Below are 135,851 nucleotides of genomic sequence, written 5' to 3'. Positions count from 1 at the left end.
CCCCCCCCCAGGCTGAGACCTCCCCAACTCGTGTCACAGCGCTGGGCTGGCAGGGACTCACCCTGTCTCCCTTCTCCCCGGGGGGGCCGGCAGCTCCAGGTGCCCCGGCTTTACCCTGTGCAAGGACGAGGTGGGTGTCATGAGCTGGGGGGGGACACCAGGGCTCAGCCCACCCCGTGCCCCCCACCCCGGCGCTCCCGGCACTTACGTCAGGTCCTGGGGGGCCGGGTGGCCCGATGGGACCCGGGGGGCCGGGGGGACCTGCAAGGAGAGGGGGCTCAGCTCAGCTCAGCCCTGGTAGGGTGCCCCACACCGGGGCACCCCCAAAGTGCCAGGGTGGGGGCGTAGGGAAGGGGGGGGACACACTCACCCATCGGCCCCATGGGTCCGGGGGGTCCGGTGGGACCCACGATGCCCCCGACGGCTTCGGTGAAGGTGTTGGAGAGAAGCGGGTCCCCTGAGGGAGACCATGGGTGGTGGGCAGGGGCCAGAGCCCCCCCCCCGGGGGCTCCCAGCACCACCCAGCCGGGCAGGATCCGGCCACGCTACCCCCAGCCTGGGCGATGCTCCCACCCCAGACCCCATAGCCCACTCCCCGTGGCCGGGCTGCCCCTCCAGCCCCATCACTGGGGCAGGGATGCTCTGCCACGCTACACCCCCCATCCTTGGGGTCAGCCAGGGGAGGGGACCCCCCCCCACCACCCCAGACCCTCCTTACTGGGCTCGGCTATGCGGGGTATCACTGGCCCCACAGGGGCAGGGGGTCCTGGGGGGCCGGGGGGGCCGGGTAACCCCTTCTCTCCGGGGAGCCCCCTGGCTCCATCCCGGCCGGGTGGTCCTGGGGGGCCAGGGGGACCTGCAGGGAGGAAGAAGAGGGTGAAGGTTGGGGGGTGCTTGTTAAAGTCCTGATGCCTGAAGCTGTGTGGCGCTGGAGCCCTTCTGAGCCCCAAAACCACTGCATGGACAGCCCCCCCCCCCCAAAATCTGCCTGCCAGGAAGGGGATGCTCAGCCAGAGCCAGGCACTGGGCTGGGACCCCCCCCCCCATCAGGGCACCCCATCACCCCTTACCTGGTGGTCCCATCGGACCCTTCACCCCAGGAATGCCGGATGGTCCCCGTCCTCCTGCGTCTCCCTTGGGGCCGGAGGGGCCGGGGGGGCCTCGTGAGCCGGATTTCCCTGCAGTCAAGCAGCACCTTCAGGGGAGCACCCCGAGGACCCCCCCCACCCATGCCCAGTCCCCACCATCACGTTCCAGCATGGCTCCCCACTGCAACCCTGGTGCGGGTGGGGAGAGCATCGGTCTGGGGGGGCACCCCAAGGGCAGCAGCCCCACGCCGGTGCCCTCACCCTGCCCCAAACCAGAAGCGCTTGGGGGGGTTTGGGGGGGTCAAAGCCCTTCAGACCCTCCCCAGAGCTGGCCCGGTCCCCACGTGTGGCTCAGTGTCACCACCATTCCCTGGGGACAGCTGGGGTGGGACTGGGACCACCCCACAGCCCGTTCCTCCGGGGTAAAGGGCTACAAGAGGGGGTCCCCCCAGGTGTGTCCCCCCCAAATATTGACAACCCCCAGGCGTTTCGCAGGACGTGGCATTGCCCCCGCCGGTGCCGTGGGATGTGGGTGGCTGGGGGGGCAGCTGCCTGCGCTTGCCTGTCTTACCGTCATCTCCGGGGTTCCCGCGGGCAGCCGGGGACCCCCAGAGCTGCCCAGTCTCCGGCCCCCTGCCCGGGTTGCTGCCTTTGGGTGCCGGGGGGGTGGGGGGTTCAGCCACCGACAACCGGGCCACCTGGCAACGAGATGGGAGAGTTGGGTGCCGCAGCAGGGGGGGACCATAAGGTGCCCCCCCCCTCCCAAGGGCTCCTGCACCCCTCGAGGGGTGGCACGGTGAGCCAGGGAGGTGGCCGGACCCTCGGCCGGTGGCACAGCGTGGGGCTCACCTGCGCCTCGAGGGTGGCGAGCCGGGCTGTCAGCTCCCCGACACGGCTGCAGTTCAGGCACCCTGCGGGGCAGAAAGCGGCGGGGGGCACACGGGCCCGTTGGGTGGGGGGCACCCACCCCTCTTCGCCCATGCCCATGCGGCTGGCTTGGGGAGGGACCCACCTGAGAAAGCCGTGGGGCGCAGGGAGGGACGGCGTGGGGCAGTGCTGGGGCGTCCGGCGTCCCGCAGGGCGAGGAAGGTGTGAGCCTCTGCCGAGAGAAGGGGGGGGTCAGGAAGGGAGGACCCCCCCCATCCCCGTGCATCACCTCTGGTGGGGGACCCCCCAAGGGCCACAGGGCTGGGAAAGCCTGCTGTCCCTCACCCCAAAACGTATGTGTGGGGGGGCTCGCAGGGGCTCCTGCTGCTTCTGCCCCATCCTCGCTCTGGGTGAGCCTCAGAGCCCCAAACCCACCCGTGGCCCCAGGGCAGATCCCCCCAAACCCACCCACGGCTCCAAGCCAGATCCCCCTTGAACCCATGCGCGATCAGCCAGATCCCCCCAAATCCCACCCATAATCCTGAGTCAGACCCCCCCCAAACCCACCCGCAGTCCTGAACAAGATGCCCCCAAACCCACCCATGACCACATGCCGGATCCCCTCCAACCCACCCCATAACCCTCAGCCAGTCCCCCCCAAACCCACCCATGACCACACTAGACCCCCCAACCCACCCCATAACCCTCAGCCAGACCCCCCCAAACCCACCCATGACCACACTAGACCCCCCAACCCACCCCATAACCCTCAGCCAGACCCCCCCAAACCCACCCATGACCACCCACCCGATACTCCAAACTCACCCCCAAGCCAGGCCCCCCCAGCCCCACCACGGTCCTCAACCCCATCACCCCAAACACCCCCCCAGCCCCCAGCCAGTCCCGTGTCCCCCCCTCCCAGCGAGACCCCCCTAGCCCCAGCTCGGGGGGGATGCCCTTGGAGGAGGGCCACATTCCTGGGGACATTGCCCACATCCACGACCCACTGTGGGGTCCCAGCCCCCCCCGTTCCCACCGAGGCACCCTGGGGACAGCAGCTTGGGGCCACCCGGTGCGGCAGGAAAGGGGTGTCTGGAGCAGAGCTGGTGGCATCGTCCCCCCCTCGTCCCCCCCACTGCCACCCCACCCCGGCATGGCCACCGCCATGCTGCAGGGGACAGCCAGCGCCGCCCTAAGCGGGCCCAGATGTGGGGCACCCGGCCAAGCACGCATAGAGCAGGAGGAGGAGGAGGAGGAGGAGGAGGAGGAGGAAGAGCCCCCCCGCCTCCCCCCGGGCTGCTGCCACCCAGCTGGCTCCCCCCGTGCCCCGCAGAGCTGAGGCTTGGCTGGGGTACGGGGTGGGGGGAGAGGGAGGGAGGAGGATGGGGGTGACGATGGGGACAAAGACACACACGCACCCCCCCCCACCCCCCCGCCCCCGGTACGGCGGCAGGCTGGGGGCCAGCTGCCGAGTCGGCAGCGCCCGTCCCACCACGCACGGCACAGCCTTGCACCCATTCATCCACCCACCCGCCGTCCGGCCGCACACGGGGACGGCGGGCAGGCAGGCGGGCAGTCGTCCCCTCGTGGGCACAGCCACGTGCCCGCCCACCCAGGAATGTCCATCCGTCCACACCCCACCCATCTATCCACTTTTGCAGTTAGCCACCCCCAGGCAAAGCCAGCCAAGCATCCGTCTGCCCACCCACTGCCGCATCTACCCATCCAGCCCAACGTAGGGCCGTCCACCCGTCTGTCCACCCACCCGCCCACCCGTAGGAATCTCTTTCCATCTATCCGCCCACCCACTCAGCCACCAACCCGTCCATGCGCACGCAGGGACATCCATCCACGTAGCAACACCGGAACATCCAGCCAACCACCTACCCACTTATCCATTCATCCATCCATGGACGCAGCCAGCCAGTCATCTACCCACAGGAACATCCATCCGTCCACCCACCCACGGGAACATCCATCCATTCGTCCGTCCACTCAGCCATGGGAACATCCATCCATCCACCCATTTGCCCACATGGAAGAACATCCATCCATCCCTCTATCCATCCACGGAGGAACATCCATCCCTCCATCCCTCCATCCATCCCTCCATCCACCCACACAGAGGAACATCCATCCTTCCATCCATCCACCCACCCACTCACAGAGGAACGTGCCTCTCTCCGTCCCTCCATCCCTCTCTCCGTCCCTCCATCCACCCACAGAGAGGAACAGCCATCCCTCCCACCCACACGTGGGTCCACCTCTCCACCCAGCCCTCCCCACCCCACCGCACCCTGCCCACCCCCAGCAGCGATGCTGACGGCCGGGGGGACCACAGCCCAGGCGCAGCCCCTGGGTGACACTACCCCACCCTGGCCACGGAGAGGACCAGAAGCCCAGCGCCAGGGCAGGATGAGACCCCCTTCCCATGGCCGGTGCCAGTTCTCACCTTCCTCGCAGTTGGCCCCGGCGTGCCCGGGGCAGCACCTCCACTCCAGCGCCGTGAGCGTCTTGTAGGTCACCCTGTAGATGGGCCGGACGACGGTGCGGTAGCTGCTGGCACAGAGCAGGGCAGCGCTTTCAGACCCATCCCGGGTCCGAAACCCCGGGGTGACGGAGCACCCCAGGGTGCTGGGGCGGGATGCCGGGTCCCCGCTCCCGAGGGACGCCGGCGTCACCGCTCACCTGCCCCCGCTGCAGGCCAGGGGCCAGCGGCAGCCCTGGAAGACCCTCTGGAGGAAGGTGCCATTCTGGACGTGGCACGACACCGTCCGTGTCACCGTGTAGGAGCACCAGTTGCTGGAAGGGAAACCGCCGGTGCCATCAGCCCTTCCCCGGGGGACACTGTGGGGCTGGCAGAGGTGGCGGTGCCACCCGAGCTACGTCGTGTCCCCATCCCGTCCCAGGGGGTCCTGCCCCCTAAATCGCCCTGGGAGATGCCCACCCTCAGCTTTCGGGGTGCCCATGGAGGATGCTCCTATGCGGGGGCTGCCCTGGCACTCTGGGGTTGGGGGGGGGAACTGAGGCCCCGCATTCCTGCTGCATTCCCGGCCCGGCACGGCGCTGGCGCCGACAGGCCTGGAGCGGGGCCCAGAGCCCCCCCCTGCGCCCCCGGCCCACCCCACACAAAGGCTCCTTTCTTCGGGCGCCTGCCTGCCCCACGCCGGCTGCTCATGCCAGGCTCTGCCCACCCTGCCTGCCCCGGTCATGCCACCCCCCACCACCACCCCCCCAGCCTCAGTTTCCCCCTGCGGGGGGGGGACACACCAGTGCCACAACGCCGCGTCCCCGTCCCCGCAGCGAGCAGGACTCGCTGTGCCCTCGGCGGCTTCAAACTCGGAGGCCGTGCGATTTGGGTCAAAACCCAAGCTTTTTGGGACCACCGCGGCGTCGCACAGCCCCTCCAAGCAGGGAGGCGGTGGCGGCGGGGACGAGTGGGCGCCGCGGGGGGACAATTGTCTGGGAGATGCCGGGGGGAAGGGGTGTTTGTGGGGGGGGGGCACAGCAGGGTGGCACAAGGCTTTCCGGCCGGGCAGCGTCCCAGGCGGGCTCCGTGCCAGGGCCACGAAAGCGCCGAGCCCGCCGGGGCTGTCTCCGCGCTTCTGCTGCCGCCCCGCGATGCCAAAGCGGGGTCCCGGGGGACGGTGGCGTCTCCGGCCTCCCTACCCAGGGTGACAGCCCCCGGTGTCGTCCACCTTGGGTGGGCATCCAGCTCCCGGGGTGGGGGATGCTCCTCAGGCACACGGGGATGGCACGGGTGCTGCGTCGGGATGCGGCCGTGCCGTCTCGGGGTGAGGATGCAGCAGCGGTGCCAGCCCCAGCTGCGGCGGGCGCCCGCGGGGATGGGGATTGGGGACGGGTCCCGGCCCGTTTTGCTTCCCGCCTGGCAAAGGGAGGACGTGGGGGAATGCCCTCCCGGGGAGCCGGGCAGGAGCTGGCGGGCATCGGCGTGCGGGAGCTCGCATGGCCTGGCACGACCCGGCCCACCCGCTGCTGGGCCGACACTCGTGCACCGAGCGGGCCCGGGCTCTGCTGCCGGGGCATGCGCGCACCTGGGGCAAAGCCCACGTCGGGGTTGGTTCCGAATCCCACCCCGCTTCCCAAAACCGGCCTCTTGGCTTCGTGCCCCAACCTGCTCGGGCATGGGGGATCCCCAGGGATGCGTTAGCCTGGCAAGAGGGATAGGGTGGGGGCTCGCGGGTCCCCTGATGCCAACAGGAGGGTGGTGGGAGCCAGGTTGTGGGGTGGGGGGGATCTGGTGGGGGGGACACACGACATGGCAGGGTGGTGCCAAGGCGCCGGGGGCTTCCTGGGCTTGGCCGGGAGGGAAGGGGAAATGAGGCAGCTTCTGCCCGTCGCCTCGCCGACCCAAGCGGAACCGGGAGGTCCCGGCAATCCGGTGCCGGAGACGTGGCCAGAGCCAAAGATTTCCTGTAAACAACCCCCCCCGGCACCCCGCCTGCTGGGACGGGATCGTGGGGACAGGGACCACAGCCCCCTGAACTGGGCAGTGGGCTGCCTCGGCCCCCACCACCTTCTGGGGACGAGCGGGACCCTGGGGCCAGAGCCGCTCACCCCACGCCAGTCCCAGCGTGCCCAGGCAGCCCCAGTAGTCCCAGTAGTCCCAGTATGCCCAGTATGCCCAGCATGCCCCAGCACCTTGCTAGCCCTGGTAGCTCTGATAACCCCAGCAGTGATGCTGGACCCCGTAAGTCCTGCTGTCCCCAGTAACCCCCAGCCCCAGTAAGCCCAGCTAGCCCCAGTACTCCCCGGTAAACCCCAGCCCCAGCAGCCCCCGGGACCCTCCCCAGCCTTCCCAGCCCGGCTAGCCCCATCAGCACCGACCAAACACCCCTTGGCCAGCCGTCCCCAGCAGCCGGTGCCCCCCGGTACCCGCAGCCCCCCGGTACCCGGAGCCCCCCGGTACCCGCATCCCCGTCTCCGCGATGCCACCCACGCTCCCTTCCCAGTACCCCCCGTGCCCAGACACCCCCCCCCCCCCCCCGGTGCCCTTTCTCCATCACCGTGGTGCTTCGCACCCGGTGCCCCCCCCCGGTGCCGGTACCTGCGGGCGGCGGGCTGCAGCACGGCCGGGCTCCAGGAACCGGCGGCGGGGGGCGGCAGCAGGCAGCAGAGGCACAGGCAGAGCCCCAGGGGTACAGGCAGGGGCAGGCAGCGGCGGCAGAGCCCCCGGTCACGGCCCGCCATACCGCTCCGCTGGGCTCGGTGTGGGGCCGCGCTGCCCGGGCACCGGCACCGGCACCGGCACCGAGCGGGGCGGCGGGAAGGGGAGGGGACGAGGAGGAGGAGGAGGGATGAAGGAGGAGGGATGAAGGAGGAGGAGGAGGGACCCCACGCCCCCGCCTTCCGCCCCGCCGGCCCGGGGGTCCCGCTGGCGGCTCGGACGCGGTGGTGGGGGGTGTACGATGCGCGGGGGGGGGGGCTGGTCCCAGATGCGGGATCCCGGTCCCCGTGTGAGCGAGTGTGTGTGCCGGGTGGGAGCCCCTCCGCCTCCCTCTGCGTGGGTCCACACGCGTGTGTGCGTCCCTGAGTGTGCGCGCGGGTCCGCGCGCATGCGTGTGCAGGGGGGCGCACATCTGCGCGGTTCTGTGTCTGCGTGGGTTCGCACATCTGTGTGCTTCTGTGCCTGCGTGGGTTCGCACGCGTGGGTGCATGGGTTCGCACGCCTGCGTGCTTCTGTGCCTGCGTGGGTACACACGCGTGTGTGCTTCTGTGTCTGCGTGGGTACACACGCGTGTGTGCTTCTGTGTGTGCCTCTGCGTGCGCATGAATGTGTGCATGGGTACACACGCGTGTGTGCTTCTGTGTGTGCATGGGTACGCACGCGTGTGTGCTTCTGTGTCTGCGTGGGTTCACATATCCGTGTGCTTCTCTGTCTGCTTGGGTACACACGTGTGTGTGCATCTGTGTGAGCATCCGTACGCACGCGTGTGTGCAGGGTTTCGCATATCTGTGTGCTTCTGTGCGTGCACGGGGACACGTGTGTGCGCGTCTGTGTGTGCATGGCTACGCGCGTGTGTGTGCTTCTGTGTGTGCTTCTGTGTGTGCATGGGTACACGCACATGTATGCTTCTGTGTGTGGATCTGGGTCTGCATGGGTACACACGCGTGTGTGCACGTACGTGTGCATTGGTACACAGATGTTTGTGCGCCTGCATGCACGCACATGAGTGCACATGCGTGTGCACGTGGGTGTGCACGTCCGTGTGCCCGTGTGCCGTCCGTGTGCGATGTGCCGCAGGTCCGTGGGCGTCTCTGTGCACACGCACGTGTGTTTGTGTCTGCCTGTGTGTACACAGTACACACCCTGTCTGTCTGTCCGGTTGTCTCCGGCTGTTCCTCCGGCCGCCTCTTCCATGTGTGCGCGTGTGTGGTCCCTGTGTCGGGGCGTGCAAGGAGGCCGCGTGTGTGCATGGGCGTGCGTGGGTGGTCCCTGCCGGGGGTGTCAGCGCGGGGGTGTGTGTCTGTGTCTGGGTGTGTGTTTGGGGACACATCCCGGCACCGGCAGCACCCCAGGACCCCCCACCCCTCTCCTCTGCGGGGTGCGGGTGCGGGCTTCGGCCCCCCGATCGAGGCTGTCAGCACCCACCCCCCCACCCTGCCTGCACAGGGGACCCAGGCGCCCGGGTGGTCTCATCTGCTAACCTGCTGTGTCCCTTCCCTGGGAGACAGCGGGGAACCCACGCGTCCGGGCCCCCCATCCATGGGGTGGGGGGTGTGCGAGGGGGAGCTGTGCTCTGCCTGGCCCCCCCCAGCATGGGGAGAGCCCTGGAAAGCCTGGAGCCGGGCTCGGGGGGGGGGACACACAAGCGGGGCAGGAGGACTCTGCGCTGGAGCGGATGAGGGAGTGCTCCCACAAGGCCCCCCCACCCATGGGTGCCACCTTCCTCTGGGCAGGGGGTTAAGCAGGGAGCTGGCACAGCACAGGTGGGGGGGATGCACCCCCAGAGCACGCACCCACGCCTGGGGGGACCCATCACCCCGACTCCCCGGTGGGAGCCCTGCCGGCCCCCCTGGCTGGCAGCCACCCCCTTGGTGGTTAGAGCACGGGGGTGTCCCCAAAGCCCTCCCCAGCCCCCCCGCAGGCAGCCTGGCCTCGGTGTGTCCTTGCTGCAGGGCATGGGATGTTCTGTTTACCCTCGTGGGTGCTTGGAGGAGCCGAAGGCCATCCGTACTCCTCCTCAGACTAAACAAGGCTATGGTCGGGTGCCCGGGGTCTGGTGAGGGCCCTTGGGTGTGGGGGGGTGGGTATCGCACTGGATGATGCACAGGTCCCCCCCAGGTCTGGGTGGTCCCCCCATGCACGGTGGGGACAGGGCTGGGGTGCTATGAGGGCTCAGCACCGGTGGGACGGATCCTGCTTGGCTCTGGCAGGCTCCCTCTGGCAGCTCAGAGGCTGGGGCTTTGGGGGGGCTGCAGGAACTGGGGTGCCCCATCTTGTCCCCCAAAGTGGGGCAGCCCCGCACCCAGTGCTCTCTGATGGCTGTCCCAGGCTGTCCCCAGCCCAGAGCTGAGCACGTGGGGCCCAGCCTCAGGCTGCAGAGACCTTGTCCCCACGGCTCCCCTGAGTGACCCTCATCTGGTTCTGGGGTCCCCTCACCCGGCTCTGGGGTCTCCTCACCCGTGCCCACCCCCTGCTTGATGGCTTGAATCCCTCCAGGGCTCCTCAGGTGTGTTTTAGCCTGGGTCCAGGTCCCTGTGCCACGTCCCTGCCTTGGCTCCATGTCCCCATGCCAACGTCCTCATCCCAGCTCCAGGTCCCCATGCCACGTCCCTGTTGCCCCAGCTCCGTGTCCCCATGCCATATCCCCGTCCCAGCTCCAGGTCCCCATGCCACGGCCCAGGCAGGGACCAGGGCTCGGAGCTGAGCTGAAATGAGGCTTCTGGGCCAGGGGAGGCCTGGGGGGGGGGGTCAGGAGGGTCCAGGGGGGGTCAGGTGGGGCCGCTCAGAGCAATTATGGCCCATTAGTGCCCACAGGGCCCTGCCCCATGTCCCCACCAATGTCCCCAGCTCTGCATCCCCCAAACTACCTCTGTGACCCTGTCAGCTCCCCAAACAGCACGTGCCCTCCCAGCCCGGCTCCCAGCAAGGCGTGGGGCATGCCGGGATGGGGAGAGGCTGCTGGTGGGTCCCAGGGGTGGTGATGAGGCTCACAGAGCGGCCCCCCCAGGACCCCCACGCTCACCTGAGCCACGGCATAGGGTGCCAGCCTCCAGCCCCATTTGCCCTGGGACTGGCTCCTGGCACGAGACCTGGGTGCAGCTCATTGCATGGATGGGGCAGTGGGTGGCTCCCAGGGCCCATGCACGGCGACGGGGAGCCGAGTCCCCCCACCGTGGGGACGGGGACAGGGACGGGTGGGTGTCCCTATGCTCGACCCCTGCCCGGTCCTGGGGGTGGGTGCTCGGGGCAGGGACCGAGCCGGGGGGGGGGGGGCTCGGTGCCCCCCACGGTGCCACCCCGGGCTGCCACGCCGCGTGGCCGAGGCCACCAGGTGGCACTGCGAGGCCACCGTGGCCCTCGCTGCCCGGACCCCGGCCACCCCCAGGGCCAGCCCCGGTCCCCGGCGGTCCCGGCCGGCCGCCCCCCCCGGGCCGTCAGTGTCCCCTTCCCAGTGGCGGGGGGGGGCCATGCGGCCAGAGCCCCGGAGGAACAACCCCACTATCCCCACTCTGTCCCTCCACGGACATGGCCACAGTGGCAACCCCTCTGTCCCCAGATCTGCCCTCTCCATGGGTACGGCCAGAGTAAAAAAACCCCTCTGTCCCCAAATCTGTTCCTCCGTAGGCACAGCCAGAGTGACAACCTCTGTGTCCCCAAATCTGTCCCCAAATCTGTCCCTCCACAGGCACATTTAGGGTGACAGCTCCCCTGTCCCCAGATCTGTCCCCTCTGCAAGCACGGTCAGAGCAGCAGCCCCTCCGTCCCCAGATCTGTCCCCAAATCTATCACTCGCAGGCAGAACCGGAGTGACACCCCCTGTCGCCAGATCTGTCCCCAAATCTGTCCCTCGGCAGGCAGAGCTGCGAGCCCCCAGGCCGAGGGGGGTGGTGATGGGGGCGAGCGGGGCAGACACCGGGGTGTCCCCAAGGCTCACGGCCTCCTGCCACCTCCCGTGCCTCAGTTTCCCCATGGGGCTGCAGGAACCACATGCCCTAAAGGGGACAAGGTACCCCCCCAGCCAGGCTGGTCAATGTGGGGGGCAGCCCCCCATGGGGACCCCCCACCCCACGCGTGTGTGTGAGCACACTCATGCTCGGCCCTCTGACACGCTTGTGTGCCCGTGCCCCAGGGCTGGGCCACCTGCGGGTGCCTGGTCCTGTGCTGGGTGCAGGTTCCTGGTGTGGGTGCTGGGTGCCTGGTGTCAGTGGGGGTCCCCAGTGGGGGTCCCTGATACGGGTGCGGGTCCTGGCCTTGTGCCTGGTGTGGGTCCACGTGTGGCTGGTCCTCTCGGTCCCAGGGTGGGCACCCACAGCAGGCAGGGGTCCCCGCTGTGGGTGCTGGGTGTGGGTGCCCGTCCCCAGTGTAGGTCCCCAACGCAGGGCACTGGTGTGTGTCCCCACTATGTGTCCCCAGTACGGGTGCCCAGTCCCCTCTGCATGTCCCCAGCGTGGGTGCCTGGTCCTGGTGCATGTCCCTAGTGTGGGTGCCTGGTCCTGGTGCGTGTCCCTAGTGTGGGTGTCTGGCCCTGGTGCAGTTGCCCGGTCCCCTGCGTGTCCCCAGTCCCCTGTGTGTGTCCCTGGTGTGGGTGCCTGGTCCCTTGCGTGTCCCAAATGCGTGGCCCTGGTCCCCCGTGGGTGTCCCTGCTGTGGGTGCCCGGTCCCCTGCGTGTCCCAAGTGCGTGTCCCCGGTCTCCAGTGTGTTCCGCCGGTGTGGGTGCCCGGCCCCGGTGCAGATGCCCGGTCCCCTGCGTGTCCCCAGTCCCCCGTGTGTCCCCCCGGTGTGGGTGCCCGACCCCGGTGCGGGTGCCCGGTCCCGATACAGGTCCCCAGTGCAGATGCCCAGTCCCCTGCGCATCCCCAGTCCCCAGTGCGCGCCCCTGGTGTGGGTGCCCGGTCCCCTACGTGTCCCAAGTGCGCGTCCCCGGTCCCCCGTGCGTGTCCCCGGTGCGGGTGCCCGGTCCTGATACAGGTCCCCGGTGCAGATGCCCGGTCCCCTACGTGTCCCCGGTGCAGATGCCCGGTCCCCTACGTGTCCCCGGTGCGTGTCCCCGGTCCCGGTGTGTCCCCCCCAACGCGTGTCGCCCGGTGCCGGTCCGTGTCCCCGGTCCCGGTGCCTATCCCCAGTGCAGACGCCCTGTCCCCGGTGCGGGTGCCCGGTACCGGTGCGTGTTCCCGGTTACGGGCGCGTGTCCCCGGTGCCGGTGCGTGTCCCCGGTGCGGGTGCCCGCGCAGCCGTGCGCGCCGCCGCCGGTGCCCGTGGCTGCCCGGCGCTGGCGGAGCGCTGCCGCCGCCCGGTCCCTCGCCCGCCGCCGCCGCCGCCGCCGCCGCCGCCGGTTGCTCCCGGTGCGGCTGCGGGTCCCGCTGCGGCTGCGGCTGCCGGAGGTAGCGGCGCGGGGCGCGGGCGATGCCGGGCGGCGGCGGCCATGGCGGGGCTGGGATCGGGGCGGGGGGGAGGCGGCGGGACCGTGAACCGGGGGGGCTGGAGGGTTGCCGTGCACCGGGGGGGGGGAGAGGGACCGTGCACCGGGGGGCTGCCGCGTACAGGGGGCTGGCTGGGCACCGGGGATAGCGGGCACCGGGGGTGCTGGGGGCTGCCGGTGCACTGGGGGGGGGGGGGGAACCGGGCACCGGGGACCGGGCCTGGCCGTTCAACCCACCCCCCCCCCAGCCCCCCAAAGCAGCTGGACCCCACGGAGGGCGGGGGGGCTGGCACCGGGGCTTCTCTGTCCCCACAGCCCGCTGCCGGGGGGGGGGGGGCTTAGGGTTGGGGTGAGGGTCCCTCCAGCTCCGGCGGTGCTCGGGGTCACGGCGGGTGCACACGCGTGTGGAGGTGCGAGGGTGCGCGTGTGCACGCCTGTCTCCGTGCGTGTGTATGTGTGTCCCTGGGGGGGGGGGGATGTTTGGCGGGGGGGGAGTGTTGTGATGCCGTGGGTCCCTGCGTCTGTGTGTCCGTCCGTCTCGGTCCCGCTGTCTGTCTGTGTCACCGGCTGCGCGTGTGCCAGCGCGTGTGCCCGTGCGTGTGTCTCTGTGTCAGTGTGTCTGTGTGTGCCTGGCCGCGTCCGTGCGTCTGGCTGCCTACGGCGGCTGTGCAACAACCACCCCCCCCTCCCGCCCTGGCCCCCCACCCACCTCCCATGGGGCTGGGGGTGCCCTGGGTGGGCGAGGGGCTGGGTGGGGGAGCGGGGGGCTGGGGCAGGGAGCCCGGGATCACCCCCAGCCCGATGCCTGCAGTGCAGATCATAAATCAGCGGTGGCTGGAGCGGGCTCAGGGGGCCGCGGGCTCCTTGGCACCCAGATCACTTGGGCAGGGAGCAATGGGGCTCCGCGGCCTTGCGGGGCCCCCGCCAGCCCCCCAGGGCCGTAAACAGGGTTGCCTGTCCCGTCCCCCCCCGCCATCCCCCTTGTCCCCACTGTCACGTTGGAGGCCAGCAGCCAGCCGGGGCTGGCAGGCAGCCCACGCTGCCAGGGCTGCGGGCACAGTGGCCTTGCTGCCCGCCGGCTCTGCAGGGGTGATGGGGACGGTCCCCCAGCTGCCACCCACATGGCGGTACCCAGGGTGACCAGCGCCGTGGCCCTCTTTTACAGGTGACACCCCCCTCATTTGCCACCGGTGACGTGCTGGGCGGCGGGGACAGCCGTGGAGCCACCGAGGACATAGGCTGAGCGGCGGGACACGAGGAGGAAGAGGAGGAGGGGGTGTCTTGGGGACGGCACCTTGGCTGCGTGTCCCCAGCATCATCTGCAGCCACCAGCCACCCTTGAGCCAACGCAGCCCGGAGGGGGGGGGTCCCGGTGGCTTTTTGGAGCCTGAGCACTGCCAGCACCGCGGGGAGGAGGAAGGGCCGAGGAAGACGTGCCGGGTGATGGATGGCCCCAGCCCGGCGCGGTGGCCCCAGGGGAGCGGGACCGGGCGGCTCGGGGACCTTGGGGACCTGGCTGGCAGCGCCCGCCTCTGCAGAGCCCCGCAGCGTTTGCTCTGCTGAGCTCCAGAGCCCGCAGCCGGTGGGAGCCGGGAGGAGGATTCGGAAGGGCTCCGGGTGAGCCCCGCATCCCTGTGCCGGGGCATGGCGCGGGGCTGAGCCGCCGTCCCCCCGGCATGGCGCGACAAGGTTCGGGGGCCATGCTGGCCTCCGGTGGCCTGGGCTTCCCCCCCCAAAACCTGGCCCGTGTCGTGGTGTGGGAGTGGCTGAACGAGCACGGGCGCTGGCGGCCCTACTCGGCTGCCGTCTGCCACCACATCGAGAACGTGCTGAAGGAGGACGCCCGTGGCAGCGTGGTGCTGGGCCAGGTCGACGTCCAGCTGGCGCCCTACGTCATCGACCTCCAGTCCATGCACCAGTTCCGGCAGGACACGGGTAAGGGGCTGGCGCTGAGCCGGGAACATCCATCCACCCATCCTTCCATCCATCCTTCCATCTGTCCACCCATCCATCCACCCATCCTTCCATCCATCCTTCCATCTGTCCACCCATCCATCCACCCATCCTTCCATCCACCCACCCCGGTGTGTATCTATTTATCTGCCTGTTGTCCCATTCATCTATCTGTCCAGCTGTCCATTCATCCATGCATCTATCTCGCTGCATATCTGTTTTTCTGTCATTCCATCCATCCTTCCATCCCTCCCTCCTTCCCAGTGTATCACTACTTACTTGTCTGTCACTTCATCCCTGTATCCATCCATCCATCCATCCATCCATCCACCCATCTGCCCGTCCATCTGTCCCTCCATCCCATTGCACACACCTGCTTCTTCTGTCCATCTGTCCCTCACGTTCCTTCTCTCCTACCCTTGCCCTGCTGAGATCTGCTCCCCCCGTGGACTCCGCAAGGCTCCTCCTGGCCTTTCCTGTCCCCCTCCCCACTTTCCTCCTCCACCGTGGACCCCTGCCCCGGAGGGACATGTCCCAAAGTCCCTCCATCCCCTCTCACCCCCCATAGGGTGCTGTGGTGGGTGGTGTGTCCCACCTGCCACCCATCTGTCCCACAAAGCTGCTCCGTCCAGGGTCCCCAAGGAACGGGGAAGGCCCCAGTTTGGGCACCGGGAGCTGTGGTGGGCACTGGGCTGGTCGCAGCTGTGCAGCTGTGGCGGTCGGTGCCTGCGTGCTGATGGCACCGTGCTGCAGCACGCATCCAGGCCACGTGTCCTCGGGGGAAATCAAAGCCGGTCCCGTGCCGGCACCAAGCCCAGACCCCATTAAATCTGTCCCCGTTGCAGTGTGACCCATTAAACCGGCACGTGCCGGCTGTGCCATGGGGGACTCACTGTTTCGGGTGCTTTCCTGGCCATCCCTGCATCCCTGCCTGTCGGGAAACATGGGGGTACCGAGGGCAGGGTCCGGCCCCAGGCCAGGCAGGGGACGTGCCACGCACCAGGTGACACTCCCAGCCCCCCCCAGACTTGCCTGGGGACACACAGGGACCACCCCAGAGCAGGACCCCCATGGCCGCCCCCCCCCGTACCCCCCCGATTCCACCCTTCCCGGTCACCAGCGATAGCGAATGACCCTGCGTGTGGATGTGGCTCCTGCGATGGGCTGGGGACTGAGATGGGGACCAAGCCAGGGACCTGCCACCCTGCCTCTGCCATCAAGCCTGGCTCCGAATCGGTCTCCAGCCGGTCATGGGCTTGGCAGGGGGCAACTTGGCACCCACAGCCCTGAGTCAGTGCGGCGGCTGCGGCCGCCGCCACAACCCAGGTCGTGCCGGCAGCCGCGCTGACTCAGTGCTGTGGGTGCCACTGGGACACCCTGGCTGTCCCCACGCCAGCTCCTGCCAGCTTTGGCCAGGATCCATCCTCGGCCAGCAGGCACCTGGTATCGCATCCCCTGGCCACAGTGCTGGGTGCTCCCGGGGAACACATGCCCACAGTGGGGCCATGGCTGGGTTTGGGGGTGACATGTCTGCCCGGAGCAAAACGGCTCCTCCTGGGATGTCCCTGGGTACCGCGGTCCCCGTGCCAGCAGGGCTTGGGGACAGGGATGCTGAGAAAGGGGCTTCGCCATCCCCAGGGATGTCACGGGAGGGGACGTGGCCATTGCTTTGGCTCCATCCCATAGATCGTCCTCGGCATCGTCGTCTCCATGTGTCCCATCCCTGTATCCACCTCCATCCATCATCTCTGCCCTCGGATGTGGCCTGGGGGCAGTGGGGTTTGGAGGCTGTCAAGTGTCTCTGGAGTCCCCTGGTGCTCCAGGACGCGAGGGTCCCCCGTGCTGAGGGTGCCCCCAGTGCCCGCCGTGGCATGGGGACAGAGGGAAGGCGGGCAGCAGGCTGGGGGCGAGGGGGGGGCTTGGCCTGCACCGTGCCTGGGGAGGGAGAAACCCAAGCCAAAACAGCGATGGTGTGAAATGAGGTGACCCTGTTCCGAGCAGCAGGGATGCGCGTCCCCTCCCTGTGGCCCTGGGGACGCTGGCTCGGCCTGGTGGCTCCGGCACGGTTGGCAGATGGGACGGGGGCTGTTGGGGCTGGGGGCAGCTGGTGGCCCTTGGGGACCCGGAGCTGCGTGTGCCCACATGCACGGGCTGGGGTGTCCTCCCCTTGTCCTCTGCTCTGCAGCAGCGGGATGCGGCTGTGAGCGGGCAGCGGGATGAGGGATGCAGTTGCAAGGACCAGTGGGATGCGGGATGCAGATGCAAGGGCCAGCGGGCGCGGGACGTGGATGCGAGCGGGATGCGGGCATGAGTGGGCAGCAGGATGGGGGACATGGACGCACGGAGGCAGGCACGGATGTGAACACAAGCGGGATGCAGGGCGTGGATGTGAGCGGGATGTGGACGTGAGTGGGCAGTGGGATGTGGATGTGAGCCGGCAGTGGGATTCGGGATGGGGGCAGGAGCGGGCAGCAGGGACGAGCGGTTCTCCGCACGGTTGCCGGAGCGGGGTGAGCAGCCTCCGTGCCTTCCTCCCGCCGGGCTGCCGGCAGAGCTGCCTCAGCACAAGCCGGCAGCTGGGGCCAGGCTCTGCTGCCTGACGCGGCCGATGATTAATGACGGTTATTAGCGTCGTTAATCGGGCTGGGCAAACGGTGCTGGCGAGGGGATAGAAAGGCACCGTGCCACGGGGGCACTGCTGGGGCCGCGGCTCGAGGAGGGGGCTGCGATGCATCCCCCCACCGCAGAGCTTCCGAGGCGGCTGTAGAATCCAACTCGGTCGCAAACAAGCAGCGAGGGGCCAGGATTTAGCCGTGCATGGGGGAAAACACCTCGCTCCCGTGACTGCCGGTGCTGGCCAGAGCTGCGGCAGCTGTCAGGAAACCCCGTCCTGACCGGGAAATGCTCCCCCCGCCCCGGGGATGGCAAGGAGACCCCGGCCAGGGAAAGCGGAGATGGGCCTGGACCAGAGGGATGGAAAAAGGCGCTGGGGGCTGAGCAGCATCGCCCTTCCCACGGTGGCCAGGGCCGTGATCCCGACCGCCGGCAGCCCGGCCGGCAGCCAAGCCAACACCGCTGCCACCGCTAATGGCGGGTTGTTGAGCCTCACGAGTCCCCGGGGAGGCGCAGCCCTGCAGACACGCCGATCGATCCATCGCACGCCGCGGCTGCCGCTGCTCGGCAGAGGGGGAGGCGGGTGCTGCCTGTTGGTGGCCATCACCCCTCCTGCACCCCGGGGTGCTTTGTGGAGGGCGAGAGTGGCTGCTTGCACCCCAAAGTGCCTCTGCGTCTCCGTGACCGTGGGGAGCCGGGCCGGGAGCCGGACGCACGCGCGTGCATGCAGGCACGGGTCCCTCTGCCAGCACCCCGGGGTGCTGGAGCCCCGCGGGTGCTCACCCCCACTGTCTCCCCAGGGACCATGCGCCCCGTACGGAGGAACTTCTACGACCCGTCCTCGGCCCCGGGGAAGGGCATCGTGTGGGAGTGGGAGAACGACAACAGCTCCTGGACGCCCTACGACATGGACATCTGCATCACCATCCAGAACGCCTACGAGAAGCAGCACCCCTGGCTGGACCTCTCCTCCCTGGGCTTCTGCTACCTCATCTACTTCAGCAGCATGTCCCAAATGAACCGGCAAACCCAACGCAAGCGCCGGCTCCGGCGTCGCATGGACCTGGCGTATCCCCTCACCATGGGCTCTATCCCCAAGTCGCAGTCGTGGCCGGTGGGCGCCAGCACGGGGACGCCCTGCTCCTGCCCGCAGTGCCTGCTGGTCAACAGCACCCGCGCCGCCTCCAACGCCATCCTGGCTTCCCAACGCCGCAAGCTCTACCCGGGTGCCGTCCGCCAGAGCAGCACCTTTGCCGGGGCGGCTCTATGGCCGGCGGGGACGGGGACGGCGGCGGTAGCGGGTGGCACGGCCAAGGGCGAGGGGTTGCGGGTGCCCGGCGGGGCGTTTGCCCCCAACCAGAACGTGCCCGGCGGGGTGCCGCTGCCCGGGCTCAACAACCTCAACCAGCCCGGCACGCAGCGGGGGGCCGGACTCGGTGCCCGTGCCACCGTCCCCCCGGGGTAAGCTGGCTGGGGGAGGGTGGCCTGGGGAAGGGGATGGTCACGGTGTCACCCAGGCTGTGGGGATGCCAGGCGAGGTGGGTGCCGGGATGGGCGCACAGAGCCATGGGAAAAGGGAGATGGAGGTTCCTCGTCCCCTTCTGTCACCTTGCAACAAGCAGCCCCGGCCTTTCTGGCACTGTGTCACCCCCAGCCCCCGGCACCCCAGCCTGGGGACGTGGTGGCAGGAGGGACAACCCCAGCAGCTGGCTCGTCCCAGATGTTCCCCTGGATCCCTGCCCCTGCAGAAGGGCTGCGGTGACTTGTACAGCGTGCCGTGCCGTGCCGTGCCATGCTGTGCCATGCTGTGTGCCATGCCGTGGCACGCTGTGCCATGCCAGCTGGAGGAGACGGAGTGCCTGGTCACAGGGGGCTTGTGTCCCCGCTGGCCAGCACAGGGTCTATGACCCCGGCTCGTGACCCGATGCCACCAGGCAGATCCCTGGGAGGACACGGTCGTGGGGACCACAGCCCCGGTGTCCCACGCGTGATGGGAATAACTCGCCGAGGGGATGGGTGTGATTGAGCAGACCCCCAACAGGGTGTCCCAGTGGGTGTCCCTGTCCTGGCACCCAAGCCCCCACAGCTGTACCCCTTGGTGGGTCAGCCCAGCATCCCCTCGGGGCTCTCGGCACCGGGTTGTCACCGGGACAGGCAGGAGCGGCCATGGCCCCGAGCGTGACTTGACGAGCAGGCTGTGACGGCTCAGCTGGCAGCCCGCTGGCGTGGGAAAGCCCCGTTGCCGCTCACTCGGGTGGGAACTGGTCCGGATCCGACCTCGGGGTATTTGGTCAGAGCCCCCCCAGGGCGGACTGAGTGCCCTGGGCTGCAGTGAGCTGTCCCGGGGGACAAGTGGACATCCCGTCCCATTCCTCCCAGCTCCCTGCCATGGGAGCAGAATCCAGCCCCGGGTTGCGGGGCAGGGGGGTGAGGCAGGTTCGCTGAACCCCCGGCAAGTCCCGGCACATTTCCTTCCCCTGCTGACGTGCTGCTTTCTCTTCCGCCTGCCGGGTGCTGGGCCAAGCAGTCCCTGTCCCCATCACTGTCCCAGTCCCCATACCGGCACACGGGCCCCATCCCAACGCATCCCCATGGACAGGTAGGAGGGGGGCCAGGAAGACCCCGGGGGGAGGCTGGGCTGAGACCTCCGCCACTGCCCTGGCCTCGGCATGAGTAAGGGCAGCTTTGGGAATGGGAGGGAAAACGCCCACAGCCCCGGCTGGTGTGGGGCTGAGCACTACCGAACTCATCACCATGATGGTTGTGTGCGTGGGGGGCCATTTGGGATTGGCAGGGGACGGCACTGCTTGTGGGGGCTGCTGTTCGGGCTGCTGAGCTGGGGCAGTGGGATGTGGATGTGAGCCGGCAGTGGGATTCGGGATGTGGGCAGGAGCAGGCAGCAGGGGCGAACAGTTCTCTGTGGGGTGCTGGAGTGGGGCGAGGGCAGGAGAGTGCTCGGGCACTGTGCAGGGCTGCTCTGCTGTGCTTCCTTGCTCATCCTCCATCCCATTGCGTGCCCTGTTCCATCCATCCACCCATCCACCCACCTGCCCAGCCAGCCATCTGTCTGTCCATCCCTCTGTCCATCCCTCCCTCCATCCACCCTCACCCATGGGCACAGCCACATCCATACCTGCACACGAGATCCCGGCTCCCACCCGGATTTGCCTGCACACGCATCTGCTCACGCTCCCAGCTGCGCACCCACCCTTGCACGCATGGGTGCGCACCCAGCACCGTGCACACCCAGCCACGGGTGCACACATGGGTGCACACACACACACGCACACACACGAGGTGCCATGGGTCAGCGGGGACGAGCAGGTGGGGAGGCACCGTGCCATCGCCCTGGGGGTCTTGGTGCTGACAGCCCTGGAGGGGTGAGGGTCCCCTTGGGGCATGGGAGCGATGGCCAGGGTGATGGGTGAGGTGCCGAGGTGCAGGGACGGTCCCCGTGGGGGATGCGGGACATGGGGCATCGCCATTGGGACATCCCGATGAAGCACCCTTCCTGGGTCAAGATGTCCCCAGCACCGTTGGGTGGATGGAGACATGGCACTGGGTGACAGCCCCATGAGATGGGACAGTGACCACCGGGGCCGGCAAGGGGACACCCTGCCCCGTGTCCCGTGGCGAGGACGCTGCCCTGGGGACATGCCATGCGCGGAGGGGACAGGGACAGCCCTACCAGCCTGGCTGAGCCCCTTCCCCTCCTGTCTCCGCGCAGGGTGCCAGCCCTCCCAGTCAAGAACCTGAACGGCACCGGCCCCGTCCATCCCGCCCTCGCAGGTAAGGGGGGTCCTGCCGCCGGCCGGGTGTCACCGCAGGGTGACATCGAGGGGCTGAGGGGCCGGGCACGGGGCTGGGGCACAGCCAGGCAGTGGGAAGGATGGATGGATATTGGGTGGACAGACGGACAGCACCCTTCCCCTGATGCAGGGATGACGGGCATCCTCATGTGCGCCGCCGGGCTGCCCGTCTGCCTGACCCGTGCCCCCAAACCCATCCTGCACCCGCCACCCGTCAGCAAGAGTGACATCAAACCTGTGCCTGGCATCAACGGCATCTGCAGGAAAACCAAAAAGAAGCATCTCAAAAAGAGTAAGGAGCCGCCGGCGTCCCTGCGTGCCCTCGGCCACGCCAACCCCTGCCGGAGGGGAAACTGAGGCACGGGTGCTGCTGCTGCCTGCAGGGGTGGGGGCCCCAAGGGGTTTGCCCAAGGGTTTTGGGGTGATGCCCACAGCTCCTCCATGGCACATGCTGGCACCCTTTCCTCCTCATGCTCTTCCCACCCTGGTGGCAGGGGTAGCAGGGTGTTGGGGCCACTGTGGGCAGGCTCTGACGGCATCGCCCCCTCTGCCCACGGCAGGCAAGACCCCTGAGGACGTGGTGCGCCGCTACATCCAGAAGGTGAAGAACCCCCCGGACGAGGTGAGTGGGCATCCCCCGGCACCGCAGCTCGGGCACGCGCTCACCCCGGGGCTGCTGGAATTTCGCGGGTCTTGGGCATGGGGAGAGGTGTGGGCAGGGGATGGGCAGCCCCCCATCCCACCCGGCCACTGATGCCCGGCAACCTGCACCTGGCAGGATTGCACCATCTGCATGGAGCGTCTGGTCACCTCCTCCGGCTACGAAGGTGTCCTCAGCCACAGGGGCATCAAGCCGGAGCTGGTGGGCAAGCTGGGCAAGTGTGGGCACATGTACCACCTCCTCTGCCTCCTGGCCATGTACAACAACGGCAACAAGGTGAGCCGGGAACCCCCCCCGGCGCGGGGGGACACCCTCCCCACGGTGCCCCATCCCCACGGGTGGGTGCTGCGGGGTGGGTGCCGTCCCTGATGCTCGCCCGGGTGCCCGCGCAGGACGGCAGCCTGCAGTGCCCCACCTGTAAGGCCATTTATGGGGAGAAGACGGGCACGCAGCCCCCCGGGAAGATGGAGTTCCACCTCATCCCCCACTCCCTCCCGGGTTACACCGACTCCAAAACCATCCGGATCGTCTACGACATCCCCACCGGCATCCAGGTGAGGAACCCACCTGAGGAACCCACCACCCCGGGACCCCTGCCAGGCTGGGTGCCCCCCCCCGTGCCACCCACTCGTCCCATTGCCCTCCCACCCAGGGCCCAGAGCACCCCAATCCCGGCAAGAAATTCACGGCACGTGGCTTCCCACGGCACTGCTACCTGCCCGACAACGAGAAGGGCAGGAAGGTGAGTGTCCCCGATGGCACCAGGGTGGGATGGGAAGGGAAGGGAAGGGAAGGGAATGGGATACGATGGGATGGGAATAGAAGGAATGGGATGGGATAGGATGGGAAGGGACAGAGTGAGAAGAGACGGGATGGGATTGGATGGGAAGGGATAGGATAGAATGGGAAGGGATGGGATGGGGTGGGAAGAGAAGGGATGAGGTAGGAAGGGATGGGATGGTATAGAATGGGAAGGAATGGGATGGGATGGGAAGGGATGGCATGGTATGGAATGGGAAGGGATGGGATGGGGTGGTAAGAGAAGGGATGAGGTAGGAAGGGATGGGACGGGATGGGATAGAATGGGAAGGGATGGGATGGGATGGAATGGGAAGGAATGGGATGGGATGGGAAGGGATGGGATGGGGTGGGAAGAGAAGGGATAAGGTAGGAAGGGATGGGATGGGATAGAATGGGAAGGGATGGGATGGGATGGAATGGGAAGGAATGGGATGGAATGGGAAGGAATGGGATGGGATGGGAAGGGATGGGATGGGGTGGGAAGAGAAGGGATAAGGTAGGAAGGGATGGGATGAGATGGAATGGGAAGGAATGGGAAGGGATGGGATGGGGTGGGAAGAGAAGGGATGAGGTAGGAAGGGATGGGATGGGATAGAATGGGAAGGAATGGGATGGGAAGGGATGGGGAAGATGCAGCAGTGCCAGGGTAGGGCCGGGGTGTGCCGCAGGGAAGGGTGGCACCATGCGGGCACAATGCCAAGGTTGAATCCTGCACCCTGGGGTGCTGGGGGCCGAGCTGTGCTGGGCAGGAGGAGGGCTGGGGGTGCCGGGTGGGCGAGCGATGGCCGTGCCCGCCCGCCGCAGGTGCTTAAGCTATTGATCGTGGCCTGGGACCGGCGGCTCATCTTCACCATCGGCACCTCCAACACCACGGGGGAGTCGGACACGGTGGTGTGGAACGAGATCCACCACAAGACCGAGTTCGGCTCCAACCTGACGGGCCACGGCTACCCCGACCCCAACTACCTGGACAACGTCCTGGCCGAGCTGCTGGCCCAGGGCGTCTCTGAGGCCACCCTGAAGGACTGAGGCAAGGGTGAGGGGCTTCCCACCGCCCCCTCGCCCCCGTGTCCCTGCCCGTGCCGCCGCCACCGCCCGCGCCGCTTCGCTGCCGCCGCCGCAGCCCTGCCGGGTGGGCTCGTCCCCCATCCTGGTCCACCCGGTGTCACCCGCCACGCATCCCAGTGTCGTCCCCCCGTGGCCTCCCCATCCCGGTTTGCCCCGCTCCCGTGGCGATAGCATCGTGGGCTGGTGCTTTTCTTTTTCTATCCGTGGCCTCTTCGCGCGTCAGCCGCCGCGTGCCACCCGTGCCACCCGCCGCCACCCCACGGAGCCGCGTACAGCCGGTGCCATGTGTACATCTCCGTGTTACGGAATACACCCCGCGCCGGGACAGTGTCCCCACCGTGTCCCCACTCGAGTCCCTGCACCTCGTGCCTTCCCGGGGTGCCGAGTGGCATCGCTGCAGGATCCGTCCCCCAGTGGGGTGCCGCTGAGGGTGGGTGTCACTCCCTTCAGGGATGCTGGGCTGGGGGGGGGGGGGGTTGGGGCACCCCCCGTGGACAGAGGAGAGCGTGTGGGTGGGTGGGTGTGTTTGCACACGCGTGTGCTGGGGGGCCCCAGCCCCGCTGTCTGGACATGGGCCCCGGGTGGGATGAGGGTCTCACCGAGGGGGGGAAGCGGGGGGGGACTACAACTCCCAGCAGGCACCGCGGCGCGGGCAGGCCGGGCAGGGCGCGCGGGCGGGCGCAGGGCATGCTGGGAGTTGTAGTCCCAGCCGCCGCCGTTCAAGTGGCGGGAGCCGGGGCCGGGGAGGGGGTCGGGGCCGTGGGGGGGCTCCGAGCCGGGGGGGGGCTCGGGGGCGGCCCCGGGGCGCCGTCGCGGCGGGCGAAGGCGTCGTGGGCGATGTCCAGGTCCCGCAGCACCGCCTGCAGCCGCCCCCCGAGGGGTCCGCCTGCGTCCCCCCCCCCCGGCAGGGTCAGCGCCTCGCCCGGCACCGACCCCCCCGGCACCCACTCGCGATACACCCCCGGCACCCATTCGGGGTTCGCCCTCATCACCCACACCCGGCACCCATCCCTGACACCCACCCCTGCCCCCCCCCCAGCGTACCACCCCCCCATCCCACTATGTCCCACCTCGTCCCCCCCGTCCCAGCCAGTCCCACCACCCCTCATCCGCCCCCCCCCCCCGTCCCAGTCTACACCCCCATGCCCCCCACCCACCCCAACGCCTCCACGGACACGGGGGGGGGATTGTGTGCGTGGGGATGGGTGCGTGTTTATTGGGGGGGTGTATGCGTGTGCAGGGGTGTGCATGTGTGTGCCTGCTGCCCCAGCAGCAGCACCCCAGGGTGCAGGCTCCCCATCACCCCCCCCTCACCCCCCCAGCAGTACCTGCCTGCCCCGGGCAGGGGGGCTCGGACGCCGTGCTGCCCTCAGCACCCTCGGCCCCCGCCACCCTGCAGGAGAGGGACCCTCAGCACGCTCCCACCCTGCCCACCAGCACCCAGGGTCCCCCGGGACCCCCGTGCCCACGGGCCAGCCCCCCCCACCCACCCCCCCCAGCCTCACCGCCACCGTGCCCCCGCCTGCCGCAGGTGCCCGTAGAGGGTCTGCGCCGCCGCCGCGGGGTCCAGGGGGTCACTCCACTCGCCCAGCACCACGGTGCTGTGGGTCCGGCTGCACCCGGGCGCTGCCAACGACAGGCGCGGTGGGGGTACCGGGGGACCCCAGCACCCCTTACCCCGGGGGGAACCTTCGCCCGGGCTGCCCGCCGGCCTTACCGGTGCAGGCAGGCTGCAGGCAGCAGGTCCAGCGGCCGGCGCGGAAGGTGCCCGGGTGGCAAGTGGGCAACATGGCCTCGTTGGTGCTGCTGGCCTGCCGCACCGCCCAGAGCCACTGCCACAGCTCCTGGGCGCTCTGCGGGGACAGGGAGGGAGGATGGCATCCCGCTGGGTACCCACGGGCACCCTGCGCTGGGCACTGTCAGTGGGGAGGAGGAGGAGGAGGAGGGTGGAGGTGGGCACGGGTGATGCCGACGGGTTCCTCGGTAGGGGTGGGCACTGGGGATGGTGGTGGGCACCAGGGGCAGGTGACTGGGAGTGACAGTTTGATGGCAAAGGTGTCCAGGTAGGACCTGGTGAGGAGATGACACCGCACCACAGGAGCCAGGGGACCCCAGTGATCCCAGTGCAAATAGGGCTGGGACCCCAGTGATGCCAGTACAGACAGGGCTGGTACCCCAGAGACCCCAGTACAGATATGGCTGGATACCCCACTGGTCCCAGTATCCCAGAGCTGGTACCCCAGAGACCCCAGTACAGATATGGCTGGATACCCCACTGGTCCCAGTATCCCAGAGCTGGTACCCCAGAGACCCCAGTACAGATATGGCTGGATACCCCACTGGTCCCAGTATCCCAGAGCTGGTACCCCAGAGACCCCAGTACAGCCAGGGTAGGATACCCCTATTTCCCCAGTACAGCCAGGGCCCAGACACCCCCTTGACCCCAGTACAGCCAGGGCTGGGCACCCCAGTGTTCCCAGTACAGCTGGTGCTTGGGTATAGCTGGATTTGGGACCAGGACCATTCCCATTGTCACCATGGGATCCAGGGGTGCCCCACGGCTGGGTGCCGGGGAGGGAGCTCCTGGGGCGCTGGGGTGGGGGGTTCCTGGGGTGCCCAGGGAGGGGAGGGGGGCACCCACCTTGCACTGGATGTAAGTGGTGTGGAGCTGCCCAGCACCATCCTGTGCCACGATCTGCATGACGTGGGGGTGCTGGAAGGTGCCCTCGTCCACCCGCTCCACCGCCCGCATCCATGGCACGGGGATGGAGCAGCGCACCTGGGGACCCCAAAACACCGCAACTCACTGCACCCGCATCCCCTCCCTGGGCACCCGGCGTGGGGTGGGGGGTCACAGGCAGCACCCACCTGCCACTCGGGGGACTTGGAGTAGGTCAGGGCCTCGGTGCTGAGCCAGAAGTACCTCTTCTTGAAGGCGAAGCGGGGCAGCAGGGCAGGCCCCCCCGCCGTGCGGGTGTGCAGGTACCCCTCCTTGATGGTGGCCGGGGGTCGGAAAAGTGCCGGCAGCACCGGCTCCTCGCCCGCTGTGGCCGTGGCACAGCCGGGCAGGGAGGCAGCGGCATCACCCCAAATGCCACCGCTTCCCCCAGCCCCAGGACGCCCGTCCCCAGCCATCCTGGCACCATCCGCATGGCACCAAGCGGGTCCCCCTCCCCGAGGATGCTCCCAGGATGCGGGGGACAGCAGGGATGACGGCACCGCTTGGTATCAAGCGCTGGCACGGCCAGACCCTGGCACCAGCAGTGCCCCCACGGTGCCCGGTGTGCCCACTCACCCTCGGCGCTCTCCACCGTGACCAGATTGTCCAGGAAGGCTTTGACACGGGTGACGCTGGGCAGCAGGACGGCGTGCAGCGGGGCCATCCACGGCTCCTTGCCCTGCCCCAGCTGCAGCCCCAGGTTGCCGATGCTCTGCAGCGCCTGTCCCGCGTGGGAAAGGGCTCGGGCTGCCGTACCCCCCTTGGCGTGGGGGCTGCGGGGGGGAGCGACCCCGGGGTTGCTGCTCCCCTGAACCCTGGGGGCTTGGGAATTGGGGAGGAAAGTGGAAAAGCAGAGCAGCTGGGGGGTGGGGGGTGATGGGACCCAAGTGCTGTCCCAGGCCGGCTCCTGCGCTGTGTCCGACGCGGGGTGGCATGGCCCGGTGACGAGCAGGGCTGGCCCCGAGCGGCGTGGGAAGGAGCCAGCCCGTGGCATGTGGCATGGGGGCAGGAATGGCTCTGCCCTCTCCCATTCCCAGGGATTGCCATCCCTCCCCTGGGTCTCCCTGCCTTTCTGGGGTCCCCATCCCTTCCTGGCATCCCCATCCTTTATGGGTCCCCATTTCTTCAGAGGGTCCGCATCCCTCCCTGAAGTCTCTGTCCTTTCTGGGGTCCCTCTCTGGAGTCCGCATCCCTCCTTGAGACCCCTGTCCCTCCCCAGGGTCCGCACACCTCCCCAGCATCCCTGTCCTTCCCCAGGTTCCCCATCCCTCCCTGGGGTCCCCAACCCTCCCCAGGGTCCTCATCTTTTCCCAAGGGTCTCCATCTCTCCCAGTGGTCTCCAACCCTCCCCAGGGTCCCCATCACTCCCCCAAGGTCCCCATGCCTTCCTGGGCTTCCCATCCTTCCCCAAGGGTCCCCATCCCTCCCCAGTGTCCCCATCCCTCCCTAAGGTCCCCGTCTCTCCCCAGCATCCCCGTCCCTCCCCGGGCTCCCCACACCTTGGCGAGCAGCAGGAGCGTGCGGCCGGTGCGGGGGTCAGCGTGCTGCTCCCGGAGGCTGAAGAGTTTCGGGGTGAGGACGGCGGGGGCAAAGAAGCGGAGGAAGAGAAACCCACTGATGGAGAAGTACCGCACCTCCTGGCCGGGGAAAGGGACAGCCCAGGGCTCAGGCCGGTGGTCCCGGCGGCGTGCGGACCCCCAGCCCCGGCTCTGCCACCTGCCCTACCTCGTGCTGCGCCGAGGGGAACCGCTCCTCCACCCGCCTGCGGAGCTGCTTGAAGGCCACCCTCATGAGGAGGGGACACTGCTCCACCGAGCCCACGATGGCGTCGACGATGTCCCCCAGGTAGCCCTTCAGCAGCTCCAGGCTGCTCTCCCGCACCCGCGCCTCCGACAGGGACCCCTTGAAGGAGATCCTCCTGCGGGAACGCCGCCGGGTCAGGAGGCACCCGATGCTCAGGAATGGGCCACCCCGAGTTGGCCAAAAGCCATCGATGTGACCCACGGGCTCAGCAGCAATGGGTGACCCCCTCCCGCAGGGGACACCGGGATGGGGAAGATTTGGGACGTGCCAGGCGCCGTGTCCCCCCGCTCCAGCCGTCCCCCAGCACTCGCCTGCTGCGGCTCAGCTCCATCTTGCCGGGGTCCAGCTCCACATACTTCTTCTCCTCAAAGATGCGGTTCACCACGGGCTTCAGGACCTCGTGCAGGTAAGGCAGCCCCACCACCTGCAAAGGATGGGAAGTCACCATCTTTGTCCCTAAACTGTTCCCAGATGCCCTGCTGGGATGCAACTCGGCTCTGTGCCCCGATGCCATCACGGGAGGGCCGCAGCGGGGACCCCTCCGGTGTCCCCTTCCAAGCTCACCTTCATGAACTGCTCCACGGACTTGGAGGCCAGCGAGTTGGATCGGAAGAGGGTGTTGGGGTCCGCTGGAAGAGCGCAGACGTCACGGCGAGGTGGGCACGGGGCGATGCCCCAGCCATCCCTGGTGTGCCCGACCCCACGGACACGTGGCACCTTTCCTGCCTTCCCCTTGGTGACCCCACTCTTCTCCCCATAAGGGTCTGGGGGGACCCTGACAACCCGCTTTCCTGGCTGAGGGGGTTGCAGGTGGTGCCCCCAGCCCTGGCACTTACTGGTCCTGGCCAGCTCGCGGGTGGTGAGATAGTCCAGGAGGGGCACGGCCAGCCCCTGCCCCAAGAAGATCTTCACCAGCTTGGTGGCCACGTCCTGCCGGCTCTCCCCCGAGGTCACCTCCTCCAGTACGGCCAGGGCCGTGCCGTCGGGGGGCTGTGGGGAGGGCAGGGTGGGCATGGCAAGGCCCCTGCACCGGTCTGGTCCTCAGCCACCCCCGAAAGTCCCCCCCAAGCCCCAGCACCCACCTGGCCCGGGCAGAGGATGGGCTCGGTGAGGAGCTGGATGAGGGGCTGGTAGTACGGGGGGGGCAGGACCCTGTCCTCCACCAGCCGCACCGCCAGCCGCAGGGCGCCCAGCTGCCCCCTGCAACGACACGGGGAGGGGATCGGCCGGATCCTGCACCCACCGCTCTCCGTCACCCCGGCTCCTTCCCGGCCGGGATGGGGGGGGGTTACCCTGTGTTGCCCTGGGCATAGTCACCCTGGGGAGCTGCTCATGCAGGGTGCAGGCAGCTGCCTGGCCCTGCTGCCTGCACTCTCACCCGCGGTCCTTGGTGGTGCTGGGGAAAGGCAGGAGCTGGAACCAGCCCTTGGTGGGTTTTGTGCGGATGGTGTCCAGGGGAAACTCGACCTGGGGGGGCCAGAGGCAGGGTCTGAGGTGGGGGGGCATGCACCAGCACCCCGTGCTGCGCCCCGCTTCTCCACCAGCGGAGACCCCTCCTCGGGGGAGAACCCAGGACACACAGGTTGTCTGGATGTGGCACTGCCCCCGGCTCAGCGGGTGCACGTACCCCTGTGCCCATCCCCATGGGTGCTGACCTGTGGTCACCTGAACCCCAAGCACAGGGAAACAACGGGGGTGCAGAATTGCCCCCCAGGCCCCTGCCCCATGCCATTGTGCCCGGAGCTCCTCACCCGTCCCAAGAAGTCGTTCTTGCCCACGATGTCCCAGTCCCACACCTCCACGCTCAGCACGGCCTCCCCCGGCTCACCCTCTGCCACCTCGAACTCCAGCACCTCGTCCCAGCGTGGGAAACGGGTTTTCTTAATCACCTGCCAGGGACAGGGACCAGTGGCCATGGGGGTTGAGGTGCCCGAGCCTCTGGGTCCCAGCACCCAGCACCCTGACTCACGGCCGTCTCCAACGTGTGCCCGCAGCACGACACCCGGGCGAAGGGGTCCGAGGTGCCCGAGAGGTCCCGGGGGGCCAGGTCCCTGTGGGGAGGTGGGGGTCAGTGGGGGGGTGCAGTGGGCAGGGACCCCATCCCCACCAGTGTGGTCCCTGCACCCCCATGTCCCCCCTTCTCCCCCAGCTCTCCTGGGCACACCGGGCACCCATGGGGCAACCAGAAGGTGCGGGGGGGGGGGATGCTGGTGAGAGTGGGTCCCCATTCCCCAGCGCTCCTGCTCCGAATCCCTTCCTCCTCCGGTCCCTGGGGGCCAAATGGCACAGCGGGGGGGGGGGGCTCTGCTGTCCCTCCTGGCTGTCCCCATGGCCATCCCGTTGCCTTGGTACCCGCTTCAGTTGCCATGGCAGCGGGATGCTGCCTCTGCTGCCTGCTCCGCTGCCAGCATCCCGCCGTCTGGCAGCCGCGTGTGTGGGCACACGCACGCACACATGCAGACACGCGTGCACACGCGTGCACACGCACGCCAGAGCAAAGCAGAGGGGCAGCCTGGGGCGTGCCTCGGTTTCCCCCGATTTCGAAGCCTAAAGGGGAGAAACCTGGCAGGAGAGCCAGGATGGGGATGGTCCCCAGGTACCCTGTGGCCCTCTGGGCCACCCAGCTCTGCCCCTTGTCCCCCTGTCCCCGTCCCCGAGCGGGGCTGGCAGTGTCCAAGGCAGCTCATTCCCCACTGAGACCCCACGGCATCGTGACACGTGGGTCGGCATCATCGATGTCCCCAAGCAGGACAGAGCGAGGGCCCTTCTTGGTGCCGAGAGGGGAGGACGAGCCCCGTGCCACTGCTGTCCCCATCACCTCCCCTCCTCCCACCGCCCAGACCCCACCAGCCAAAAATAAGACCCTGGGGGTGGCTGTGCCAGCCCCCCCGCCCTCCCCACCTGGCCTCGATGAGGTGGCAGCGCAGCACCCGTGGGTGGCCCTGCTCGGGGACCTGCAGCTCCAGGTGGATCTCGCCCTGCACCTCCTCGTCCGGGTCCACGGGCGCCAGGCTGAGCCAGCCGTCAACGCCTGCCGAGGGGGACGGGGTGGGCGCCCCATGGTGCCAGGATGGGTCCCACTGCCCCCCCCTGCCCCCAGCCCCGTGCCGTGCCCCCCACTCACCCCGCGGCTCAGCCGAGATCTGCCGGCGGCTGAGCGAGACCTTGCCGATAACGTCGTCCTGCCTGCGAGGGCAGAGACGTGGCGGGCGCTGAGGCCACCGACGGGGACGCGCCAGCCCTCGGGGGGCTCCCCAGTGCCCACCCGTGCCCCCCCTTGTCTCCCCTACCCGATGGTGTCTTCATCCAGCACGTAGACGGCGAGGCTGCGGAAGCCGCAGGGCAGGCGCAGGGTGTACTCCTCACCCCAAAAAGGGTTCAGGCTCTTCCACACCGTGGCCGTCCTGCCGGTGATGGGAGAGGTGGCTGCACCCCCAGGGAGAGCCCCCGTCCCCGCGCGTCCCCTCCCCGGGGTGGCACGGTGTCCCCCGTACCTGGCCACCACCTCGTTGTCCACCTTGACCACGCAGTAGGGATCGCTGGAGCCGGACCTGGGCAGGGGGATGTGGGTGCGTGGGGTCAGCCCCCCACCTGGGGGTCCCACCCATGAGCTACTGGGGGGGCTCAGGGTGCCGGATCTGAGCATCACTTCAAACCCCGCCGGCGAAGCACCAACCTCCGGGGGGTGAGATGAGTTGTCCGGTCTCAGCCCAGCCCCGTAGCTGACATCGGCACGGGGACACCTTTCCCCAGCCCCCACTGCGGGCCACCCCGAGCCATTGCCCTGTGTCCCCGCGCCCCCCCCCCCGTGGGTTCCCGGTGTGTCTCCAGCAGCACAGACGAGCCTGCCTGAGTTTCTGTGGCAAACCACAGTGTCAGGGTGACACCGGTCTGGCCCAGGGCCCATCCCCAGCTTAACCCCTTCCATGGGGGAGGATGGGATGGAGGGGATGAGGGCTGGATCCAGGGGTCTTGCACCTGGAAAGCCCCTTCCCCGCTCATTTACGGCAGCCGGAGCAGCACGGAGGGATGCCAGCCCCGGGGTAGTGTGCCGGGGGCGATGCTGGAGCCCCGAATCCCCAGCTGCTGGAGGCAGGGGATGACGAGACCCGCTTCAGCGAGGAGCCAGACCCCAAGTGGGGCGAGGGGGGTGACCCCAGCCTCCGTCCCAGCCACGGGCTGGGGGACAGACAGGATGGTCCCAGCCGCGGGCTCAGCGGGTGATATTGCATGCTGGCTAACGAGCGGCGTTGTTAATCCCCAGGGGTATCTCGATGCCTCCCAGCAGAGCAAAGCCCCCGGCCTGGCAGGTCCGGCAGGGACAGGCGGGCAAACCTCGGCAGCGTGCTGTGGGGTTGACAGCTCCCGTCCCCCTCGAGAGCCCGGACGGGAGCGGGACACCCCGAGCCCCTCCGCAGCCCCAGGACGGCCCCAAGCTGGGTTTGGGGGGGGGGGCTGGGAGCGGCACTGGGCACCTCATCCCTGTCCTGGTGGGTCTGGATCACCCCACGGTGCCCAAACCCTCCGAGCGAGGCACGTCGCACAGCACCATGACCCCTGTCAGGTGGGGAAACTGAGGCAGGGAGGTCCCGCTGCCCACAGCCGTTCCCGGCTGCCCAGCCCTGGGAGCGGCCGGCACTGCCAGGCTGGCACATCCGGAGCAGTCCAGGGCTGCCAGCTCTGCCGAGGCATATCCGTGGGGCAGGAGCGGGCAGGGGGGTCTTCCCACTCCCCCCCCTCACTTAGCCCCCCACCCCAAGGGTGCGGATGCCCAGCAGGTATGTGGGGGCGCCCCTCACAGTGCTACCCACAGCCTTGGGGGGATACCCTGTGCCCACCCTGCTGGGGGGCAGCAAAGGGATGCTTAAGGGGTTGGGGGGCTCATATGCCTCTGGTGGGGGGGGGCTGAGGGGGCTGCCAGTGCCCCGCCACCCCCAGACCCCCCCCTTTGCAGCAATGGGTCCCTGCTAGCATGGGTGCAAGCAGGGACCCCCAAAACCGCACAGAGAGCAGAGCCACCCAGGGCTCCCTGCAACCCCCCCGCCCCATCTCCCAGGGTGGGGGGCCAGGGGAAATTGGGGGACCGAGAGCCCCCCCCGAGCCACTCACACATCCTTGGCGGGCAGGTCCTTCCCCTCCACCACCCGGCAGTGCAGCGAGGTGGTTTTGGCCATGCCGGTGAACTTCGGGGTGGGCACCTAGAAGTCCACGGGGGGGCCGCGATGGGTGCCCCCGAGGTGCCCCGAGCCGCCCCCCCGCCCTCCACCGCCCGTGGGGCTGCCAGCACCGTCCTCCTCCTCCTCCTCCTCGCCCGCTTCTCGCCGTCGCTTCTTCCTTTTTCCTCTTCTCGATTGTTTTTCTCGCCGCTTCGCTCCCCACCTGCGCCCGAGCAGCGGGCGAGAGCAAGCGAGCCGGAGCGCGCGGGCACGCGGCGGCGGGGCGAGCTTGGGTGGGCTGGCCTCGTGCCCACCGGCCCACCGGCCCCAGGCTGGTAGCCACGGGCAACTCACTGTGGGGGTCCCCCCCCTCTGCGTACCGCTGACAGCCAGCGTGGGGAAAGTCATCGTCCGTCCCCCCACCCCGGCCCTGTTCTAGCGATGGGGAAACTGAGGCACAGGACCGTTGCGGAGCGCTGGCCCCTTGGGGTTGGGGGGGGGCAACTTCTGGCCCGTCACGGCTGAGTGGCACCAGGGACCGTCCCCAGGCTGGGGGGGCTCTGCTTGTACCCCAAAGTGGCGGTGGGGAGCCTGGGGTGAGCATCGGCCTCGGGGTGGGGGGGCAGTGGAAGAAGCAGGCTGCTCGGGGGGCTGCTGGCACAGCGGTACCAGAGACGCCCATGGGACCTTGCCCCCCACCCCTGGGTGCCCCCCACCCTTGCAAGGGACACGCTGAGCCAGGCTGGGGGAGACTCCAGCAGATCCCAGTGCGCCTGCGGGTGCAGCTCCCCGGATCCCCCCACATCCCGGCTTCTCTGCATGGGGGACCCCGAGCCGGGGCGGGGGGATAGAGGCAGCCCCCCCGTCGCTGCTAGGCATAGCGGGGGGCATTGGGGGGGGCTGGAGGGATGGCCAATTTGGGGGGTGCGGGGGTGGGCTGGCCAGATGTCTCCTGCAGTGACTCACGGGGAGGTATTGCCAGGGCGAGCGTCACCCAGTGGGTGCGGGGTCCTTGGGGTGCCACTGCCGGGGGGGGTGTGGGGTGTCACCGTGTGGGTGCTGGGTCCGTTTGGGGGGGTCACTGCCATGGGGGTGTCACCGTGTGGGTGGTGGGTCCCTTGGGGGGGTCACTACCAGGGGGGTGTCACTGTGTGGGTGCTGGGTCCTTGGGGTTCCACTGTGACCGGGGTCTCACAGTGTGGGTCCTGGGGGGGTCACTACCGGGGGGGGTTCTCACTGTGTGGGTGCTGGATGCTAGTGGGGTCACTGCTGGGGGGGTGTCACCATGTGGGTGCTGGGTCCCTTGGGGGGGTGACTACCAGGAGGGTGTCACTGTGTAGGTGCTGGCTCCTGGGGGGGTTCACTGCTGGGGGGGGGTCTCACTGTGTGGGTGCTGGATCCTAGTGGGGTCACTGCCGGGGGGGTGTCACCATGTGGGTGCTAGGTTCCTGGGAGGGGGGGTGTCACTGCTATGGGGGTGTCACCGTGTGGGTGCTGGGTCCTTGGGGTTCCACTGTGAGGGGGGTGTCACCATGTGGGTGTTGGGTCCCTGGGGGGGGGGTGTCACTACCAGGGGGGTGTCACTGTGCGGGTGCTGGGTCCTTGGGGTTCCACTGCTGGGGGGGTTCTCACGGTGTGGGTGCTGGGTCCTGGGGGGGGTCACTACCGAGGGGGGGTCTCACTGTGTGTGGGCTGGATCCTAGTGGGGTCACTGCAGGGGGGGTATCACCATGTGGGTGCTGCGTCCCTGGGGGGGTCACTACCAGGGGGGTGTCACTGTGGGTGCTGGATCCTAGTGGGGTCACTGCCAGGGGGGTGTCACCATGTGGGTGCTGGGTCTTTGGGGTTCCACTGTGAGGGGGGTCTCACAGTGTGGGTCCTGGGGGGGGTCACTACTGGGGGGGTCTCAGTGTGTGGGTGCTGGGTCCTAGTGGGGTCACTGCCGGGGGGGTGTCACCATGTGGGTGCTGGGTCCTTGGAGTTCCACTGTGAGGGGGGTCTCACGGTGTGGGTGCTGGGTCCCTGGGGGGGTCACTGCCAGGGGGGTGTCCCCGCGTGGGTGCTGGGTCCCTGGGGGGGTCACTGCCAGGGGGGTGTCCCCGCGTGGGTGCTGGGTCCCTGGGGGGGGGTGTGTGTCCGTGTCCCCCCGCGTGGGTGCCGTGTCCGGGGGTCCCCACGCCGGACTGCAGACAGAGGGACGGCGGGTGCCGCCGCCAGCCCCCCAGCAGCGGCGGGGAAGGACGGACACGGCGCGGGGGGGGCGGCCTCGTCCCCACGCAGCGCAGGCCGGGGCTCGGCGCTTTGTTTGCCCAGGCCCAAGCGGCGGCCGGGCCGCGCCGGGGCGGTGCCGCCGGAGGAGGAGGAGGAGGAGGAGGAGGAGGAAGGCGGAGGAAGGAGGAGGCGGCCGCGGGGCTCCCCTCACCGCGCCGCCGCCGCTACCGCCACCCTGGGCCTGGGCCTGGGCCGGCCGAGGCCCGGCGGGGCCTTGCCGTGGCCGGGCGGAGGCCGCCATGAAGCCGAGCGGAGGTGAGGAGGAGGCGGCGGCCGGGGCCGCCTCGCTGAGGGTCGGGGAAGCGGGTAAACCCCCCCTTTCCCCCCCCCAAATCCCCTCCCGGGGAGGGCGGGAGGAGCGGGGGGGAGCGAGGCCCGGGCCAGCGGGGGGGTAACGTGGCCGTCCCGCCGCCCAGAGGAGCCGGTCCTGCTGGCGGAGCTGAAGCCGGGCCGTCCCCAGCGCTACGACTGGAAATCCAGCTGCGAGACATGGAGCGTGGCCTTCTCCCCCGACGGTGCCTGGTTCGCCTGGTCGCAGGGACACTGCGTGGTCAAGCTGATCCCCTGGCCCCTGGAGGAGGCCGAGCTGTGAGTATTTGGGGTGGATTTGGGGGTACACGGAGGACCCCCCGCCCCCCCCCCCAGCCCGGGGTTTGGGTTAAACGTGCGTCCCTCCTTTCTCCCAGCAGCTGCAAAACCTCGGAGCGCAAGAGCCGGGGGAGCAAAGCGGAGGCGAGGAGCCGAGGGGCGGCCAAGGAGAAGACGCTGGAGTGCGGGCAGATCGTGTGGGGCCTGGCCTTCAGCGCCTGGCCTCCGGCGGCCGAGGCGGGGGAGACGGACCCTGCCTGCGCCGTGGGTCTTCCCTGCCTGATCCTGGCCACCGGGCTCAACGACGGGCAGATCAAGGTCTGGGAGGTGCAGACAGGTGAGCGGCCCTCGCCCACTGTCGTGGCTTCAGGCTGGTTTCTTTCCCTTTGCTCCCCCTCGGAAGGGGGATCCCGTCTCCATCCTTCCCCAAATGCTTCCCAGGGGTGAGCCCTGTCCCAAGCGGGGCTGCCTGCGCATGAGGGGCACTGCCTGGTTCCCAGGGCGCCGAGCACAGCCGCTCTTTCTCCGCAGGACACCTCCTCTTCAGCCTCTTGGGGCACCAGGATGTTGTCAGAGACCTGAGCTTCGCTCCCAACGGAAGCCTCATCCTTGTGTCGGCCTCACGGGACAAGACCTTGCGCGTCTGGGACCTGAGCAGAGATGGTAGGAGCATGCGGGGATGTCCTCGATGCTGGGGTACCCCCGGCTGAGGCTGGGCTCTGCTGCAGGAGAGAGGGGGAGAAACCCACCCCGGTAGGGGAGATGGTGGGAGAGGATCTTCGGGACAGTATTCAAGGCAGAAGCGGGGAGTCCTGCGACATGGAGCAGAGCCATCCCCTTCCAGGTGGGGCCTGGGAGGTGCAGGAGGGGTTTGCAAGTAGACAGAGCTTGGGATCTGCCATGGGGAACCCCCCAGCCCCACGTGCGTTCCCTCTCGGGAAAGGGAGGGGAGAGCGGGGGCAAAGCCGGCGCTGCCTCTCCCCCTTCCCTCTCGTGACTCGCAAGTCTGCCATCCCCAGGGCGGCAGGTCCAGGTGCTGTCGGGCCACGTGCAGTGGGTCTACTGCTGCTCCATCTCCCCAGACTGCAGCATGCTCTGCTCCGCTGCCGGAGAGAAGTCGGTGAGTCCTGCAGGATGGGAGCCATCCCGTGTCCTGCTGAATCCAGCGCTCCCCTCAGCCCTCCATGTCCTCCCCCATGCGAGAAGCACCCCTATGAGAAGGGGCCTGGCCAGAGCCACCCTTGCTCCTCAGCCGTTCTGGTTCCACATGGAGGAGCTGGCACCAGAGCCCAAGGGGGAGATGCTTCTCCGCTCCCACCTTGGGGATGCTCCCAGCCTCAGCCCCTGCCTGTGTCCTGCAGGCGCTGCTGTGGAGCATGCGGTCCTACACCCTCATCCGGAGGCTGGAGGGGCACCAGAGCAGCGTGGTGTCGTGCGACTTCTCGCCGGACTCGGCGCTCCTCGTCACTGCCTCATACGATGCCTGCGTCATCATGTGGGACCCCTACACTGGGGAGCAGCTGAGGACGCTTCGGTATGGAGCCAGGGGGCCGGTGAGGGACCGAGGAAGGGGGACAGAGCAATGCCGTGGGGGTTTGCTGGGGCTGAGCGTAGCCTTCCCTTCTAGGCAGGCACAGCCAGCAGCTCTCCGCTCTCTCCAGCGGCTGAAGGGGAGCTCTGTCTTACGGGGTTTGGCCCCTCTCTCAGCCCTGGAGCACTGGGGATGGGGCTTATGGCAGCCTGGGGCTGACGCTGGGCTTTTTCTCCGCATCTGCAGCCACGTCCCCCTGCACTCGGCGCTGGACTACAGCAGCGAAGTCCACAGCAGCGAAGTCCACACCAGCTCCCTGCGCTCGGTCTGCTTCTCCCCTGAGGGCCTCTACCTGGCCACGGTGGCGGATGACAGGTAAGTGAACCCCCTTGGGGACCTCCAGTGACAAGAGGGTCCCAGGAGGACACCACCAGAACGAACCAGGAGCTCAGGCTGTGCCAGTGGGGAGCAGACCTCGCCTGCCAGGTCCCCACCAGTGCCCGGCGTAAGGGGAAAGGGCAGGCTGCCTGCGACACCGCAGTTTGGCTGTGGCAAGGGCTAACAAGGTCAGGGCCCTGTCGTCCCTCTGAGCGATGAGCCGGGGCCCGTGTCCTCCTGCGTGCTGTGCTGCCCTCACTGTGCCCCTCAGCACAGTCACTAGCTCTGTCTGCATCCAGCTCAGCTCTACAGGGGACAGTGCCTCCTGCTTTGCGGCCATGTTGTGACACTCCTGGGATGCTCTAAGCCCATGGGAAGAAAATCCTACTCCAGAGTTTGCATGCATTCAGGTGAACCCAGAGGCTTTATTTTAGCTGCAGGGGCTGCGTGGATGTGGGCCTGGCATCGTGTCCCCTCCCTTTCTCCTTAGGCTCCTGAGGATCTGGGCGTTGGAGCTGCGGTCTCCGGTCGCGTTTGCTCCCATGACGAACGGCCTGTGCTGCATGTACTTTCCACATGGCGGTTTCATTGCCACAGGGTGCGTATGCAGGAAAGCAGAGCGGAGAAACGCAGGCTGCTTCCTCCTCCTGCAGCTCTGTGTCTGCTCAGCAAATTCTGGGCTTCCCTGAGGGTACGGGCTGGTTTCCTGGGCTGGGGAACACGTGGTTGCTGCGAGCTGAGGGTATTTGGGGATAATTGAGCTTTCTAGGGTCTCTCTGCCCTGTGCTCACGGCTTGTTTGGGTCTTGTTGCAGGACCAGAGATGGCCACGTCCAATTCTGGACCGCTCCAAGGGTCCTCTCATCACTAAAGCACTTGTGTCGCAAAGCTCTGCGCACCTTTCTGACGACTTACCAGGTCCTCGCGCTCCCCATTCCCAGGAAGCTGAAGGAATTCCTTACTTACCGGACCTTTTAAGGCAGCACGGAAAGTGGAGGCACAGAAGCGAGAGCCCTCTGCCCGGTGGCGGGGCTCAGCCTGGGTTAGAGGAGGCACCGCAGCAACGACGTCTCGCTGATTCGTGAGCCGTGGGGCAGGAGGATTGCTACTCCCCTTGTTTTGGGGCTGTGTCTGTGAACATGGAGGGATTTTTCGGTATAATAATACTAGAACCCAGAAAAATGCATGCAGAGGGCAAGGGGCACAGCTGTGGTGGCCCCGCAGGGGACACGGGTCCCCCTGTCCCCCTGCTATCTGCAAGTTTTGGGTCAGGTGCTTTTGCCTCCAAGTGCAATGTTGTGGGTTGAAGGTCAGCAGCCGCAGTCTGAGCGGAGCTTTTGTCATTTGTACGAATACGGTGCTACAACCGGCCCTGACAAAACTGACCCTCACCGGGACTGGCTCGTACTGTACCTTAGTTCCCAGAGGTGTGCGCACTCTGCCGCTCTCGTGGTCTGGGCATGAGCTGGATAAACCTGAGCAGGTCTCTGTGGACTAGACGACAGCGATGACAGAATAAAAAATTATTCCTCACGTCTTTCCTCTTGGCTCGTAGAGGTGACCTGGGGATACCTGGCAGGGCAGGCTCCAGTGGGCAGGGGCCCAAGGCCTCCAGGCCTCCTTCCACGGCGGCAGCAAGTGCTCACTTGGCTCTGAAGCACAGCAGACCAGTAAGCGTTCAGCGGTGGGTGCTGGGAAGGATCAGTCCACCATGAAGGTGGGACATGGGGCTTCATGCAGCCCCCAGCTCCCATTCCTCTGTTGCTTCTTCTCCCTGCTGGAGCTCTGCACTTGAAAAGCCTGATGTCCAGACAGGCGGTGCATGAAGCAGTCTCGTGTGCTTGTCTCCCTCCAGCTTAGCTGGTGTCTGGAGTGACGGCTCGTGCTTTGAGTCCCCTGCATGCCAGAGAGCTCGGTCTGTGCACGAGCCCAAGGCTGCGACCCCCGCCGATGGGGAAGCCAGGGAATGTCTCCTCTAAACTGCTCCCCAGGATGTTTTCCCTTGTGAGCAGCTGAATGCAGAAAGCTGGCATTTCCCTAACCTGTACGGCTGTGATCCACAACTACATTCCCTCTCGTAACAAGGATGTCACTGCAAGAAACCACGGCGTCCCTGTGCACCTTGCAGCGTGTGGCTGCCCTGCTTGGCTGCACAAGCAACGGGGTGGCACAAGCCACGTGTGAGCACCCGGGGCAGCTCTGCCCCGCAAGGAACAGAGGTTTTGCAAGCTGGTTTTCAGCCTGTGTGGGTGCGATGCCTTTGCAATGGGGCCGGGGCTGAGCCTCGACCACCTCCCTTCGGTCCTTGCTGTACAGGAGGAAAAATAAAAGACAAGTGCAACCTGCTGGGCTTTAGAGGCATCTCTATTTCCCACCAAAGCTCAGAAACAACACTGTCTGACTCTCTCGCCCCTGCTGCGGGCTCAAGGCTTGCGAAAAGGAAACAGCTGCAGGGAGCAGCTCCGGGCGTGGGGCTGATGGTCCCTTCCAGCTTCTGTGAGATCCGGTGTTGCAAGCAAGGATTCACCCAGCAGGACTCAGGCTTCGGCCACGATCAGGTCCCTGGTGACTTGGAAAGCCGCGATAAGGGAGCTCAGCTGAATCTTTTCACTGGTCCCAGCAGCCAGCCGGTACCTGGAGCAGGGGGCAAGGGCAGGTTCGGGTGTTTACACCAGCATCCGTGTCCCGGCAGTGTAACGGCCCTGGCTAGGATGGATGCACAGGACCGGTGGGCATCTGCCAGCGGTGCCCACCGGCTGCCAGGACCCAGCACAGTGCAATAGCGGTGACCCCCGTGGGGTGGGCACGCTGGCAGCCCCCCCAGCCGGGGTGTTTTGGGGCACTGGGCGGGGGTGAGCAGACACTTACTCGATGTCTGCCATTTTGATCAGCAGCTGGATGCGGATCGAGGGTGGGAAATCAACTGTGGAGAGAAAGAGATGGTGTGTGTCAGTGCGGGCTGGGGGGGGACGACGGTTGGCCTTCCCAGGGTCAGCCGGGAGCCGGCCCCGCAAGCCCCTACCTCTGTGCACAAAGAGATGGATCTCGGTGAGGATGTCCTGCAGGGCCAAGCCCTTCAGCGTCTTCAGCTCTGTGATTTCTGAGACGAGAGCGAGTGAAGGGCTTTCTTCCAGGCCTTTCCCTGCAAGATCTCACTCCTCATCCCCGCGACAACCCCGAGGACCCTCCCCAGCGAGTAACACCCACCCCAGCCAGAGCAGGAGGTCACAGGATGGGAAGCCCCAGCAAAGAGGAGGATTTATAGCAGCGAGGATTACACCCCAGGGCCAGCAGAGGGAAAAGGATACTGCGATAGGCGGTGGAAAAGTCCTGGTTCAGCATCCAGTCGAGGATGTTGGCGATGTCAGACTTGAGGGGGTGTCCCGTGCAGGTGTAGACATTCTCCTCTGTCACTTTCCCGAAGGCCATGGTGGTGCTCTGAGGAAGAGGAGGGTGGAGGAGGTATGAAGAGCTCAGCCCTTCCTCCACCGAACCCTCCAGGACCTCTGCTGTCTTACACGAGGGGAGAGCGGTCGCGGTCCGGGTCCGTACCTGCAAGATATTGAGGGCTCTGCGCATGTCACCGCTGGAGAGGGTCACCAGAGCCTTCATCCCATCCTCGGTCACATCCACCCTGGAAAACAAGACCTGGGGCTGCAGAGGGAGGCAGCGCTGCTGGAGGGAAAGATAACTGTGGAAAACCAAGCCCCGCTGCTCTTCCTCCTGTAGGGGAACGGGGAAAAAGGGGGCACGGAGGATGCTGCGGAGCCCCCCCCGGCTCACCCTTCCTCCTGTATGACGTGCCGCAGCCGGGGGACCATCAGCTCTGGGGTGAGGGGACCGAAGCGGAAGCGCGTGCAGCGGGACTGCAGGGCAGGGATGATCTTGGAGAGGTAGTTGCAGATGAGGCAAAAGCGGGTGTTTTCGGTGAACTTCTCGATCACTGCAAAGGGGAGGGAGGAGAGGCTGGTCCTCGTCTGCTGCCTCGTACAGGCTCCCGCCCCGCGCCAGACTGGGAAAGGCTGAAGGGGTGCCAGCGGCGTGGGGTCCCCAGCGCCCCTCACCTCGCCTCAGGGCGTTCTGAGCATCCTGGGTCATGGCGTCGGCTTCATCCAGGATGACGAGCTTGAAGCCTTTCCTTAAAAAGGGAGAAGAAAGGGGGTGGCTTGGGTCCCGGCTGCTGGGTTGGTGCTGGAGAAGGGGAAGTGGGGGACGCTGATTCCCAGCCTGGCCCCCACGAATGCTCCCAGGGAGCCCTCCTTTCCCCTCCAGACCAGCATCTTTATCGCTCATCCTTACCACCATCATCCTCCCTGTTTGCAGGGCACTTCCCATCCGCTCTGGCACGCTTCCCACCCCAGAAGCTCCCCCCAACCCCCCACCCAAGCTGAGCGCCGGGGCAGGCTGTGTCAGTGGGGGGGGGGGTTTGTGACAAAGGGACGGGGAGTTTTGGGAAGCGCAGACCTGCCACTTACTTAAAGATGGTCCTGGTGCTGGCGAAGCTCAGGATGGGCCCTCGGACGATGTCGATCCCCCGGTCGTCGGAGGCGTTGAGCTGGAGGGAGACGGCGTGGATCCGCGGCGTGGATCCGCATCCTTGCCTGAGGATGCACCCAGGGGTGGGGGGGGACACCCCCAACCATCACCCATCCCCACCCCATCCCCACTTACCTCCAGCACCATGGAACCAAACTCCCGCTCCCGGTAGAGCTGCTTGGCGCAGGCGAGGATGGTCGAGGTCTTCCCGGTACCGGGAGGACCGTAGAGGAGAAGATGCGGGAGCCGATCCTCGCTGATGAACCGCTGCACTGGAGAAAGGATAACGGCCGTGGGGTGGGGGGGGGGAATACCCGGTACCCCCCGGTAGTGTTGTGGCAGTGGGGGGGTTACTTACCGGTGCTGAGGATATCCCCGTGGGACACCAGCTCGGACAGCGTCTGCGGCCGGTACTTCTCCACCCTGCACCGGAGAGAGCGCACCGCGGCGGGGGGGGGGGGGTCAGGTCGGGACAGCGCCCGCCGCTTTCCCCCCCCCCTCCCCAGCCCCGCTCGGTTCCCGGTTGTACCACGGCAGATTCCCGCCACCGGCCCGCGCCATCTTCCGCCGCCTCGCGAGATCGTGGGGACGGGGCGGAGCGGGGCGGGGGGGGCGGCCGTACGGCCGCCCCCCCCGCCCCGCTCCGCCCCGTCCCCACGCATTGGTGGTGGTTGGCGATGCGAGGCGGTGCTTGTACTGGGGGGGGGGGAAAGGACTGGAGCTGAGCTGGGGGGGGGCACAGCGCTGGGAGGTGCTAGGTTGTCGTGGTGGGCACGGTTTTGGGGAGGGCGCGGCGCTGGGTGTTGCTGAAGCGAGGCTGCGGGCATGGTTTTTGGAGAGGCTGTGGCGCTGGGAGTTGCTAAATTGTAGTTACGGGCATGGTTTTGGGGAGAGCGTGGCGCTGGGCATTGCTAAAGCGAAGCTGAGGGCATGGTTTTGGGGGGAGCGCGGTGCTGGGCATTGCTAAAGCGAAGTTGTGGGCATGGTTTTGGGGGGAGCGCGGTGCTGGCGTTCACCAAAGCAAGGTCACGCTTGTGCTCTTGAGGAGGGCACGGCACTGGGAATTGCTAAAGCAAAGTTGTGGGCATGGTTTTGGGGAGAGTGCGGCGCCAGGGATTGCTAAATTGTAGTTGCGGGCATGGTTTTGGGGAGAGCGTGGCGCTGGGCATTGCTAAAGCAAAGTTGTGGGCATGGTTTTGGGGAGAGCATGGCACCGGGAGTTGCTAAAGCAAGGCTGCAGGCGTGCTTTTGGAGAGACTGCGGCACTGGGAGTTGCTGAAGTGAAGTTGTGGGCATGGTTTTGGGGAGAGCGTGGTGCTGGGATTTGCTAAAGCAAGGCTTCAGGCATGCTTTTGGAGAAACTGTGGCACTGGGAGTTGCTGAAGTGAAGTTGTGGGCATGGTTTTGGGGGAGAGCGCCGTGCTGGCGTTCACCAAAGCAAAGTCATGCTTGGGCTCTCGGGGAGGGCACGGCACCGGGCATTGCTAAAGCGAAGTTGTGGGCATGGTTTTGGGGAGAGCATGGCACTGGGATTTGCTAAAGTGAGGCTGCAGGCATGCTTTTGGAGAAACCGTGACACTGGGAGTTGCTGAAGTGAAGTTGTGGGCATGGTTTTGGGGAGAGGGCAGCACTGGGAAATGCTAAAGCAGGTTTGCGGACGTGATTTTGGGGAGAGCGGGGTGCTGGGAGTTGCTAAAGCAAGGTTGTGGGGACGCTCCTGGGGAGATTACGGTACCAGGAATTGCTAAAGTAAGATTGTGGTGCTTTTGGGGTGAGCGCGGTGCTGGTGTTCACCGAAGCAAAGCGTGGTGCCTGTGCTTTTGGAGGGAGCGCGGCACCAGGAATTGCTGGAGCAAAGTTGTGACCATGCTTTTGGGGTGACCCCGCTGTTGGAAACCCCGTTGGGTGAGAGGGGCACCTGAAGGCTGCAGGCTGGGGTGAAGAGTGGCAGCTCCGGGGGCTGCCTGGGCGCTGGAGGAGAGCAGACCTGCTGTGGTTCACCCAGTATGACGGGAGCAGCAAACTGGAGAGGTGGCTGCGAGGAGGATGACGCCTTTATCCCCATCCCTGCCGCTTCCCGGTGCGTGAGAGCAGCCCGAAGTTTTGCAGGTCTCTTTTTTTTCTGGTTGACTAACTTGAAAAATCAGCCCCGTCTTCCGTCCCTTGTGCTGCCAAAGCTCTTGGCTGAGTAACGGGGGTGTCTCTGCCGGGGGCCGGGTGGCTCCCGGCTATTCCTGGAGGTGCTGGATACGGCCTTTTCTTTCCAGAGCTGCCTCCAGAGGAAGAGGCATCCATGCTATTTCACACTGGGCTTTGGCAAACAGCTGGAGCCTCCTTAGAAAACTGGCTTAGAGGGAAAAACAGCCTAAGCTGGCTGGCGGGGATGTTCAGGCGCTGCTCCGGTTGACATGCCATGGATGGAGAAAGGAAAGCCGGGCTGTGGTGAGGGGCTCTGGCTGGGAAAGTGCAGGCGGAGAGGTGATGGGAAGAGATCTGTTGGGAAGTAGACGTGATGGGGAGTATATTGGGGGGGAGAAAAAAATCAGGGGCTGGCAAGGGAAGGGAAAACATCAAGAGCTCCAGGTCGAATCCTGTAGAAAGCCAAAAAGCTGCCAGAGGGCAGCTGCTTTCCTATTTTTTTTTTTCCTTTTTTTTTTCCCCCCAGCCCCATGAAGGAAAGCAGGAGCTCAAAGCTGCGCTCAGCAAACCTCAGCCATTCCTCTGGGCGCGACGGCCGTGACAGATGGCCCTTCCGATGGCAGGCGAGGAGCTGCGAGGTCCTTCCCGAGCACCCGGACACCGGCTGAAAGGCGTGACCTGGAGCCCTGACGGGCTTGGGCTTCTCCCCTACGTAGCAAGTCTGGAGCTGCTCTTCTCTCCTCGCATCTGCCTTTGCCTGGGGGCAGGCTCTTGCCCTTCAAAATGGATTTTTCCAGGGGTTTTCTCCCCCACCGTGCCCCATCATTAATAAATCTTGAGCTCCAGACCAGGCAAAATCTTTGGAGGGGGCAGGCAAATTCTTCTGCCTGCAGCCGGTGTGCACGCTCAAATCCACGGTGATATCTCTCATGAACAATTTCACCTCTTTCTTGACCAGATTGCTTTAAAGATTATTTTTTTTTTTTTTAAATTAGTCATTGTTTACTATCGTTATAATTGATGAGTGCATCCCCCTGCAATGATTCTGCATCGTTAGGACCGGCTGAATTATTAACCAGTGTCTGAGCTGTCTGTCTTGGCTTATTTACCTGTTATATCTCTTGGGTAAAGGACCGGCAGGTCGCATCCGACTTGGTAGACAGCGCTAGAAATTTATAACTCTGTTGATAGGTTCGTTAACAACCCTGAGGCATCAGGCGCATCCCTTCGGAAGAGGACGAGGGAATTCCAGGTAGATGGTGGCAGAGATGATGGCGGCAGAGATGCTCTTTTGCAGGGAAGAGAAATGGGGGCTTCTCGGGAGGCAAAGTCCAAGAGATGGACCCATCCAGCACGGAGGTGGAGATGCTGTTTGGCATATTAATAATAAAGAAATAAAAATGCTAATATCAGAAAGACTCCTCACACGCAGAGCGGCACCCGGCCTCTAAGAGGAACAGAGACAACCCTGAATTTAAGGGGTCAGCAAGAAGCCAGAGCAATGATTTAGCACTCATGGCCGATGGTCAACGGCACGTAAAAGCCTCGCGGGGTCGTTTTGGGGGGGGATTTGGTGGGAAAAGCTTCGTGTGATGCTGCGGGGATGCACAAGCCAGTGAAGGGTTGGTTTCACAAGGGGGGATTTCGCTGGGTTCTCCTGATGAGCCGGCCGTGCCGAGGGGATGCCCTCTCCTTTCCCAGCTGGATGCCGTGTGCCGGCAGAGCATCCTCCTCGTTAGGCGCCGTGTGAAAATGAACCTGGTTTCAAGAGACTTTCCATAGCTTCACGCTCACAGACATGCAAGAAAACCAACAAAGGTGAATTAAGTCATCACAAGATACATTCTATATGAACTGATTGTGCCAAAAACAACTCATGTTTAAGAAATGGAGTAGTTAATGTTGCTGAGTAACAACGCACACAGCTAGCCTGCGTACGAAATCCAGGCGGCTGATAAGAAAGGAAATGAATAATTCAAGCTGTCCAAGGCTGTAGAATAGAAAAACACAGATTTTCTTATTGATCTCGGGGCTGTTCCCGCCGTCCATGACGTGCATCCGCCTTTCACACCACGGGCAGGGCCAGCCCAGCTCAGCTCCAAGGATGTGAGTTGTCCCATCGACTGCAATAGGCTTTTTTGGGGAGCGTGAGGTTTAGCGTATGCCCAGAATCACTGCAGGTCTTCTGCTGCTGGTGGTTTTGGTTTGTTTTGGTTTTTTTTCCCCAGTGGAGTCTCCCTGCTTGCATTTATTTTGTTTTATCTTGCTTTATTTTATTTTTGCTATATTTTATTTTGCTTTATTTTCCTTTATTTTCTTTTGCTTTATTTTCCTTTATTTTATTTTGCTTTATTTTATTTATTTATTTTGAAGGACAGATACCGGGATTGTGGGAATTCTTTTTGCACTGGAAGCTGTCGGCGTTGTGGGGAGGGAGGGCAGCAGCGTGGGCAAAGGATACCAAGGGGGACCCGCATGCTCCCCAGCACCCCAAATTTGAGCTGGCGGTCTCGGCATCCTCTCTCCTCTGGGTACCATCCCATCCTTCCCTCCCTTGTAATCGCATCTGGGAACAGCGGACCCAGAAATGGCTGGCCTGGTAGCTTGGATGTTTTAGGTTAAAAAATAATCTGTTGTTGCAAATGTGCTGAGTACAGAGAGTGCCTTGCCCTCTTATCTCTGGTTTGGTTATTGAAAGACTTGATTAACCCCAGAAGCCATCAGGAGAGAAAATGTCCAGCATGGTGGTTTGTTTTTTTTTTTATTTGTCCTGTGCTCCAGTTAATGGCAGGATTTGCATCACATTTCCAACACGGGCGATAGTTAAATATCTGGCGATCGCTGCCTTCCCCAAGCGCCTGCCGCAGCAGTCAAGCGAATGTCGGCCTTTCCGCAGGGCTCTGCTTCCTTCTTCCTGGAGGAAAAGCCAGCAGAGCAGGAGGAAGCTTCTCCCCTGGGACCCCCGCAGCCCCTGGGGCTGCACCAGTGCCCACCAGTGCCCACCAGTGCAACCCAGCTGCTGCAGTGCTGCCACCTCCCATCCACCCCAGCTAAAACACCCAGTTGAAACATATAAATATCTATATCTGTATCTATATGCATGTGAAATTAAGAACAAAACTGAGAACGCAGCCCAGCAAAAATGGGATCCTCTGTATTATGAAATTGCACCAGGTTTTTCCTTCCAGCTGCCCGCTCTGTCGCTCAGGTGGGTTTTCACTGCCTGGTCCCACTGTGATTTGCAAAGTGCCCGAGTGAGTCCCAGCCTGATCCAAACACGTGGAGCAGAAGGTAACAGCTCTGTGCAGTTCAGCCTGGCATCCCCTTTTTATTTATTTTATATTATATTATATTATATTATATTATATTATATTATATTATACTATACTATACTATATTATACTATATTATACTATATTATACTATTATTATTCTGTTCAGTTTGGGTATGGTAGTCTGGCATTCCCTTTTAATTTATATTATATTATATTATATCAAATTATTCTCTTCTGTTCGGGTATGGTAGTCTGGCATCCCCTTTTTATTTATATTATATGGTATTATATTGTATTATATAATTATATTATAATCTTCTTCTTCTTACAGAATTGGCTTTTTGAACACTTTTGATATATTTTCCTCTGCTTTATCACCCCCCCACAACCTCTTCGGAGGCTCCCCTGACCAGAGGCCGCGGGTACAGGCAGGGTCCTGCCCTCGGCCACTGCCCCGCTCTCACCCGGGGAGCTGCCGGCGTTTCCCATCGTGGGGGGAGTCCCTCCGAGTCCCCCTTACAGTCAGGGTTGGGGACACTCTGCAGAGCCAGGGTGGCTGCAGCTTTGGGTCCCTTCCCAGCAGGACAGCACAAAACCGACCAAAAGGCTAAAATTCCAGTAATTTCTATAAAATCCCTCTAACCTGCTTCTTCCCACCCTCAAAGAGAGTTTTTGTAGGGAAGCAAATGGCTTGCTAGTGAGAGGGAGGACAAGGGACCTGTGTGGTCATCCCAACACGGGGGCAAGCCTGGAAATGAAAACATCTGATTAAAAAAAGGCAAAACCCAGCAAATTTCAAACTTTTTTAGCCATATCCCGATTCGCAGCGAGACGACCGCTGCAAGCACAGCTAGTTTAATTTGATGGATAAAGCCATTTGGCTTGTGTTCTCCGTGGAGTTGATGTGGACTGGGATGGGTACGTTGACTGGGAATAAAGTCAAATATCCAAAGCCAAGGGGGCCACGGGTGAGAGGAAGCTTTGCTCTGGGGGAGTGGGACAGGCGGAGTTTCTTGCAGCATCGTCCTGGTTCCATCTCTCCGGAATAACTGCTGAGCTTGTTGGTCAGGCTTGGCCGTTCTTGACTGGCTCTGGGTGTCTTTTATAGATAGATATCTAAAAATTATATATAAAATTATATATATTTTTATATTTTTTTATATATATATATACACACACGTAATATGTAAATAAAATGTTTTATATACATATACCAAGCTCCTGTAAAGCTTCTCAAGCACAGCAGTCAGCCAAGGAAAAGGCTTTTCTCCAAGGGAAAGGCTCCAGCATTGGGGGGGGCAGTGCATGCTGCCTGCACCCCCTTTCCTCTGCTGGTCCCTGGGCTGAACCCCAAAATAGCCAAGTGTGCTAGGGAGGAGTGGGGTTCATCCCCTGCGGGGGGGGTTAGTGGTTCTCTGGGGGCTCTGGCCACTGGGAAATGGAGATCCAGGGGTGCGCATGAGGCTGGGGGGGCTTTTTTGGCTTCTATCCAGCAGCCTGGGGCCGTCACCGTGGCCTCTGGGTGCTCTGCGGCACACGGCAGTTGGTTTTTAGTTGGTTTTACTCCCTTTTGGGCCAAATCCCGTTGCTAGGGCAGGGACCGCAGGGTCCCTCCTTGGCTTTCCCTGGACCCCGCTGCAGATTTCCATCCCAGCTGCCCCCCCCAGGTTGTCCCCTTCTGCACGACCCTTGGGGTCCGTAGGGCGAGGCAGGATTTGGCCTGGCCCTGAGCAGCATCGGCATCCCCTCCGTGCCAGGGGGGGCCGTGGGGTGGGAGGGCAGCTGGGGGGAACTGTCCCCTCGTGACTCCTGCCCCGTTCTTTCTGCAGTGGGGGCTGCAGCACAATTCCCCCTTGCACCCCAATACGGCTTCCTTAGGCCTTTGGGGGTCCACATCCCCTGTTCCCCCCCAGCTGCACCTTTTGCAGCTGGGCCCCTTTTGCACCAGCCCCCCCCATTGCCTCAGGGACCCCCATTGACCCCGGCCCCCTCTTTGCACCAGGCCCCCCCCAGTTGCACCAGGGACCCCCATACACCAGGCCCCTGACGTTGCCCCAGGACCACCCCCTGCAGCAGGCCCCCCCATTTCACCAGCCCCCATATTGCCCCAGTCCCCCCCATTGTCCCAGTCCCCCCATATTGCACCAGTTCCCCCTTGTTACACCAGGGCCCCCATTGCCCCAGCCCCTCCATATTCCCCCAGCCCCCCCCCATTTCACCAGCTCCCCCATATTGCCCCAGTCCCCCCATTGCACCAATTCCCCCTTGTTACACCAGCCCCCCATTGCCCCAGCCCCCCCCATATTGCCCCAGCCCCCCCATTACCCCAGCCCCCCTATTACACCAGGGACCCCCATTGCCCCAGCCCCCCCATATTCCCCCAGACCCCCCCATTAGCCCAGCCCCCCTGTTACACCAGGGCCCCCCATATTGCCCCAGACCCCCATATTGCCCCAGTCCCCCCATATTGCCCCAGGACCCCCCCCCCCCTCCATGCCTGACCCGGGGGCTGTTGCCCGTATGTGGTGGCGGGGTGATGGTGATGATGATGATGATGATGATGATGGGGATGAGGATGAGGATGGGGATGGGGATGGGGATGGGGATGAGAATGGGGATGAGGATGGGGATGAGGATGGGGATGGGGATTGGGATGAGGATGGGGATGGGGATCGGGATGAGGATGAGGATGGGGATGAGGATGGGGATGGGGATGAGGATGAGGATGAGGATGGGGATGGGGATGAGGATGAAGATGGGGATGGGGATGGGGATGAGAATGGGGATGAGGATGGGGATGAGGATGGGGATGAGGATGGGGATGGGGATGGGGATGGGGATCGGGTGAGGATGGGGATGAGGATGGGGATGGGGATGGGGATGAGGATGGGGATGAGGATGGGGATGAGGATGGGGATGGGGATGAGGATGGGGATGAGGATGGGGATGGGGATGGGGATGAGGATGGGGATGGGGATGGGGATGGGGATGAGGATGAGGATGGGGATGGGGATGGGGATGGGGATGAGGATGAGGATGGGGATGGGGATGGGGATGAGGATGAGGATGGGGATGGGGATGGGGATGGGGATGAGGATGAGGATGGGGATGAGGATGGGGATGGGGATGGGGATGGGGATGAGGATGAGGATGGGGATGAGGATGGGGATGAGGATGAGGATGGGGATGGGGATGGGGATGAGGATGAGGATGAGGATGGCGGCGGTGATGGTGGGGGGGGTGTTCGCCGTTACCGCGCGGAGCAGCGCGCAGCGAGCGCGGCCCCGCGGCGCGGGAGCGCGCCGCCCCCGCCCCGCCGCGCCCGGAGCGTGGAGGGGGGGTGTGTGTGTGTATGTGTGTGTGTGGGGGGGGTGTGTGTGTGTGTGTGGGGTGTGTGGAGGGGGGGTGGGGGGGGCCGTGGGGGGGGGGAAGGCGGCGGCGGCGCCGCGCTGACGCCTCGGTGGGCACCGCGGGGCCGCGATGCTGCGGGCGGCGGCGGAGCGGGGCTGAGCGGGGAGGGGAGGGCTGGGGGGGGGGCGGCGGAGGGTGGAGGGGGGGGTGGGTGGGTGGGGGGGTGGGGGGGGGCGGGGGGGGGCGCGGCGAGCGATGGATGAGGACAACATGACGAGGAGCGAGGAGCAGCAGCTGAGTCTGCAGAAGGCGCTGCAGCAGTGCGAGCTGGTCCAGAACATGATCGACATCAGCATCTCCAACCTGGAGGGGCTCCGCACCAAGTGCGCCGCCTCCAACGACCTCACGCAGAAGGAGATCCGGACCCTGGAGGTAGGGGCCCGCCGACCACCACCACCGCCGCCCCCCCCCCCCTTAATAATATCCGATCCCCCCCCCCCTCCCTTCCCCGGGCCGCGCCGGGCTCCCCCGCGGCGCTGCGGTGAGCCCGAGTGAGGCTGCGCGCTCTGCAGGTGGCCCCCGAGGTGGGTCCGGCATCGGTCCCGGCCCCCCCGGCGTCCCTCCCGGCCCCCCCGGCATCCCTCCAGCCCTCCCCGCCCACGCTCCTACCGCCCCGGCAGGCTGCAGCCCCTCGGCCCGCCTGCACCCCTCGGGCCGGGCTGCAGACCCCCCCCCCCCCCGCCGCAACCCCCGGCCTGGCCGCATCCCTTCCTCCAGGCTCCTGCTTCGGCAGGGCTGGATGTTTTCCACCGGGCTGCATCCCCCCCCCCCCCGCCCCCGGCCTGGCTGCATCCCTTCCAGTGGGTTCCTACTTTCCCATCAGGCTGCATCCCCCCCCCCCCCCGCACCCCGGCCTGGCTGCATCCCTTCCTCCAGGTTGCATCCCACCTGCAGCCCCCCAGCCTGGCCGCATCCCTTCCATCAAGGTCCCTACATCATCCCTTCCATCAAGGTTCCTGCATCCCCACCGGGCAGCATCCCCTCCAGCCCACCTGCATCCCTCCCACCAGGCAGCATCCCCCTCCTGGGCCTTGCTGCATCCTTCTCCCCCGCCGCCGCATCCCCTCGGCCCGGCTCCACGATGCAGCATCTGCCCAAACTCTTCAGCCTTCCCCGGCAGCGGGGAGAGCCCCGGTGGGAAGGGGAGGCTTTGCCGAGCCACGGCCTCGATGCTGCCGGGGATGAAGGCAACAGGGCCGTGCCAAGGGGAGCGCCGGCCAGATTTATTGGGTTTATAGATGGGAAAAATGCATAGAAGTAAAAGCTGCCGAGCAGGGCCCCGTTTATTGTAGCCCCATAGGAAGAGGTTCCTCTTGGAGTGTGCCGGGACCTGGCTGGGGATGGATTTGGGGTTCAACGGGAGGCTGGGATGGGCAGGGGAGGTCTGGGCAGGCTGGGATTCCCAGGGATGAGCGGGACACCCCAACCGGCAGCAAAGCGGAGAGAAGCGTGGCTGTGACGGTGCCGTGACCGCGGGGAGACACTGACGGGGCGGTGGGGAAGCGGCTGACGCAGAGCTGGGGCTGTGGGTGGGGGGATTTTGGAGGCCAGCCCCGCTCAGGCCTTTTGGCTGGTGTTTTCTAACCTGGCTGCTTTCACCAAAAGCAACCAAAAAGCACCAAACGTGGTGGCACAGCGGTTCCTGTACTCGGCTGCACGGGACCCTGCCGGGGTCCCACAGCCCCTCTGCAGGGTGGCTTTTGGCTCTGGACCGTGACCAAAACACCCCATCCCGCTGCTTTCGCTCCCAAAGGTCCCGAGTGCCGTGGGAGCGAGCGGGGCATCGCCGTGATGTTGCTGTGCCACTTGTTGAGGGGGGACCCTGGGTTTGGGGTGCAGATCCCCGCTCTGCATTCCAGGCACTGGCTTGCACCGTGTTCCCACACCGATCCTGCCATGACCTCTCCTTGCTGCGAGCCCTGTCCCATCCCACCTCTCCGCACAAGGGGCTGCCGACTCAGCCTGGAGCTGTTGGGCCACACGTAGCCCCGGAGCAACCTCGGAAGAGGGACAGGGAGGTGGGGATGAAGTAGCAGCGGTTTTGGGGTGTGTGGGAGACTTTGCAGGGAGCTGGCCGGCTCGAAACCCCCCCAGAAGAGCCGATGCCCAGAGGTGCAGGACTACAGAAGTTTATCCCACGTGGAGCAACCGCGTCATTAGGGTCGGCACGGCTGACGAATTACCGCTTCCCTCCCGTGGATGGGACCGAGGGCAGCTGAAGAGCGTGGTGAAGCCGTCCTGGTGGGATGCTCCTTCCCAGCATGGGGCGAAGCAGCGTCCTGGTGTCGCTGAGGCAGCTCAGCCTGGTCCGGACAGAGGGTTTGGAGGTGGCCGTGGGGAGGCTGCCCTGCAAATCCCAGGTGCTTGCAGGGAAGCACCTCTCCAGCCCCTATGGATCGTGCTGCACCTGCAGCGGGGAGCCCCAGCATCACCTTCCCTAAAACACCTCCAACCTGGGGCATTTGCCGCATCTCTTGGCCGTGGGCACCCCTGCTGATGCTCACCCATTGCTTTTCAGCACAGAAACGGGGGGATTCCCAGGAGGGGAGCGACAACGGATGAATCCGGGGCCAGATTCCCAATGCCGGCACATCGGTGTAGGTCTGGACCGGCTCCACAGGAGCCCATGGCTCCCAGCGGCGTTGTCCTGGGTTGCCGCCAGCGTAAGCAGGAGCCGAGCTTGGCCCTGAATCCCTGCCGCCACCGCCGCGTCCCAAGGACGTGACGCAGACGCAGAGGCCCCACTCGGTGCTTCTTCCCTTCCCATCTGGCGGCAGCAGAGCCGGGCCAGGCACCGGCACGACAACGGGCACAGGCGAGCTGGGAGGGCATCTCACCCCGAGCGCCCCGGGGAGACTTTGCACGGCCCTCGCGTTGGCACGAGCCTAGAAGAAAATGGGTGAATCTGTGGGTTTTTTTGGTTAATCCTTATGCTAAACCCTTATTTTGCCAGGCTTATAGAAGTTTTTCCATTCTTTTATTTTTAAACCACCCCAAGCTACATGTGAGTCCCCGTCCTTCGTGTGCTGTGATTGTGTGGGGAGCTGGTAACAGCATCCCGCCATGCAGCATCCTTCCTTTGGGATGGGTACCAACGGCTGCAGCCCGGCTTTGGTGGCAGCCCGTGGGGCTGGAAGGCTTTTAGGTCTTATTTGCGCCTCGGGACAGGCTCCAGCAGAAACCAAGGCAGCGGCTGGGACCAAAACGCTGACCGACACCATCTGGGGTGGGAGTTGGGGCCGGTTTGCTTCCTCCGGGGGGGCAGCAGATCGGGGGGCTGAGCATCGTCAGAGCAGGAGGGTGGGAGCTGAGCGGCCGCCCCTCTTAGGCCTGCCAGGGCAGTGGGGCTTTATTCCTCATCTGAGCATGGCAGTCAGGCTTTGCAACTCTAAATTTGGGTTTCGGGGTGTAAATACGGAAGAGGGGTACTGCTACCCGCCAGTTTGCCGGAGGACTGGGGGCAGCACGGGGTAAAAGCGAGAAGGAAAAGTCGCTCAGCGCTGGGTGATTTTTCCAACTGTCCTGCCGCGCCTTGCTCTCTGGGATGGGGTTACTCCACCTGGTTTCAAAGCATGGGTCAGGGCTCCCAGAAACCGGCGAGTGGCTCCAAGGATAACCCCGGGATCAGTGGTTCCTGCTCCCCGGGCTGCCATGCTCCCTCCTGGAAGGGGGAACCCTCCTGGGCCGCTTTGGGGTGCTGCACAAACACATGGATGAGGATGGGAAGAGGCACCCAAGGGAAGAGCTGTGGCCGCTTCCAAACTTGCATGGGCCGCGGTCAAAGGAGACGCTGCCCCAGCGCTGGGATATTCACTGCCTGAGCGTGTGGATTCTCTGGTGTCTAATAGCGTGGGTGAGCACAGCACACTTATCCCTGGGTTGTATCTTCCTGGAGAGCCAGGCATCTCCAGGATGCTGGGTTGAGCCATTTTGGCCCCTGTATGCCCAGAAAGAGCCCTGGGGACCATTTAGCAGTGCTTGAAATAAATGATGTGCAGAGCCAGAGATGGCACGTGAGCCTAGCAGGGCTTGGAAAGAGACCTGAGAGGGAAAATATAACTGTGGCAAGGTATTCCCCAGCCTGAGGGTGCTCCAGGTGTCTCCGGAATAACAAGCCCCTTGGTAGGAGTTGGGGAAGAATCTCTCCGGTTGCGGCTACGCACCGTGGGAAAGCATCCGCTGCGGCCCGCCACCGTGCCAGGAATATTTGGAGGCACAGAGCAACCTCTCCGCGGCACGAAGGCATCCGGCACGGGCATGTGCCGATCCCCCCGTGCCGAGCGGGACAGGCATCCCGGCAGGCGCCGGCTCCCTCTCGACGGCTCACCGGGCGCCGGCGTTGGCAGCGCGTGGCCTGCCTGTGCGAGGTTAATTAACTTTCACCTCGTGCTCCCGCAGGTGGATTTTCCACTGCCTCTCCCCGGTCTCCAGGCAGGACTCGGTGCCGTCTCCAGCCCGGCTGACGTCAGGACGGGCGCAGGGTGCTGTGCCGAGGGGGGGGGGGATGCAGCCAACCCTCCCGCTCCTTGGAGACCGGCTGCTTCTCTCCCGGTGCTTGCTCGGGTGGGAGCAGCCGCTTGCCGCCATGCCGGGTTTCGGGGCGAGCGCCTGCCAAGGGGAAATCCTGCTCGGGGTGACGGGACGAGGCTGGAAATCCCCGTCGGGGTGCGGAGGGGAGAGAAGGGGGCAGGGTTTGCATGGGGGTGGAGGGGGCTCCAGCCCTGGGTGACCCCAGCCCCTTGCCTCGCTGGGGTCACCCAAGGTCCCAGGGGAGCGACGTGGAGTGGGGACATCCCTCCTCCGCCTGCACCCATCCCCAGGGACCTGCCGGCGTCTTGTTTTTTCAGCGGGAGGTCTCTGCCTCGGGGAGGAGGTGGGGGGCCCCAGGAGCTGCTGGCCCCTCGCCTTGGCCAAGGGGAAGGGGCTGCTTGTGACTTTACCCCCTTTTGTCAGAGCATCGCACCCTCCCTCGGCCCCTCACGGTGCTGGAAGGGTTGGAGAGGCGCTTGAAAGGGTGCGAAAACCGAGCCCCAGCCCCAGAAGAAGGTACATGCCCCCCTCTGTGCACCCCAGGGTGTCCCCCTGCCCTTTTCCAGCTGGGTAAACTGAGGCACAGAAGAGCTGAGGGGGGCTGTGCCACAGCAGGAACACAAAGCAGGATCTGACCTTTGCAGCAGAGCAGCGTTTAGCACATTTGCAAAATCTCCATCCCGTGCAGGGAGGGCTGAGCAGCAGCTCAGGGTGAGCGAGAGCATCTCTGCAGCCGCGGGATGGGGCTTTCCCCACGGCACCGGGCTGTCTCAGTCGCTTCCCTTTCCAGCCCTGTTGGTGAAGCTCTCAGCAAAACAAGTGCTTTTGGACTTCGCAGAGTTCTGCTGGGCTTGTTTTCCCCCACCTTGAAGCAGACCCGTGGGCCAGAGCATCAGCCCACACCTGGGGCACGGGGTGTCCCATCTGGATCCTCGTTTGTGCTAACGAGGGCCCCTCTGGGCTCTCAAGGGCTGGGTGGGTTTAATTGCCCCCACCTGGAGCCTGGAAATTAAAGTGCCTCCCTCCTGTTCCCAGCTCCCAGTATGTCTCTGCATGGTGGTGGTGGGCTGCCCAGTCCCCAGCTCTGTCCCTGTTCCAGGACCCTGATTTTGGCAATGGAGCGGCTCAGGCATCCCCTTTAGTTCCCCCTGGGCTTTCAGCCTGGAGGGGGCAGAGGAATGGATGAAGAGCAGGCTGGTGGGGATGGAGGTGAGTTTTTTAGGAGGGTTTTTGCTGGTGTTTTGCTGTAGTTGTGTGCGTGCAGGAGTATTTTTTGGGTGGCAGGAGCTGCTTCTGTGTGCCTGCTGCTGTTTCCCTTCTGAGGGCCTGGGGTGCCTTTAGGATGTGCGATGGGCGCTGACCCTGAAACCCGTCAATGGTCTGCGTTAGGAGAGTGGCTTTTGTTAAAAAGCAGACCTGGCAGCTGGTCAGGGTGCTGCCGAGCCCAGCCAGCCCCGCGGGGCTCCCTGTGACCTCCCCGGCCATTTGCTTCTCTAGCCTCAGCTCTAGTTTATGTATTAATTTTCGGTAATTAACCTCCGTGGCTGTTAGAGAAGCGGCCTGGTTGGGGTGTCCAGCTCCTGGCAGAGCTGCGACCCGCTCAGGTGATGCCGGTGGCGATGCTAGTGGGATGTCACGGTGGGGCCTCCCTGTTCACAAGAGGATGGGGACCACCAGCCTCTCCCGCGCCTGTGCCGCCCGGTCCCCCCCAAGCAGCAAAGAGAGGGCTGGTTTTGCTTGTTTTGCACCTTTCTGGGTGCACCCAGTTCACCCCAACCACGATGAGTGGGCGCAGGGGGGCTGATTTTCCCCTCTCTGCTCACATACATCTCGTCACGCCAAGCCCCGTGGCCATCACCGCTGGGTACCACCGGGAGAGATGAGGAAGCCACGATGCTGCGACGGGGTTTCTCCCCTCATCTCTCTATTCCAAACCATCGCATATTTTTCATCTCATCTATTTTTGGGGTGCGCGGGAGCCGGCGGCGGGCAGGGGCACAGCACCATCTAGTGCTGCCGGCGGTGGGGAATCACCCAGCTGGAAAAAGCAGGAGCAGGAAATCCCAGCAGGTTTCCAGCGAGCTGGGCTCTGCTCTATATTTCTGAAGAAAGGAGGCCAGTCGCTCAGCGTCTTTATTTTGGGAGCTGTCAGGCTGCGGTTGCTAACGCAACGTCTTTGCCCTCGCGGTGGGAGGGTTTTGGGGGGGGATGATGGTTGGCAGAGGGATGGGGCTATGGCCGAGCAAAGAAGGGTCGATGGCTCCGGTTGTGTGATGAGGAGCGATGGGATGAAGGAGAGCTGGGGCAGATGTGGGATGGGTGGGGGGAATAAGGAGCAAACACCGATGTCCCGGCCTTGGCACTGGGGGTTGCTGTTGGTGCTCCCACTGGGGGATGCTTGGGGGGGTCCCTTTGCACCGAGCCTGGGTATAAGAGAGACGAGCGCGTCCTTTGGGTGCTCGAGGGGGTGGTATTCGTGTTAGTGTGTGGCAGGAGCGATGCTTTTGCATCCTCTCTCCTCGTTCACCCGCCTTGGGGTCCCCAGGGTGGCGAGGGCTGTCTGTGCCCCGAGCGAGACCCCAGTGCTGAAGCACGCTGGGCTGGGGATAAAGGAGGCAAGAAGGGGCTTTTTTGGGGAGGGAAATGCCCCCCCTTGGACACCCAGCTTGATGTCAAAGGGGTCCTTGGCTGCAGAAGCTTGGCACCAGGTAACAGGGGGTGTTTTGAGGGCAAGAGGGGCTGCGTGTGCCCTGGGGATGGGGCAGAGGGAGGGCAGAGCCCAAGCTGCCTGCGGTCACCCCCTCCCGTGTCCCCCTCCTGCCGTGGGATGGGTTGGGGGGTCACGGCAGGGGGTCCCACGGGGCTTTTGTCTTCTTTTCCAGAGCAAGCTGGTCAAATACTTCAGCCGGCAGCTGTCCTGCAAGAGGAAGGTGGCCTTGCAGGAGCGCAATGCCAAGCTGGAGGGCTTCCCCCAGCTCCTGCACTGGTTCCGCATCGTCAACATCCGCAAGGAGGTGATGGAGGTAAGGGCTAGGCATCAGCCGCGCCGGAGAGGGAAGGACTCTGCTGTGGGTTTGGGTGCCAAACCTCTCCAGTAGTGCTTTTCCCACGGGTTTCTGGGATCCTTGAGCAAAACTAGGCAAGGGAGTAGGTTTTTTTTCTGAGGTGGGCGCTGGCTTGAAGCTGTGCGTTTGGGCCCTGGTGTGGGCTGGAGGGGACAGTGCTGGTGCTGGGGAGCAGAGTGGGAGACCAGAGCGGAGGAACCGGGTTGTTTTACTGCATGGAAAGGTGCTACAAGCCCATGGTGGGACGTGCTGTCCAGGGCCACCCCCCAGCTCTCCTTCCACCCACCAGTGAGGACACCCCATTGCTGCTCCCAGTGAAGGGCATGGGTGCCAGGGAGACCTCGTGGGTGCTGCCCCCCCTCAGCGGGGGTCCCCGTGTCCCTGTCACAGCATGGTGGTGCCAAAGCAGGTCACAGCATCCTTTTCCCACGTTCTGAGCTCCTGCAGGCTGTGGGTGCAGTGAGGGGCTGGCACCCACAGGTGATCCTGTAACAGCCCCCCCAGGAAAGAGGAAAACCTGTACTGAAGCTGCCAGTCCCTGCGAGTGCTCGGGGCAGGTTTTCATGGTGCCCCCAGATGTCCCGGTGTTGAACTGGGTCTGGATATACCTGAGACTGTGCAAAAACTCGAGATAAAGCTGAGACTCGAGCTTTGCCATCTGGGTTTTCATGTGGATTGAGATGGAAAATGAATGTTTTTGGGTCTGTGACCCAAATGGGACAGCAAGAAGAAACGGCTTCTCATCCGTGTGCCTTGAGGTGCTGGTTTAGAGGATGCTCCAGGATGGTTCATTCCTCCTTCCTCACTCCTGCCCTGTTCCTCCCCGTCAGGAAATCGCCCCTGGGCAGCTGAGCCTGGAGGAGCTGCTGGACATGACCGACGACCAGGTCTGTGCGACCGTGGAGAAGTTTGGAGCCAACAGCGAGGAGTGCGCCCGCCTGAACGCCTCCCTCTCCTGCCTCCGCACCGTCCACAAGTCCGGTGAGTCGGGCACCCTTGTACCCGCTGGCCGGGTCCCCTCGAGCCAGTCGGGGTGAGCGGCACAGTCCCATTGCGGTGACACCGGGAGTGTAGCTTTAATGCACCAGAGGCGTTTGCAGGGCTTTCTCCGTGGGTTGCAGAGCTCCTGTATCGCTGGGGGATGGCTGGATACCCGCTGCCCACAGGGGACATCTTTGCTGTGTCCCTGTGGCTCGGGAGCTCACGGAGGGCTTGCCTCTCTAGGAAGTGATGAGTTGTTAGTTCTCTGCAGGAAGGCTTCGCCCGAGGAGGGCACAGCATTTCTTACGGGGGTCCCCCCGACCCCTCTTGCAGGAGCACAGCCAGCAGATTCAGGAACACCCCCCCCCAAAACTCAGCAAGCTCCAGCCACTCAGCATCGCTTCCCAACCACCCCCCCCCCCCCCCATACCCGAAGCCCCTTCCCAAGGCATGCACAAGCCTTGCTTCCCCTTTCCCCTGGGGTGGGGGGATTTGGGGGGTCTGTATGGGTGCCTCCACACGGCAGGGCCCCTGGGGATGTGGGTGCTGGGGTGGGGGTGCTGAGCTGGCGGGTCCCCGGGCGGTGGCAGCAGAGCTCCGTGCTGCAGAGGCGGCTGCACGAAGCCAGAGCTGTTCTGGCTTTCTCTGGGCTGGCAGACTTGCGAGCGGGGCTGGGGGCTGCAGCCGTGGCTGGGTTTCCTTGGGGAAGGGGTGAGGGATGCAGCGGGTGGTTGTGCAGGATCCGGCTCTCCTGGCATCTTCTCCCAAGCCAGCCGAGCCTCGCTGGATGATGCCGTCTTGGGACCGAAAGCTCCTTTTCCAGGGCTGCTGTCGACAGCGTCTGGCCTGGCAGTGAATTGGGGGGGGGTCTCCTCTACAAGTATTCCCCCCCTTACCAAGGAGAGGCTCACCCTCGCCTCCCCATGTGTGATAGGGACTGGCGTGGCTCTTCCCTGTGGATGGCACCACCGAATCGGTGCTGGGGAGTGCTGCCTGCGGGGTGCCTATGGGCAGCAGCAAGGTTGGGGGGATGTCTCCTTTTGGAGCAGCTGGGGGAGGAATGCCGAGACCCCGCTTCATAGTCTAAATCCTCCCCCTGCTGCCGTCCCCTTCTCAAGGGCTCCCTTCCTGGCCCTAGACTGGGGTGATGGTCGTGGGCTGGTTTAGCTGGGGTCCCTGCTGGGACTCTTGGCCTGGCAGGACCTTTCTGTAGGAGGACCCCCATCCTGCCAGACCCTGGGGTTTGGGGACCCCAGACCCCTCTGCCTGGCCCTCCTCCCTTCTTGAAGTTCTCCTCCGATGTAGCTGCATCCCAGGGGCTGGGGGGACGGCGGGTGATCCCTGCTGGGTTTTCGTCTGGGCTTTGCGTGTTCAGAGCAGCCCCTGGGGACAGGAGGGGACAGGGCTGGCGGTGAGGAGGGTGCGTGACGTGGTTTCACCAAGAAGCAGCTTTCAGGGACCGGCAGTGTCCCTGCATTACTGTTGCTTGGCACGATATATCCCAGGGAGGGGGTCCCACCCCGCTGTCCTGGAGGGGTCTCGGCCACATCCACCCGCCGTGGTTACTGTGGTTTCTCTGGGCTTCCCACGTGGCGTGGCACTGCGCGGCATGGCGGTGCTGGCGGACGGTGGCAGAGGGCTCCATGTCCCCGGGCTGGTGCAGCGACCGCTTCCACCGCTGCGTTGGAGCAGTGAGGTGGGGATGGCTGAACCCAGCCTGACATTTCCCGCAGAGCGCGAGTCCCCACGCTCTTTAACTCCCTAAATCCGGCTCCCGCCTGTGCTCCTGCCCTCCTTCCCTTTGGCATTTTCGCTAAGTCTCTCCGCTATTTGAGGAAGGGCATCGATGCCTTCCTCAGAGTCTGGGGAAGGCTCTCAGCCTGCTCTTTGTTTAAACACCTTTGACTTTTAAAGCTCATTGCAAACAAATATTGCTTTACTCGCTGTGCTGGCTCAGCCCATCCCTGCATCCCCCCCCACTGTCCCTCTGCTCGCTCAGTCAAGGGAATTCCCCCATGCCCTAGTGTGACCCGTGCTTTGGAAAATATACATGAACCTTTGGCTCAGCAGCTGCAGTGAAGATGCTAAAACATCTTCTGCCCTTCCCGTGGTTTCTGACTGGCAGAGATGGGGGGGTGGGGTGGTACTGGGGGGCTGTAGGATGCTAGCTGCTCGATTTGCTTTTTAATGGGGCAGCTGATGGGGCTGCCAGCCCTCCCAGCAGGACGTGGCTTGTTGGCCCATTGGGTCCCTGCAGGAGGGAGTTCGCCGCTATCCAGGCGCCGTGCGTGTTTGCCTTCCCCAGCGCTCCATTTAACTCCATCCATCATCGCGCAGCTCTCGGGGGGGCTGCGGGCTGGGCTGTGCGGTGAGGGCTGCTGTTTCGTCCCTCTGGCATTGCAGAGATGCTGCAGTGGTCGTTCCTGCTCTGCCGGGGCCGGAGACTTGGGCTCTGCAGTGCAACGGTCCCTGGTGTTGCCGGTCGGTGTGGGTCCTTGCCGTGCCGGCACCGTGCACGTACGGTGCTGGAGAAACCCCTGGGCACATCGTCTGATGGATGGCACGAGGAGGGGACAGGCAGCTTGGGGCACCGCAGAGCCCCTGAGGGATGCGGGAGCTCCCTGGCAGCAGAGGAGACCAAATCTCCCTGAATTTCTAGAGGATTTGGGTGCACAAGCCTCCACATGGGTTGGCAGTTGGTTTCCTTGTATCCCACTTGGCACAGCTGCATGTCCCCTGTCTCTGCGCTGGTTTTTCCCTGCCTGGCAGAGCGTTTGCCTGGCCAAATGGCCCCTTCGCAGCAGTCCCCGTGCTTTTTGCCCCCAGGAGAGGGGGAGCACAGCCCCTGCCCGTCTTCTGCAGGTGGGGAGATGAGAGCGGTCGTACCTCTGGCCGGGTCAGGGTGCGATGCTCGCTGCCTTTGGGTGGTGGGAGCAGAGCATCCCATCCAGCTGCTCAGGTCCGGGTCCAAGGTGCACCGTGGTCCAGGCGGTGCATTTTGGTGGGCTGTTGGGATGGGGAATTGGCAGAAGAGCATTTCTGGTACGTTGGTGATGTCCCCCTGTGCTGTTGGGGGCAGCTGGGACCGAGCAGCGATGGGGCTGTAGCTCTCCCATCTGGGGTGCACTAAGGCAATGCTGTCTGCTCGTGTCTCTCTGTCCATCCATCCCTCAGCCCCATTTCAGCAGATGCTGAGCTGCTGGCTGGCTCCACGTCTTGGTGACTGGCCACCAACCTTGCCCTGTCTGCAGGCTTGGGCCAGGAAGGTCTATGCCAGCTTCGAGGGCTGTCCTGGCTCACACAGAACCTGGCAAGCGTACGTCCCCTCGGTGTCCCCTGGGGCTCCATCTGACGCACCACTAACCCTCCGTTCAGGGTTCTCAAAATTACCTGCTAGATGTGTTGCCTTGACCCTTGCGAGCCCTGGGAGCTGTGTTATGCTCGGCTGGATCCCACCAGCTGGGTGCCTGGGAGGTTTGGATGGCCCCGAGGAGCCGGTTGGGTGCTTAATGGTTGGGTTCTGGGTTGGGGGGGGGTTGGAAAGCATCCCGGGATGGCAGCGATGTTCTCTTGGAATGCAGCGCTGGGATCTCAGGTCTGTTGGGTTATCGCAGCCCTTCCAGAAGGAACCCCAGATGTACCACGCTGCAATGACCGTGGCTTTTTATCTGCATTTTATCTTCTTGTAAAGCAAGAGACGGTCCTAGTCCAAAATGTAATTAATGAACAAGTTGCTGCCTCTTTAAAACATCATGTAATTTCTTTGCAAGTGCAGTAGTGGTCGATTTCTAGAAGCCAAGATTAGTATTAATAAAGCAGGAATGAGGTACAGTATTAACCTTTTCCATCAATCTTTATTTATTGAGTCGTTAATTAGAGACATCTAATTTCCCAGGCCAATTCTGCCTGGGCGTGGGGGCTGGGGAGGAGGCGGGGAGGAAGCAGGATGCTGTTTCATCGCTTAAATGGCGATGAATTTTGCCAGAATGGGGTTTGATGGTGGGGAAGGAGCCCCTTCCCAAACTGAACATCCTGGGGGCAGCTCCAGCAGCAGGGAGAGCCCCAGAGCATCTTAAAAACCAAAAGCATGTTATATTTATCAAATCTAGTGGCAACCCTATATTAAACCCCTGCTTTATTGTGTTAACAAGTCTGTATTGGATTTTTCTCAGCTGCAAAACCTTACACTTGGCAGCAGTATTTTATTAGCAGCCAAGGCATCAGTTTTGAACTCGAAGTGGGATTAATTTAATATTAAGTAAGAGCTGAGCGGGGCCGCTGCGGATTGAGAAGTTGATGGCGTGTGACTAGTGAGTTATGCGTGGAGGTTATTAGCTGTCCTACAGGGAAAAAATGATCTGGAGCTGAATATTTATGAGTCGGCCTGGTCCTGGGAGGGCTGCGGGTGGCTTGGGGACAGTGCGGGGCAGGCAGAGTGATGAGCAACAACAACAACAACAAAAACCCAAAACAAAACCCAGCAGTGAGCATCCTCATTAGGGCCAAATTTGAAAGCTGCACCGGCCATGGTGTAAAGCTTTGCGGAGTCAGTCCCTCCTGGTGACCGGTGTCCCCGTGCCTGCAGAGCCATCCTCCCAGGGTGCGATGGGGCTGAAGGGCTGGGTGATGCCGGGGTTTATTTTGCCCCATGGCGAGGGTGCGATCGCTGGGATGCTGGCGTCGCGAGAGGCGGCTGCAGCCGTGGGGGTTTCCCTGGCTGTAAAGCAAGCTGAGGTCTTGCTCCGGTTTTATGCACATCTCCCTTTGGTCATCGGGACGCTGTCTTTGGGGAAGGAAAGAGCGATTGCAGCATCGCCTGAGGAGCAGTCGGGGCGCAGGGCTGCTTCGGGTACGGCTCCTCTTTTGGACGGGACCCGCTGCCCCCAGCTCCCTAAGGGGTAGCAAATTATTCCCAGTGTTTTTGTTTTAGGAAATGAAAGCAAAACTTGCTATTTGTCTCTTTGGAACAGGGGGAAAACAGCTTTTCTGATGACACTTTGTCATCTCTCTGCAATCTATGAGCTGCATCCCGACGGCGGGCGCTCCTCTCCGCCTTCTCCCAGGAGTTTGTTTTCCTGTTGATTTTAATGGAGTGGTTCAGAAACAGCTTCTTCCCTAATTAAGTATGGTGGAGTGAAGGAGGCTGGGCTAAGCGGGGAGGCAATGGCAGCACTGAGGGGAATTAATAAAGCCAAATTTGGCCAAGGGGAGCACCTCTGCCTTTGTGCTGGTGGCCAGGGTTTGGTGGCAACTGGGAGGGGAGAGGCAGCGCAAGGGGTCGGAGGGCAGCTGTAGCTGATGCTCATTTCAATATGCAATTAATATTCCCTGTCTAAACAAAACAAATCGGCTTTTATGAGTGAACAGGCAGCCTTGCAGCACCATCGAGGCAGGCAGAGCTTGGGGAAAAGTGGGCCAAGGGGAGTTTGCTTCTGTGCCAGCTCTTCCCTTGCTTTTCCAGCGGGGAATCGGCTCTGGCAGAGCGGTAACGCCCGGGGGAGCCCCGGGAGGGAGCAAAATCCAAAAGTGTTTAACACGCTTTGCAGAAAGAACAGCTTGGGGATTTTTTTGTTATTTTTTTCCTTTCAAGTGTGTTCTTGGTTTAAGCGTATCTCATCAAGTGGAGTGCCCGCTACCTGCAGCGTGCCTGTAAGCAACCGTGTGTTGAAAATACATTTTCCCCTGCTTATCCGGGGTATTTTTAGCCCTGACGCACCCACCAGCCCCATACCGGGTTATTTTTGCTCTCGAGTGCCTCGGTTGTGCTATGACACAGCCGAGCATCGAAGGGGACAGCAGCGAGGGGGGGGACGTGGTGGCCACGACGCCACAGCTGAGCTTGGGGTGGTGGGAAGCGGCCTTGGCTCTCCTTCTTCGTTAACCACTGCTAATTACTGCTGGGGGTGGGAGCATGGGGATGCTGCCGGGCCCGCAGCATCCGGGCAGTTTTGAGTTATGTAAATCTATGCGTGCAAAGCAACCAATGGGGGAGCACCTTGATTTGCATACGTGCATGCCGATTTACAAATCCCTGGGTGCGGGTTAATTAACCGGAGGGGTCGATGGTTTGCGGGAGGATTTAATCCATGGCGTTGTGTCCTCCCTCACCTATTCCCACGCACGGCCCCGGGTGCACCTTCCCCAGCCCCGGGCTGTGCATGGAGCTGGGTGCCCCCAACTGGGGTGGCCCTGGGGACGAGGAGACAGCCCAGTTACGTGGCACTGGGTTGAGCACCCAGTTTGCTGGTATGTGGGCGCAGGTGCCCGCAGGCAGGGTCACCTTGTTGGAGGTGACACGACCCTGCGCAAAGCGGAGTTTTGGGGGGGGTGACAGGTTCCAACTTGTCACCTGCCGTGTCCCCGCTTGGGCTGGGCTGTTTTGGCGAGGAGGGGGCTCAGGTGGGTGCCCGTGGTGGCTTTGGAGGTGCACCTCCGTCCTGGCAGCTCTATCCAGGCAGAGGCGAGGCTTTCCTACAGCAGGATTTTTTTTTCTGTAATTAATTAAAATATAAGGAAGGGCGTGAACTTTTTTATGAGCTTCTTGCTGGGTTGAAGGGCTTTTTGTAGCAGCTGGAGAAGCTACTCTAAAAGCAGCTGGATAGGACTTGCTTTATTTTTTATTTTTTTTATTTTTATTTTCCACTTTGGGAGAGCAATTCAGGCAAACTCAACTCCTCATCCCCCTTTTCCCCCGGAGCTTGTTTTCAGTCCAGTCCTAAAGCTTTCATTTCCAAAGCCTTTTCCTCCTTTACTTTTCCTCTGGAGCTTGAAATAAAATGTTCCCCTTGAAAAGGCTGGGGGGAGAAGAGGCCAGGCAATTAATAATCAAGAAGGGGATGGGGAAGGAAGCTTTTTAAAATAAAGAGATTACAGTTTTATGTTAGTTTTCTTAGCGGAGGCGATCAAAAGGAGTCGGCAAAGGGATCTTCAGTTGGGTCCATCGCTTTGGCGCTCTGAAGTTGCTGCTGACAGCCCTTTGCTCATCTCTGCGCCGGTGGAGACGAATAATTAGAAGCGGAGAGGAGCCCTGCTTAATTACAGTCCCCCTCCTTTATGCAAATGGCACAACTGGGTGGCACGGTGTGGGGGGATGGATTTGCAGGGGCGAGACGGGGGCATCAGCCACGGCCGGGTGAGGGGCGTCCCATCCCCGTGCTACGTTTTTGGGGTGGTGGGGGAAGCTGGTGGGGGACAAACACCCACGGGGGGCGCTCAGCAGGTGGGAAAACACGTGGGCAAAGCACCTCTCTGACCCTTGCGAAGCGCTCGCTCGGCTTTCGCGCGTGCATCGCGCGGGGAAGCTTCTCGCCGGCGTTTCGGAGGCGAGGGGCTGCGGTGCCAGGGTGGGGACCGTGAAGCTGCGCTGCATGGCCGTGTCTGTGTGCTCTGTCGCAGGCGGCAGCCTCTCCAAGCAGGATTGGACCATCCAGTGGCCCACGACGGAGCCGGGGAAGGAGAACAGCCCCGGGTGCCAGCCGGAGCCGGGGCAGTGGGGCAGGACGCACCTCTCGCAGAGCCCCAAGGTCCAACCCAAGTGCGGGCAGCATCACTGCCACGCGGGCTCGCCCCACGGACCCATGTACACCCACGTGGACCGACTGACCGTGGAGGGTCACCCGGGACTGTGCCCGCCCGTGGAGTCCGGCCACCGTTCCTTGCCGCCCTCCCCGCGCCAGCGACACGCCGCTCACACCCCTCCGCGTACCCCCAACATCGTGACCACCATGACGCCGCCGGGCACGCCGCCGGTACGACGGAGGAATAAACTGAAGCCCCCCGGGACGCCCCCGCCCTCGTCGCGAAAACTGATCCATCTCATCCCCGGCTTCACCGCCCTGCACCGGAGCAAGTCCCACGAGTTCCAGCTGGGGCATCGCGTGGACGAGGCTCACACCCCCAAGTAAGTGGGTGCCCCGGGGTGCCGGTGCACGGTGGGGTGATGAACCCCATCCCAGCTCCTTTGGAAAAGTGCTTTGGTCCCTAAATGTTAGGGTGTGGTGTCTTTTTTTTTTTTCCTTTTTTTTTTTGAGCTTCGAGGTAGAAAAGCCCTTTGCAGCTCTAGCGGGCAGTGGAGATGCTGCTAAGATGGTGTCTACCTGGTTCCCCTGGGACCTCATTTTGGGAGCGTGGGGTGGATGGGGAGCACCGAGGGGTTCCAGGGCTGCTGCTCAGCAAAGCCCCTGCATGCCAGAGCGTGGCACGGGTGGGTCGGATGGTGGGAGTTTGCAGCCACGGCACGAGGATGCGCTACCCGGCTGAAGAGCTGTGTGTGGGTGCGAATGCACACGAGAGCAAGATCGGAAGAATCATCTTGCAGCTGAAAGGTGGCTATTAAGGATATATAAAGCCTTATAGGTATAACACTTTATATTCTCGAGACCTCCCCAGCATCTTTTCCAGCCCTGATGGTGTTTGCAGAAGGCCCTTCAGGCTCTGGCCGTGCCACGGCTCCTTCTCTCTGCTCTTGCTCTGCGGCTCCGGTGCCGGCAGAGGCTGCTGCTGTGCAGGGAAAGGGCTCCCCAGCACTAACACGTTCCTTCTCCATCTCCTTCAGGCCCTTTTGGCGGCCGTGCTCAGAAAGCCCTTCTGCTGCCTCGGTGTGGGGTGGCAGAGGGGACCGGTGGCCACCTTGGGCCATCATGTCCTCTCCCTGAGGATGCGCCGGGATGGAGCACGCCTGGTCCCTGCTAACCTCCCAAAACAAAAGCTGCAGGACAAACTGCCCTGTTTGCCCACAAATTTGGGGTTCTTGGAAAAAAAGGCCATGCTAGAAGCCTGGGCAGAGTCCCCCAAGGGATGTGGTGGGAGCAGGGGAAAGCCCAGGGTACCCTGGCTGCCAGCAGATCCTCCTGCCCAGTCCAGGAGGCAGCCGTGATGCTCGGGCAGCTCCGGCTGGGACGTGTGAAGGGTTAAAATCCACTGGGTGCTCCTGGCTGCCAGACCCTGGTGTGTCCCCCTCTTCGGGCAGGGAGAGCCCGGAGGGGGTTTGGGGTGCAGACGTATCGGTGGCCGCAGCGTGACGGTGTCACTTGTTTCCCCGTCGCGTCCCCAAGGCTGCGGCAGCCGCGGGGCTGCGGTCGTTGCACGAACTGAGAGCGGTCGTCCTTCTCCCCTGGGCTGGGAGCTTTTGGTCTCTAAAGGCTTTTAGCTTTTGGAAATTAATTTATTTCAGCTGGATGATGCCTCCTGTAAGGCCACCCTCCCCCTCGCACTCAGGCACTAGAAAGTCGTATTTACTTTGGTCTGTCCCCAGCGAGCATCACCACGTTTGCAGGAGCAAAGCCTGAGCAAGCAGCCTGTCTCCTCTTGTACTTTTATTTGCATTTCAGCATCTGATCCAAGCTCTATCCTCAGCTAACGCAGCAGGTCTCACCGAGGGCAAAACCTGCCTTTGGTTCCCCCGAGCCGTTTGATCCCCAGCGTGGTCATCCCACACCCCGGGTCACCCTGACACGGTTCTGGGGCGAAGGTTTGGACACGAGTGTTTGGACCTTACTGCAGCAAACCCTTCGGCCGGTGATTCCCCGAGCCAGCCGGGGATGGGATGCCTCGACTTTCCTGCAAGGGGAAAGAGCAGGGAAGGGTGTGGAGAAGGAAATCGTAAACAGGGTTTGCGTGAACACAGTCACGTCCCCTCTTCCTTCATTTCTCTCTGCTTTCCTTTGGTCCCTGCCCGACCGTGTCCAGTTTGCCCAGCATCTCTGGTGCTCCCCTTCCCAGCAGTGCTGGGCAAAACTTGAATTCGTGGTTAGTGAATTAATAGAGGAAAGAGAGAGCCAATATTAAAAGGGCTCTGTTGTGCTAGCATCCTACTGGGGGTTCATCGTGTTGATGTGGAAGGACCCAGGCTCCCAAAAGCTGCTCGGAGAACCGGGGAGGTTAATTTTCTCTAATGGCTTTTAATGTTTTTCAGGAGGCAACCACTAAATCCTGCTTGCTAATCCCATTAGTGTTTCGGGATAGTAATTAGTGCATTAAAGAGGCAGCTGCTTCTTTTTTCCCCGCTTCTCTAGCAGAGGCATGCTGAAGTTTTAGCTGTTTATTAGCCTGGTTGCGGTGGCTAATGCTTTGCCTGGCACAGAGAAAAAGTGGCTTTTTGAGGCTGTTATCAGCTAATTTTTATTTTATGGCCATGTCCATGCAATGCACATGTGTTGTAGGGCTGGTTTTTTTAGTGTCATAACTTCTGCAGTGTCCGAGTCCTCTGTGCTCTGCAGGAGGGACGTTTCCTCCTCACCTCAAACATGAAATGGAACTCATCCCTGAAAAATAATTTCAAGCTTGCTCTGATCAACCCCTTCTGGTTTTAGCTGTGCCGGGGGGGGGGTCTTGGTTTGCTTTGGATTGTGGCTTTCTGTTCCCCAGATCGTGTCCCAGCATGGAAGGAGGTGCTAGACCTGGAGAGTTGATAGTTTGGGAACACTGCTGGGGACCCCAAGCGCTGGGTGGGATCTTCTGGGGTGATTTTGGGTCTAGATTTACCCCCGTGCCTCTTTGCAGATCACTTTCTGGTGGGACCCATCCAAAACCCTCCCAAGGAAGGAGGCTGGTGTCCTTCAGACTGATTTATCTCCTCGCCTGGCGTGCCCCATCTCAGGATGGGGTAAAATGGGCTCTGGGGAGCCAGGGATGCCCTTGGTAAAAGCAAAAAGCTCTCTCCCTGTAAGCTGTGGCTCAGTATCGATGGAGGGAAGCTGTTGGGGTGCTGTGGGGCTGCCCCCACGGATTTTTCCATCTCAGTGTAGGCACAAAAGTAAACCACACCATATATCTGGGAGAGCATGAGCAGTGACCGGGTCCTCTCTGGAGCAAGGTCACCATGTACGACTTGACTCTTGATGACAGCTCGTAAGTTTGCTTGCGTTTTGTGTTTCAGAGCTTATTTCTAGGGTTTCATCCATCGCTTTTGTATGCTGAGACCTTCTGAAGCAGGGGTTAATTTTTTTGAGCTTACAGCCTCAGGTTTTCCTGCACGGAGCCTCCAGCTGTTGACCGTAACTCTGGGGTACGGAACATTACTCCTAAAAACATCCCCTGGCTTCCATAAATCCACAATCCATAAACATCTCGTGAATGGTCTTGAAACGGAAACAAAACATTTAGAGTGGTTGATAATATAATGCCCATTTAATACCTCATGAATTCCACGGGCCATTTAAATCTTTCATGGATAGTTAATGATTATTCATCAGCAAGAAGTCAGGAAAAAAACCCAAACTCTGAATTGAAGGTCTTAAAAATACATTAGTTGGGGAACAAAAGTCAGGCTAGTTAAGAGTGAGCTCAAGAGTGTGTGTTAACCCTTGGAAGGATGCCTATAAAATAGCTGTCTGGAGGCAAGATCTGCCCCAAAGCGGTGGTTGAGTAGTCTTCATCCTCAGACCCACGTGAAGGGGAGGTGAGCTCAAGACCTCACCCGCTTCCCAGTTGTGGTTCCTTTTGTCATGCTGGTGTCTGGCCAAATTCATGAACTCCATGGTCTTCAAAGAATAGCTTCCAGCCGGCAGCTGGGGAGGGAGGATCAGAGCGTATCGACAGTGATTATTAAAGCAGCGTGACCTGACAGAGCTGAGCCCCGGAGGAAATACTGAACTTTCCTGAGGGCTAACGTGAAGCAGGTGCTGGAGAGGACATGCAGTTTTTGTGGAGTACCTAGGTCAGGATTGGGCTGGGAGGAGGCTCCTCCAGCTCAAGGCAGCTTTATTTTGGGTAAGTTTTCAACAAGGTCTCCTTATCCTGTGTTGTTGCAATTGTATTCAAGGCATGGATGCAGATAGGGTTAGATGTTCCGGTGGAAAAGCCTGTTTATTCAAAGCCTTACGATGGCTGACTTCCTTGCCTTTAGCCTCAGTGACGCTCAGGTTGTTTTTTGGTGCTGGCTTTCAAAATCAGGACAAGGATATCCTGGATGGATGAAGTCAGATGTGAAGTTCACATCTGATCTGGTGATAGAGCCCATACCCATTTACTTCTTTTCCTTTTCCCTTGTATTATTTCCAACTCTGAACCAACTCTAACTCGATGCTTTCTGTGTTGTGGGTCTTTTTCTCCATCCCACGTAACAGAGAAACCCCTGAGAACAGTCTCCTGTGGCACTTGGCCAAGTCTAGTGTAGGATCCTACTTGGGGCATCTAGGCAGAGAGGCGAAAGACCGAGTCATAGACTTGCGGAAACCTGGGACCAGAGGTCTTCACCATCCCCACCACACCGAGCAGCCTGTGGGTTAGACTGTCCCTCAGAGTTAATAATCTAAGCGGGTCTTAAATGCTACTGAGTGATAGGTCATTTATTCTGCTGCTCTGCGACCTTTATGATAATGATGTTTTCCCTTGTATCAATTCTAATCAACACTTCTACCGGGTAGATCAATTATTTGATATTCTGCGTGGGCTGGATTTGATAGAGCGGCATCAAGATAGCTCTTGTGCCTGGTGTGTGTCTGACATTTTCTAGGCTTGGAAAGGCAGGTGGGCTCTTGGCGTCGGGAGGTGAGCAAGAGATGGATGTTTGCAGAGCAGGTGGATGCAGTGGGACACTACCAACACGTGCAAATAATCCATATGCAGCACCTTTAGCATTGTGTTATTCATCCTGTACGATGTCTGAAAATGTAGAGACCTACCTGGTACTTCTGCGAGGGGGAGAGCATTGAAGTGAGGAAATCTGGAGAGCAAAATGAGCAGCATCTCTCTCTGTGTTTCCAAATAATCTTTCTGATTAATCTCGGTGCCTTTGATGGTGACTCAGGGCTGTGGAGTTTTGCACAGGTCCTGGATTGTCTCCAGCTCTCGCAAAGTATGGTCTGCACACCGTGTCTTGACAGTGATGGGTAGCCTCCGTAACAAACTGGCTCTCTGCTGCAATTATCCCACTGCTCTGGGCTGCGGTTCTCCTTAGGTATGTCATTAATGTTAATTACTGCTGTGGTATTCCATCAAGAGGAGCAGGAGCTTTTAACATGCTTGGAGGAGAAACTTTTCACCGTGTCCTTTAATGTTGAGCCTCCTTTCGCCACTTTGAAAGCGGAGAGCGTGATTATGAATTTAGATAAGGTTTAACATCTTGGGGCAGGGGGTTGAGAGGTGGCAGAGCTCTTCTGCTGCTGGCACCGTTGCCTGATGTGCTGCTTCCACGCTGTCCCCGTGGGAGTGGAGGATAGAGCAAGGGCAGGTGCTGTGGGCAACGTCCCAGGGTGGTGACCAGGAGATGGATTGACCGCTGTTGGTCATGATACAACTAGGAAGACACGCTTGAGCTCTTTTCAGCTCTCTCTTCCAGCTGTAGCTATGCAGGAAAGACACGAAGCAGCAACTCTGTCCTCTTCTTTGTGGTCTAAGCACATTTGAACACCATCCTGCAAGCCCCCGCTGACCTGCTGCTGTGGCCAGCCCAGTGCCCAAGCAGGTGGTGGGTTGGCCAAGCGCTCTGTTGGCTTCCTTGGCAATAATGAAATGAAAACTAAGGTGGCAGGGAGAGCAGGCTTCCCCAAAAGCCATGAGACTGCTCTGACTTTTCTATTTCAATTAAAGCGCAGCCCAAGCCCACCGTGCATCAGCAACCTCAGATCTAGAGGCAGCCTGCAAGTAAATCACAGAGAAAAATTGCCCTGTGCCTCTTCTGAGATGAAAGGTTTGCAGAGCTGTATTTAGTGCAATGAACCTCTACCTGAGGGCTTTCCAGCCGTGGGCAGTCCATGCTTTTCCCTCCAGTGGTGTAATTTTTTGAGAACTGCCTCCCAAAACAGGTCCGGGTGTGTGCATGGGTCCCTGGGCCATGCGGGTGTTTCTCTTCTCGTGTTAATGCAAGTGGTGTAAGCAAGAGACTGAGTTGATCACGTCCCTTTTCTTAGTTGAGTTTTGCAAGCGTGGAGATGATGGTGGTTGGGAAATGGGATCTTATACTGATGGAGAGCTCTGTGGTCTTCAGCCCACTCATTCCTCTCCTTTGAGGAGAGGCTGAGAGAGTTGGGGCTGTTCAGCCTGGAGAAGAGAAGGCTCCGGGGAGACCTTATTGCAGCCTCCAGTACTTAAAGGGGGCTTAGAAGAAAGATGGGGACAGACTTTTTAGTAGGGCCTGCTGCAATAGGACAAGGGGTAATGGTTTTAAACTAAAAGAAGGGAGATTCAGACTAGATACAAGGAAGAAATTTTTTTATGATGAGGGTGGTAAAGCACTGGAGCAGGTTGCCCAGAGCGGTGGTAGATGCCCCATCCCTGGAAACATTCAAGGTCAGGTTGGACGGGGCTCTGAGCAACCTGATCTGGTTGAAGATGTCCCTGCTCATTGCAGGAGGGGTTGGACTAGATGACCTTTAAAGGTCCCTTCCAACCCAAACTATTCTATGAGTCTGTGATTTGGTGGGGGGAAAAAAAATGCCCGGACCTGGCCCATCTGACTGAGGTTGTGTTGTCTGGGGATGGAGAAACCCACTCATCTGGGTGCAAACGAGGAACATGCCAGGGCTGAACTGGTGTGGAAGTGGCCCCAGCAAAAGGACACTCAACCTCACCATCGTTGGTTGGCCACAGCTCATCCACCACCGCCCTTGTGTGTCCCTCAAAGAAACGTAATGGTGGAAATTAAGAAAACAGAAGGGGTTTAATGAGAAACAGGACCTGCTTCAGGATCCTGGCAATTAGCTCCTTGAGCTCCTTCCACACAGCAGCCTGCCTCTGCTCCGAGCATCGCTCCTGCTACCCTCCTGCAGCACCGTCTCGTTGGCGCACGAGTCCCAGGAGGGGAAAAAAACCTGTTTGGCTCGAGCCCCTTCAAAGAGTTTCCCTGCTTTATAATTTGCAGCTGTAATAAAAAGTTACGCTTTGTGCTATGAAAAGAGAATAATAGATCAGTAAGACTTGAACCTTAAAACTCAGCCATCCAGGGAAGCGGGGACAGGCACTTGGATAAATATTTAACTGTCGAGGCTTTGATTTGAGGAACCTGCTTTTCCACTGGCCGGAGGAGGAGGCTTTTGTTGCCTCTTACAGTAATGAGGAGGATAAATGTAACATATGGTAGATATTCTTTTTTTTTTTTTTAATATCAAGCTAGTATTGCATAGAGCTTGTTCAACTCTGCATGTATAATGAAGAAATTTCTTCTGTTCAAGCAGGTTCAAATAATCCGCTGGCTTTACCTGTGTGTTTGCCTTGAACCCTGAAATGCTAAAGCAGTCGGTGCTGTCCTTGCTGCATGGGGAGGGATGAACGATGACACCGGGCATGGATGCTGCGTTTATTCTCATGAGTGAAAGGTGACCTGGTGCCTCCTTTTCTGGCTGTGATGGTTTCAACCTGGCAGTTTTGGTCCAAACTCCACAAGCCTGTTGGTTTGGGGATGCTCACGCTGCTTGGCCAGGGAAGTCGCCTGGATTTTTGTGGATTTTTTGGGAATGCCTGAAAAGAGGAGTTGGGTTTTGCCATCCATGTGCCGACACAGGAACCCAACAAGAAGAGAGCAGAACTGGCAGCTCTTCTTGCATTAAAATAAATTTGTGGGGTTTACTCCTTTTTTTGTCATTGCACATGGATGCTGCTTGCTCGGGCCAGAGGTGACTGCCTGGTGCGGACAGGCAGAGTCTTGCAGGCTGCCGAAGTGTGGGGGAAGCGCTTTACCTTCTCCTTCTTCTGATTTAATACAGAATATTGTGCAATTAAGCCAGTCAAAAGGCCATAAATCTTCCGGGCTGAATCCTGACCGAGGCTGTGCACTTCAGGCCAGGCAGCAGCGATCTTTAATCCTTTGAGAGAGCTAAGTGAAATACCAATGAGAGGATTTTTTTTTTCACCCTATATCCCTTCTTTTAAAAGAAACGCTTGGGTTGAAATTGGAGTGTGCTGGAGAGGAGCAAAGTGGTGAATAAAACACAGTCTGGTGCCGACAGCTGCAGGGTCAACTCACCTGTTTTGGCTAAATTTTAAATTTAAACCTCTTTTAATTTTTCTAATTATGATAATAGTGGCAAGTGAGAACAAACGCCTGCAGAGCAGATAGTTATTTACCTGATTTCCATCTTTTATATAAGCAGCGGGCGTAGAGAAGCGAATGCCACTGTGGTGTAGGGGACCAGTTGGTGAGTCCCCTTTGGGATGCTCTTCAGGATGGCCGTGGGTCAGCCATAGCCCTGGGCAGAGCAGTACTCTGGGAGCATCGTGGAGCTGACAGCACTATGGCCGTTGCATCTCCGCTCCCCGTAACATATAGGTCCCCCTGTGCCCATCCCCATATTCCAAATTCTGCTGGCGAGCGCTCGCTTTCCCAGCAGGTCCTGCTCTTCCAGCCTGTGAATCACCTGGGTACATCCCAGCCGCTTCGTGCTTTTGCACGGTGAAGATCCGCGCATCCTCACCGGGTACCTTTCTGTCACGGACCCTATAGCATCCATACCATCCCCGCATCCTGGCTCGCACCGTAAGCCCCTGTCAATCCTTGCCCTTCCGCCAGGCTTTGATGCATGTAGAAACTTGCTGGGGCTGAAGGGAGTGATGAGCCCTTTGTCCTGGGTGTCTGCTCGTGTTTTTCGCTGCCTGTTGAAACCCTCTATTTTTTTTTCCAAAGCTGGTGATAAGCATTTGACTGATTCCACAGAGCAGGCGGGGATGAGCCATTCAGGCTGGATTGACACCTAAAGGGATTTGCATTAAGTGCTTCAAACTAGCTGGTTTGGTTTTTTTTTTCTTTTTTTTGAAAACCATCATCATATATTTAGCAAATTCTTGCATGAAATTACATCCCTAATAGTTGGCATTTACCTATCTGTGCGTGGAATCGCTCCCAGTGAGCGGCGCTGACTTTCCCATGCATCTGTGTCAGACTGCAGCAGAAAGGAGCCCTGATGCTCCTCCAAACTCTGGTTTCGGGGGGCTTGGGTGGGGAGTGCTGTGTCTGGTGTTCCTGCCGAGAGACGCACAGGGAAGGCAAGGATAAAAATGAGGGGTTTTTGGGCCATGCAGAGGGTTAGGGGATGGTGAGAGGTAATGGAACAGAGCAGGCTGACGGGATGCTGGGGAGGGTCTGCAGGTCCAGGAGCAGCCACGGGGTTCGCAATGTGGGAAGAGCTGAGAACTGGTGACCTCGGAAAAGGTCTGGGGAGCTGAGGGCAGTGTAGGGCAGGATCTGGCCCCGTCTTGCCAACGGGGAGCCTGGCACCCCTGCAGCGAGGGGTGCTTGATGCTTGCAGAGCCTCCTGCAGCGGGGACAGGGCTGGGATGAGTGTGGAGAGGGGACTTGAGGCTCCCGGAGTGGCAAAAAAAATAGTCGAGATAGTCAGATTTGGGGATCTACTCCAAATCTGGTGGGAAATGAGCCCTTGTCCCTGTGGTGACACTTTTCCTGCCAACCCTGGCGGTGACAGGGGCTTGCCTTAGTCACCCCAGGGTGTCCCCTAGATTTTGGGGAGCTTCAAGCCTAGAGATAGACTGCATGTGGTCCTCTTTGCTCCCCACAATCCCTTTAAAGCCAAAATAAAAAAATAACTGGTATATAACTAGCTCCCCGCTCCCCCCCCGGCCGGTGCTTCGCCGCCTCCCCCGGCACAGGCTGGACTTTCATTTCGGTAGTTGTCCAGCTGTGACTGGAGGAAAATGCTCCTTCCCGGGGGCTGGGAGGTATCGCCACCATCTAAACAGCCCCTTCCGCAGCCCTGTGGCTTTGCAAAGCTGTGCTGCGCTTTCTCTTCTGCCACATTTGCTTCTCCATCGGCCTTTCTGTATAATCACTGGGTTGTTTTAGGGGGGAGTGATCACCTTCCCGCCCCCCCCACCCCAGCCAAGCAGCTGAGAACTCGCCAGCTTCTGGAGAGGTCTGAAATGGTGCTTACCGGGGGGATTAGTGCTGCCAACCCCCCCTCTTCCCGAGTTCATCAGCTTGCATCCTGCACTGGACTTTGCTGGTTCCTCCCGATCCGGCTGGGACTTGTTTGGCTGAGATTCCCAGCAGCGAGGTCCAGCCTGGGCCAACCCCTTGCAGGAGGAGGGGGGGTCTGCTGCTGTGTCGGGGCTTTATCCCTGTGGAAAATTGAATTAAGTTGATGGTCTTACTTGTTTTTTTTAAAAAAATCCCCTTTTTCACTTCTGCTGTCCTTGCTGGGTTTGGCAGCGTGACAGGGGGGTGATGCCCAGCTGGGACAGGGACTCTGGGCTGTGCTGGGGGGTTTAAGCTGGGAGGAGCACAATGTGTTTCCAGCACGTGTTTTTTCCCTGCTTCATGTGATGCTGGCTTGGGAAATGAGAGGAAAATGGAAACGTTTGCCAGAGACCAGCGAAACCTCTCCTGGATATTGAAGTTGAGGCTGGCGGTGGTTAGGAGGTATAGCCTCCTCTGCCCCGGGGATTTACACCCTTATCTCCGCTTACCACCTGAAAAGCAAGAGACCTTTCACCCTGGAGTGGAAAAAACCTAATTTAAGGGTGGCTTAGTGCTCCGGAGGAGGAAGACTTTTTGCAGCGGGGCTGGTTTGGTGCAGCCCCGGGTCAGTCTCTCCCAAAGGGTGGTGGCCGCATCCTGTGCTGGGCTGGCACAGTCACCGGTCAAAGCACGTCCCCTCCCAGGAGCCTGAAGTTTTCTGAGCTTTACCGAGCGTCCCAGCAGTAGGTTATGGGGAGGGGGCTCTGGTGTATCATCCCTGTCCTGCTGCTCCTTCCGTGGGCTGAGATGAGCATGGGTGGTGCAGGAGCACGGGGGGGTCTGAACAGTTGGACTTGATGATTTTAAGGCTCTTTTCCAACCTAAATGATTCAATGATTCTATAAAAGAGTATTCCCCAAAATGCCTCCTTCGGAGCCCTCTGCAAAGCCCCTGGAGAGGACGCCCTGATGGGCCAGGAGATGCTCCCCACTGGGACGGTTGTTGCCGTGCTGATCTGGGGGAGCGCCTCTGGTGTAAGGTCAAGGAGAACCATCCCAATTTCACTCTGGGATGCTGCAATGCAAACAGGGGGATGTAGGAGGTTGGCGAGGAGTGGGCTGTGACCCCCCCACCATGGCAGTAAGTTCCTTATGTGGTGCCCCTGGCCGGCCTCATCCTGCACCGAAGCCCATGCAGCAAGGCTGGTATTTGACCCTCTTTTTGCACAAGCAGCCCCAAACAGGGCTTGGTTTGCATGGCAGGGAGGGGTTTGCTCCGTGCCCTGCTGGCACCCTGGGTGCCTTGTCCCCAAATCGGTGGTTGTGGCCTCGGGGCCGCTTTGGAGCGGCCGAGAGGAGATTGCAGAGAAGCAGAGGAACTGCGTCGCCTCTTGGGATGTCTTTGCAGCTCGTTGTTTGTGCCCTCTGCCGTTTGCAGGACTTGTCCTCCTACAGATTTTTGGGTTATTTGCTGTTTCTACCTTCCTCCCCATTGCCTTTCCTGGAGGATGGGCCAGAGGTTTGCTCCCTGGGTGCACCACCCAACCATGCATGGTGCTGGGACACTGGCTGCCAGTTGGGGGGAAAAAAACAGAGGGAAGCCAGCAAGGGGACAGCCGTGTCCTCTACAACCCAGCCACATGCTTCCCCTGGCCCTTCAGCTCCTCCTGGGCTCCCCATGGGTGCTGTGGGCTCTGTGGCCGCATCCTGCTCCGGTGCTGCTTTCCCATGGAGGGCAAGCTGCCATCTCAGCCTGTTTGAGCAGGACTCAAAGCTTAGGGGAGCACGCAGGGAGGTGGAAGTGCAGGTTTGCTCTCAGTCCCCAAACCAGTCCCCCAGGGACACCTCGGGGGTCCCTAACAGCTGGGACACCGCTGTCCCCAGTGTTGGGGTACTTGCAGCGGGGTACCCTGTCCTTGTGAGCCCCCTGCGGTGGGGGACTTGCCGTGGGGGAGGATGCTCCTGCTGCAGCATCCTGCTCCTCTCCAGGCTTTGGTCCTTGCTCCCCCTCCTTTCAGACAGAGAAAGGAGTCAAGGCCATGGCGAGACAGGCAGCCAAACCTCGCTGGTCACCCAATTGGATCATGGTGTTTGTGTGTATTAATTTTTTTAAATTTTTTTTTTTTTCCCTGAAGAAACAGAGAGAGAGAAAAATATCTCTCTGTCCAAAATCACTCATCCTTCCTAATAATGAGAGCTGTCACCAGCCCTGCTTGGCAAGGAAATGATGCTCGCGGTAAATATTTGGTCTGGAACTGATTTATGGGTGGAAAAAAATGAGATTAGTGGCTAATCACTGTGTTGCAGGAAGCGGTTTGGGCCGAGTGCCGGGGCTGAGCTAGCGGGGAGCTGGGGCCATGCCCGCGCTGGGGGAGCCGCACCGGGGGCTTCGGCGGAGACGCTGTGGTTGTGCCGGCGGGTTGGGTTGGGATCAAGTGGCGGCGATGGAGGGGTCGGACTGGCTCTGGGGACCACCATGCTTCTCCTCGCCTTGGTGCTTTGCAGATTTGCTTTAAGGACTGGGGGTTTAGAGTGAGGGGCAGCTTGGATCCCCTGGCAGGGCGCAGCATGGGGGCTGGGGGGCTGCCGGTGCATCAGACCCCCGTGGGCTCCAAGCCAGGAGAGTTTTGCTCTTGACCCTGGCTGGAGGCAATCATCTGCCCCATCCCTGAGTCCAGTCACCCAAAGAAGTCATTACAGCCACCCTCAAGGCTGCAGCAGCTTTTCCTGTGCGAGGAAACAATTAGCTTATTAAAGGGCGGTTTAATTTTCTTCTGCTAAAGCGGGCTGACGAGCACAGCCCGGTCATTTCCTATCACCTGGCAGGGCCAGATGCCCCTGGGTGTCGCTGGGGGCCCTGGGGCGGTGGGAGATGCACAGCCCCAGGGAGGATGGCTCGCCTGCGGGCAGCAGCGGGTGTCTGAGCTCGGGTACGTCTCCGGTCGATGGTACCGGAGCGATGGCAGCAGAGCAGGACCTGGTGCCTGCGAATAAGTGTAAAGGTGTTTGCAGGGAAGCAGGTGCTGGACACAAAGGGGAAAGTTTTGCCAGAGAGCGGTGCATGGGTTTTTACTCTCCTGATTTTCACTGGAACGGGGCTTGTGGCGTTGCACGGTGCTGCTCGGCGTTGCACAGCTCTGGTTTGGTTTTGGGGCCAGATGCTCTGGGTTTCTCTCCTGGGCTGCAGCAGAATGGGCTTAGCTGCTGCTGCTGCAGAGGGGCTGTGATTTCCTTGCTTCCCTCTTTGCTCCCACTTTGGTTTTTTGCCTAATTCTAACAATACAACCAGGAACTGAAGGCAGCGGGTTGAATTAAAGGCCGTAATTCATTTGTGCATCGATGCTGTGTCCCCTGCAAGAAAACCATCTCCAGCCATTCGTGAGCTGCGTTGCTGGGAGGGCAGGAGGGTCCCTCGTGAGCATGAGCTGTCGCACTGCTCACTCCATGCTCGGAAGGGGATCTCTGCCCCAAATCCTCCAAATCTCCAAAAGGGCTGGGATGCCTTTCTCGGAGGCTGTTTTGGGGCAGGGCAGACGATGCTCCTCTCTACCTTGCTCTATTGCAAGGTGGCTGAGGTGGGAGCAGCTGAGCCGGCAAGGCTTAGCAGTGCCCGAAACCTGCAGCCCAGCCCTTGCAAGCTGTCTGCATTGCAAATCTTTCAGTTTTTTGTGCTGCTTTGGGCCCATCTGAGCCACCGAAGTAATGGCTGGTCCTGTTCACAGCACAAGGAGGGTGGAAAAATGGGCTGGTAAGTGAGGGGTGGGTGTCTTGTATCTCCCTGCTCTGCAGCGTTTCATTTCTGATGAACCTTTCCCAGTGCTTAGGGTTGTCCTCACCACAGTCCTGTGCCTCGTTGAGCTGTTCCCCAGGTTTCTGTTGGGGCTGCTCATGGTGTTAGCCTTGGGTGACACGCTCCACTGCAGTCCACCCCTCGGTTGTACTCAATTCCCCTGCCTGGGCCCTAAAACGGATGTAGGTGACATTAAATGACATTAAAATTGGAGGAGGTGCTGAGTGCTGCAGAATGCCAGTGATCTGGGTGCTGGCATCTTGCTCTCGGTAGGAAGACTCTAGGGCGAGTGCTGTCGTGATGCACAGACAGCAGCATCTCTCGAGCTTAGCAGCATCTCTCGAGCTTAGCAGCATCTCTCGAGCTTAGCAGCATCTCTCGAGCTTAGCAGCATCTCTCGAGCTTAGCAGCATCTCTCGAGCTTAGCAGCATCTCTCGAGCTTAGCAGCATCTCTCGAGCTTAGCAGCGCTGTGAGTGCCTAAGTCCATCTTAAGTGCTGTAGCAAGCAGTCTGAATCTGCTCTGTAATCCCTCTGTGCCTCAGTTTCCCCCACTCGAAGCAGGGCTGGTAGTAACGGCCAGTGTTTAGGGATGCAGATGAGCTCTGTGTGATGGCTGCCATGGGATGCAAGCCTTACCCCATGCTGACAGCCTCTGAGCACCGAGGAGCTGTGATGGGCAGAGCAGCACAACCAGCCCTCCTGGCCCCAAATGGGACAAGGCAGTTACCTGGGGTCTTGTGATTTTTGGGGTTGTGATAAGGCCAGAAAGTCTGGGGGTGACAGGGCTTTTGGACCAACTGACCCTTTTCAGCCAGGTTTTGCAGGAGGAAGAGTTCTCGAATGTAATGTGTTCCTTAATGAAAATTGCCTTTTTTAAATGATGGGGGGGCGGGGGTGCTGAAAGTTCTTGTAAGGAAAATAGGTCTAATTATCACATAAGCTCACGGGGTGGTGCAGCATCTCCCTGCATGAGCAGCCATCCTACGGGTGCCACCGGTCCCTCGGTGCATCAGTCCCCCCTCCCCACCTGTGAGCAAATCCCCCCCACCCCCCGCAATTTCTTGCCCTTCACTTTTCTCTCCTTTTTTTTCTCCTCCCTTTTCCTTCCAGAGTCAAGAAGAAGAACAAGCCCTTGAACCTCAAGATCCACAACAGCGTGGGAAGCTGTGAGAACATCCCCGCGCAGCGCTCCCCGCTCCTCTCCGAGCGCTCCCTGCGCTCCTTCTTTGTGGGGTACCCGCCTTTCCTCCCTTCCACCCCTCCTGTCCACACCGAAGCCACCTTCTCAGCAAGTAAGTCCGACTGTCCCGTCCTCCCCCCAGGTCCTTCTTCCATGGGGTGGGTGATCGTTGATGCCAAGCAGAGGACGTGACTGTGGGAAAATCGGGGTGTCCGTTGTGCGTCGATGAACTGGGGGATGTTGCTCGAATGAAGGTGCTTCTGGGCAAATATAAGCCTGGAAATTTGAATATATATGTCTGTATATATATATAAAACCACTATCATTGAATATTGATTTACGCAAGCCGATATGCTCCTGTATCGCAATAACATGGGTGCAGGAGGGTGGCTACTTGGAAAAAGCCATGAGCCTTTCTGTGCTGCCTGGGTTGGTGACGCTGGCTTGAGAGTGACCTTTCCAAGGGCTCCTTTGTAAATCCAGCTGTGGTTTTACCTTTGTGCAAGGAGGCTGCTTTTCTGACCTCTCCCGCTTGTGCGGTTTTGAGCCAAAGCGGAGTCTCGGATGAAGCTGGCCCCGATGCAGACAGGTCTGGTGCAAACCCCACGGAGCTTGATCCCAGCAGCCAGCCCCAATCCTGCCCGCGGGTCTGCCCGGGGTGCTTTGCCCCCTTCCAGGAGATGCTGGTGGTGGGACTCGATGGCTTTGGGCTGATGAGCTCACCCGGGGCGTTGCTGCTGGCCGGAGAGCAACAGCCCGAGCCTCATTTCCTGGTCTTGGACCGGTGCCCCAGTTAATTCTGCAGGAATTGAAGATTTTTACAAGCCAGGCGTGACTCTCAGCCTAAACAAAGCCCTCCCAGAAAACGCGTGGCAGCTGCTGGGAGCAATTTGCATGCCAAGAGCTCTTGTGGGGAGGGCAAGCTCCTCTTGCCTCTTGTTGCTCAACTAAAAACTTCTTCCAACTCCATCTCCAGGCTGGTTTTCTGCCACCTTCCCCTCCCCAGACTTTTCCCTTGTATGCTTTCCCAAAATGTGGTCTTTCTGGCTCATTTTGGGTTCTTCCAGTTGTTCTTACCACTCGGCTCTTGGCTGAAGAAGGGGGTTGCAGGCAACACCCCTCCCTGCCCATTCATTCCCCTGGCACCGGCAGGTTTTCCTCCTCACCATACTTCTCACCGGGGCGGGAAGCAGCACCGGGATGGCTTCACCGGCTGCCCTGAGCACTGGTTTGCGGGCGCTGGGTGCCAGTGTGGTGGGACAGTTAGTTTGCCCTGCTTGCATCCCTGCAGCCATGCCTCTTCCAACCACTTGCAAGGCAAAATCTTTGTGATTTCTTTCTTTATTTATTTTTTTTATGCCAATAAACTGCTGTTTAGGATTGTCAAAGGGTCATTGAGCCATTTCTGGCATCCTTTTCCTCCCCTTTCCTTGGCTTTGGGGACAGTGGGACCTGGCAGGAGCTCTGCAAACAGGCGACGTTGTTTCTAGAGATGTCCAACTACCTGACTCTTGCCGGCACAGCCAGCAGATTTGCCTGGAGCGAGGGGTGTTTTTGCATGGGTATTTTTGCATTGCTATTTCCCCTGCGGCATGGGCCAAGTTCAGCTTGCAGCCCAGAACGATGGGGTGTAGCAGACCAGAAACCAAGAAATAAAACCCATTCTCAGCAAACCCCCGCTGTGTCTCGTTGCATTAGGTTTCCTCACGCATCAGCATTGGATTACATCCCGTGGTGTGATAACCTGATGTAAAGTGGCATCGCAGGAACGTGATGCAATGAGAAGTGATGGGCTATCAAGTGACTAACCACGGCTGGAGAGGTGTCTCTTCTCATTTCCCTCGGCCCTCCAACTTTCTTGGCTGCTGTGAATGATTGTTTTCTGGGCTAGACGTGAGCTGTGGAGAGAGAGGCTTGGTTGCACCAGCCATTTGATCCCTGTTGGGAGGTTTTGGCATCGGTGAAATCATTTGGTCCCTGCAGGATCAGCATCCATGCACTCAGCATCCCTCACTCCTGGGGACCTGCAGGGAAAATTTGATGCAAGGCAAAAAAATCCCCCTCAATTGTAGTTTTTCTAGCTCTCCTGTGTTTCTGCATAATTTCTGTACCGGTGGCCTTGTTCTTGAGGTGCATCCCACGTTTCTGTCTGCTTCCACGTTTGCTTTCCTGCTTGTGACCCTGTGGGAAGAGCGGCCGCATCCTGCACGTGGCAGCTGGGTGCTGAGCGTGGCCCTATGGGGAGAGAGATGGGGTTTAATGGAGCTTGATGCCAAGGTTCGTTACCTTGTGGGGAGAAGATGAGTTATGCCAAGAGGTGCAGTGGCACATTTATTTGTGGGAAGGAGTAGGTATCTCTGCAGCTTTCCCCATGTTCCGCGTTGCTGTTATGGGACGTGGGTGGCTTCCCCATGCTCCGGTACACGGTGCTTCACATGTCCTCAGGTCAGCTGCTGTCGTCTTGTTGCCGTTCTCGCTGGTCCAAAGTACCAGGGGTTGTAGGTCCTATGAGAAGCACTGACCACAGTTTGGGGGTCACACCTCACCCCATTTCTCGGGGTGCCACTATTTTGCATTGCATTTTAAGTGCAACGGGTTTCCCGTGTGCTGCTGGATGAACTCCACGGGGTTCACCAAGGGTGTGAGCCCGTGCGTCATGCCAACCCCCATCCCAAGGACCTCGCTGTTCCCATCCTTGTGGCACGGACGCGGTTTGGCAGCCAAGTTTTCCACAATATCCCATCCCTATGACCATGGGTAAAAACTAAAAACCTAAACTTTTGTAAAACCCCAACAGAAAAACGCATCTTCCCTTTTTCTCTTGTGGGATCAGCATGGCGGCACCTGATACGCTCTGGGTTGATGTGGAATTACTTCCCTGAGCACTGAAACAAAAAAACGTTGTTGTTGTTGTTGTTGGATTGAGATGCGGGAGAGGAGCCCGGTGAGCCCTTGGTGAGACCCCTCTCTTCCCAGCTGTCTCTCGACGATCTGTTTTCAACAGCCAACGTGTCTTGCTGCTTGTGGCAGGAGCATGCTCCCATCTGTGTCATCTCTGGTCCTGATCGGATGTGGGTTTGGATGCTTCTCTCTTATTTTTAACAGCCGATTTGCCCTGATGGGAATAGATTTTCACAGACATGGAGCGAGAGCGCAAGGGCTGGCAGCGAGTTGTAGAAGGAGCCTCTTTTTCCTGCAGCACAAATCTTGCTGGAGGGGCAAAGTCCCCTTGACGCGGGCCAGGATCCCTGTGAATTTTGCTTTTGAATTGAAATTTTTCCTTAGCAGCCCTTGGAGGGGAAGCAGAAGGGGGAAAGTTTCTGGGTGTCCTTGAATGCTAGCTTGGCCCTGAAATAGCCCAACCCTATGGCTGAGGGACAGAAGATGGTTTGTCTGGCTCCATCCAGGACCCTCACTTGGTACATCTGGTCGCTCCTGGTGAACAAGTGACCACCAGAGACTTGTTGTTACTTTGAAATAGGATTTAGGACTCAACACCCTGTGACTTGGCTACAAGCACCCAGAAATCAGGTTGGATCTCTTCCTTTTTATTGTAAAGGCTTATGTCTAGTAGGTCCAGTTTGTATCTCCGTTATCTGGGTGTCCTGGGGGCAGCTGGCATTGCTCCTGGGCTGTGCCCTCTGCTTGTCCTCTCCCTACAACAATGCCAGCCGGAGCGTTGTCACCGTGTGCATCCAGATCAGGTCACCTGCTCTGTGGTCTCCAGGATGGGCCAACAATGTCGTTTCCATCCTGGACTATTTAAAACAAAAGGGGGTGAAAGGAAGGACAGAAAATCTGCGTGTGACTTTGCTGTGCTACGACAGAAAAATGAGCACCTGGGCACGTGGCTGTGCGGGGGAACATCCTCACTGCTGCCCTTTGTCTAGCTGGTGTCCAACCCTGCAGAAGGAAAGGAGCAGCCAACGCAACCCAACCCAAGACCTTGTGTGTACCAGGAGAGAAAAACCCATCACATGTCCCCAGCAGCCCACAAACTGAAGCTGTGTGTGAGGCCTCTTCATGCAGGAATGTTGCTGAACACCTTCCCGCAGCATACAGCGGAGAGTCTTTTTCTGTGGCCTGGGAGCAAGACAAGAGCTATGGAGCATCCCCTGGTACGTGGAGTTATGAACCGTGATGCCTCGAAGCCTTTGTCTTATCCCTTGAGAGCCGATCATGGCTGTTTTAATGTGGTGTCCAGTGATGCCCACCTCCCCTCTCCTCAGCTCCCAGCTGGGTGCATCAGCCCAGTCCTATACGTCAGCTCTGTTGAATCCACAGTTGCCTTCAGTGCTCCTCTAGCCGTGTCCCTGGTGAGTCACTTCTTCTGGATCTTCCTCTTGGCTTTGCGACCAAGGACTTTGCGGTTTATGGCGCTGACCTTCTGCCCTGGGAAGCAGGCTGGCTGTGCCTACTTGGGGCTTGGGTGGTCAACCAGTGATGGGCAACAAGTGGCAAGTGCTGAGATGCCACCAGAGCTCTTTGTGCTTCCTCAGCCCTGAGCATCTGAGAAAGAGCCCTCAAAGTCTGGCGGAGAAGGATTCAAGATAATGTCCAGTGGATCAAGCCCTGTGCTGGGAATCCAGGAGCCCTAAATCCAGGCTTTCTGCTGGAAAGGACCAGGCAGGACCTGAGAGCACAATGCCGGTGTCGAGGGGGCCATGGGGCATGTGTGCGAGCCATCACTGCCACTCAGACCATGGCCCATCTCTACAGGCATCCCATCCCCGATGCTGGGGGTGGTTTCATAGGGAAGAGACTTCTTTTAAACACTGTCCCAGCCCAAATCACCTTCAGCAGGGGACTTCCCAACTGGGACATCATTTCTTTGTGACCATCAGTGGTTTTCTCCTCCCTGAACCTGCCCTGCTGCCAGTACAAGCCATTGTACAAGCACTCTACGGCTGTGTTGGCAGCTTGGCCAGGAGCTCCCTGCAGCCCACATCTGGCCGCAGCTGGCTGCCTTGCCATCGAGCCACTCCAGCCAGCAGCGAGGCACCGGAGGGTTTCCTACCCCAGCAGTGCTGTGTGGAGCTGAAGAATACAGCTTTGTCTGGGTAAGCCTAATTGACCCTGCAAGGCTGCGAATTGGGGGGAAAAAATCACAATGCGAGTATTTAAGCCAGCGAAGCGACTGAACATGACATTTCGGCTGTATAAATAGGATTGTCACGCTGCAAAGAGGAACTGCTAGGATTATAAAGTGACTCCGTTTTCTTACTAGAGAGATGCTCTGAGAATAGCTCTGCCTTCTTCGGCTGCTTTGGATGATCCCCTCTGCAAGGGCTCAGGTTTCGTTTCAACCAGCTGGATCATCCTTCTGCCCACAGCAGAGACGTCGCTGAGTTTGGACCCGGCTGTGATTTTGTGCAGGATATTTGCCACGTGCACTAATGGAGGGGGCAGGCTGACTCCCTTTTTAGCTTGAATCCTGCATGGATTTTGTATCGTGGGGAGGGAACACTGCTGGTGCTGCTGCTCCAAGCGTTGCTGCAGCTGAGCTATTTGGGGATCTCTCCCATCCTATTTTGGCCCTAAAGGCAGCTAGAGTGAGGACAAAGGTGTCTCATGGAGGGATTTTGCACCCTTTCGGCGCACCCTTTGCTGCGGAGCAGCTCCCCAGTGTGCTCGGCTCCCCAGTTAGGACCATGCGGGCAGTAACGTCTGTCAGCATCCCCCATCACCATCATGATACGGCCCCTGGGGCTGTGATTTCTGCCTGGGGCTGGGGTGGTAGAGAGAACCCTGATGCTGGACCTGTTGTGATTGTCTTCCAAGGGACTGTTGAACTGTTTCAGGAGGAGGCTGGAGCCTGGTGTCTCCCCATAATCTCTCCTGGAGACTCAACTGCCCTGGGGCCAGGGCTGGGAGTGTTTTGGTGGCTGCCTGGGGTAGACGTGGGTCTGTAGGACGTCGACAGACAAATGCAAAGTCTTCTGGCTGTTCTTTGGCTTTGCGGTGATTCATCCCGGGATGCTTTCCAAGTTCTCTTCCATCGATTTTATCTGTCCCATTCATAACGTGAACATTGCCTGACGCTGTTTGTTGTAGTAGGAGGAGGAAGGTTTGTTTATCGGGCTGTCACTGTGATGGATAACACATTTACACCAATTCCCTGGGCATCCAGAAAGGTGCCAGGAGATGAAGGAGGGGGATATTGTGCCAAAACACGGTCCCTATCGGTGTGTTTTGGCACAGCTGCCGGCCTCAGGTGATGCTCCCGGTGTATTCGGTGAAGGTGTTGGGGCTTGCTGAGGGCACCGCTGCCCTCCTGATCTGCCCCCAGGGAGGGTGGAAACCCAAAATAAATGAAATAGGGGAGCTCTGGCTGCTCTTCTCCATGCAGGAGATGCCCAGGCATCCCACCTCCCAGCCGGGGAGCAAAGGAGAAACATCTGCACCCGCAGCCAAAAGGCACCAGGGAGCTGTCGGGATGGCAGCGGGGGTGAGGAGGGCGTCACGGCTGAGGCAGCATCCCGGTCCCCGTCACCTCTGAGGTGCGCGGCTGCCACTCAGGGACCAGTGACGGCTGTCACAGCTGCCTGTCACTGCTGGGGAGCCGGGCGGCAGGGCTCTTCTCCCATGTTGGCTGTCAGAGACGCGCCGGAGGCGGCTGTCACCCTCCGCCCGGGTGGTTTCCCCCCTTTCCTACTTTCCTCCCGGCACATCTGATCCCGTCAAGCGCGGGCTGTTGACTTTAGGATAAGCTGTGCCGCGCGGAGCAGGAGCTGTGACCTTTGCCGGCGCGATGCTGCGGCGAAGGAGAGCGCAGAGGTTTTGGGGTGTTTCGGTGGAGGGTGGCATCCCCCGGCATCGGGTGCCCGGCTGTGGGGGCTGTGCCGCTCTGCGAGGATGGATGTGCTGGTTGGCATCGAGCACCACCGCGGTGTTGAGGAGCAGAGTTTGGCCTTTGAGGGCCCCTCCGGGTGATGGGGGAGTCAGAAAAGGGATGGGTGCTCAGCTGGGGGTCCCTGTTGGGCTGCTCGGTGGGTACCGGCTGCGTTCTTCCCTGGGAAATTCCACCCGTGCCCATTAAATACCACCTCAGAGGAGGAGAGGGGGGGAAAAAAAATAATCCTAAAACTGCCCTCGTACACTTGTGCGAGGGGAATTATGGCAAAGAGAGCTCTGATTTTCAAGCCATAAAGGAGGTTGCTGGTGATAAATGTATAAGTAATGACTGACACCCGGGCAGGGGAGGTCAGGAGACATCAATCGTTGCGGGGCAGCTCGGGGTCGTTAGCGCAGGGCGGCGAGCTGCCAGCAGCCGAAGGATGGAGGGAGGCAGGGAACTGGCTGTCGTACTTCAAAGCTCATGAGGGTCGACTTATCCCGCTGCCGTGGGGGCAGCCGCAGCACCTCGGGTCTGGCACTTCTCCACCACGGGGTCCCCATGACAAAGCCTGGTCCCCCTGCAGCGGCGAGATGTGCTCCTGTGGCCACGAGGGGTTTTTTTTTTCTTTCTTGCAATTAACTCTAATTGTAGCAATTTGGGGGGTTTGATAAGAATATTTCTCCTGTGTGTGTGTGGGGGGGGCTGCTGTATCTCCACCTTCCCTTTGGGCATCACCCTGATTTAATATTGCAGCGGGAGAAACAGCTTTTCCTCTGGTTGGGCATCTCACGTGCACAGGTTAAAGGGGAGAATCACCAATTAACTTCAAAGCCCCCCAAATCCTTGGGGCCGTTCCCATCGGCGGTGGGGTGCCTTCCCCTGCCCTCCTGCAAACAGCAGGTCTATTGTTAAACGCCGCGATCCTTCATGTATCGCTCCCTCTAATGAACATAATTAGCCGTGAATCACGTAGGTCTCATTTTTGTTAGGAGGTTAAAATTCCCGATACACTTTAATACATTTTTGCAGTGAGCACATTTAGAAAGTAATTAAAAGGCTCAGCCGTCTTTGCCTATGTCCCCTCTCCCCCTCCCTAGGATGGCAGGATTTAATTGAGGCCAGCTGAAAGTTAGTGGAAATAAATTGTGGCTGATAAAGCGGAGGTTGTAATTTAATTCTGGGAGAGGAGCTGTTCTTGCCTGGGTGTTTAGTTCATCAAGGACTGGTGTTGAGGTGGCGGGGGGAACTTATTTGTGTAATGTGATTTACTGATGAGAAAGTGATGTTTAGGGAGGAATAGTGCTCATGCGTGGAGTGGTCCCACTCTAAAGCATCGTCTTTGGGGCTCACAGGCATCCTTGGGAGGCTGCAGATATTGGGGCAGCGGGAGGGACGCTGGTCCAGGAGCCCAGGGTTGGCTCAAGGGCTGGTGAGAAGTGTGGGTCAAAAATATTGGCATGCTGCTGGTGTAAGACAGCCTTCCCTGGGCTGGGGGCAGCAATTACCTTAATTGACTTTGTAGTCCTTCAACATCTTAATTGCTGGCTGTGCCCGAGGGGTGATCGGGGCCGAGGCGGTGAAATAAGAGAAGGAGCCGGAGCAGCTGCTGGCAGGAGGTACGGGAGATGGATGCGTTTTAGGATGCTCCCAAGACTTTTAACAGCGCCTTGCACGGGAAGCGGCATGTAAATGTAACCTTCAGAAAGAGAGCGCAATTAAAACACCCTGCCGCCCGCTATATTAAAATGGGATATTAAAGCAAACAGTGGTTCTCCCCGCTCGGAGGGATAATATCGAAAGTGTATTTAGTGAGGGATTTGCTGGCATACTGAGCAAACGGCCGGGCTCGCAGCTGGGCGCTGCCGCTCGGCTCTGCGCCGCGGCTCGGCTCGCCTCATGCCGGGGCTGGTTGCTTGTACGCGGGAAACCTCTCGAATCCCTTATTGAAAAATCCAGCCTTTGAATCCCTGGCACAGATCCCCCTCCGGGGCTGAGCATCCCACGGGACAGGAGCTCTCCTGCGGCCAGTGCAGCCGGCAGGAGGAGGATGAGGGTCTCTGCCCTTGCTGAGGCTGAAGGGGGATGTAGAGTCCAAGCACAGCACCGGCGCGGCCGTGCTGCTAATTACCTGCTGGCTCCAGCCGGCGCTAATGAACTTATCTCTTTTTCCTTACCCAGCCAAGGTCCCGTTACCCTTTCTCCCTCCTTTTCCCTTAGAAGGAGATCGCCGAGGCTGCTTTTTACTTTGTTTTCTATTTGCATATGAGTTAAATTGCCTTCCAAGCGGCTGACGCTTGGCTTTTTGTTCAGCCGCAACCGCAAGACGTGATGTCTTATTAATAAATGATGCAGTTGCCATTTCAGCTTCGTTTTCACTTTCTCGTTTGGACATTGTGACGTGGCTCCGATAGCTTTGCAGTCCTGCTGGGTGTGCACGTGGGTGCAGCACCCACGGGGTGGGTGCATCACCTCCCACCTCTCTCCCTGCCCCAAACTGGGTGCTGGGGGCTATGTGGGGGCAGGAGACCCTGGTTCCCCACAGACCCAAGCCAGAGGTCTCTTGCTTTCCAGAAAGGGAGCCCAGCGTGGCATCTCTAAGGGGAAATATCAGGCAAACCCCATTTTTTTGTGTGCATCCTTTGCTCCCCTTCCCAAAAGCTTGAACCCCGGCTCTCACCTTTATTATCACCTGATGGTTTTCCCTGTCTCTCTTCTTCCCACAGATACGCTGTCAGTGCCTCGCTGGTCCCCGCAGATCCCCCGTCGAGATCTAGGAAACTCGATAAAACACAGGTACGGCAACCCTACTGCAGCGCCGGGTGAATCCCCCCTGATGCTGGGGGATGAACATCTCTATTTCTATCTCTGGTCCAGGATGGGGGGCTCGGGGCCGTTCCCCCTGTTTCCCATGCTGGGCTGCGCTGTCCTAGAAGCCTATTTAAATTCCATTTCAGTTCAGATTTGGTTTAGATAAGGCTTGAGTCGCTATCAATAAAAGCCATGTATTATCCGTGACCTTGTCAACCTTCAGCAAATTTCCCATCTCCGGATTATTGCCCTTCTGTATCTACCTCAAGAAAGAAAAGCACTAGAAATAGTCTCAGTTCTGCTATTCAGTGGGGCAGCTGCTTCTCTGACAGGCTGGAAACTTGGGTCCCCAGGGGAGGGAGGTGTTTTGGGGGGCTCTGGCCACAGCCTAGGGTGGGCAAAGCTGGGAAGCTGCAGCAAGCCGGTGGCTAATGCCCATCCTGGCTGGCTTGTACCCCCTTTAGAGCAGGCTTTGCCCTTCTGCATAACCAAAGGGGGGGCTCAAATTTGTGCTTTGGCATCCCTAGAATGATGCCTTGACACCCGCAGCAGTGTTTGAGCACAGCAAGGAAAGGATAAATCGGGACTCAGGAGATGTTCCTGCAGGAGCACGGATGGGGTGGAGCAGCTTCATCTCTCCCTGGCCACTTTTCGTGTTTCTCTCTGCAGGTTTTCCACCAAGTACTGGATGTCTCAGACCTGCACCGTCTGCGGGAAAGGAATGTTGTTCGGCTTAAAATGCAAAAACTGCAAGTACGTCACGGTGCTGGAGCTGTGTGTGTCGCTCCTTAACGTTGCGAGGGGGATAATTAGGGTTTTGCTGGTGGAGCTGAGCAGGGACTTGGGCATGGGGAGACCGACCAGCCTCTCACCAGCTCATCCTTGCAGGAAGCTTTAATGAGATGGGAAATGGGGTGAAGAACACACCAAAATGGGGCTGAGGTGGGGTCTGCGTGCCGGCGATGGCAGCGGTGTCCTTAGGGGTCGTGCTGTCCACCAGACCTCGGCTCTGCTCACACCGGAGCTCTGAGTCAGATCCTGAGAGCCTCCCCCCTCACTGCTGTCCTTGGCCTGGCTTTAGATACCCACGTTTATAGGGTTATGTGCGGAATTATCTTTAGGAGATAGGGGGATGGATGCGCTGGAGGGGCGGCCGAGATCGGCTTGGATGAGAGCATCGCCTGCGTGCAGGGTAGCTCTGGCATCAGGTGGGTTTTGCCCACAGCCTTGGGCTGTATCCTCTTTTTTTTGCAGCAGCAGCAAAAGTCTTGGGGGCCTCTGTTTCCCAGCAATGTTGTGGCATCAAGAAGCCAACCCACCCCAAACTGCAGTTAAGCTGCGGTGCAAAGAAGAGGGGCCGTGCTGGCCGTAAAATTGGGCAGGACTGGAAAAAGATAGTGAGGCAGAGGCTGGGGCCACTTCTACTGCTTTAAATTTGGCAGAGCCCAGCTCTTACATGGTATCATGCAGCCATCAGCACTGAGTAAAGCTGCTTCTGGAGACACGATTGCTTTTTCTAGGGATGGGTGCTGGGAATACACCAATCATCTGTGGGTAACTGATTTAGCTGGAGCTATGAAGTGATAATGATCGCTGTTGCCATTGATTAAACGCTGATGAGTTAGCAAATTGGGATTTAAACCTGGACAAGAAATGCCTGGTTAGTCTGCAGCTGGTCGTGGTTTTCTGGAAGTGATATTATCATATATATATATATATATATATAGTTTATATATTTTAACGTGGTGATTCCTATTGCTCAAGCAACTGCTGTGCCTGCCCAGGGCTGGTCCCTGCGCAGGAGGAGGGATGCTGGGACGTGCCCCTGCGATGCTGTGGCTCCGGCTCTGTGTCAGTCCTGGTGCCTGTAGTCTCTCAGAAAAGAGCAAATAAATTCCCCAGTTGTTAAAAGTTAGGGTGAACGCAAAGTATTTAGGTTTACCAGCTTTGCTGTAGCTGCCTGGCCCTGGCACTGCTTTCCCCAGAAACAGGAGGGGAACAAGCAGGTAAAACAAACAAGCAGACCCCAAACCCCCCAAGCCTCAAATGCCGAATTAATCTCTACCTTTCCCTCTAGGAATGGCTTTGTAATAAAAGCTAACATTCACGGCTCCTGAATTTTCATTACCCAGCTCATTGACTTGTAGCTGCCGTCTTTTTTTTTTTTTCATCATTTACCCTTGTTTTTTAAATCCTTTCCTCTTCTTTGCCTTTTCCCCCTGTGGCTCTCCCTGCTCTGCTGGGGCTGCCGTGGCAGAGCATGAGCCAGGGACTCATTTCCATCCCTAATTAAGAACGAACGGGAAGGTTTTGGAGAAGCGGGAGCCTGCTTATGCCTATATGCATGACCTAGGGGTGAAGCCCTCCACAGACTTCTGTCCCAGCTCTGCGAAACCAGGCAAAGCTCTGCAGAATATTCAACGTAGCCGTAAATGCTCTCATTATTTTTGTTAAATGTCCTGGTAATAAAGCTAGGAGGGGAGGGCACAATCGCAGAGATTCATCGGGAGCCAAAGGGGGCCAGGGCAGCTGCTTCCTTCCCCTTGCTGCCCCTGAATTTAATTAAGCATAAAACAGCGTTAGCGCTGGGGGTAAGTGGCTTTCCCCTGAGTGCAGGTCTCTGTCCCTTTTATTTCAGCTGAGGCTGGCAGAAATGACAATTTTGGGTATCCTCAAGCTGGCTGGTGGGTGCCTGGTCCCCCCCAGCCACCAGAGAAAGGGGAGAGCCGGGCAGGAACCCCCCAAACCAGGTTTGGGGGTTCCTGCACCCCTCCGTCGGGACAGATGCACGCACCGTGGCTCTCGTTTGGCAGCCCCTGTGTCCTCCCAGCCAGCCCCCCCCGATGCTCCGGGACGTGCATCCCGTCCCGCTTCTCATCCCTGCGCCCACAGTCCGGGGGGGGCGGCTTGGGAATTGCAGGTGGAAGACCCGGGAGGGTTTACCCACGGGGACCGCTCAGGCAGCGAGCACCCAAGGGCTGTGCACAACCAAAATATTACACCGAGTCATCTTCCTGGGTGGAGAAAGGGTCCTGGGGCTGCGACCATGCTCCCTGCTCCGAGCCGCATCCCTCCGGCTGTACCGTGATGCTCCGCATCCCCTCCGCCCTCGCTTCTCACGCCTTTTATTCTGTCCCTTGCTAGGCTCAAGTGCCACAACAAATGCACCAAAGAGGCCCCTCCGTGTCACCTGCTGATCATCCACCGCGGAGGTAAGGGCCTTTCTTCCCCCTTCTGCCTCCGTGGATGTTGCCGCCAGGTAAAACTTTCAAAAGCCCCCCGGGCGATTCGGGAGCCCGACCCTCGCTGACGGACGGCTGGCGGGACGGAGGCTCCCGAACCACTTGGGCGCTCTGTGAAAATTTTACCCACCGTTTTTTCCGCTTGTAGGGAGACGAGCCGTTCGGGGCGAGGCAGATTTGCATTGCAAACCACTTCCACCCACCCTTCCCCTGCCTCCTTTTCTTTTCAGATTCCCCACCGCACGGGGTAAGTGCAACAGGTTTTAGCCTTTTGCTACTGTCGAGAGCTTAGGGCGGACGCGTGGGACCCGAAATCTCCCGCGGCGCTGTCGGTGCATGGGGGTCCCCACGACGGGGATGCGGCCGTGCCCCTGCGGATGCTCGTGGTGCTTTTGGAGCTGCCTTTATCCCGCTCTCCTCCGGGAGAGCCCGTCCTAAAATCCACAGAGGAGGGGAGAACTTTGCAGCAGGACGACGGGCATCGCTTCTCACCTCTTTTCTTCTAGATTTTGGCCGAGTGCTCCCTGACGGCCAGAGGACTGCAACCGCCTAAGGGAAACGCTTCCAATTACCATTGCCTTGAATTTTGAGCTTTTTAAGGCTGTTACTGTGTGTTAAATACCACCAAAATCAGTCTTATCCGTTTAACCATGGGGAAATGCATTGTGCTGGTGGCACCTCGCGAGGCGAGTGGGATGCTGTGGCTCAGAGGAGGGCAATTTTGCAGCCTCCGCTCTGGCCCCCATGCCCTTGCTTGCAGGAAATTGGGGTGGAAGGGGCAGAAGACCGCCCCGTCATTCTGAGAGCTGCTGCAAACCCTGACCAGGAGGCAGGGAAAGCAGAGCCCCGTGCTGCAGGGGACAGGTGGGCGCCTGGGATGGGCAGAAATTGGGGTTTACGGCTGCGGTCTGTGATGTTGCAAGAGCCGGAGCTGCTCACTGTGTGTTTTCGCATGGGAGCAAGGAGCAGCATGGCTTTGGGGCGGCCTCAGCATCTGTGAAACAGCCACCCCTGCAAAAAAGCTCTTAAATACATTGCCTTGCAGCCAGCCCATTCCGAAGTCCCCTGGGACTGCAGGCTGGCTTTCCCCCCAAAAATCTCACTGCTGAGAGCAGGATGCTCTGAGCTGGCTCCTTGTGCCCTGGCCCTCCTTGAAAAGCTGCAGCGAGGAAGAGGATGGTGCCCACTCCTGATGCTGGCTGATGGCCCCCCAGCTTGTGGGGTGGCTGTGGTGGCTGCTGAGCCTCCCCGAATTGCAGCCCCTCGGCGGGAGGAGAAGGGTGTTGTTCACATCCCGCCATGGGGGGCTTTAAGCCCCCCACGTCCCAGGGGGGTTTGGCTGTAGCCTGGGTGCAGGGGGGAGCCCGAAGGCTGGCTGCAACCCGGGGCAGGAGCTGAGCAGCTGGAGGTGCCGTGGGGGATGGCTTTGGAGAGCGATTCAAGAGCGGTTTGCAAGCGCAGGGTGACTCCAAGTGCTCCTTCGAAGCTTTGATGTGTCTCCATCTCTCTCCCCCTCCTCTCCATCCCCTTTTCCCCTCTCTCCCTTCTTAATCCAGCAAGGTTAGTCCGGACAGAGTCGGTGCCCTGTGATATCAACAACCCCTTGCGGAAACCTCCCAGGTATTCGGACCTGCACGTCAGCCAGACGCTCCCCAAAACCAACAAACTCAACAAGGTGAGCTGCTCCACTAGCCCTGAGCACCCCCTTTGCCCCCACCCCCTGCCAGAGGGGACCGGCCCCATGTCGCCAAAATATCAGTGGCTTTTGCTGGTTTTTTGTGTGTGGCTGCTCTTGTAGATGAGGGTCCCAAAGCAGGTGACATTCTCAAGTGCCACCCCGTTTGCCTTGGCTTTCCCGGCAGGGATGCTCCTTGCGTGAGGAGCAGCAGCTTTCCCAGGGCACATCCTTCGGGAGCATCAGTCCAGTTTGCTGGGTGGGAGCACAGGTCGGAGAGTAATTTCTTAAAAGAAGGAATTTAAGAGCAAAAGGGGCTGAAGGAATTTAAGAGCAGGAGGGGACTGGTGGGTTGTCCCCAGCATGGGGCATCTCCCAGCCCCTCAGCTATCTGCCAAGACCAAGCCTTGCAGGTGGCTCCGTGGGTCTCCAGGCTCATCCACCGCTACGGGACTGATATGTGTGTGTCAGTGCGTGGGTAGGAGCTACCTAGAAACCTGCTTGGGGGCTTAAATTAAAAAAATAATCCCGTGGACTGGTGCTAATTCAAGGAGCAGGGTGAGGGTGAGCTTGGTGTTGAGGCAGGATGGACCTTGCTGTGAGCAGAGCTGCGAGCTCCTCACCCTTTGGGTTTGCACCCACCGAGGTTATTTCTTTTAAAAATAAAATGGGATCGGCACTTTCAAAATAACTTGGGTCCCACTGGTCCTGCTCCATTGTGGCCTTTCAGTCTCCAGATCTAAGCTGAATTTGGGGTGGTTTGAGGTCTTTACTACTACCTGAGACTTCCGTAAGTAACAAATTTATTGTTACAAATAAAACAAGCCCAGAATTTGATTGTGTCCCTGGCAAAGCTGGTCAAGCCAGACCTAACAGTGCACTTGGCTTGCTTGCTTCTGCCCTGCATTAATAGCAATAAAACCAACATGGGGTTATTTTTGATGAAATTTAGAGCCTGTTGCCTTCAGTGGAAAATTTCTCGTGGGCAGCCAGAGGTAGCACAGGGTGAGGTGTTCGCAGGCTGGAAGTGCTCGAAACGAGGGAAATCCTTGTTGTGATGGGGAACAGGTCATCAAAACCCTGGCATCCCAAAGCCTGGCAGGACCCCCCAGCTCCTCCCAGAGCTCAGCATCTTCTGGCTCTCAGGAAAGGCTGGGTACTGGATGATGCTCTCTTGGATGCAGTTTTTAAACCTAAATCTCTTAGGAGATCCTTAGTCCGATGATCTGCTCTGTTGTTGTTACGGGGTGGTGCAAATGGCTTTTTGAGGCTGGAGAGCTACTGCAAGTATTCAAAAGAGAGAGAGATGTGTTTTTCTTTTTAGTGCCCGTCCTTCCAGTGATTTGTTTTGTTTTATTAGAGGGCAGCGGGAAAGCGATTCGGCTCACTGATAAAGGCTTTGGGTGCGAAGGGCATCAGCCCTGTTTCTCCTTCTGCTGCGCGGTCCTTTCACCTTTCCTAGCTTTTCTCTAACCAGAGCATGATGATGCACAGTGTGTGTATCTCTATTTATACATTTGGCTTTGACCTGAGCACTCCCATTCTGGTTAAAGTTTCCTCTATAAATGTGCTTTATGCAACAGGGGCCCCTTCTTTGATGTTTCTAAAAGCATTTCTTTAGACATACCCTGTTCTCTGTAAATACTATTGAAATCTTATTGTTAGTGGCCTTTGTTGGTTTAAAAAATCATTTACCTGGCCAATATTGTCGTGCATGTCAGGATGGTCTATACAAAATGTATGTGGGTTTCCTGGAAAGCCCAGCTCATTTAAAAATTAATCAATTTGGACAAAATTACCTGCTGGGGGAGGCTTGTGCAGATTTTCTAACCTTGGAAGGATCTTGCCATGGGTGCACCTGTCTGGAGATGGGAGCGCTCAGTGCTGCTGAAGGTCAGACCCTGTTAAGTATCTCCAAGTTGGACAGCAATGTCACGAGCAAGGTGGGAAATTCTGGCCTCGATTTTCCTTTTCAGATCTAAGATATCCAGGCAGGTTTTCCTCCCCTTTTGCTCCCAGGTGGTCCTTTCTCACCCATCACAGTGTGCCCTGGAGACACGCACCCAAAGCTGCTGTCCTTGCCTTGATTAGGAAGGGTCAACAAAGGGCAAGAGATGTCTTGGGATGTGTTGGCTGATCTTTCCAAATCTGCCTCAGCTCAGCCCCCTGCTCCGAGCGAGGCACTGGGTTTTGGGCTCAAAGGAGGTCAGCAGATGTTGCCAGGTCCTTCATGTCTCTAAGAACCAAGCCCCATGGATGTGACCCCCAACTCTGGTCTTGATGGCCATGGCTCTGCAGAGCCAGCAGGGTTTGGGGAGCCCTCAGCCCTGGGTGCGTAGCATGGAGGGGTTCGCAAAGGAGCCCCATTTCTGGTGTGAAATGGCCTTGGTGCAAACTGTGAATACAGACAGCTTTAGAAAAGGCCAGGCTGGGGCTCTGGTTGTTTTCTGGGAATTCTGGAAATGGGGGACTGGGATGACCTGTGTAGCTCTCGCTTGTCACCTGGGGTCCTCTGTACTGCAGCACCTTGGGTTGACACCGGTTGGCACCGCTCTCACTGGCTCCTCTCTTCTCTCCTTCCCCGTGTCCCGCAGGACCACATCCCGGTGCCCTACCAGCCAGACTCCAGCAGCAACCCCTCCTCTACCACCTCCTCCACACCCTCCTCGCCGGCCCCACCGCTGCCGCCCAGCGCGACACCCCCGTCCCCGCTGCACCCCTCCCCGCAGTGCCCACGCCAGCAGAAGCAGTTCAACTTGCCAGGTACCGTGGGCTCCCCACTTCCACACCTTGGTGAGAAGGGCTCGTGCCCTGGGGTGTCCTCAGGGTGAGGATCTGCTCCAGCTGCTTGCCTGTCTAGACTTCCAGTGGGATGGGGAAATGTTGGAAGCAGAAATGAGCAGCAAAGATGAGTTTAGGATAATTCAGGTTGGGAGGGAGCTTGGGAGTCAAACCTCGTGCTTGAAGCAGGGTCAGAGCTGAAGGATTGAGCCAGTTTGGTCTTGAAAACCTCCAAGGATGGAGCCAGCACAACCTCTGTGGGCAACCTGCTGCGCTTGAGGCTGCTGAAACCTTTCCAGGCATGACTTCTCCGTGGCGTGTGCCTGCTGCATTGCCTCAACAGCAAGTGGGAAACAAAGTCTTACCCCTCTACAAGGGTAACTTGAGTTAACTTCACTGTGTCTTTGGGGTGGCAGGCCTCCAACGAGCTTTTTGGCAGTGCGTGTGGGGTGGTCGTGGGGAGCAGCTGATGCTGGGGCTATCTGACATAGCTTGTCCCACCGAGTCTTGTCTGTGTACCTGGGACCCGTCTGCTCCTGGAGCTCAGTCTTCAGGGTTGGTGGAAGAGGCAATTTGTTCACGGTAGCTGCAGGACACGGGAGTTGCATTAAATGGCCAAAAAAGCTCCTCCTGGCCTGAGGAGGTGCCGAAGTCCGTCCCAGCACGGCTGCCTTTGGGATGTCCTTGGGGCAGTGCTGCTTCTCCAGGGAAGGTCCTTTCCTGGAGGGGAATGGCTCAGCATCACTCCTGGCAGCGTGGAGGGGCTCAACTGTCCTCAGCCACCCACCTGCCTCTCCAGCGGCTCCCAAAAAGGCCCTGGTGAGGCGAGAGGAGGGGGACCCGGGGCCCTGACCCGTCGCTGAGATGCTGAAGCACTCACGGCTGCCCCGGGGCCGGTGACCCCTGTTTGGTCAGTGGCCTTGAGCCTCTTTGAAGGGGCAGCAGCTGGGAGGTTGGGGCTCCTCCTGCATCCCCAAACCCCCAGGATTAACTAACTGATCTGGTAGGAAAGAGGGTCAAGGCTGCTTCTCTGGAGGAACCAGACGGCACCTTCGTGCTCTGCTTATCCTGCTGGGCTATGGTGATTCCTCCTTTCCGTCTTGACAAGCCTTCAGCTAGAGAGGAGGAGGAGGAGGAGGGAGGCGAAGGGGGATTTGACAGGCAGGATCCATTGCCACAATAACAAACATTTCCAAAAGCTGGGAAAAAAACCCCAAACCAACCAAACCACACAGGTCCTTATGTGCCCGGAGAGGCTGCAGCCGTGCACAAGTCTTGCTCGCTGGAGTACCCGGGGCTCAGGCGGGATGCTGGAGGGGTGGGAGGAAGACAGCGGAGGAGCTGTGAGGAAGCACTGAGCACCCCATGGAGCAGCGTGACCTGTCCGTCAAGGAGGGCCTTGGCTCCTTCTCCAGCTCCCCGGGCTGGGATTTTGCCAGCCACAGCCCTTGAGCTGGGAGGATACTCCACAGCGTGGCTGCAAACCTGAGAGCACGGCATGGGTTTCTGTGCCAGTATAACCGAGCTCGTGGTGGTCCAGCCAGAGCTGAAGCATCCTGATGTCTTGGCAGCCTGATAGCTGGACTTGCAGCAATTAACATCCCTAAACTGCTTGTTGGGCAGGCCCTGGACCATGTCTAGGTCTGGGGGGAAGGGACAGAGGGTCCAGCATCTGGTGACCCTGTCATGCATCATTTCTGGAGCAGAGAGCTCCCTGCAGGTCTTTTGAGATGTTATTTCATGTTGTTTAAAGCAGAAACCACAGAAGTAACCCCCATAGTGGGCATCATCATCTCCATATGGGGACCTGGACATGCTGCCACTGCCGCCCCAGCTGAGCCAGCGCAGGGAGCCGCTGGCACGCTCGCCCAGCTGGCAGGGATGGAGCGGGGCAGGATCAGACCCCAGCAGCTCGGTGAGGTGGTTGCTCCCTGCTTTCTTGCCCATGATGAGCAGAGCCCTGTGGCAAACGGGAGCCGGTCTGACACAGAGCAGGACTTATTGTGCTTTCATCTTCCAACACGGGAAGTTCTCCATGGTTTATCTCATCAAGATAGTCATCTTGGGGATTAGGATTTGAGCTTGGAAATTGCAACACTGTGACCTTTTTCTGCCAGAATTACCTTTGAGTCTCCTTTGATCTCGGCTCAGGGGTGCTCAGGTCCCGCTGCAGAGCTGAGGTCGGTGTTCGGGGTCTCGAAGCTGGAGAGGAGAAGCTGAGGGACGGTCTTTGGGGTCTTGAAGCTTAAGGAGAAGGTGCCAACCTCTGGTGGCCTCAGCAGCTCTTTCTTGCTTCATACCCATCACCTGCCTGCTCGCATGAGTCAAATCAGCCCATGGGCTTTGCCCACTGGTGATGGGGAGCCGATGGAGGGTACGACCACCTAGAGCCCTTCTGCAGTGCTGGCTTTGGGCAGTGGCTCCAGGGGCTGCTGATAGCTGCCGGCTTCTTTCAGTGCACCAGGAGGCAGGCAGGGAGCCCAGGAAGGACACGTCTCCGAAGCGTGGCAAAAATGCACAGTTAGATTGGCTGGATTGGGCAAAGATGGGGAGCAGCTGCAAATCCATTGCTCGGTGTCTCCGTGATGCCAAGTGGTTCCCAAAGGCTGGTCGGGAGCCGAGCACTCCAACCCTGTGGGCTTTTACTGGCAACCAGGTGTCCAAACCCCACCAGCAACACTGCAGATGACATCAACGCTCTCTAAATGGTATAGAGCAGTAGCTGATGGTGGCAAAAATTAGGTTATAATCCAGCCAGATTGTTAGAGGGCTAATGTCTTAATTTTTTGGCCTGGGCACCCTACGTGCCATCGTGGGTAGCATCCTCTGGAGAGGTGGAGGTGGGAGAAGTTGGGTCATGCAGAGGGGGACCCAGACCTGGGACTGGCATTTCGTGGTGCAGGACTGGGTGCGGGTTGGGGTCTCTTCAATGTCTGGCTCTGCAGGTCAGTGTTTAACCCCGCTTTTCTCTTTTCCAGCTTCCCATTACTACAAGTACAAGCAGCAGTTCATTTTCCCAGGTAAGTCTCTTTGAAAGTCTCCCCTATAACGTGGGGTGCTGAGATACCCCTTAGGGGGGGTGGCTGCATGGCTGGCTCTCCTAACCCCTGGATTTGTGCAGGCGGGTTGTGCTGGGGTGGGATTTCTCGCCGAAACCAGTACACTGTTGCAGGACCGTGCACTAAGATGCTGCAGGGCTGGGTGGTCCTAAGTTACACCCAGCTTATAGCTAAAGGTGTAACTAAATTGGACCTGGGGACGAAGGGGAGTTTTCGGTGGGATTTAGCTCCCTTGGGTGCCTCCCAGCCCGCTCTCACTCCGTTCTCTTCTCCCCAGATGTGGTGCCCGAGACGCCGACCCGAGCCCCGCAGGTGGTCCTCCACCCCGTCAACTCCAACCCCATGTGAGTGCCTCCTCCTCCTCCCGGCCAGCTTCACCTTCCCCTCCCCAGGCAGCGCATCCTCTGCACCCCACCTCCTCCGGGCACCCATGGGTGGTCCCCTGGCTTTGCAGGACCAGTTTGGGGCTCAGGGATGCCTTTTAGGGCAGGTTGGAGTGGATGATGGGGGTGAAGCCCTGGTGCTCCTACTGTACGAACGCAGCTCATGGCTCTGGCTTGTGTCTCGAGGAGGAGAAAGGTTGAAAGGACAGCGCAGGGGATTGATTTATAACCTACAGCAATGCACCTGCCCGGCACTTCGCCGTCAGAAAAAAAAATGACTTTTAGTCCAAGGCAAAACCCACGAGACGCCAAAGCCCAAGCGATGAATCTTTTACTAAATTATAAGGAGAGAACCAGGGTCTTTGAGATAATTTTAATAAAGGCAGTTCATGCAGCCCCACCTGTAATATTTTCAAGCCCAACAAACTTTGCACTGAAATTAGTTTTGAAATGCAGTATCTAATTGGCATTAGGACCAGGTGTCCCTGGCACATCAAGTCCGAGCTGCTCTGCCGAATGCGGCAGTCGCCGAGGTCCTTGTGCCTGCGCCGCCCCAGCAGTGACATTACAGTTTAGGATTGCTTGCCGATCCTTTTTATAAATGCCATTTTTGAAGGATTTTACAAGCCAGGAGTTTAACAGATAGGGTCTCGCTCCAGGCTGTGATGTGGTTTGTTTCCAGCTCACCCACGCTCTCCAAACTGCATTGGCAACTGCTGGGCGGTCCGGCAGATCTCGCCTCTGGGGGAGGTGATGGGAGGGATGGGGACAGAACTGCTGTCCCCACTGGTGGCTGGGAAATTAATGGCAAAGTGGTGAAGTCAAAGCCTTTTTTTTTTTTTTTTTTTTCCCCCCTTCCTTCCCTGCCTAAAGCAAGGTATCAGGCATAAGGCTGGCAGACTTTTGTGGGTAAATAGCTTTCAATATGCAAAATCTGTGATTCTTCTCTTGCTCACCCCGCTGAAAATAACCTGTGGGAGCCATTGAGGTTACCCTGGGCTCGGCTGGGTTAAACAGCAGACTCTGCTTCGGATACTCGGGAGACAAGTATTCGTGCCTGGGTTAAAGATCAGGCAGGAGGAGACTGCTGCTCCTGCAAACCGCCTGTGCATCGTGATGGGCAGCAGAAGCCGTCAGCATCTACCTGGGCTTTCTGTGCTGCTTAAAATATCAGGGTTGGCTCCTTTGGTATATGCACCTCTGTCTCCCCTGGGATTTATAGGTCTTTAGTGGCGATTGAATGGGATAGGAAGCACAGGACCACAGCGTCTGAGTGGTTTGGGGAGTGTTATGCCTATCCTGTGATCATTGCTGTCTCGGGGAGTGGATGCTGTTATTTATGCTATTGATAATAATAATTTGGAATATATTTATATTATGCTCAAAACCACCCAAGCTGCTCCGACTGATCTTCCCCACAGAATTTCCCTAATTCCCTGTTAACTGTCAGGTGCAGTGAGACCCTGGTCAGGGACCTGGTGGTGGGAGGCGCTGCGTAAGCAAAGAAGAAAAAAAGGAGCTCCTGGCCCAGAGAGCTGGGAAACTAGAGAAATTCAAGTGCTCTTACTGCAGGGGAGGGTCTTTGAAACCTCCACTTCTCAAAAATAATTGAAAAACCTGTTTTGTTCTCTTCTGGCTGCTAATCAGCTGCACTTGTCGCTTTGGCTGGCATTCGTTGGGAAGGTAATTCTGATCTTAGAAACCACCTAAAAATGCCATGAGCGCATGCCCCAGCGCTGCCTTGAGATGGTCAGTAGCTGTGAGAGTGTAAATCTGTCCCTTATGCGGGGTTAGCTGGGGGTGATGCCTGTCTGCTGTGCCCTGGCCTTGGGGCTCCTCTTGGGGCATGCGGTGATGGTGCATCCTCTGCACCGCGTGCTTTGGGCGATGGGATGGAGACCTGCTTGTGTGCTCCCATGTCACCAAATCCATCCTGGAACTTCATGCATCTGATATTAATTAATGCAATAATTAATATTGCTCATTCCCACTATCGTCCCCCCCTCCCGTGTGAGCACCCAGGGCTGTCCTGGGAGATGGAGGCAGCCAGGGCATGGGTGGGAAGGCGTTGCTCTCCCAAATTAGCAGCGAGCCTGGTACTTCTCCTCCCTGATCCCTTTAGTCTTGGTGCAGAGCGATACTGCGGGAAGCAGGACTCGACACCTGCGTGTGCTCCCCACCTAACTGTGTTTCTACCCGGCGGTAATTCAGTAATTCTTTTAACAGCCTGGAAGGAAACCCATTGCTTCAAATTGAAGTGGAGCCCACCTCGGAGGTGAGATGGCTGGACTTGCTCCTGTGCTTAACGGGCCTTTATTTTATATATATCTTGGGGCACATTTCACAGGAACCAGTTAAGCTTAGCATCTGTGCAGTGAAATTGCTGATAATTGAATTAATGGCCAGGCCTGATCCTGCCCAGGCATCCGTGTCCCCACCCCATGAAGAGGGACCCTCATGGGCTTCGTCTCTGCACTCAAGTTTATAGTTCAGTGAGCTTTTCTGAGATGCATTAAAAATGTGGTGGAGGGGAAGAGGTGGAGGGTGAGGACGGGGATGCAGCTTTTAATGGGTGTTGTAAATCCTGTAGAAAGCATATATGGAGCGTCAAGGGAAAAGTCAGACCCATCCCGGGGGGCTGGGTGTGCAGACCGGGGGGTGCCAGGGTGGGAGCAGTCGGTATTAGCGGAGCACAGCTTGGCCAGGGTAGGATGAAACGCTGCTTTCAGACAAATGAATTAAATGCTGCAGTGTGTCACGCTCTTGTGTTTAACCCTGGAGTAAAAAAATGCCTCCCTGTAAAATCTGGGTTTCTGCTCGCTTTGCATAAAACGCAGCCGCCCGGTTGCCTTTGGAAGGTACCTGCCTGGTTTCTCTGGGTCTGAGCAAGCAGTAGGTGGGTTAAGTGGGATTTTGTCCACGTTACCTTCATCGGCTACAGTTTTTTTCCCCCTGTTTTATTGTGCTCACCTCCCTTGACCTCCCTGCCGCAGAACGAGGAAGGCACCGAGGAGGCACAAGAATCTGAGGACGACTTTGAAGAGATGAACCTCTCGCTCCTCTCTGCACGCAACTTCCCCCGCAAGGCCAGCCAGACCAGCATCTTCCTCCAGGAATGGGACATCCCCTTCGAGCAGCTCGAGATCGGCGAGCTCATCGGCAAGGGCCGCTTCGGGCAGGTCTTTCACGGCCGCTGGCACGGGGAGGTGGCCATCCGCCTCATCGACATCGAGCGGGACAACGAAGACCAGCTGAAGGCCTTCAAGAGGGAGGTGATGGCGTACCGGCAGACTCGGCACGAGAACGTGGTGCTCTTCATGGGAGCCTGCATGAGCCCTCCCCACCTTGCCATCATCACCAGGTAAGCCCCGACATCTCGTGCTCAGCCGGAATAATTATTTTCTTTCCAAAACACCTTCCTGCGGTCAAACGTTACTGGGAGGTAAGGCTGGCCATGCCTCCCTGCCCTAGCAAAGGGATGTTCTCCATCTGCTGTGATTTATGCAGATGGCAAACCCATCAAAGTGGGTCCAGGCAGATTCATCTCCTGTAGAAGTGGAGCTTGAGACAGGAGTGGTTTGTTTTAACCAGGAGGGATGTAACCTGGTGAGATTCAGCAGTTTCTATCCTGGTCTGTTGTTTGTTTTTTTTTCCCATGGTGCCCTGGTCAGGTCCCTGGGTGGGTGGTGGGGACTGGACCCTGCTCGACCACTGCCACAGCATGGAAAAGCCTCTAATTGCATAAAGCAGCCAGTCACTTGAGAACACCAGGTTTCATGAATAACTCGGTGCTGTGAAAACAGCTCGGGTGTCTGAAGGCTCAGCAGGGTGCAAGTGTTAGGTCCAATGGTCTGTGAAATGGCCAGGAGGGCAGCAGAGGTGGGAAAACAAGACACTTGCAAGGAAGTCTGGTATTCCACAGGTCTGGAGCCCATCCACAGGCTCTCCTCGCTCCCGAGGAGGTGGGAGACCTTGCAAGACAAGTCACAGTCTCCTGGAGCATTTCCTCCCTTTCCCAAAGCTGTTGTCTTTATTTATTACACCCCAAACCGGGTATGAGACTAATAGGAATGAGTTTGGGATGGGGCCAGGGGAGGGAGATTGGGGGCTCGAAGAGCTGCTGGCTGAGCGGCTGGTGATGCTCGGGGACATCGTAGCAGGGTGTGGGGATGAGACTGCTGGAGCGGGGCTTCTTGCAGCTGGTTGGGGAGCAAGCTGAGATTTGGGGTCTCCCAAACCATCTCAAACACATCCAGAGCTGCTTTGGTCTCAAGGAATTCCCATGTACCTGCTGTCACCCACGTGCCTGGTGGGAAATGCAGCACCAAGCATCCTGGCATGCTCTTTGCATGGGTGGGCAATCATGAAATCCCCACTTGAGGCAGGGAGGCTGCAGCTGCTCCCAGAGTAGCTGTTGTTGTGTGAAATACATTTATTTTTGAGTATTCAGTTATTTTCCTCACCTCTAGACCATGTGCTCAGCCATGGGGCTTGAGGCAGCGCCGCTTTGCCTCCTGCCACAGGTTACCTTCTCTCGGAGAAGTTTCCCCAAGGTGAGGTTGAATTTCCAGCCTCCTCTTGGCAGCGTTTCAAAAAGCCTGTGCTGAAACGGCAACGCTTCTGACAGCCATTAGTGATGAAATATTGCATCATCCTTTCCTAATGTCCCCTTGAAAGCGGCACCTCCTGGCCCCCCGGTCCCACCTGGGGCGGCTCTGCAGGTGCTGGGGTGGGGGCTTTGCTCTGCTCCCCTCCTTGCTCAACAGCGAAGGATTTCAACCCAAATTTGTGGCTCCTCATGCCATCGCTTGCTTGCTGCCCCGGTGGGTTCATGGGCTGCATTTGGCTTGGGAGTTGCATCCTCCAGAGACAAGGTGACTCCAAATGGGAGCTGGCTCTCCCCAGCTGGGACTGGAAAAAATACGCTTTTTATTTTGGACCAAAAAAATAGTCATCTGGGAAAATTCAACAGCATTTCAGATCTCCATCTATTAGCTAGCTTCAGGCCAAAAGCATTTTGAAAAGTATGTAAACACATGTATTGATCGATGCGTCAGAGACCCCATCCATGTGTTACACCGTGTTGTTGCCTCTACCCAGAGGAAAACGCAGCTTCTCCATCCCGCTCTGCTCCATGGTCCCTTTGCAGCCCCTATTTGCTCAGCTTTTCAATCCTATTCAATATCAAAACCTGGGCAATATATTCTTTTTCTTTTTTTTTTAGCTACAAAGTGTTTTCTATTCTAATGCCTCTTTATATAATACCATAAAGGTGCCATTTTTGACAGTTTGACAAAATAAATATGTGCGCTGCAGTAGCTTGATACATTAATATGAGGTCTGTGAAGCGCACTGCTCGGCTTGCTTTTCTTCCCAGCTGCAATCGGTCCTTTTTTTTTAAGGTCAAAGTACAGCTTTATTGGATTGCCCTAAATATAACCTGTGCTCGCAACGTCTCCGAGCATTGCCTCCTCTTTGCCTACAACCGGCAACCCGCTTTTATCCGTATTCTTCGAAGGCTGAATTAACATCACGATAGTTTTTTCAATTGCAACTGGAAGCCTGCTTGGTTTTCTCCTGCTGGGATTTCTGGGGTGCGATTGGCTCATGGCCGGTGCTGGTGCTGGGCTGGCCATGAGGATGCAGGAAAGCCAAAGCAGGGGGATGCTGGAAGGGGGCTCAGCTCAGTCTCAGGGACTTTTGGGAAGCCCAGGACTACATGAGTGCCTATCCCTTAGCCCAGAGGTAATTTCCAGACTCAATTTATTCCCCTTTGATGTTTCCCAAGGGGGTCTGTTCTGCTGGTGCTTCCTCAGGAGGCACCTCTGGAGCTCTCGGGGCAAAGCATCCCTTGCATTTCCCAGGGTGACAGCACAGGGATGCTCCCTTGCCTTTGTGCCTGCAGTCCTTGTCTGGTCTCTACTTGGTTGAACTTTTCTGGGGGCTTTTTGGGACATCTCTGATCATCTCCTGTGGGGAAAAGCCTTCTGGCCATGTGGAAGTCTCCATCCCATACATGTTTCCTTATCTGGCCCTGCTTCTTGGAATAGGTAGGTCTTTCCTAAAGGATATGACAGCTCTGGGGACTCTTCTGCCATGGCACAGGTGGGAGCTGCTGCTCAGGCGTTATAGGGAATGACTCTGGGAAGAGGACAATGTGGCGTGAGCTGGGCTGAGAAGGGTCAAGGATGCTGGGGATAGTCCAGGATGTGGCACTGGGGGTGGAGGGAGGCTGGTGACCCTTGCAGAGGGGAGAGCATCGCTCTTCAAACAGGATTTTTTCTGAAGAGACTCAAGTTTTCCCTGTGGGTTTACAGGAATAACTTTAAACCAGGCTTTGCTTGGAGTGGGGGAAAATCAGTTCCAGCTGTTTGATGAGGCTAATTACAGATACAAATCCAGGATGTCCGAATTTCCTCACCCACTCCTCCCTGCGCACATCCCCAGCCCCGAACTGGCTGTGTGCAGAAAAGGCCCCTTTTTTTCTGGGTGCCCAGAGGTGGTCGCTCGAGGACATTTTTTTCCACCAAGAAAAAAAAGCAATTTCTTGTAGCTGTAAAAGAAATCTCCATTTTCCTGCCGGCATGCTGGAAGCAGCTGCCCGTCCCTGGAAGGGGCTTTACCATGCCGTGCCACCCAGTGCTGCTGCAGGGGGGTTATTTATAGATGGGTTTATTTTTACTTTTTCACATCCCTACGTTTTCCTTCCTGCTTGCTTGTGATATTCAAGGATTGCCTCATTAGCAGAAAGAAATCTCTCCCCTCCAAACAGCACTGACCCATGGGCAAAAGCTGGAAGGGGAAACTGAGGCAGCAGCTTGCCAATGGCATGATGCTTTGTGTTAACGCTCAATTTTCTCTGCATTAGCCATTGGTCTGGCCAGATGACTGGGACCAGTACTGCTTAGTATCTTCATCGCTGACATAGTGGGATCCAGTGCACCCCCGGCACATTTGCAGATGACACCAAGCTGAGCGGTGCGGTTGACATGTCTGAGGGATGGGATGCCATCCAGAGGGACCTGGACAAGCTCAAGAAGTGGGCCCAGGTTCAACAAGGCCAAGTGCAAGGTCCTGCACATGGGTCAGGGCAACCCCCAGTATCAACCAGGCTGGGGGGTGAAGGGATGAGAGCAGCTCTGCTGAGAACTGGGGGGTACTGGTGGGTGAAAAGCTGGACGTGACCTGGCAATGTGCGCTCACAGCCCAGAAAGCCAACCCTACCCGGGGCCGGATCAAAAGCAGCGTGACTGGCAGGTCGAGGGAGGGGATTCTCCCCCTCTACTCCGCTCTCGTGAGACCTCATCTGCAGTACTGCGTTCAGCTCTGGGGCCCCCAACTTAAGAAGGACGTGGACCTGTTGGAGCAAGACCAGAGGAGGGCCACGAAGATCATCAGGGGCTGGAGCATCTCTCCTATGAAGACAGGCTGAGAAGGAGAAGAGAAGGCTCTGGGGAGACCTTATAGCAGCCTTCCAGTACCTAAAGGGGGCTTAGAGGAAAGATGGGGACAGACTTTTTAGTAGGGCATGCTGTAATAGGACAAGGGGTAATGGTTTTAAACTAAAAGAGGGGAAATTCAGACTAGATACAAGGAAGAAATTTTTTACGATGAGGGTGGTGAGACACTGGCACAGGCTGCCCAGAGCGGTGGTTGATGCCCCATCCCTGGAAATATTCAAGGTCAGGTTGTTCGGGGCTCTGAGCAACCTGGTCTAGTTGAAGATGTCCCTGCTCATTGCAGGAGGGGTTGGACTAGGTGACCTTTAAAGGTACCTTCCAACCCAAACCATTCCGTGAGTCTATGATTCTTGAGTTGTCTGTTAATGTGACTGTCTGGGTCGGAAAGGAAAGGAAGAAATTCAGCATCTTTTGGCAATGGGAGGTGGTGACTCCAAAGAGCGCTTCCATCAGAGCCGCTAATAGATTTTCTCTTGGGTAATGAGCGGTGGGGACAGTTAACATTCATCTTAATTAGTCTTGAGCAAGAGCGAATGTGAGCCTTGGTGCTTTGAGCGCTGCATAATGGATAGCACGAAACGGCATCAAAGTCCTCGGCCCAGTGGAAATGAAAGGACTGAAAAAATGCCGTGTTTGCTGCATACAGGCAAATGACAAGTTGTTTTTGCTGGTGTTGAATGAGACAAAGCCAGGCCTGGGTAAACTCACGTCAGCTCCTCGGGGCTCCTGGTCCCAGCCCCCATCAGTGGCAGCGCGGGGAGGGGAGGTAAAACCTCAGCCACCCAGGAGGTCCTTCAAAGGACAAAGTCAAACAGTTTTCTAATGCTATTAAAATGGCTCGAGCCACCCACGAAGGTAATGGATTGCAGAAACTACCAGGTTTTAGGATTCTGGGTGTTTCTTCTGGGGAAAAAAAAAAAAAGGGTGGGGGATTTTAATGCTTATTGATCCTTCCTGAGGCTCCTGGGTCTCATCGAGTCTGTAATGAAAGTGGGGGCATCAGCATGCTGGATGCAGCTTTCAGTGGGGGGGGGGGCACCCATGGCTCTTGTTGGATGGGAATGTTGTTTGCAAGAAGGGAGCGAGGTTAGCAAGTCTGAAAGGCAGGAGAGAGGAGGTTTGAGGTGGAGCTTCGTCGTGCTTTGAGCTCCCGCTGACTTGCGTGGGGGATTTGGTGTAGCTTTTCTAAGATTCCTTGGGTTTTAGTTAAAAGCTTAAAAGTGTCACTAGAAGCCCATGCAAAGGCCCAGGGATTTGTACCCTGAGACGATTCTGGCCAGGTTTTGGCCCCTCTCTCATCACAGTGCGATGTCAGAGTGACTCTGGATTTACAGGGTGCAACTGGGAGCCAACTCGATGGCTGCTGGCAATCCCACCTGGGGCTGCATGGCTGTGATTTATGTCCCCGCCGTGATGTGCCAGGAGGACCAAAGAGAACACTGAAGAACATTAGGAATTAAGCTTGACCATGGCAGGACTACATAAAAAGAATTAATTTGTCGAAGGTGCCTTTCAGCAGAGGAACTTGGAGTATATCTGCCAGAGAGGGACCATCTCCCAAAACCCTTCCCTGGAGCTGGTGGTTAGTGGGAGGGAGCTGAGTGCTGAGGCCAAACAGAAACCCAGGCCCTCTTCTCATGTGAGATACCAAAGATGAAAAGAGAGTTTGCTCTTTTTTCCTCTGTGGCAAAGCAAACTGGCTTCAATAACAGGGAACACATTACCTGCCACGAATTAGTAGGGAAGGTGTGAGAGTGAGGGATGGGAAGAATATCTGAGATGCTACGACTGTGTCTTACAGGATAACTTTCTGGCACTGCATGGGTTAATGTTGGGGTTTGTTATGATTTTATAATTTATTTCTATGCTGGTTTTTGGCAATGTCTAACGCTTGGCTCTGCTGCTGGGAGGAGCAAGCCCGGCTCCTTGCAGGGGATCCTCTCCCATTGCCGGGCGTGAGGGAGCTTGGACAAAGCTCGGCTTTAAACGCTTGACTCTTCCAAGCCTCTCCCCGTGCCAAACCTCCTGACATTTACAGTGTCCCAGCCTAGCTGCAGAGGATTTGGGACTTGTAAATCTCAGGGCTCAAGGAGCTGGGGGCCAAGCAGATGTTTAACGTAATTTGAAGGATGGGAGTAAAGGGGAAGGGTGTAAGCCATGGCACTTAGGACAAAACCGACTGGGGCTGCTTGGTTTTTCCCTGTGTGGGTGCTCCGTGGGGCCAGGATGGGCTGCGCAAGCCGCTGCATGCTGCTTGCAGCCAGCCCGTTGTTCTCTTCAGGGATAGTCATGTTGGCCATTTGGGCTTTAATGAACAACAAATTGGCTTTTTCTCCGCACTGCAATCCAACCATCTCAAAATACATCCTATCAGCCTTCTTTCCTGCCCTGGAAAGTTAAGTAGGTGCTCCAAATCCTGTCTAGCAGGAGGGAAACTGAGGCACAGAGCTGCCACATTGTTTTCCTCCACGTCAGGCTGGAGCCACGCATCCCGGAGCCAGGCATTTCCGAGATGCCTTTCACGTCTGGCCCTTCTCTCCCCACTCGTGGGTATATTTTGGGAGCAGAATCCATGAGGTCTTGCCTCCCGTAACCCTCCCCACGCTGGAGCACCTGCTTTGGGAGCCAAAGCATCACCTCCTGCCCTGCCTCTCGGTTGTCTTCCCTCCTTTTACTTTCTGCTGCGTTTCCCCTTTCCTAGCAGTTAAATAATGGAGCTCGTAGATCATATAATAAATAGGTATTGACTTCATGCCACAGGCTGGATCAGAATTGATTGACCCGTGGGAATACACTCCTTTGCAATCAATAAGAGGCCATCAGGCTGGATAAATCTTGATAATGACTGACAACAGGAAAGTCGATATGTGTATTAATATATACATTAAGCGAGTATATATCTTTTGCTTGGAGACAGCATTGCTTTTGGCAGCTTGCGGAGTGGGATGGGTTGGGGAGGAGACCAAAATATCCTGAGCAAAGAGGATGGCAGGGATGGGGAAAGGCAGCGGCTTGATCTTCTGTGAGGGTGTTTGATGTCGAAATAAGAGCTGGCTGCTTCGGTGCTGGCTGAGCTTTTCTTACCCATTGTAGCATCAAATCCCCGCCGGCGGCTGTTCGTTAGCACCGCCTTAACGTGCTTCTCTGGCGGGGGATGCTCGAGGGGAAAGTTCTCCTTTGTATTTTAAAAGTGTTTCAAAATGCCATGGAAATATTTCTGTTTTGGCCGTGACTTCTTGAGGAAAGTACTTAACGCAGCGGGACTCGGCGCTGAGGCACTTTACTGGAGAGGAAGGGATTTAAGCGGGTTTTTAAGGGAAAGCCTGTGATTAAGTGCCCTGCTGAGAGATGGTCCCACCACGTCTTTCTGCTTGTGCCAGCTCTTCCCTTCACTGCTGAGTGACATCTCAGCACGATTCCGTACTTTTTTTGAGCATGTTCATTGCTGGGGATCCTCTCTGGGGCTGGGGAGGGCTGTTTGCTGGGGCAGGTCGTGGGGGACCCCTGTGCTGGTATCCTCCTGCCTAGCCAAAGAGGAGGCTGCCCAGGGAAATAGTTCCCTCCTGTGACAGCATTATTAATTTTTTATTAATAATAATTATTATTACTATTTCAAAGTGGAGTTGGGTTCTAGTGAAGCAGCCGTCACGATCAAAAGACTTGCTTCTTCCCTCTCTTCAAAAGGAGGGTGGTTTTTTTAATTTCTTTTCCTTCCTGAAGTTCAAAATAGCAGGAGGAGCACGGTGTAGAGAATATATTAGGCTCCTTCAAAGGCAAGGAGAGGTCAAAGAGCCTTCACACATTCCCGTGCACCCAGCCAGCCCTCTCGGAGCCGATTACGAGCGCACCCTTTCAAAAGGCAGCAAGTGCCACCTGAAGCATCAAGTATTTTCGGATGACTTGTTTGCAACCAGGGCTTTAGATAAGCTGCTGGAGCCTGTGGCTGCTTTGCATTCACCTGTCTCTTAGCTCTTTTCCCTGCAGCTGTAGCATGGCTCGTCTCCTCTGACACTATCTCCTTCAAATAAAAATGCATGGAGTTTGCTTTCTCTAAATAACTTGTTTTTTTCCGAAGCGACGATGGAGTTGGAGCTACTTTTCGGGGAGGCTGATCCCCCTCCTCCTCCTCCTCCTCCTCCAGCCTCTGCGGTTTGGCTGCGCTGGCTGTAGTTATCTCGCTTGCCAGCTGCTGGGAGGAAAATTTTGCTGCCTAAGTAATATCCATCGAAGGACGACGCTTCCATCGGGCAGAGATAGCAAGCGTGGGACGAGGGGACCATCGCCTCTTCAGGGCTTTTCTATTTCCCTACGCTAGTTTTGCTCTGCAGAGGCTCCTCCATGCAAAGCAGGAGCCGGGTCGCTCTGAGCTCCAGGCTGGGGACCTGGGCTTTGCTGTGGCCAAAAAACGTTGCTCATGGCAGGTAATGAATTCCCCGCTTCCCTGTTGGGCTTGCTTTGGGAGACGTGGGTAAGGGTTCAATTCAGAGGTGGAGTTTGATGGGAAAAGTATTTTCACCCCCCGAGCGATGCTGCCAGAGGGGCTGAGCTCTGATGGATGCTGATGCTCGGCATCAGGTCTGCGGGCTCCCGGTCCGGTATTTCATGGCACCGCGCTGCCGTGAAGCTTTTGGCTGCTGCTTTCCTCCCTGGTCGTGGTCCGGCGAGGATGGATGGTGTTTCTCAGGGCCCAGGGAGGAAGGAAACCACATGTTGCTTTTATTGAAAGAGATGGGAGGATGGGGAAGGTGGTTCCCTGCTTGCCAGTGGGTGCAGCAACAAGGAGGGAAAAGAAAGGAAAGTTGTAGTCCTGGGGCTGAAACATTTCCATGCCAGATCTCCGGGTCCTGGGTATGCGTGGCTCGGAGAAGAGCGTCTTTGCTTCACCAGGAGGTTTGGGCAGTGGTGGATCCCAGTGAAACCAGTCCTGAGCATCCCTTACAGGGCTGGGGGGACCTGGGGCCCCAATAGCACTGGGTGCCACTGGCAGCCCAGTGGGGATAGCTGGCCTGTGAACCAGCCAAGCTTTTTTACCCCCCTAAGCTTTTCACTAGGGGGTTAAAAAAAAAATTATATATATATATATATATATATATATAGGTGTGGGGTCTGACACATGCCAGCTTTCTCCTTAGACTGAGACCTAACAAACTCATTGCAGCTCATGTCGGTGTGACCCTGGTTGTTCCAGCTGGGTGTCCCTGCTGTCCTTGGGGTGGCATTTAGATGCAGAGGGCTTGGGGAGCTCAAGCTGGATGATGCCACTGCTCTGCTTTGCTCACGCCAGCGTAGCAGGGAGAACGTGCGTAAAGGGTGCAATATTTCTTATTGATTTTTGAGGAAAACAAAGCCTAGGGATAAAAATTAACCCAAACCTCTCCCTTTGCTGCTCTTCCAGCCTTGTTTAATTTTCCGTTTTGTGAAATGCATTTGTGGCTGCCTAGTTTCAAAGGCACAATTGCCAGACGTCGGTAAAAGAGAAAAACAAGCCAATATAAGGAAACAGCTTGAAAACTTCCTGAATAACTCGGGCACGTGCAGACGTGTGCAGTACTGGTTCCTCTCCTCCCTGCTGCAGCTAGTCCTGCTCAGATGAAATCAAATAAGTCCCAGCTCAGCAGCTCTGGTTGCTGTGGTCGTATCTTTCTTAATATTCCCCAAAGATTTCTTCTTTTCTGTGAAATAATAAAAAGCAGCGAACTGCTGGGGAATGTGGAAGCATCCGAGCAGCCCCTCCTTTGCTCTGTCTTTCCTCAAGCACAGATGTAACCTGCTAGCAGAGGTATTTTTATATTAAAGTACTTATTAATTCTCACTCTCTCTCCTTCTGTGTCTCCCCTGGGTGTAAAGTGCCGGCTATCACCATGGTATCTGAGCTGGTTCCCCATAAATCAACATACTAGCAAGTAATGAGCTTCCTGGGGTCTGGCATTTATCACTTTGGGGTGTTCAAATGATCCTATTTAATTTAATGGGCATTTATGTGGATGGTTGAGCAGAGGGAAGAAAAGCACAAAACACCGGTGAGTAACAGCGTCGGGACCTGCGTGCAGCCGCCGTACCATCAGCTCTGAATTTATTCCTGCTCCTGAGCAGGAGCCGGGCTGAGGTCTTCAACCCTATAGAGGAGATGGCCGTCAATATAGAGATGATGGCCATCAATATACAGATGACGGCCATCAATATTGTGGGGGAGGGGAAAAAGCCCCAATGAGTGGGGGATGGATGAGGCTGTTTTCACATCGAATGGCAAAAATATCAAGAGGCAGTGCTCCAGCTCTTCCTCACTCATCCCTCCTAAATTGTTCCTCTGCAAGTCACTTTGGCTTTGCTCCCGTTGCTGATGTCTTCAGCCCACGCTGGTGAAATGCAGAGTGTTTATAAAGCAATTTGGGATTTGGCTTGCTTGGCTGAACACTTCAAAAACTCATTTTGAATAGAGAGTTACATCTGCAGCGGGATGGGGCTGGGACTGTCCTGGTGCCGGGGAAGGCTGCGAGCCGAGGTTACGCCGTGGGTTGAGGTCCGCTCCTGGAAGCCGGGGACCCCTGGAAGGGTCTTTGCATCTCCCCGAGCCACCCGGCCGGGCTGTCCCTGCTGCCTCTCGGCCCTGGCTGGGGTTTGGTGGGATGCCGGGGCACATGTCACCAACATCCCTGCTCTGCCGACGGGTGGGTTGGAGAGGTTGAGGAGGAGAAGACAAGTGTTTGTTTACGAATACGTACTTCAGCGGTGAATAAGCCGGGATCCGTCTGAAGACGCGAATCGTCTGCCTTTGTTTCTGGTGTCAAGCGTAGGCGGTCGCTGGCCTTGTGATCCGCAGCATCGCTCGCTCGCAGCCGGCTGGATACCTCAATGCCGTGGTTCAGCATAGACCTCTTGAAGTGGAAAGGCAGAAGATGATGTGCGTGCCCCGGGAGCCGTGCTTTGTGCCTGCTGCTCCTGCCCGAATGGGGAACGATTGACGGCGGATGAGGAATGAGAAGAAGCGAAATTGTTGAGCTCTGCCATGAAAAGGTTCTGCAGGTGGTGGCTGAATGGGCTCAGGTGCTGCATAATAGGTATCAACCGGGCTTTATCTCTCCATTGGCAGCTCCTTATCCGGCAAGAAAACTCTAACAAATACTGGTGCGGTGGTTGCTAGTTGAATTCATTCCGAGGAGTTATTCATTGAGGGGAGGAGAGAGGCACCTGGGCTGCCTCGATGGCTCTGCTGAGGTCTGATGAGCGGTGGTGGCATGTCCTGTGTCCGTGGTGCTTTGCCGTGTGCTGGTGCCACCACCTCGGGTCTAAGCGGTGGCTGCTCCACTTGTGCCGGGGCTCACGCCAGGTCCATCCGCTGCCTCCTTTAATGCGGTCCCTCTGTAAATGAAGCGGAGAGATGGGAATCTCATCCGAAAAGGGCTGCAGGCTCCGCTCCCGGGGTTATCTCTGCAGTTCAGACAAGCAGAAATTTGAGGATTTTCCTCTAAACAGCCCTTTCCCAGGAAAACAGCTAATCTTAACTCACTTCAGGGTTGAAATCAAACCCAGGTCCAGTGCTAATCTATTCATTGCATTTGCAGTGTCGATTCATGACGAATGCAGACCACAAGCTACTTTCTCAAATGGTTTTCTCTGGGGGAAAACAAGTGTTTGCTGGGGAGCAGGGAGGGCTGGGGGAACACCTTCATGCACAGGCAGGTCATGGGAGGTGGCAGAAAGCCCGTTGCATTACAGAGCTTAAAGCTTTACAGGTTTATTTAGCAAATTAGTGCAAAAAAACCTTCATACTGTAAAGGTGGTGGAAAGAGAATTCACGTCTGTCATTATTTTGCACCCTTTAATTCTGGTTGCCGAAATCCAAGGGTTTTCTTTATCGCTTATTTCCAAGTAGGAGTTCAAGTGCTCGGATCCTAATCTTCAGACAAATTCATATTCGACTGCAGCCAAACTATCGCAGAAGATAGGAAGCGGCTGGTTTAGTTAGAGGAAGATCATGCTTGTAATTGCGGGTGCCTCAGGTTTGCAGTCCAGCTGGTGTGCTCAGGGACGTGCTGAGACACCTGAGCAAGGAGAACCATTCCTGAGGTGGTGGTCGCACGGGTATGAAGATGCCCTAAAATCCTCACCGCAGCTTGCTTGCATCCGGCAAGGCTATTTCTAACACAACCTGTGACAGAGTACTTCGAAGGATGCTGTTGTCTTGCCAAAACCTGTGAGATATGGGACCGGTTCCACTCCTGCTCTGCTGCTTGACCTAAAAATTGTGCTCTCTGCCCAGGGAGGGAGCTTTTGCCTTAGGAGCAGGAGGATCCTTTGTATCCATGAGCTTCTGAAGAAGCAAGCAAGGTTTAATCCCAATAAGCAGTATCCCAGTTCCAATCAGTTTAATCCCTTGAAGAGCTGCAGAGAGCTCGGCTTTCCCCAACTTTCTGGAGGCGAACCTCTAACATCCCTGCTCTTGGGGGCTAATTGCTCACAGTGACCTTATTTGCATCCAGGTGATGACCTTGGCCACGCAGTAATGATGGGGGAATGGCAACCGCACTGTGGTTTGGGGGGATTGCTGTTGCCATTTTCAATGTCCGCAGGGAAATCACGGCAGAGCCTCCTGGGGGTTTTGCCTCATCGTACTGCTCTGAGCCAGCCTCGAGATAAAAAATAGAAGTGGGGCTTTACCGTGATGTTGCATTCTTGATTTCTCTGGATTTGCAACGTGGGGGAAGTCGCTGTGGGGCTGTTCACCCCTCCGCAGGGCTGTGCTGAGCATCGCTGCCCTTGGCGTGCCTCTTCTTCCTCGCCTAAGCCGGGGCTCTGAACCATCCCCTCTCCTCGTCTGAGCAACATGGTACCCAGGCAAACCCAGGGCAGCTCGGTGTGATGCTCCTCAGCCCTTGCAATGAGGCACAGCTCGGGCTGGTTATTTCCATCCCAAAAGGGCAAAACCTGTTATCTCAGGGGATAAATCCAGACCGGTCTTTGCTGGCATCCCCAGGGCTGGAGGAGATGGGCAAGGGGGAAAGTGGTGGAGCCAAGCGAGGATGCAGTGAGGGAACAGAGGAATTAAAACCTGTAACTTTTTATTTGTTAACTAGAACAGGATCAAATTAACGTCTGCGGTTGCCGAAGCCTCTTTAACGAGACGTGTGTCAGGCACTTTATTTCCCAGGCACAGGTATCCAGTCTCATCTTTCTAAAGTTGCCTGTAATGAGCGTGGGTGGATATAGAAAAGCAAAAAAGCCCTTTTTTGTGGGCAGGAGTCGAGGCAGCATCCACCCACGTACTCCATTATGATATTCAAATGTCAATATATTTTTAATTGGTTTATATCCCCCCCCCCCTCCAGCTGCCTTTGGTAATTAAGGCTCTGTAAATAGATCTGTAAATAGATTTTACTGTAATTGGTACGAGAAGGAAAATTGGAGGACATTGTACAGTGCATTGGGTTGGGTTTTTTTTTTTCCTCCCTGTCTTTCCTCTTTTGACTCATATTACATCTGTGAGTATTGTATCCTCCGAGGGAAGAGGCGGGGAGCCATGGGCAGTTTTGCACAAAAAGTCTGAAGCAAGAGGACCAGGTGGTTTGCTTGTGGCTGGGACACGGGGAAGAGCCAGGAACCAGCCCAGGTTACCCCTTAATGGGGCTCAGCACCATGGCGATGGTACCAGCACACACCAGGGAGCAGCATGAACTCCCTCCCAGTGCCAAACTGGGGAGAGCCCCCAGTTTCCGTGCTGAATCTTCAATCTGCCTTGAGATGTAGCCAAAGCTTTTGCAGTTATTTATAGTTCCCCGCCACAGCCGCTGCCTTTATAATTTGGGGATGTTTCTTGGCGGGGGTTTCTAAACCATGTTTCTATCTTCTCCCTTTTCCTGTTCTTTCAGCCTGTGCAAAGGACGGACTCTCTACTCGGTGGTGAGAGATGCCAAAATCGTCCTGGATGTCAACAAGACAAGGCAGATAGCACAAGAAATTGTGAAGGTACGGTATGGTGTGGGGGCAGCTCGGCACCGATGGGGGTCTGGGTCCAGCTGAGAGTCCAGCCGAGCTGCTCCGGGGAGTGGGAGTGAAGAAGCCAACGAGGGTGGGCAGGATAGCACCTCTTGACTTTAAAATCCATGTCTCTTAGACCTCCCTCATCCTTGTTGAGCCGAACTGGGGTGGTACCAAGGTTTCCCATGGGCTCCCCGTGCAGTGGTGAGCTTGGGGCTCATCCTGGCCACAGCTCCTTCTTCCCCCTTGGAAGTCCAGCTTTGCTGCTGCAAGCGAGTTGCTGGTTGGATATTCCTCTCCTCTTGGAAAAAAAAACAACCCTAATCTGCTGTTGGTCTGAGATTTCCACGTCTCTGTAGTGAAAGCATCCCCGCAGCCAAGGCACCCGGAGGAGTCAGTGCCGTGGTGCTCATGGCAGGAGGCTGTGTGTGCCATGAGGCAGAGCATGCGTACATTTTTCAGAGCTAAAAAAGCTTTTCCTTTCACAGCGATGACTCAAAGTGCATGTTCGACACTTCAGATGTGACCATATAAATAGATGCTGGGGAGGATCCTCACGTGGCAGGGTCAAGTGGCTGGGAAGTTGCGTCCTGAGCCATCAAAGCTTCCCGTTGCGTGTCTGCAGTGGTTCGTTTTCCTAAGAGGTGTTGAGTCGTCTGCCAGAGTAGGGTTGTACTGTGATTCCAAACATACTTAACACCAAACGATACCAAAAGTATTTGGCATGTGTTCTACCTTGGGAGCTGCGACACTGACCCTGTGCCCTGCTCAAGGTCAGCCAGCACCTCTGGTCCCCAGCAAGACCAAATCGTCTGGGGCTAAGCTCCCATTTAACATATTTCTATGGAAAAAAAAAAAAAAGTTGTTTTTCTGGCAGATCTTAAACCCCCTTAAATATTCAAATCCATGTTATAAAACAGAATATGTTCTGCAATATATCCTGAGTGGTGCCGTTCCCCTGCCTGTGCTTATGCTCTCTCTTATTAGATTGCCTATTTTGCGTTTATTTACACCCAGATTTAGCAAAGTGCATGTTGCTTTTAAAGTCAATTCCTTAAATTCCCCCAAAGTCTCTCGGCTCCAGGCAGGAGCTGACAGTTGAGCATAGGCTTAACTGCTTTGCTGAGCTGCCCGCGTCCGCACGGACGTTGCGAGAGGTGTCTCGGAGCTGTGATGTGGCTGAGCCCCATGTTGGGGTGATGGAGGGAAGCTGCAAGGGATGAACTTCCCATCTTCAGTGTACTGTCCTGAGGCATTGAGCAGGTCTCCCCGCTCCAAGGGTGCTCCTGGACCTGTTGGGTGATGCTGTCAGCCCCACGCAGGGCTGTAGTGTGCCCCAAGTTGGGTGGTGGCACCTTCTTGCAAGCTCTGGCTTGCAAGTTGGGGTGTCTGAGACAGCCGAGGGCTTCTCTGCTTCATTTGTATTTTTGATCCAGTATTTTCCACTTTTTAAAGATGGATTTTTCCCACTGAGCAGATGTCTGAGGTATCACATAGGTTTGCCTCATATTTTTTCCCCTGACTACCACTGCGCTTGTGCTCAGCGTTCTCGCCTCCCAGATGTTCACAGCGGGAGGTAACAGCTTGGTGCAGCCCTTTCTCTGGGCGCGTTGCATCGCTTCATGTAGGTTGGGGTTTTGAGGACTAGGCTAAGAGACCGCTGTCTTCTGCAGCTGCGTGTGCATTAGGAACGGGTTGGAAACCTCAAACTTTTTGCAGTGTTGTGAGGCATTGCCAGCACTGGGGAAGCATCACTGGGTTTGTGAGATGAAAGCATTGCCATGAAGAACACCAGCCATGAGATGTGCTGAAGCAAATCAGCACGACTGCACGTAGACCTGGTTGTAGCCCCAGCAGCAAGCCCGCTTCCCTGCATCCCTTCTCCTCCTTGGGAATACGGGGTTGGGTGTTCCTGCTGGAACAGAGGGGTTTTGGGTCTGAGCCAGGTCCCCGTAGGAATTAGCAGAGGTCCGAAGGCAAAGCCGTGCGGCATGGGTGCTGAGCTCAGGCTCTCTCTGTGCACTGGAGGGATTTCAAGACAGTGGCTCCTGCTCGCAGGAGAGGTCCATCACACCCCTGTCACAGCCATCCCGGTGCTGTGCCCCAGAAATATTGCCCGTTGCTGGTGTGCACTAGGAGGAACAGTTTCTCTGCCTTCCCACCTCTCCCTGTCAACCATCAGCAGATGTTAAGGACGTTTTGGTGGACTTGGAGGTGGCTGGTGTGGAGAGGCAAAGGAAAACCCCAGCATCTTGGTGTGGTTGGGCTCGGGGTGGCATCACTGGGAGGAACTGGAGGCAGGACCATGGTGGAATCTTCGGCTTTGCCACCCGGTCACGACAGTTGTTTGACTTTATCCTTTGAGTCCCCGTACGCGATAGGAGAGCCGTTAAGCTTATTGGATTAGCGGCTGCAAGGGCTCTCGTTATGCCGTGATCCTCCGGAGGCAAAAATTAATTTATTTAAGAAGCGAAGCCGGCAGAGGGAGCTGGCTTTTCACGCACGCCGGGCAGCCGAGCAAATTAAGGCATTATTGGACCGAGAGTGTTTTCTCACAGATCATCCCGGGGACGAAGGTGGCGGGGCTGGAATTTGCAGTGGGATCTGCGCGATAACCCCCGGAGCGAGGCGAGCGATTCGGGTTTGCTGAGAGCTCCTCGAGAAATACCTTCAGCAACGTCTTGGCTGCGTTTGATGATTGCATGGGAGATGCATTCACATCCATGCTGTCTGAGCATGGGTGCAAAGGCCCCGCTGCCTGCTCTGAGCTCCCGTCAACCCTGGCTGACGGGAGGGGGCTGCAGAGCATCCCCATGGCGCTGGGTCTCATCCTGTCCCATGGATGCTTAGGGCCCTGCGCTGCACCTTGCAGGAGAAACAGGCTCCCAGCATTGAAATGCTGTTCCTTGCACAACCCTGACACTTTGTGAAGGTGACAGTGACATTTTAAAGCAGATTTTTAAACCTCATCATTATTTCATGTGCTGGGACCTGGAGACCCCTAATTAATCCCAGTGCCTGGAATGGTCCCAGCATCCAGCTGCAGCTGTGGCATCTCAGGGCCAGCAGCAGCCCCAGATCCTTTCCTTCCTCCAGCATCCTTCAGCAGAGGCTCTTCAGGATTTGACCACCAAGGGGTGCAGTTAAAGCCCCGTGACTTGCTGGGTTGGGGTGTTTGCGGTCCCCAGCAGCACGTTGTCTCTGGCTGCTCCCAGCCTTTCCCGCTGCTGGAGCAGAGCCCTGCAGGTCTATGCTCTGGCGAGTCCTTGGTACTGTCAGGATTTTTTTCCACATGCCGGGCATTTGCATTTGAAGATTTGTGGGTTTTTCAGCTTGCTTTCCCAATTTTTCCAGATCGTTACTGAATTTGGATTGTGCCTCCCAGCTTCACGCAGGCTGCAAACTTAAAAATATATTCTTGTTCCACTGCCTGTGTGGTTAATGGTGATGTGTGAAAAGATGGACCCCCGTGGAAATTCAGTTAATAAATCCCCCCATGTCAGTGATAGACAACTGATACTCTTAAGCAACAGTTTGCTGGCCCATTTGGCATTTAGCCTTCAGTAGCTTCCTCTAGACCAGGTTTCCCCTAGTCTGCTTATGAGAATGAAAAGTGAGACAGCATCAAAAGCCCTGCTGAAGTCAGGATAAATGGCTTTTATCATCCTCCCCGTTCCCAGAGCTGGTTATCCCGTTGAGCTGAATGTCTGCCACATGGAGCTGTCGGCAGTCTGCTTGATTTGTCGATGCTAAACAAGCCCGGTGCAGGGGAGTTTGGATTTCCCACCCATGGTCTTTTTTTTTGCATCATTAGCAATAATTTTAATTAACCACCAAGTAGCTTTTCCCAGGGGAAAAGAATTAAGGCAAGACTCTTGCGCAGTGCTTGTTTCCAGACTAATGGTGTCGGTGTGCACATAGGAAGCACTAATGGCTCAGCCAGGGTGTGCGATAGCAGTGATGGAGAGCTTTGACTTATTACACTTCTACTCTCAGCCCCCAAAGAGAATGAAGGAGAAAACATCATCATCATCAATTTCTCAGCAGAGGATTTCAGGAAAGCGACTGCCAGTTTGGTTTGCTGCTAATTTTTCTTGCATAACCAATGAATCAGGAAGATGAGCAGGTGCCATCGCAGCTGAGACACCCACACCACGATCCCGTCACCCTCCGTGAGCACCACCCGATGCCCATCCCAAGCCAGGGAACCCCTGGACACCTGGGCTTTCTGCAGGGACGTTTGGGGTCGTGCAGCCTTTGGCTGTGGCCCAGCCGTAACACGGTAGTGTGGACGTGCTGCCGCAGCACAGGGGTGTTCCCGGTCAGGTTCTGTCCGTCTTGGTGATCGTGGGGCTTCCCCTGCTCTGGCATTATCCTGTCTGTTTGTGCTGCTTTTTCAATTTTGGGGTATTTTTCTCTCTCTTCCATCCTAGGGAATGGGCTACCTGCATGCCAAGGGGATCCTTCACAAGGACCTCAAGTCAAAAAACGTTTTCTACGACAACGGGAAGGTGGTGATCACGGACTTCGGCCTCTTCAGCATCTCGGGAGTTCTCCAGGCAGGCAGGTAGGACATAGCATGCTGGAAATACCAGCATTCTTCCCCATGCCCTAGAGCTCCCCTTTGAGCTGGGAACATGGGGAGAGAGCCCAAAAACCTCCTCTGCAAGTGCCTTTCTGGGTCTGCAGCCTCGGTAGACATGAGGACAAGGTGCATTTGAGTGTCCTGGGACTGCCCTGGGGATTTCACCATCTCACCTCCCAGGATTTTGCTTTTGAGGAGGCTTGCTTTGGGAATACAGCAAGACGTGTAGCTCCTGCAGAAACCCCTCTGCCCCCCAAGTGGCGCTCCCTCAAAACGCAGCTCCGTGCTCAACACCAGTGTTGGGTTTGCAGTGCAAAACCCCAGAGGGATGGCGAGAGCAGGGCTGAGGTTTCTGCAGCGAGGTGGGTCTGGGCTCAGCGCCGAGCGGTGAAAACAAACTGCTCTGCTCCTTGGGTGCAGAAGTTGCAGCTTGTTTTGATTTGATTTAGTTTCATTTATTTTTTAGACCTAGCGTCGGGAAGGCAGAGTTGCTTTTGATCAGTAGGAAGGGGCATGGTGCTGCATGCGAGACTCCAGCAGTTTGGTTCAGAGAGGCAGGACCTGGCCCCTGCAGGGTGTCTTGGACCCAACCTCTTCCCATGGGATGCATCATTTCCATGGCCAAACCGCCCTGCAGCCATCCAGGAGATGCTCCTCAGGCTCAGTTTCACTGGGGCCAGCAAAGCAGGCTCGTTCCTTGGCATTTCCCCAACACTCTTGTTATAAATCCCCTGGCACCTTTTTCATCTGGGCCGATGAGAGGTGCAGCAGCCCAGGTCGAGCAGTGCCATCCCCGTGGTTGTCCCCTGGCTGCTCTGGTGACCTTTCGGGTGCCGCAGACATCTGGCCATGGTGTCTGCGCCGAGGCGGGACATGGAGGAAGACACAGAGAAAATGAGAGCCAAGCTTGGGACATTTACAGCATTGTGACATTTTTTTGTCTCTTTGGGTTTGGAATCAAGCCCATTCGGTAAATGTTCCTTATTAAATGGGTTTTTTTCCAGTGCTTTGGGAAGTTTTCCAGCTGTAGGCATGGCAGGGCAAAGAGTTTCAGCAGCATGGTAAGGAAGAAAAGTAAAGCTGGGGGGAAAAGGAAACAGAAGAGGGGAAAAACGAACAAAGATTATATTTTCCTTTTTTGTTAAAACTAAAAAAAAAAGAGCGTTGCTGACTTTTTCCCAGTGGGATAGTGCTTTTTTCACGAAACCCTTTGTGTCAGAAACAGCACGGGCCAAGTGCGGTGTTATCGGCGCCGGCAGCTCAGGCAGGTTTCCTCCGGCAGCACGGTACCCGCCTTCTGGTCCTTTCGGTCTCCATCACCCCATGTGATGGGGTTTGTCACTGGAGAGGTTTTCGTGGCCGATCATCACTTTATGGTGAACATGCTCAGGAGATAAAATGCACCTTGGAAACCACATATTTTTTTCTAATTCCTGTGTGACGAGGTCGAAGGATTAGAGGAAAAGGTGATGGCTGCCTCTCTCCCTCCCATGCCTCTCGCAGCGAGCTGGGCAGCCAGCCTTTCCATTCCACTTGTATAAATATCATCTGGTTTTAGCACAAACTTAGCCAAAAGCTTAGGAAGCCCAAGAAATCCAGCAGTGCTGCTGGTCTCCCCGCAGCGGAGAAGTGGGTTTCAGCTCTGGTTTAGCAGCTGGGCAGGGAGGTTGGGACTTAGGTCCTGCCCGGATGAGGTTGCAGCTTGTTCCAGCAGTGGTAAAAGGATTTGGGCAAAAATAGCCAAATTTTGCTAGGGACCTTTGCTGTGTAGGTCAGAGATGCTCTGGAGATAAAATGAGAGATGAGACGCTGGAGAAATGGGGTATCCGATGGGGCGGACTAATGCTTGGCCGTCTCTGCTCAAGATTGGAGTGTCATTTGGGGGGTAAAGTCCAGGAGATTGCTCAGGAGAGGAAAGATGGCAACGTGGGGGTGGTCAGAAATGCAAGGCTGGACAGAAATGAGCAGCATTTTGCTAGAAAAATGGAGAAGATAGGGAAATTTTGCCCGGAGGAGCTTTCGGTGTGGCTGCCCTGGACTGCTGGTGGCACACACATCTTCTGCTGGTGGAGAGCTGAGAGACAGCTTTGGGGATCCGCACTCATCAGTCACCGTGAATTTTGAAGCAGCAAGTGTCTGCAGGTCTGATTTCCCTTCTCAGGCTGTTTTTCTTCGCTGGTGATGGTTTCTCTCAGGTGAAGAAGAATGATAAAGCCCAGTTCTGGGTCCTCAGAGGCTCGCGTGGCCACAGGACAAGCATGTATGGAGAAGGGAGCAAATTTTTGCAGCTCAGGTTAAGGACGCTGATGTTGCTTCAGATGTGAATGAGAACTACAAACTGGCCTGTTTTCACTAGGGTTAAAAAATGATGTGGTTTAAAAATCCTCCTCATCCTCTGAGAGCAGGCTCACCTTCAGTTGATGAAAGCATCCGGCACAAGGAGTTTGCCGCGTCCGTCTGTGCCGTGACATGCTTGCACTGCTGAAAAACGAGACAGCCATTGCAACTAAAATACCTTCCGCAGAGACTTCTTAATCCGGTGTCTTATCCTGGTGAAATCAGATTTATTTCTCCTTTATTTAAACGTTGTTGGGCTTGGTAGGGCTGCTGTGTAATTAGGAGGAGTGTGAGGTGGGTCTTGAATAGTCTGAAGAGCTCTTCTGTTCTTGCTTTTGCCTTGGGGCTGGCTTGTCCTTCGGTGGGTTTAGCAGGCGCTTGGCTAGTCATGCTGCTTTCTGCTAGTGGAATTGGCCAGGTCGGTTATGAAACTTTTGTCACGAAAGCTCAAATTGCTGTAATTGAACCGCATTTGGGATTGCATTAAGACTTAGCCCTCATTGCTGGAAGCTCGTAAACCTGTAGCTGCATGCTCGGGTGTACGTGAGCTTTGCAGAGGGGTGAGGCTGGGCTTGCACGGGAGCTGCGGAGCCAAACCTGGTCCCCAGAGCATCCCAAGGCAAGCCCGAATGCCGCTTCTGGGATATCACAGCACTGGTGACTTGAGTGAGCAGAAATAAAAGCCCCGTGTGCAATCCTGGTCTCGCTGAGGGTGCTGGAGCAGAACTGAGCGCTGCCCACTGCATCCTGCTCCCTGCTGCTTGCCTGGAGATGGAGACTGTAGACACAGGGAAGGATGAGCGAGCTCCTCCGCGTCTTTTCTAATCGCCCCAGTGCTTAACGCCGGCTTGTAATTAAGAGCCATACAGGGCTGGAGGATGGCGGCGGGAGCTGGCTGGGGAGCTGAAAGCCTCCCCCCTGTGCCAAAGTGCTCTCGCCTGCGGCTCCTGGGGCCGGAGGGTCCATGTCTCGCCGGAGCCGCTGATTGCCTCTTCACCCTGGCTCCGACGCAGCAGGGTGAAGAGGAGCCGTCGAGTCCCCAGTGGGGGCATAGAGGCTTAATCAGCGATTCCCTGGACAGTCAGCATCCTTCCCTAGGGAGAGGTTTCCTCCTCCGAATGTTGCCAGACCTGGAGGGTGATGCCGGGGGATGGGGACGGCTTTGCGGCCAGGAGAATCTGGACTGCGTCGTCTTGGGATTGCGCGTGTTGCCTGCACGCAGCCGCGGGGGGAAAAGCCAGCCAAGGAGTCAGCGTTTGTGGTGGGAGCTTGTCATCCTGCCTCGGGGGTGGACAGAGATGCCTGTGGCTGGATGGTGTCTCCCGGGACCTGGGCTCTGGGATTTTGGCCCCAGGCTGAAGTTCAGGAGGACAGATGACCCCACAGCCATCCCTTACCCCTGCGCATCACTATCTTTGGGAGGGCATCAAAGCACAAACAGGGAGAAATTCCTTGATACGAGTCAGCGGGCTCTTCCTTCTCTAGCCTGACGTGACATGGGACAAGTTTTTTTACCTCCTGCAAAACTACGCTGCCAAATTTGGGCTCAGACACATGATCAAGCCACTTAATGTGTCACCACCACCAGTGGTCCCTGCCCATTTCCCTGCCTGGGGACCCTTTTTAAGCCAGTAGTGCATCCTAGGTGCCTGCTGGAGGATATAAAGGATGAAGAAGCAACCAATGTCATCCTCAGCTGTTGGCCAAAGGAGTCTAATGTATTTGTACTGAGCAGGGGGACCTTGAGGAGGTGGAGGAAAACACAGCCGAGGTCAGCTGAGGGGCTGGCGATTGTAACAAAGCCAGCCTGCTCCCATGGGCGATGGCATTGGAGGCTTGGACACAGAGGTGGGCTGGAAGGGCTGTTTGGGGGCCAAACACCTGAAAACTCTGATTTCCAGGCCATTATTATAGGATGGCTTTGCTCAGCAGAGACCCTTAGAGGTGCCCAGTCCAATCTCCTGCTCAAACCACAGCGGGGCCATCTCAGGTGTCAGCTCTGGTGGGATTTACCCCAGCTAACGCTTTGCCCCTGCTCTTTTAAGGTGTTTTGGTGTATCGGTCACAGCAAGGGCCCCAGCAGACCCTGCATCCCCATCACCAGCCCAGCAGAGCTGAAGGTCACCCTCACCACTGTCCTGTGCCCAAATTGTGCCCTGCTGCCTGGCAGGGACAGGCGTGAAGCCACTGTGCTGGCATGTCTCAGAGCAGGGTTAAAACCTGACTTTGCAAGGATGCTGTACAGAAAACCAGGCTTAAATGCCCTGGGGAGAGGGTGGGAGGGCTGTGGGGCTGCTCACTGGTGGTGATGTTCCCCTCTGTGGTACCCACGGGTTTGGCTCCGTGTTTTGGCAGGCGGGAGAACAAACTGCGGATCCAGAACGGCTGGTTGTGCCACCTCGCCCCAGAGATCATCCGCCAGCTCTCGCCGGACACCGAGGAGGACAAGCTGCCCTTCTCCAAGCACTCGGATGTCTTTGCGCTGGGGTGAGACCTCGCGGCAGGGCGGGCAGGCAGGCTGCAGAGAACCGGCGTGGTTGTGTCAGGTGTGAGCTGCCCTGAGCAGCTGGGAGGGGACGGAGATGCTGCTTGCCAAAACACCGATGGGACGCTGCCTACGGGAATCCCCATCACTGGGCTCGGAGCACCTTCCCGCTTCACGAAATTTAGAGTTAACCCTCCCCAAAATCACCAAATTTTTGCTGTTTTGGCTATGGCTCCGGGCAACGGGATCCGGAGTGTCCTGGGGATGCCAGCCTGGTGTAATCTCTTCCCTGCATCCTCCCGGGGTGGGTACCGATGAGAAGGTGCTCTGGATGTCAGCTGGGGATGCAGAGGGTTGGGGACACAGGTCTGGGAGCCCCCAGACACCCCAATTCTCCCCACCAGCCGGCTGCAGAGGGGCTGGCAGTGGTGGCTGCCACTGCAAGCCGGGGCTACCGGGGGGAGGAAATGCCAGAAGGCCAAAAAGAGGAGAATTGATGAGTCTCCTTCAGCGAACCAGCTCATCGCTCCTGCCGTTTATCTGAAAGCAAGCTTCCCTTACGGCAGGAGCCCAAACACGCCCCAGTAAAACCTTTCTAGAGGTGGTCGTAGGGCTGGGGGTTTTATCCAGCGGATTAATTTTCTTGTGGATACCTTAAAGGCTGCGGGGATTAGCACGTGTGGGGCTGTTATCGGAGGCGGTATTTCCATCAAAACCGCAGTAATTACAGCTGAAAGGGTCAGGCTTTTTTTTTTTCCCTCACCGAGGTATAACTTTAGCACAAAATTAAAGAAGTAATTAAGGGATTGTATAGAACTGAGAGTCGGTTACTTAGACTTAGTTTTTTTCTCTTTTTTTTTTTGAGTGTGAGCTCTGCCCTTATGTAAAGCATGAGTTTCCTTAAAAGATTAAAAGATTTTCCCACATTTTTCCTCTTTCTTGTTTCTGCTGCCCTCCGCTGAGCCCAGGAGGCTCACAGATGATCTGGAGGGTTATTGCCATTGCTGCTTGCCTCTAGGGATTTGGGGATCAGTGACAGCAAGAGGAAAAGATCCTTTAAAGAAGGCAGAAATGTTAAATTAAAGCATGTATGAGGGCGGCGCAGAGCGGGAGGCTGAGGCTGGTGGCATGTGCTCTCTGAAGCCTGAGAGTTCGTGGCAGTAATTAATATTAAATATGTGGTGGTCTTGTGCAAAGGGAGATGGAGCAGCAGACCACTCTCCATAGCACCATCGATACCCTGGGAAATGCAGCCCAAATATTTTGGATGCATCTGAAAGAAGGAAGGTGAAAAATTAAGCCCCAAACTCCCAACTAGAAACTTGAATTTAACTGCATTGGATGCGTTCAGGCACCTTCAGGATCCCTGCTCCTGCCTGAGCCCCTCGTCCTGTGCTGCTGGGACCTGCCCCTCTCCAGCCCCTCGATTCCTCTGCGTCCACAGCACCAATGGGCATCTCACATTATTCAAATTTTTCGAGATTTACACCAAACTGTGCATATTTGTCCAAAATCAGGAATGCTGATTTTCAAACTCAGGAAGCCCCCGTATCCGAGAGTGATCTTTCATATATCAGACCCCCTCCACCACATTTTTCCACCCTGATGCTATTTTAACCCCATTTCTTGCTGCTTTAACTAGCCGTGACAGCATCCATTGAAGGCAAAAGTAGGTCCAGGGAATTTGCCTTGGAAATCGGGGCTAGCACTGTGGGAGTTGGGGCTCATCCAGCCTCCGGGTGCCAGAAAATGAGGCTGCAAAACTCCCAGGCGGTAGCGGGGGCGGAGGACCACGGGGGCGGCCACCAACCCAGCCAGAGACGCCCTTGTTTTGGGATATTCCCTTGGATTTGGGAGTCCTCACGGGAAGGAAGGCTTGGCTTAGAGATAAGAGCAGTGCAGTGGCAGATGGTTGGGGGTTCACGTGTGCCATCACCCGGTGAGGGTGCTGGGGATGGCTCACGCCATGGCTTGGATGGCTTTTCGTGGCTTGGAGCGCTTTTTGCAGAGGAAAATGAAAAATTGGGAGTGAAAGCGAATGCTGGGGCTTGTCCTTTCCCCACACTCGCTGCCCCGCACAGCTGGAGCAGATGGCAGGGTTAGAAACGCCAGCCCAGCAGCTGGACCATGTATTTACCTCCCGCATCATCTATTAAGCTGCTCTGCGGGCAGCGGGGCGAAGGGCTATTGCAGCCCGGCAGGAGATTCCCACTTGATGTAACAGGCTGACTGGCAGCTCTGCCCGTGCCTCTGCCTGTGCTTCCCATCAACCTCCATCCTCCTGCCCACAGGCCAGGTTCTTCCCTGGTGTAAACTGGGGGCTGCAGCAGGCTGGTGGCTTGCTCTCGGTCAAGCCGACAGCCTCAGTTTCCCCATCTGGAAAATGGGAGCGGTGATATCTCTGTAATGAGTGCTGAGCATCTCTGGTGTCGTATCTAGGATGAAGAATCTCCTGGATGTCAGTGATTTTGGAGCAGGGAGAGATGGTGGATGTGGGTGCAATGGCTAGATGTATGCTCCAGGGATGCCTCCCATCTCCTCCCATCTCTAATCCCCGCTCTCTCCCAACAGCACGATCTGGTACGAGCTGCATGCACGGGAATGGCCCTTCAAGACGCAGCCAGCGGAGGCAATAATCTGGCAGGTGGGAAGAGGGATGAAGCCCAACCTCAGCCAGATCGGGATGGGCAAGGAGATCTCGGTAGGTGGTGTAGGGCAGGCGCTGGAGCCGTGTGTGTGTGTGCATGGAGTGGGATCATGCCCCACCGGGTGGAGGGTCCCTTTGAAAAACACTCTGTGCTGCCCAGGATCTGCCAACAAAAAAGTAAGGGGTCCCTCCTTCTCCAGCCAGCGAGGCTTGGTCCTGCTGCTGCGGCACGAATATCAGCTCAGCTTGCACGTCCCTTCTGCCCCAGCCCTTCGCAAGGATGTGGTGATGGAGACAGGGTTCTCATGGGATGGGTGCATCCCCTCAACTGCAGCCCTTTGCAAGGATGCGGTGATGGAGATGGGGTCCTCGCGGGGTGGGTGCTGGGTGCGAGGGTTGTAGTGGGAGAGGGACTGGCTCTGTTTGCTCACGCGCTCGCCCTGTGCAGGACATCCTCCTCTTCTGCTGGGCCTATGAGCAAGAGGAGAGACCCACCTTCACCAAGCTCATGGACATGCTGGAGAAACTGCCAAAGCGCAACCGTCGCCTTTCCCACCCCGGGCACTTCTGGAAGTCGGCGGAGTAAGTCCCTGTCCCCGCTTGTCCTTCCCTGTGCCAGCAGGCGGCTCTGCCTGTGCCCCCCAAGACCCCACTGTCACAGCTGAAGGGCTGGGACTGGCACTGGGGAACACAGGGATGAGCTCTGGGTGCCTTCAATGCCACCTGGGTGGGCAAGGGTGGGTAGGAAGGGTGGTCACAGAGTGCTGTGCCCATGCCAGCTGTCACTGCGATGCTGGCTGTCTTCACTGGGGTAAAAAAGCCTGTGAAAGTAGATGGAGATGATCAGGAGGAGCCTGGCGATGTGCTCCATGAACACCGGGAGGAAGAAGCAGGGCAGGTCCAGGGGCAGGCTGGAGCCAGGACCTTGGGGATGTCTCCTTTGGGGACATTGGCCAAGGCTCCTGTGCCTGCCCGTGCAGCATGCTCAGAGCAGTTTTCCCTCCCGGGAAGGTGTTTTTTTTCCTTCTTTTGCCCAGATTAATTGATGCGGGGGGCGGGGGGTGACCTGCCCAAGGTCCCTCCCCAGACCTGCAGCCTGTGTCAGCTGTCGCAGCTTGCAGTGGTGGGAGAAGGGGAAGGTCTCTTTTTCTCCTGCAGACAGCAAGAGCAGAGAGCCAAGTCCTGCTCTGTTTCATTGCTTTGGCTTAGTCACATCTCTTTGCTTCAGCAAACGCAGCGTAAATGGGTCCCCAGCCAGGGTTTCAGGATCTGGCCTGTTGGTAACAGCAGGAAAAATGCAGAAGAATCACTTAGAAACTCATTTTCTTCCCTGGAATTCATCATATTACAACAAATAGGACTAAAAGCCTAACCCATGCGGAGGTTGCATGCACAGGGGGGGATTTTTCCTTCTCCAGGCATGCGTTCCTGGCCCATGGAGGGTGGAAATGGGCATGGTGGCAGGGCAGGGAAAGGTGAGATAAGGCAGAGAAGCGAGGATACTTTGGACTGCTTCAAGCATCTCCCTTGGACCCCGCTGAGGGTTGGAGATGCCGATTTCTCCTCCCGCATCTGGTAACAAACCTCCTCGCTTCTGTATCTCTGTGGCAAGTGCGGGTGGCCCCAAGGTTACGGGCACAGCGAAAGCTGCCGGAGTGTCCCCTGTGCCACCTCCCATCCCTGTGTGCTCGGGGCTGACGAGGAGCTCCTGGGAACAGCACAAAGCCAGCCGTCAGATGGCCCCCAAATCACCCGGAACGTAAGCTGCTAATCAGGAGGGAAGTTAATTACCAACCCGTGCTCTGAGCAGGCACCAGGGTGGCTCCGGCAGCCGGGCAAGGAAAGCTGAAGGTTGATGAACCCCAAAGCAGCAGGCTGTGTGATTGCTCACTTGGGTTTGGGAAGGTTTTTGCGATCACGGAGCCACGCTCTGCCTGCCACTGGCTTTGGCTGCCCGGCAGCTTCCCCTTAATTACCGGCCCCCTCTTTTGCTAAGTGTGAGGGAATGGAGGATGCTTCAGCTCGGTGCTCGCTTTCCATCTGAGCTGCCTCCTTCCTTACGGACTCTGCTCCGGCTGCCCTTCCCGTGTTAGGTCCCAGCTTCCCCGTGGGGTCAAAAACCCCTCGGGGGTCCTGCTGCTGGGAGAGTTTGCTTGTCTGTGGCTGGGGTGAGGTGTGTGGTACCCAACAAGCCCTTTCCCCTCAGGCGATACTGAACCTGAGAGCTGCCTGCACCAGGAAAACCCAAACCAGGCTGGTGCACGGCTTTGTCCGGGGGCAGCCCCACGTAAAGCCATTTGGGGAGGCTTTTTACAACGTGCTGCCCTGCAAAAACCCACGGTGCCGCGGAACAAAGCGCCCAGTGCTGACTCTGCCGTGTTGTGTCCCTTCCAGGCTGTGACGGGAGGAGTTAAGGGACGGTGCCTTCCTCCCCCTGCAGTTCTCCTCTTCCTCTCCGCTTCCCACCCTGTGCTACAGAGGAGCAGCGGGCACCACGGGCCGACAGCAGGATGGGAATGAGCCTCTTCCCCCGCAGCGTTTCACCCCATGAAGCCTCTCTGCAAGGGCTGGAGGAACCGAGCCGGCGGCCGAGCCCCGGGAACGCCCGGCTGCGGTGGGATGGGGACGGCAAGCGGGACTCTGTGCACATGGGGTCGGGTCTCGGGCTGGTTCCCCTCCGAGCGGGGGCAACCCATGAGGCAGACGGCTTCAATTTAACCCCAGGGCTCCTCTGATCCCAATCAGCATGGTCAGCGTTCATAATGCTGGGTTGGGGTCGGGTTGCTTCTTGGTTCTTGGTGGGTTTATTTAATTTCCTTTATTTTTATTTTTTTTTTAATGGAAAAAAAAGAAGGAAATGTTGCTGATTCATGAGTTTAGCGCTGGAACCTGCCGCGGCCAGGGAGTGCCG

At 58.8% G+C, this 135,851-nt stretch overlaps 6 protein-coding genes across 15 annotated transcripts in view; 3 read left to right on the top strand and 3 right to left on the bottom strand.

Annotated features, from left to right (window-relative positions):
- EMID1 (EMI domain containing 1) overlaps nt 1–7,439 on the bottom strand; it is an 11,622-nt gene extending 4,183 nt beyond the window's left edge. For 2 of the 4 annotated variants that reach the window (XR_012652154.1, XM_075039656.1), the window contains exons 1-11: nt 7,024–7,439; nt 4,644–4,757; nt 4,408–4,514; nt 2,101–2,187; nt 1,938–1,999; nt 1,660–1,786; nt 1,071–1,178; nt 719–856; nt 371–457; nt 209–261; nt 62–115 (exon numbers count right to left, since the gene is read on the bottom strand). Coding sequence is in view for 3 of the 4 variants with exons in the window: in XM_075039656.1 (XP_074895757.1) it covers nt 62–115; nt 209–261; nt 371–457; nt 719–856; nt 1,071–1,178; nt 1,660–1,786; nt 1,938–1,999; nt 2,101–2,187; nt 4,408–4,514; nt 4,644–4,757; nt 7,024–7,166 (1,080 nt within the window). In the remaining variant the exon portion in view is untranslated. The remainder of the gene's footprint in view (nt 1–61; nt 116–208; nt 262–370; nt 458–718; nt 857–1,070; nt 1,179–1,659; nt 1,787–1,937; nt 2,000–2,100; nt 2,188–4,407; nt 4,515–4,643; nt 4,758–7,023) is intronic. The other 2 variants (XM_075039654.1, XM_075039655.1) reach the window with 2 other exon arrangements.
- A 6,654-nt stretch (nt 7,440–14,093) lies between these two features.
- DTX1 (deltex E3 ubiquitin ligase 1) lies at nt 14,094–23,502 on the top strand. Its single transcript, XM_075039653.1, has 9 exons — nt 14,094–14,497; nt 17,929–18,589; nt 20,856–20,917; nt 21,068–21,229; nt 21,498–21,559; nt 21,716–21,874; nt 21,991–22,152; nt 22,251–22,340; nt 23,204–23,502. The coding sequence occupies exons 1-9, from the start codon at nt 14,239–14,241 to the stop codon at nt 23,426–23,428; spliced, it is 1,842 nt and encodes a 613-aa protein (XP_074895754.1). The 5' UTR covers nt 14,094–14,238; the 3' UTR covers nt 23,429–23,502.
- A 587-nt stretch (nt 23,503–24,089) lies between these two features.
- On the bottom strand, nt 24,090–33,163 carry RASAL1 (RAS protein activator like 1). Its single transcript, XM_075039651.1, is given in 23 exon segments — nt 24,090–24,142; nt 24,145–24,255; nt 24,258–24,353; nt 24,796–24,860; nt 24,973–25,093; nt 25,185–25,320; nt 26,109–26,246; nt 26,336–26,511; nt 26,763–26,907; nt 27,686–27,823; nt 27,912–28,104; nt 28,301–28,413; nt 28,554–28,618; nt 28,826–28,979; nt 29,072–29,189; nt 29,368–29,456; nt 29,741–29,878; nt 29,959–30,040; nt 30,891–31,020; nt 31,114–31,175; nt 31,280–31,393; nt 31,484–31,540; nt 33,099–33,163. Coding segments are annotated over 23 exon segments (2,559 nt in total).
- Nucleotides 33,164–35,426: 2,263 nt separating this feature from the next.
- On the top strand, nt 35,427–39,369 carry WSB2 (WD repeat and SOCS box containing 2). 5 transcript variants are annotated; one of them, XR_012652371.1, is made up of 9 exons: nt 35,427–35,671; nt 35,833–36,004; nt 36,103–36,341; nt 36,536–36,667; nt 37,024–37,124; nt 37,366–37,538; nt 37,782–37,910; nt 38,213–38,511; nt 38,728–38,845. XR_012652371.1 is itself a non-coding variant. In XM_075041855.1 (9 exons), exons 1-8 carry the CDS (start codon nt 35,656–35,658, stop codon nt 38,277–38,279), a joined length of 1,029 nt encoding a protein of 342 aa, XP_074897956.1. In that variant the 5' UTR covers nt 35,427–35,655; the 3' UTR covers nt 38,280–38,323; nt 38,404–38,511. The 5 variants fall into 5 exon arrangements, 4 of the variants coding, with proteins under 4 accessions (XP_074897956.1, XP_074897955.1, XP_074897954.1 ...); XM_075041855.1 differs by lacking the exon at nt 38,728–38,845 and having other exon boundaries at nt 38,213–38,323; nt 38,404–38,511; XM_075041854.1 differs by having other exon boundaries at nt 35,432–35,671; nt 36,106–36,341; nt 38,404–38,511; nt 38,728–39,369.
- An 889-nt stretch (nt 39,370–40,258) lies between these two features.
- Nucleotides 40,259–43,042, bottom strand: RFC5 (replication factor C subunit 5). 3 transcript variants are annotated; one of them, XM_075041858.1, is made up of 11 exons: nt 42,978–43,024; nt 42,807–42,871; nt 42,584–42,715; nt 42,388–42,467; nt 41,977–42,050; nt 41,696–41,855; nt 41,465–41,546; nt 41,221–41,350; nt 40,935–41,012; nt 40,781–40,835; nt 40,261–40,546 (listed from the first exon to the last, which is right to left on the bottom strand). In XM_075041858.1, exons 3-11 carry the CDS (start codon nt 42,593–42,595, stop codon nt 40,450–40,452), a joined length of 768 nt encoding a protein of 255 aa, XP_074897959.1. In that variant the 5' UTR covers nt 42,596–42,715; nt 42,807–42,871; nt 42,978–43,024; the 3' UTR covers nt 40,261–40,449. The 3 variants fall into 3 exon arrangements, with proteins under 3 accessions (XP_074897958.1, XP_074897959.1, XP_074897960.1); XM_075041859.1 differs by having other exon boundaries at nt 40,263–40,546; nt 42,584–42,720; nt 42,978–43,042; XM_075041857.1 differs by having other exon boundaries at nt 40,259–40,546; nt 40,781–41,012; nt 42,584–42,720; nt 42,978–43,037.
- An 8,426-nt stretch (nt 43,043–51,468) lies between these two features.
- On the top strand, nt 51,469–133,526 carry KSR2 (kinase suppressor of ras 2). Its single transcript, XM_075039650.1, has 19 exons — nt 51,469–51,645; nt 58,686–58,826; nt 59,699–59,849; nt 67,245–67,749; nt 82,596–82,777; nt 92,227–92,296; nt 92,981–93,064; nt 95,456–95,523; nt 97,104–97,228; nt 99,823–99,991; nt 102,988–103,029; nt 103,346–103,412; nt 105,678–105,726; nt 106,445–106,812; nt 120,778–120,874; nt 125,320–125,453; nt 130,164–130,295; nt 132,865–132,994; nt 133,389–133,526. Exons 1-19 carry the CDS (start codon nt 51,469–51,471, stop codon nt 133,524–133,526), a joined length of 2,829 nt encoding a protein of 942 aa, XP_074895751.1.
- Nucleotides 133,527–135,851: the final 2,325 nt, after the last annotated feature.

The sequence above is a fragment of the Buteo buteo genome, chromosome 11 (genome assembly GCF_964188355.1).
Source record: "Buteo buteo chromosome 11, bButBut1.hap1.1, whole genome shotgun sequence".
Taxonomy (NCBI): Eukaryota; Metazoa; Chordata; class Aves; order Accipitriformes; family Accipitridae; genus Buteo; species Buteo buteo.
Note: the sequence above shows the minus strand (reverse complement) of the source record. Positions and strands in the feature narration are given on the sequence as shown.

Bases quoted from the DNA above. Each gene is read 5' to 3' on its own strand.
- DTX1 (XM_075039653.1), top strand. From the start codon at position 14,239: ATGGCGCGACAAGGTTCGGGGGCCATGCTGGCCTCCGGTGGCCTGGGC. The intron at 21,230-21,497 runs GTAAGGAGCCGC...TGCCCACGGCAG, and splicing joins AAAGAAGCATCTCAAAAAGA to GCAAGACCCCTGAGGACGTG. The intron at 21,875-21,990 runs GTGAGCCGGGAA...GTGCCCGCGCAG, and splicing joins TGTACAACAACGGCAACAAG to GACGGCAGCCTGCAGTGCCC.
- WSB2 (XM_075041853.1), top strand. The intron at 37,911-38,403 runs GTAAGTGAACCC...CTTTCTCCTTAG, and splicing joins GCCACGGTGGCGGATGACAG to GCTCCTGAGGATCTGGGCGT. The intron at 38,512-38,727 runs GTGCGTATGCAG...GTCTTGTTGCAG, and splicing joins GGCGGTTTCATTGCCACAGG to GACCAGAGATGGCCACGTCC.
- RFC5 (XM_075041857.1), bottom strand. From the start codon at position 43,009: ATGGCGCGGGCCGGTGGCGGGAATCTGCCGTG. The intron at 41,351-41,464 runs GTACGGACCCGG...CCTCTTCCTCAG, and splicing joins GAGCCCTCAATATCTTGCAG to AGCACCACCATGGCCTTCGG. The intron at 41,013-41,220 runs GTATCCTTTTCC...CTCTCGTCTCAG, and splicing joins CTTTTCCACCGCCTATCGCA to AAATCACAGAGCTGAAGACG.
- KSR2 (XM_075039650.1), top strand. From the start codon at position 51,469: ATGGATGAGGACAACATGACGAGGAGCGAGGAGCAGCAGCTGAGTCTG. The intron at 92,297-92,980 runs GTACGGCAACCC...TTCTCTCTGCAG, and splicing joins GGAAACTCGATAAAACACAG to GTTTTCCACCAAGTACTGGA. The intron at 93,065-95,455 runs GTACGTCACGGT...GTCCCTTGCTAG, and splicing joins TTAAAATGCAAAAACTGCAA to GCTCAAGTGCCACAACAAAT.